The sequence below is a fragment of the Haliotis rufescens genome, unplaced genomic scaffold (assembly GCF_023055435.1).
Source record: "Haliotis rufescens isolate VD_foot unplaced genomic scaffold, xgHalRufe1.0.p SCAF_110, whole genome shotgun sequence".
NCBI classification, from domain to species: Eukaryota; Metazoa; Mollusca; class Gastropoda; order Lepetellida; family Haliotidae; genus Haliotis; species Haliotis rufescens.
The window spans coordinates 189646-333824 of NW_025963792.1; the positions used below are offsets into that span (position 1 = coordinate 189646).

The window sequence follows — 144179 nt, forward strand, 5'->3', positions numbered from 1 at the left end:
AAAAGATGAACCAACATCACTGACTGTGCTTTGTAAAGGTGCCAGTCATTAGATCACGTAAAAGATGAACCAACATCACTGACTGTGTTTTGTAAAGGTGTCAGTCATCAGATCACGTAAAATATGAACCAACATCACTGACTGTGCTTTGTAAAGGTGTCATTCATCAGATCACGTAAAAGATGAACCAACATCACTGACTGTGTTTTGTAAAGGTGTCAGTCATCAGATCACGTAAACGATGAACCAACATCGCTGACTGTGTTTTGTAAAGGTGTCAGTCATCAGATCACGTAAAAGATGAACCAACATCACTGACTGTGCTTTGTAAAGGTGCCAGTCATTAGATCATGTAAAAGATGAACCAACATCACTGACTGTGTTTTGTAAAGGTGTCAGTCATCAGATCACGTAAAAGATGAACCAACATCACTGACTGTTTTGTACAGGTGTCAGTCATCAGATCACGTAAAAGATGAACCAACACCACTGACTGGGTTTTGTAAAGGTGCCAGTCATCAGATCACGTAAAAGATGAACCAACATCACTGACTGTGTTTTGTAAAGGTGTCAGTCATCAGATCACGTAAAAGATGAACCAACATCACTGACTGTGTTTTGTAAAGGTGTCAGTCATCAGATCACGTAAAAGATGAACCAACATCACTGACTGTGTTTTGTAAAGGTGTCAGTCATCAGATCACGTAAAAGATGAACCAACATCACTGACTGTTTTGTACAGGTGTCAGTCATCAGATCACGTAAAAGATGAACCAACACCACTGACTGTGTTTTGTAAAGTTGCCAGTCATCAGATCATGTAAAAGATGAACCAACATCACTGACTGTTTTGTACAGGTGTCAGTCATCAGATCACGTAAAAGATGAACCAACACCACTGACTGTGTTTTGTAAAGTTGCCAGTCATCAGATCATGTAAAAGATGAACCAACATCACTGACTGTGTTTTGTAAAGGTGCCAGTCATCAGATCACGTAAAAGATGAACCAACATCGCTGACTGTGTTTTGTAAAGGTGTCAGTCATCAGATCACGTAAAAGATGAACCAACATCACTGACTGTGTTTTGTAAAGGTGCCAGTCATCAGATCACGTAAAAGATGAAGCAACATCACTGACTGTGTTTTGTAAAGGTGCCAGTCATCAGATCACGTAAAAGATGAACCAACATCACTGACTGTGTTTTGTAAAGGTGTCAGTCATCAGATCACGTAAAAGATGAACCAACACCACTGACTGTGTTTTGTAAAGGTGTCAGTCATCAGATCACGTAAAAGATGAACCAACATCACTGACTGTGCTTTGTAAAGGTGTCAGTCATCAGATCACGTAAAAGATGAACCAACATCACTGACTGTGCTTTGTAAAGGTGTCAGTCATCAGATCACGTAAAAGATGAACCAACATCACTGACTGTGCTTTGTAAAGGTGTCAGTCATCAGATCACGTAAAAGATGAAGCAACATCACTGACTGTGCTTTGTAAAGGTGTCAGTCATCAGATCACTTTATAAAAGATGCACAAACTGACCTTGTCTGTGTTGTTTATGAAAGGTGTTCATCCAAAAACATTCAAGTACAAATTGTCTCAGGTCGTCATCAGATCCAACAGACACACCAAACCACTGATGGTGTTTTGTGCAGGAAGTCATCAGATCACGTAAAAGATGAACCAACACCATTGACTGTTTTGTAAAGGTGTCAGTCATCAGATCACGTAAAAGATGAACCAACATCACTGACTGTGCTTTGTAAAGGTGCCAGTCATTAGATCACGTAAAAGATGAACCAACATCACTGACTGTGTTTTGTAAAGGTGTCAGTCATCAGATCACGTAAAATATGAACCAACATCACTGACTGTGCTTTGTAAAGGTGTCATTCATCAGATCACGTAAAAGATGAACCAACATCACTGACTGTGTTTTGTAAAGGTGTCAGTCATCAGATCACGTAAACGATGAACCAACATCGCTGACTGTGTTTTGTAAAGGTGTCAGTCATCAGATCACGTAAAAGATGAACCAACATCACTGACTGTTTTGTACAGGTGTCAGTCATCAGATCACGTAAAAGATGAACCAACACCACTGACTGTGTTTTGTAAAGTTGCCAGTCATCAGATCATGTAAAAGATGAACCAACATCACTGACTGTGTTTTGTAAAGGTGTCAGTCATCAGATCACGTAAAAGATGAACCAACATCACTGACTGTGTTTTGTAAAGGTGTCAGTCATCAGATCACGTAAAAGATGAACCAACATCACTGACTGTGTTTTGTAAAGGTGTCAGTCATCAGATCACGTAAAAGATGAACCAACATCACTGACTGTTTTGTACAGGTGTCAGTCATCAGATCACGTAAAAGATGAACCAACACCACTGACTGTGTTTTGTAAAGTTGCCAGTCATCAGATCATGTAAAAGATGAACCAACATCACTGACTGTTTTGTACAGGTGTCAGTCATCAGATCACGTAAAAGATGAACCAACACCACTGACTGTGTTTTGTAAAGTTGCCAGTCATCAGATCACGTAAAAGATGAACCAACATCACTGACTGTGTTTTGTAAAGGTGCCAGTCATCAGATCATGTAAAAGATGAACCAACATCGCTGACTGTGTTTTGTAAAGGTGTCAGTCATCAGATCACGTAAAAGATGAACCAACATCACTGACTGTGTTTTGTAAAGTTGCCAGTCATCAGATCACGTAAAAGATGAAGCAACATCACTGACTGTGTTTTGTAAAGGTGCCAGTCATCAGATCACGTAAAAGATGAACCAACATCACTGACTGTGTTTTGTAAAGGTGTCAGTCATCAGATCACGTAAAAGATGAACCAACACCACTGACTGTGTTTTGTAAAGGTGTCAGTCATCAGATCACGTAAAAGATGAACCAACATCACTGACTGTGCTTTGTAAAGGTGTCAGTCATCAGATCACGTAAAAGATGAACCAACATCACTGACTGTGCTTTGTAAAGGTGTCAGTCATCAGATCACGTAAAAGATGAACCAACATCACTGACTGTGCTTTGTAAAGGTGTCAGTCATCAGATCACGTAAAAGATGAAGCAACATCACTGACTGTGCTTTGTAAAGGTGTCAGTCATCAGATCACTTTATAAAAGATGCACAAACTGACCTTGTCTGTGTTGTTTATGAAAGGTGTTCATCCAAAAACATTCAAGTACAAATTGTCTCAGGTCGTCATCAGATCCAACAGACACACCAAACCACTGATGGTGTTTTGTGCAGGAAGTCATCAGATCACGTAAAAGATGAACCAACACCATTGACTGTTTTGTAAAGGTGTCAGTCATCAGATCACGTAAAAGATGAACCAACATCACTGACTGTGCTTTGTAAAGGTGCCAGTCATTAGATCACGTAAAAGATGAACCAACATCACTGACTGTGTTTTGTAAAGGTGTCAGTCATCAGATCACGTAAAATATGAACCAACATCACTGACTGTGCTTTGTAAAGGTGTCATTCATCAGATCACGTAAAAGATGAACCAACATCACTGACTGTGTTTTGTAAAGGTGTCAGTCATCAGATCACGTAAACGATGAACCAACATCGCTGACTGTGTTTTGTAAAGGTGTCAGTCATCAGATCACGTAAAAGATGAACCAACATCACTGACTGTGCTTTGTAAAGGTGCCAGTCATTAGATCATGTAAAAGATGAACCAACATCACTGACTGTGTTTTGTAAAGGTGTCAGTCATCAGATCACGTAAAAGATGAACCAACATCACTGACTGTGCTTTGTAAAGGTGTCAGTCATCAGATCACGTAAAAGATGAACCAACATCACTGACCTCTGTTTTGTAAAAGTGTCAGTCATCAGATCACGTAAAAGATGAACCAACATCACTGACTGTTTTGTAAAGGTGTCAGTCATCAGATCATGTAAAAGATGAACCAACGTCGCTGACTGTGCTTTGTAAAGGTGTCAGTCATCAGATCACGTAAAAGATGAACCAACATCACTGACTGTGTTTTGTAAAGGTGTCAGTCATCAGATCACGTAAAAGATGAACCAACGTCGCTGACTGTGCTTTGTAAAGGTGTCAGTCATCAGATCACGTAAAAGATGAACCAACATCACTGACTGTGTTTTGTAAAGGTGTCAGTCATCAGATCACGTAAAAGATGAACCAACATCACTGACTGTGTTTTGTAAAGGTGTCAGTCATCAGATCATGTAAAAGATGAACCAACATCACTGACTGTTTTGTAAAGGTGTCAGTCATCAGATCATGTAAAAGATGAACCAACATCGCTGACTGTGCTTTGTAAAGGTGTCAGTCATCAGATCACGTAAAAGATGAACCAACATCACTGACTGTGTTTTGTAAAGGTGTCAGTCATCAGATCACGTAAAAGATGAACCAACATCACTGACTGTGTTTTGTAAAGGTGTCAGTCATCAGATCACGTAAAAGATGAACCAACATCACTGACTGTGCTTTGTAAAGGTGTCAGTCATCAGATCACGTAAAAGATGAACCAACATCACTGACTGTGTTTTGTAAAAGTGTCAGTCATCAGATCACGTAAAAGATGAACCAACATCACTGACTGTGTTTTGTAAAGGTGTCAGTCATCAGATCACGTAAAAGATGAACCAACATCACTGACTGTTTTGTAAAGGTGTCAGTCATCAGATCACATAAAAGATGAACCAACGTCGCTGACTGTGCTTTGTAAAGGTGTCAGTCATCAGATCACGTAAAAGATGAACCAACATCACTGACTGTGTTTTGTAAAGGTGTCAGTCATCAGATCACGTAAAAGATGAACCAACATCACTGACTGTGTTTTGTAAAGGTGTCAGTCATCAGATCACGTAAAAGATGAACCAACATCACTGACTGTGTTTTGTAAAGGTGTCAGTCATCAGATCACGTAAAAGATGAACCAACATCACTGACTGTGCTTTGTAAAGGTGTCAGTCATCAGATCACGTAAAAGATGAACCAACATCACTGACTGTGCTTTGTAAAGGTGCCAGTCATCAGATCACGTAAAAGATGAACCAACATCACTGACTGTGTTTTGTAAAGGTGTCAGTCATCAGATCATGTAAAAGATGAACCAACATCACTGACTGTTTTGTAAAGGTGTCAGTCATCAGATCACGTAAAAGATGAACCAACATCACTGACTGTTTTGTAAAGGTGTCAGTCATCAGATCACGTAAAAGATGAACCAACATCACTGACTGTGCTTTGTAAAGGTGTCAGTCATCAGATCACGTAAAAGATGAACGAACATCACTGACTGTGTTTTGTAAAAGTGTCAGTCATCAGATCACGTAAAAGATGAACCAACATCACTGACTGTGTTTTGTAAAGGTGTCAGTCATCAGATCACGTAAAAGATGAACCAACATCACTGACTGTTTTGTAAAGGTGTCAGTCATCAGATCATGTAAAAGATGAACCATCGTCGCTGACTGTGCTTTGTAAAGGTGTCAGTCATCAGATCACGTAAAAGATGAACCAACATCACTGACTGTGTTTTGTAAAGGTGTCAGTCATCAGATCACGTAAAAGATGAACCAACATCACTGACTGTGTTTTGTAAAGGTGTCAGTCATCAGATCACGTAAAAGATGAACCAACATCACTGACTGTGCTTTGTAAAGGTGTCAGTCATCAGATCACTTTATAAAAGATGCACAAACTGACCTTGTCTGTGTTGTTTATGAAAGGTGTTCATCCAAAAACATTCAAGTACAAATTGTCTCAGGTCGTCATCAGATCCAACAGACACACCAAACCACTGATGGTGTTTTGTGCAGGAAGTCATCAGATCACGTAAAAGATGAACCAACACCATTGACTGTTTTGTAAAGGTGTCAGTCATCAGATCACGTAAAAGATGAACCAACATCACTGACTGTGCTTTGTAAAGGTGCCAGTCATTAGATCACGTAAAAGATGAACCAACATCACTGACTGTGTTTTGTAAAGGTGTCAGTCATCAGATCACGTAAAATATGAACCAACATCACTGACTGTGCTTTGTAAAGGTGTCATTCATCAGATCACGTAAAAGATGAACCAACATCACTGACTGTGTTTTGTAAAGGTGTCAGTCATCAGATCACGTAAACGATGAACCAACATCGCTGACTGTGTTTTGTAAAGGTGTCAGTCATCAGATCACGTAAAAGATGAACCAACATCACTGACTGTGCTTTGTAAAGGTGCCAGTCATTAGATCATGTAAAAGATGAACCAACATCACTGACTGTGTTTTGTAAAGGTGTCAGTCATCAGATCACGTAAAAGATGAACCAACATCACTGACTGTGCTTTGTAAAGGTGTCAGTCATCAGATCACGTAAAAGATGAACCAACATCACTGACCTCTGTTTTGTAAAAGTGTCAGTCATCAGATCACGTAAAAGATGAACCAACATCACTGACTGTTTTGTAAAGGTGTCAGTCATCAGATCATGTAAAAGATGAACCAACGTCGCTGACTGTGCTTTGTAAAGGTGTCAGTCATCAGATCACGTAAAAGATGAACCAACATCACTGACTGTGTTTTGTAAAGGTGTCAGTCATCAGATCACGTAAAAGATGAACCAACGTCGCTGACTGTGCTTTGTAAAGGTGTCAGTCATCAGATCACGTAAAAGATGAACCAACATCGCTGACTGTGTTTTGTAAAGGTGTCAGTCATCAGATCACGTAAAAGATGAACCAACATCACTGACTGTTTTGTAAAGGTGTCAGTCATCAGATCATGTAAAAGATGAACCAACATCGCTGACTGTGCTTTGTAAAGGTGTCAGTCATCAGATCACGTAAAAGATGAACCAACATCACTGACTGTGTTTTGTAAAGGTGTCAGTCATCAGATCACGTAAAAGATGAACCAACATCACTGACTGTGTTTTGTAAAGGTGTCAGTCATCAGATCACGTAAAAGATGAACCAACATCACTGACTGTGTTTTGTAAAAGTGTCAGTCATCAGATCACGTAAAAGATGAACCAACATCACTGACTGTGTTTTGTAAAGGTGTCAGTCATCAGATCACGTAAAAGATGAACCAACATCACTGACTGTTTTGTAAAGGTGTCAGTCATCAGATCACATAAAAGATGAACCAACGTCGCTGACTGTGCTTTGTAAAGGTGTCAGTCATCAGATCACGTAAAAGATGAACCAACATCACTGACTGTGTTTTGTAAAGGTGTCAGTCATCAGATCACGTAAAAGATGAACCAACATCACTGACTGTGTTTTGTAAAGGTGTCAGTCATCAGATCACGTAAAAGATGAACCAACATCACTGACTGTGTTTTGTAAAGGTGTCAGTCATCAGATCACGTAAAAGATGAACCAACATCACTGACTGTGCTTTGTAAAGGTGTCAGTCATCAGATCACGTAAAAGATGAACCAACATCACTGACTGTGCTTTGTAAAGGTGCCAGTCATCAGATCACGTAAAAGATGAACCAACATCACTGACTGTGTTTTGTAAAGGTGTCAGTCATCAGATCATGTAAAAGATGAACCAACATCACTGACTGTTTTGTAAAGGTGCCAGTCATCAGATCACGTAAAATATGAACCAACATCACTGACTGTTTTGTAAAGGTGTCAGTCATCAGATCACGTAAAAGATGAACCAACATCACTGACTGTTTTGTAAAGGTGTCAGTCATCAGATCACATAAAAGATGAACCAACGTCGCTGACTGTGCTTTGTAAAGGTGTCAGTCATCAGATCACGTAAAAGATGAACCAACATCACTGACTGTGTTTTGTAAAGGTGTCAGTCATCAGATCACGTAAAAGATGAACCAACATCACTGACTGTGTTTTGTAAAGGTGTCAGTCATCAGATCACGTAAAAGATGAACCAACATCACTGACTGTGTTTTGTAAAGGTGTCAGTCATCAGATCACGTAAAAGATGAACCAACATCACTGACTGTGCTTTGTAAAGGTGTCAGTCATCAGATCACGTAAAAGATGAACCAACATCACTGACTGTGCTTTGTAAAGGTGCCAGTCATCAGATCACGTAAAAGATGAACCAACATCACTGACTGTGTTTTGTAAAGGTGCCAGTCATCAGATCATGTAAAAGATGAACCAACATCACTGACTGTTTTGTAAAGGTGCCAGTCATCAGATCACGTAAAATATGAACCAACATCACTGACTGTTTTGTAAAGGTGTCAGTCATCAGATCACGTAAAAGATGAACCAACATCACTGACTGTTTTGTAAAGGTGTCAGTCATCAGATCACGTAAAAGATGAACCAACATCACTGACTGTGCTTTGTAAAGGTGTCAGTCATCAGATCACGTAAAAGATGAACGAACATCACTGACTGTGTTTTGTAAAAGTGTCAGTCATCAGATCACGTAAAAGATGAACCAACATCACTGACTGTGTTTTGTAAAGGTGTCAGTCATCAGATCACGTAAAAGATGAACCAACATCACTGACTGTTTTGTAAAGGTGTCAGTCATCAGATCATGTAAAAGATGAACCATCGTCGCTGACTGTGCTTTGTAAAGGTGTCAGTCATCAGATCACGTAAAAGATGAACCAACATCACTGACTGTGTTTTGTAAAGGTGTCAGTCATCAGATCACGTAAAAGATGAACCAACATCACTGACTGTGTTTTGTAAAGGTGTCAGTCATCAGATCACGTAAAAGATGAACCAACATCACTGACTGTGTTTTGTAAAGGTGTCAGTCATCAGATCACGTAAAAGATGAACCAACATCACTAACTGTGTTTTGTAAAGGTGTCAGTCATCAGATCACGTAAAAGATGAACCAACATCACTGACTGTGCTTTGTAAAGGTGCCAGTCATCAGATCACGTAAAAGATGAACCAACATCACTGACTGTGTTTTGTAAAGGTGTCAGTCATCAGATCATGTAAAAGATGAACCAACATCAATGACTGTTTTGTAAAGGTGCCAGTCATCAGATCACGTAAAATATGAACCAACATCACTGACTGTTTTGTAAAGGTGTCAGTCATCAGATCACGTAAAAGGTGAACCAACATCACTGACTGTGTTTTGTAAAGGTGTCAGTCATCAGATCACGTAAAAGGTGAACCAACATCACTGACTGTGTTTTGTAAAGGTGTCAGTCATCAGATCACGTAAAAGATGAACCAACATCACTGACTGTTTTGTAAAGGTGTCAGTCATCAGATCACATAAAAGATGACCCAACACTACTGACTGTGTTTTGTAAAGAATTCGAGCCGAGAAGATCCGGGTTAAAATAGTTCTTTAGCAACCCATGCTTGTCGTAAGAGGCCAGTAATGGATTGATGCATATCATCGTATATCAATTGCGTGAATCGATGCTCAAGATGTCAATCACTGGACTCGATCAGATCTCGCAAGAGAGGCACCAACGCCACTGACTGTGTTTTGTAAAGATGGCAGGCATTCCCTGAAGTGTTTTGGTCGTGAATAGCTTCCATCTTCCTCATGTTGCGTTAAGAAATAACACATTCACACTTTTCTGCTGAATCAAAGCGACCCCCACCACCCCCTATATCTATTATCATAAGAAATCCCTTCTAAAAGCAGAGTCCGTTGTTCGATTCCGACTATATTATAAGCATGTGTTTATGAATCACTATCAAAAAGACATGATACGTGTTCGCGAAAAGGTGAGCGTATCCTGCCCCACCGTTGGCACCTGTCACAAACACATGCAAAGGCAAATCTGGAACATCACGAGAACCTATGGCACAAGTCAAAATAGGGATATCATTTTCGTCATTGATGCGTCCATTTTGGAAATGTCCCGTACATGTCTTAACCTTGATCCAACAACTTTTCAGCAAGAGTTGGATGACGCTATCTTAAATCGTCATAGAAAGAGCATGCTCGATTTTATCTCAAAAGTTGTGTAATGTTGGAAGCCGTTTTTTTCCGCAGAAAAAATCACAAGATGTTATGAAATCGTACTACATAAAAAAACATAATGTAATAGAAAAAGAGATGGCCTTATAAGCAAGCATTGACCTGATTAGTCTTATCATTAGTCTTATCATCCAATGTATGATGTCATGACTTGTTTTATGTCTTTTTCACATCGGAGAAAGTCGACATTGGTGTATTGATTAATATAAGATAGCTACGCGATAAATAGCAAAGAACAATGAAGAACGAAGCGTGGTTTATTTCACGATTAAACATTGTTCTATCATGACGTCATTTCCGGAGATTCGAACATGCTCACAACTTGATGACGTCGTATTTATGACGACGTTATTTTTTAGGAGGGGGTGTTTAGTTAGTTGTTCCCCATAGATGTAGCCGGCCAACGCAGATAAACACGATGGCCGAACGATCACATCCCTAAGAGGTGATCCCCGTCATCAGCAGCCGTAGAATGTTGGTTGGTTGGTTGGTTGGTTGGTTTGTTGTTTAACGCCGCACTCAGCAATATAACAGCTATATGACGGCGGTCTGTAAATAATCGAGTCTGGACCAGACAATCCAGTGATTGATATCATGAGCATCGATCCACGCAATTTGAATCGATGACATGTGTCTACCAAGTCAGAGAGCCTGACCACCCGATCCCGTTAGTCGCCTTTTACGACAAGCATAGTCGCCTTTTACGGCAAGCGTGGGTTGCTGAAGACCTATTCTACCCCGGAATCTTCACGGGGCAGCCGTAGTATGTCTCAAACACACACCCAAAGTTCACAGAACGTTGATATCAATCCATTTCAGCTTCAGTCGGGTCTGGATTTCTTTCCAACGCTAACTTTACTTGATGCAACTTTTATTTCAAGTGAATGACATCACGACGTCACGACTCTCCGCGTTCATATAGTTCGCTTTAAATAATTAAAGTTTGATGTTTGATGGATTGTTTTGTTATGATTTATGTATCTGTCAAAATAAGGATTGAAGTTGTATTTGTTGATGTTCATCAGCTGATGAAGACAGTGCCTCACGTGAGCAAATTTACCATGAACTCACTCATGAAGTGAGATGTGTTTAACGCCGTTCTTAACAGTATTTCAATCATATCACGGGGTGTCAGTCTTCATCAGTTGATGAACGTCAACAAATACAACTTCAATCCTTAAATAAATCCGGGTAAATATTGTAAAGCTTGTACAATTTAATGTCATCCTCAAAGAGGCTGTACATAATGATGATTTCTCATAAATAAATAAATGCACCCCTCATGGTGTATTTTCCCTGCAGTGTTTTATTGTTCGATACACAAGAGAAATACGTATTTGTTGCAGTTACATTTACATATCATCGGAGACTATCAAAGGTTTTATATATTGTGTGGCCTATATCTTCGTATGATATGATGTTGAACAATTTTTTTTAAATTTGAAGTTTACACGATATTCGGCTTTCCAAGGGAGAGAGGCCGGTCACATGACCGCGTAACTGTTCAGAGGTGTATGAACGTCACATATCACAAATTGACGTTCATACGTTTTTCACGAGACTGTTCTTGAAATGACGTAAACACTGACGGACAGCTTTCACATTCCTGGGGAACCCCTGGGATTTCCCTGGCACGAATAAATACAGAAGTGTTTCTGATCATTGCCTTTAACCTTGAACTCAGCACACATTGATAAACCGAGAGTTTGATCGTTCACGAATATCCTCGCTACGACCCATCCCAGTAAACGAAACGTAGAAAGGCACATCACCTATCGTAGTATCAAGTCACAAGTTCCAACGTTTCAACAGAGTGGCCCTCACTCTATGAAGGTTCATGCTCCAATAGGGGCGGTCGGGTAGCCTGGTGGTTAAAGCGTTCGCTTGTCAAGCCGAAGACCCGGGTTCGATTCCCGACATGGGTACAATGTGTGAAGCCCATTTCTGGTGTCCCCCGCCGTGATATTGCCGGAATATTGCTAAAAGCGGCGTAAATCCATACTCACCCACTCACTCATGCTCCAATAATCTCACACAAAGTAAAGTCAATTCTTAACTAATAAATATTCATAGTGCAATTCAATGCGAGAAAAATATGTAAAAGATACGCAAAATCTACATCCTGATTGAAAACTTCAGCAGTAGAATACAGTAAACTACGGATATAACGAACTCAAAGGGACCACTAATTTTAGTTCGTTATAACCGTAGTTCGTTATAAGCATATATACAGCACAACTACAACAAATAGTCGGGACAAAAAAGCAAGTTCGCTATATCCGTCAGTTCGTTAAAAGCGTGTTCGTTATAAACGTAGTTTACTGTAGATGATCGTGAGTTCTTTTATGCACCCGACCTTCATCTCAAAGAAATGATAAAAAAATATGTTATTTTTGTTTTTTAATAAACAAAATATCCGATTCTTAGATTTCAAAATATATACGAAATAACGCCATGAGTAGTTATTTAGTAATATGTCAAATATCGCGATTTTGACGATGCATCTATTTTTCAGACGTTGTTTTCAATAATTTAGCCTTCTCAGTGACAGCGGATGATATCAATGAACAGAGTGTTACCCGCAGAATTCACAACTGTGGAGTGTATTTTTGTGTGTGATGAATTTTGAGTATTCAATTTCAAAGTGAGATTTGAATAGGAGAGACATAATGCATCTATTTTTAATCCCGGGATGCGACAGGGGTGTATATGATACAGAATTGATTGTTACTTGGTCACAAGCTCCGACACGTATTTTAGATAGAATATTTAACCCGTGAAGATCCGGGTAGAATGGTCTTCAGCAAGCAATGCTTGTGGTAAGAGGCGACTAACGGGATCGGGTGGTCAGGCTCGCTTGACTTGGTTGATTGCATGCCATCGTATCCCAATTGCAAAACATACCTTCTAATAAACGTTGTTCAATCAGTTCTGTGCTCTAATGGTTAGGACCGCCTCCGTGGTTTTAGTGGTAGAGCGTCCGCCCGGAGAGCGGAAGGTCCGGGGTTCGATCCCCGGCCGCGTCATACCAAAAGACGTTAAAAGATGGTACTTGTTGTTACCCTGTCTGGCGCTCGGCATTAAGGGGCTAAAACAAGGACTGGTCGGCTCGGAGTCAGTATACTGTGTCTGAGTTGGGTATTCATGTTAAACTGCGTCATGGTATCTCAGTGAGATAGCACTATAAATCGGCATCAGTCCGGACTAGTACAAGCAGACACACGCACGCACACACACACACACACACACACACACACACACACACACACACACACACACACACACACACACACACACACACACACACACACACACACACACACACACACACACACACACACACACACACACACACACACACACACACACGCGCGCGCGTGCATGCACGTCGCTATATAAGTGCAATAATCTTGGACGCGACGTTAAAGCCCATTTCGGGCGGTCGGGTAGCCTAGTGGTTAAAGCGTTCGCTCGTCACGTCGAAGACCCGGGTTCGATTTCCGATATGGGTACAATGTGTGAAGCCTATTTCTGGTGACCCCCGCCGTGATATTGCTGGAATATTGCTCAAAAGCGGCGTAAAACCAAACTTACTCACTCACTAAACCCAATTTCACCTCACCTCTAATGGTTAGATTGCCTGTCTACTGACCAGGAGGTTGTGGGTTCGATTCCCCTCATCCATGAAAAGGTTTCAATTCTTGTATTCGATTTAAGAAAATTCGACGTTTGCAACATTCATAAGGTACCGATGTTACTAAGAAAACGTAAAACCTCATACCCTGGATATATCTTACTCATCTTTTGGAGTGCCATGCTTTTAATGTGAAGGAAACAAACACAAGGCAAGACAAAATTATTTATGTTTTAATTGTTAAAAGAGTAAGTGAGGTGTGTTTAACGCCGTTCTTAACAGTTTTCAAGGTCCCGTTAAGAAAAGGATGTCGTCACTAAAACTTTATAGATAACAATACAGAAAATTTATAAACTTTTAATAGAACTCTTATAAATATACCGTGCAACAATCTTTTTATTGACAGCTTTGGGTAAAATGTGAGCGAATAAAATATTTGAAATGTATCATTTTTCTGAGTTTTAGATTTGGCATATATGTGTCTTGTCAGCATATGAAGGGTTAAGCAACCCGCAGAAAATATGCAAAATAACTCTGAAACAAACAGGTAAATATCAGCAATATTTCCTGTATTCAGAAAGTGCTGACAGTGTTTATGTGTTCAGTATCTGATTCCGTAACGTAGATTACAACATCTGCCACTTAATGGTATTTTTTAACCATATCAGGCTCGTTCATTAATGTTAATAGTTGTGTAACGTTCCATTTATAACCGCTGAAGACACTGCGCGTCAAGAACTCCCGCAGGTGTGTAACAACAAGCGTTAATGTATTAAGTGCTAAGAATTTCAAGCTACGATTGATCGTTTGCACCTGGACTGATTGCTAGTTACGTTACAATAGAGTAAGATACACAGACATGGCTGAGGTGTCGACCTGACATTAATTTAGCTAAATGACTCAAGGGCGACATGGTGATGACAATGTCGTACATCCCCTAAAGATGGTGATGGCACTATCGGTCTATACCGTACATCCCCTAAACATGGTGATGCCACTATCGATCTATATGGTACATCCCGTATAGATAGGGATGCCAGTATCGATCTGTGTCGTACATCCTTTTACAGCTGGGGATGCCAGTATCGATCTGTGTCGTACATCCTTTTACAGCTGGGGATGCCAGTATCGATCCGTGTCGTACATCCTTTTACAGCTGGGGATGCCAGTATCGATCTGTGTCATACATCCTTTTACAGCTCGGGATGCCAGTGTCGATCTGTGTCGTACATCCACTAAACATGGTGATGACACTATCGATCGATGTCGTACATCCCCTAAACATAGTGATGACACTATCGATCTATGTCGTTCATCCCCTAAACATGGTGATGACATTATCGATCTATGTCGTACATCCCCTAAACATGGTGATGACATTATCGATCTATGTCGTACATCCCCTAAACACGGTGATGACACTATCGATCTATATCGTACATCCCCTACAGATGGGGATGACACTATCGATCTATGTCGTACATCCCCTAAACATGGTGACGACACTATCAATTTATGTCGTACATCCCTTACAGCTGGGGAAGCCAGTATCGATCTGTGTCATACATCCCCTACAGCTGGGGATGCCAGTATCGATCTGTGTCGTACATCCTTTTACAGCTGGGAAAGCCAGTATCAATCTGTGTCATACATCCCCTACAGCTGGGGATGCCGGTATCGATCTGTGTCGTACATCCCTTACAGCTGGGGAAGCCAGTATCGATCTGTGTCATACATCCCCTACAGCTGGGGATGCCAGTATCGATCTTTGTCGTACATCCCCTACAGCTGGGGATGCCAGTATCGATCTTTGTCGTACATCCCCTGCAGCTGGGGATGCAAGTATCGATGTGTGTCGTACATCCCTTACAGCTTGGGAAGCCAGTATCGATCTGTGTCATACATCCCCTACAGCTGGGGATGCCGGTATAGATCTTTGTCTTACATCCCCTACAGATTGGGCTGCCAGTATCGATCTGTGTCGTACATCCCCTACAGCGCGGGATGCCATTATCAATCTGTGTCATACATCCCCTACAGCTGGGGATGCCGGTATCGATCTGTGTCGTACATCCCTTACAGCTGGGGAAGCCAGTATCGATCTGTGTCATACATCCCCTACAGCTGGGGATGCCGGTATCGATCTTTGTCGTACATCCACTACAGATGGGGCTGCCAGTATCGATCTTTGTCGTACATCCCCTACAGCTGGGGATGCCAGTGTCGATCTGTGTCATACATCCCCTACAGCTGGGGATGCCAGTGTCGATCTGTGTCATACATCCCCTGCAGCTGGGGATGCCAGTATCGATGTGTGTCATACATCCCCTACAGCTGGGGATGCCAGAATCGATCTGTTACGTACATCCCCTACAGCTGGGGATGCCAGTGTCGATCTGTGTCATACATTCCCTACAGCTGGGGATGCCAGTGTCGATCTGTGTCATACATCCCCTGCAGCTGGGGATGCCAGTATCGATGTGTGTCATACATCCCCTACAGCTGGGGATGCCAGAATCGATCTGTTACGTACATCCCCTACAGCTGGGGATGCCAGTGTCGATCTGTGTCATACATCCCCTGCAGCTGGGGATGCCAGTATCGATGTGTGTCATACATCCCCTACAGCTGGGGATGCCAGAATCGATCTGTTACGTACATCTCCTACAGCTGGGGATGCCAGTATCGATCTGTGTCATACATCCCCTACAGCTGGGGATGCTAGTATCGATCTGTGTCATACATCCCCTACAGCATGGGATGCCAGTATCGATCTGTGTCGCACATCCCCTACATCTGGGGATGCCATTATCGATCTGTGTCGTACATCCACTACAGCTGGGGAAGCCAGTATCGATCTGTGTCGTACATCCCCTACAGCTGGGGATGCCAGTGTCGATCTGTGTCGTACATCCCCTACAGCTGGGGATGCCATTATCGATCTGTGTCATACATCCTCTACAGCATGGGATGCCAGTATCGATCTGTGTCGCACATTCCCTACATCTTGGGATGCCATTATCGATCTGTGTCGTACATCCACTACAGCTGGGGAAGCCAGTATCGATCTGTGTCGTACATCCCCTACAGCTGGGGATGCCAGTGTCGATCTGTGTCGTACATCCCCTACAGCTGGGGATGCCATTATCGATCTGTGTCATACATCCCCTACAGCTGGGGATGCCAGTATCGATCTGTGTCATACATCCCCTATAGCTGGGGATGCCAGTATCGATCTGTGTCGTACATCCCCTACAGCTGGGGATGCCAGTATAGATCTGTGTCATACATCCCCTACAGCTGGGGATGCTAGTATCGATCTGTGTCATACATCCCCTACAGCATGGGATGCCAGTATCGATCTATGTCGTACATCCCCTACAACTGGGGATGCCGGTATCGATCTGTGTCATACATCCCCTATAGCTGGGGATGCCAGTATCGATCTGTGTCATACATCCCCTACAGCTGGGGATGCCAGTATCGATCTGTGTCGTACATCCCCTACAGCTGGGGATGCCAGTATCGATCTGTGTCATACATCCCCTACAGCTGGGGATACCAGTACCGATCTGTGTCATACATCCCCTACAGTTTGGGATGCCAGGATCGATCTGTGTCGTACATCCCCTACATCTGGGGATGCCAGTATCGATCTGTGTCGTACATCCCCTACAGCTGGGGATACCAGTACCGATCTGTGTCATACATCCCCTACAGTTTGGGATGCCAGTATCGATCTATGTCATACATCCCCTACAGCTGGGGATGCCAGTATCGATCTGTGTCGTACATCCTCTACAGCTGGGGATGCCAGTATCGATCTGTGTCGTACATCCCCTACAGCTGGGGATACCAGGAAGGCCACGTGTATGTTCCATGCGTGGAGATTCTTTTGTCTGCGATTATTAAAGATGTCCTGTCCACGCCACATTTTACTGAAACTCCCCTTAATAATCTCGAAATGACCACAGAAAGGGGCAAACGTTAATCCTTAATCGTTAAGTTCCAGCCGTCCGTCTAACGCATCAATAGATCAACAGGGGGCACGGGTGGCCCAGTCGTCTAAGGCGCCGCGATTCGCTGTGCAGAGTTGCGTCCCTTGGGCACGCCAGAAACCTATGATTGTGGGTTCGAATCCCGGTTTACCCCGATTATGTTTCTAGGTTTTTCAGCACCATACCCGTGCTCGTGGGTTTCAACAAAGTGGTAAACGTCTGAGACCTGCATCACTTCGGGTTTTCCTCCCACATTAAGCTGACACGCCGTGATATAACTGGAATACTGTTAAAAGCGGCGTGAAACCCAACTCACTCACTCACTCACTCAATAGATCAACGGGGTATGGGCTGCGCAGGATCGTTATACTCTTGTCACCTGTTCACAGGACAGGGTTGATATTTAACACACCATCGTTAGGATCACGATGGAAATGGTTGAATAAAACATGAGAAGTGAAATATCCCTGTTTTATAGGTTTAATTACTGACTTCATTGTGATGTTGTGTAATTCAAAAAGATAATACATCATGTCTTTGCTAAAAAAATATGTAAACTGACACCCTAAAGAAAATTTATCGAGCTTGTTTTTAATGTTATTGATAACAGAACGATTTTTTTTTCTATTTAACCATCACTCATTCCTGCAACAGTTCGTTAAACGTGTTCTGTGACTAGGTTATTTTGTGTAAGACCGCCTCCGTGGTCTAATGGTAGAGCGTCCGCCCGGAGAGCGGAAGGTCCGGGGTTCGATCCCCAGCCACTTCATACAAAAGACGTTAAAAGATGGTACTTGTTGTTACCCTGTCTGGCGCTCGGCATTAAGGGGCTAAAACAAGGACTGGTCGGATCGGAGTCAGTATACTGTGTCTGAGTGGGGTATTCATGTTAAACTGCGGCATGGTATCTCAGTGAGCTAGCACTATAAATCGGCATCAGTCCGGACAAGTACAAGCAGCCACACATGCACACACACGTACATGCACGTCGCTATATAAGTGCAATAATCTTGGACGCGACGTTAAACCCCATTTCACCTCACCTATTTTGTGTAAAAATAAATTTGTTCAATGAAGACTGGGGTAAGAAATGAATGCAACCGCTTGACCCCTACCATGTTTGAAATGTTGTAAACCTGTGCCGAATGTTTCAAATTGATTTTCAAAGAAAAAATGTCTACGATACCCATCAGCAGTCGTGCATTTTGCGAATTCCTTTTTTAAGCTTTTAAAGTTTTAAATCAAATTATATAAAAGCATGTAGAAGTATTCTGACTAAGAGCCAGTACAGTAAGTGTTTGGATATAATATCGCTAACTAAAGATATTATTTTCAATTGATAATCAAACATAAGATACAATCAACTCAGAGGTTTAGTTTAATTTTATACTTGCGCTTGCAAAGCAACAGACCTATGAAGATCCGGGCTAGAATAGGTCTTCAGCAACCCATGCTTGCCGTAAAAGGCGACTATGCTTGTCGTAAGAGGCTACTAACGGGATCATGTGGTCAGACTCGCTGACTTGGTTGATGCATGTCATTGTATCCCAATTGCGTAGATCGATGTTCATGATGTCAATCACTAGATTGTCTGGTCCATACTCGATTATTTACAGACCGCCGTCATATAGCTGGAATATTGCTGAGTGCGGCGCTACACAACAAACAAACAAACAAACAAACAAACAATCAAGCATACAAAACAACATGAAAGTTAAAATACAAACCCAATGTATATCCAGCAATGCATTTTACAGATGTTCTTATCGTTTTACTCCAGTCAAACTGTAGTCTGGGGTGAACAGCCTTAAACATAATAGGTTGTTTATATGCTAACACGATGCAAAGTGTTTTGTTTCCATTTAAACATTTATGACATGTTGTGCCTCAAATCGGTGAGGCAACTCGAACGTCTCTTTATCGCCCATGCAGGGACGTTTAGTGTTCTCCCGTGCCAATAGAGGGAAAAGGTTGACGCGGTACAAGACACTTAAAAGTAACCAGACAGTTCAGACGTGTGTCAATATTTTAACGGAACTACAAGAACTACACAAGTACCTTGATACGGTGGCCCATAAGGGACATGGAGTCTGTTTTTCCATATTTTGATATTTCATTTACTTTTATCGTAACCTTTTGCAAATCAACACAATTGTCTTAAAAATATGTGATAAATCATGTGTAAAGAAGATATTGAATCGCTGAAAAGTGAAACGAAAATGTCAAAAACTAAAATGAAAATGTCAAAAACTCAAATGAAAATACAGAAAACTATTTCCACCGCGGTGAAGACTATTTACACCGCGGTGGAAATAGTTTTCCGTGGTTTCATTTTAGTTTTTGACATTTTCGCTTTTGTTTTTGTCATATTCATTTTAGCTTTTGACCTTTTCGTTTTGGTTTTTGACATTTTCATTTTAGTTTTTGACATTTTCGTTTCACTTTTCAGCGATTCAATATCTTCTTTACCCTTGGGCACACCAAAAACCTATAATTGTGGGTTCGAATCCCGGTTCGACCCGATTATGTTTCTAGGTTTGTCAGCACCATACCCGTGCTCGTGGGTTTCACCGAAGTGGTAAACGTCAAAGACCTGCATCACTTCGGGCTTTCCTCCCACATTAAGCTGACACGCCGTGATATAACTGGAATACTGTTAAAAGCGGCGTTAAACCCAACTCACTCACTCACTCAAACATGGGAACAAGGACATCTCCTATAGTCCCCGCGTGTATGGGTTTAGAATTTAATGTCGGTGTTCACTTCCCTAGTTTACCGTATTTCCTGTGCAAAGTGCGCGCTTTCCCCTTAAAACAGCTGTACAGAGGGGTCAGCATAATACACGCCTGCATTGAGCTTTTTTGTTTATCCCAGCACCAAAACACTACTACAAGCACGTATTATCGGAAATACCATGTCAACAAAATTAATACTTACTGAAGGTCGCAAGTTAATCCGGTTATTGCACTATCTGGTTATGGAAAGTGATTAGTGCACTATTGACTATTGATTATTTGACTCTATCAACATATAGTTTCGTCAAACTGGTCACACGTAAAGAATATCCGGGAATATAAACGCAAATACATATTGAAGTCAATTCTTATAAATAAATACGTCAAAAATAATAAATTCAGGCTGCTTATTTCATGTTGTGTTTTGGACCGTAGGTTTGCAGTGTTTTGGGCGATTGTTTTCAGCCCAGTAACTTTTTGACACTTTGTATTTTGGGGGGGTCAAATCTAAATTTCTAAGTGTTGGCTTTCGTGCCCGACAATGTGATATTATACTTTGTGTGTTTAGAATCTATACGGTAGTTTCTACACCCCTGTTGCTTTACTTTTGAGACCATTTTCGTCAGTGATCGGGCAACTATTGAGAATCAAACGGGTTATACACTAACATGACTTCGTCAAGTGTGAGGAGAGGTGAAATTGGGCTTTAACGTCGCGTTCAAGATTACTGGGCTCATATAGCGACGCTTGCGTGGCTGATTGTGCTAGTCCTTACTAATGCCGATTTATAGTGCTAGCCCACTGAGATACCGCAGTTTAACATGAATACCCCACTCAGACACAGTATACTGACTCCGAGCCGACCAGTCCTTGTTTTAGCACCTTAATGCTGAGCGTCAGACAGGGTGACAACAAGTACCATCTTTTAACGTCTTTTGGTATGACGCGGCCGGGGATCGAACGCCGGACCTTCCGCTCTCCGGGCAGACGCTCTACCCACTAGACCACAGGGCGGGCCATTTCAAAATACAAATATTTATCAATAAATATAAACTGTTCTTATTTCAAAATTTACGATTTCCATTAAGATGTGATAAGGTGATTGCTGGTAATGACTGTAGTTTCTCATGTAGTAAGCTGGATAATTTTCTAAATGTTAATATTTCAATATCCATCACCAAATTGGTCCAACTTATGAACCGTCTAAATGCAAGAAATACCAGAAAGAAATGAGAAAGAAATCAAAATACTTTATACTGAAACAATACAGAGTGTCGCGGTATAAAAGGAATTCGACCAAAGCGTGCGAGATGACGACCACATGCAGCATGGACTAGCTGGAGTCATGACATGATCAATTGAACAGCCTCTCATCACCTGCCTCGGTAGGAAAACAGTGGATTACAAAACTTAACGCGATATGTGAGGTTGCAGGTTCGATTCACGTCACTGTATTCTTATGTAGAAAAAAAAGTGACTTTTAACCAATCATCAAACACAATTGTGTTATATCAAGAGGCAAGTTCATAAAATTGTCAAACCTTGGTATTTCATTTGAAATGTAAAACCTCAAAGCAGGTTTAGAAATGACCCAATTGGAGCATGAGCTGGTTACTAGGTTTACATAGTAGGTTTACCCGAGATTGTCAGGGACCTAATGCGATATTGGGTAATACGATGAAAGGTTTATAACTGCAATTAAACACCGTTGTGTCGAACTCTGGTGTATCGAATTCTCGGATTTGTCGAACTGATTGATTTTGATTAGTTGACAGAATAACACCTGTTATGGTTGGCCTGGCACTGAAAGAAAAGTCCTCGTTTTCTCAAGTTAGTTTCCATGAAATGAATCGATACACGTAAACATTTCAACAGATCAGTGAACAACAACAAACGAACGCTTTAAACCTTGTTGCACTCGACACATAACGAGACTAATGCCCTACGGGACCTGTCAGCTTAATATATATAATATATATTTATTGACATCATAAGCATCGATCTACGCAAATGGGATACAATGCCATGCATCAACCAAGTCAGCGCGCCTGACCACCCGGTCCAGTTTGTCGCCTTTCGCGACAAGAATAGTCGCCTTTTACGGCAAGCATGGCATGGGTCAATGTGTGTGAATTTGTGTTTGTATGTGAGCGTGAAAATGTGGCAGTTTGTGAGTGAGTGTGCGTGTGTGTGTGTGTGTGTGTGTGTGTGTGTGTGTGAGAGAGAGAGAGAGAGAGAGAGAAACAGTGCGCGCGTGCCCGAGCATACGCCCGAGCGAGTGTGTGTGAGTGAGTGAGTGTGTGTGTGTGTGTGTGTGTGTGTGTGTGTGAGTGTGTGTGTGTGAGAGAGAAACAGTGCGTGCGTGCCCGAGCATACGCCCGAGCGAGTGTGTGTGTATGTGTGTGTGTGAGTGAGTGAGGGTGTGTGTGTGTGTGTGTGTGTGTGTGAGTGTGTGAGAGAAACAGTGCGTGCGTGCCCGAGCATACGCCCGAGCGAGTGTGTGTGAGTGAGTGAGTTTGTGTGTGTGTGTGTGAGTGTGTGTGTGTGTGAGAGAGAAACAGTGCGTGCGTGCCCGAGCATACGCCCGAGCGAGTGTGTGTGTATGTGTGTGTGTGAGTGAGTGAGTGAGGGTGTGTGTGTGTGTGTGTGTGTGTGTGAGTGAGTGAGTGAGTGTGAGTGTGTGTGTGTGTGTGTGTGTGTGTGAGAGAGAGAGAAACAGTGCGTGCGTGCCCGAACATACGCCCGAGCGAGTGTGTGTGTATGTGTGTGTGCGAGTGCGAGAGCAAATGTATGTTGTTCGACAACGCGCTAAGCAATATTCCAGCTGTATGCCAGCGGCCCGCACATAATCGAATCTGGACCACATAATCCAGTATTGTGATCAATGATCCACCCCGCCGGGGTACGATGACACGCCAACAACCAAGTCACCGAGCCTGACCACCCGATCCATTCAGTCGCCTCTTAACGATCGGCATATGGACCCTAGGGCGCATTATAGAGTTTCACAAACCAACGATCATCAATTAGCGAACATGGGGTTTGACTCTTTCGACTGATGCATAGTAACAGTACAATATTCCATGGTCACGTGACGCTTTACCTGTGCCAGGATCCGCTGACCGTGGGATTTTAGCCAAATTTCGCTCTGATTATGATCTTTGCTTCGTCAGCACCATACCAGAGCTCTTGTCTAAAGTTGAACTGAGTTTAAGCGTCCGAAAACCCATAAGGCGGCGATGTCTGACGCCATGTTGTCTCACCATTAACTGCTGACAAGACAGGGATCCTGTTAAAATGGCACAAATTACGTCATAATATAAGGGGGATAACTTGGCCTGTTCAGATCCATTCGTCACCACTCGCCCCTTTCCGTAATCTGCTATTCGGCTTGTCCCGGGATAACACGAGTTGGACACGATTGGTTCAGATCGGAAACGAAAGCCTCATGATGGCATAACATTTTCACACTATTTTAAGCTTCCTACTTTAAATGTGAGAAAATGAGTGTATAATTTCAAACATTGATATTAACTATTTTTAAAATTGCATTTTGTTTCAAATAACTAAAAAAGCGATTATTGTGTGTACGTTTCCCTTTTAAGATCGGCACCCATAGGGTTCTATTCCGCATCTTGTCCTCATACTCAGTGGGGGGCGGTCGGGTAACCTAGTGGTTAAAGCGTTCGCTCGTCACGCCGAAGACCCGGCTTCGATTCCCGACATGGGTACAATGTGTGAAGCCCATTTCTGGTGTCCCCCGCCGTGATATTGGTGGAATATTGCTAAAAGCGGCTTAAAACCATACTCACTCACTCACTGTCCTCAGTGACGTCAACCGAACTCACCAATCCACTGTCTCAGCTTCATCAGTAAACAGAGTTAACATCTGATGCTGCGAGTTACTTTAGAAACCGTTGCCTTCAATCTATTCTATTTTATGCCTCAAAGCAAATACATACAATTTAACATTGACTAAGTTCTTTGTCTTTAAGCAAATCGTTGGAAGGTTTGACGTTCTATTAGTGTCATAAATATATCATAAGCCGCCTATTAGATAGACCAGCTATTGATACTGAACACAACTAGTAATTATTATTTGGAACAATATTGTTGAAAGGATCGACTATTTTTAAGTTTGTTGTCAATTATCCATGATCCACTATCTGGAACACACATTTCAATCATCCGCTGTCAATGAACGGAATGTTTGTTCTCCCAAGTAGATGATTTCAACTCTTCGAATCTTCATCGATTAAATCGAGTGAGTGTAACAGTCGATCTCGGAAATTAACGATTAGATATTTTCAAATAATTGTATAGTCCTTAAATACTTGTGAAATATTAATTATGCATACTACTACTACTACTACTACTACTACTACTACTACTACTGCTGCTGCTGCTGCTGCTGCTGCTGCTACTGCTGCTGCTACTACTACTACTACTACTTCTACTACTACTGCTACTACTACTACTACTACTACTACTACTAATTGACACATAGGTCCATCCATGGTACGACCCGGAATATTTAGAGGGCGTCATACAAAATTCTTTGGAATAGGCCCGTTTACAGCCTCAGTCGTACCCAGCCCAACAAACCTGATCTTGTCCTTTTTGATAAATCCAATGAAACAATTTGTATCATTGAATTTTCTGTTCCTTTTGACACTAATGTGATTGACAAGATTCAGGACAAACATGGCAAATAAACGGGCTTCGCTTTCGAAATGTCACGCTTGCATCCAACGTTGTTCGACTCCCCATTGTTCTTGGTGCCTTAGGTTTGGTACCTCCCAATCTGTTGACTGACTTTGGGAGAGTACTCGGGTTTGCTACCAGGAATACAGCCCTTCTGACAACCTTGTTAATGCAGAAGGCTGCAGTGTTGGGGAGTCTTCACAAAAAAGTCTTCCGAAAAGTTCTCGGTGGGTTCGACTAGGGAGAAGTCCCATTTCGCTGTCTCGGCTGGGTGTAGAGGGGGCAAGGGCCCTGAGCTGACTGTGCAAGGATCACCCAAACCCTCGTTACTGCATTTTTTATTTTAATCTGTAAATAATAATAATAATAATAATGATAATAATAATAATAATAAAAATAAAAATAAATAATAATAAATAATAATAAATAAAAATATAAAGAAAATAAATAAAAAATAAAAATAAAAATAATAATAATAATGATAAAAAAATTAAAATAATAATGATAAAAAAATAAATTATTATTATTATTATTACTACTACTACTACTACTAATCATCATAATCATAATCATAATCATAATCATAATCTAACAAACAGGAAACATAGCTCAACTCGAGACGTTGTCTCACACACGCTCAGTAGCACGTTCCAGCTGCAGACAAGACGCGTTCTTGTTTTTCAAATATTTTCCACAAAAAGAATCTAAAGTTTAAACGTAGAGATGTGTTTTAAGTTTGAGAAAGTAAAAATGTGTTTTAGGTTGGAAAAAACAGTCAGGGAAAAAATAAATTTCTCCTCGTTGATGCCCCCCAAAACTAATTTGTCCTCAGGTTTACCCTGAAATCGCGGTAGATGTTCTGTTAAATAAAAGTGGATTGAAAACAAATTGTTTGGTTCCTTTCAGAGAAAATACGTGTGTGTCGTCAAGTGCTGACTTAACAAATACATAAAAAAGAGTTCACTAATTAAGAGTTTATTAAGCTACTTAAAATAATATTCATGTCAATATAAAGAGATGAGTCACCAAAGGTGCTTTAGTTTAGTTTAGTTTAGTTTAGTTAAGTTCTTAGTTTACACATAATGTCTATCGTCAGTGACTGTAATTTGATTGGAAGGTTATTTTTTGCATCATGCCGTTTGGATTTGTCTTAAGACGAAGTAGCGAATGAGCCCATGGTATTATAATAGAAGAGGTATATAAAACACTCGATACTAGTAATCTAGGGCGGGCACACACCCTCTAACTAACTCTACCAATATATTACTCACACATCCCTCCAGTGCACACATATTCACTAACTCACCCACCAACCCACTCACACATCCCTCCAGTGCACACGTATTTACTAACTCACCCACCACCCCACTCACACACCCCTCCAGTGCACACGTATTCACTAACTCACCCACCAATCCACTCACACACCCCTCCAGTGCACACACATTCACTAACTCACCCACCACCCTACTAACACACCCCTCCAGTGCACACGTATTTACTAACTCACCCACCAATCGAATCACACACCCCTCCAGTGCACACATATTCACTAACTCACCCACCACGTCACTAACACATCCCTCCAGTGCACACATATTCACTAACTCACCCACCACCCCACTAACACATCCCTCCAGTGCACACGTATTTACTAACTCACCCACCAACCCACTCACACATCCCTCCAGTGCACACATATTCACTAACTCACCCACCAACCAACTCACACATCCCTCCAGTGCACACGTATTTACTCACTCACCCACCACCCCACTCACACATCCCTCCAGTGCACACATATTCACTAACTCACCCACCAACCCACTCACACATCCCTCCAGTGCACACATATTCACTAACTCACCCACCAACCCACTCACACATCCCTCCAGTGCACACGTATTTACTAACTCACCCACCAACCCACTCACACATCCCTCCAGCACACACTCGTCCACTAACTCACCCACCAACTCACTCACACATCCCTCCAGCACACACTCGTCCTCTAACTCACCCACCAACCCACTCACACATCCCTCCAGCACACACTCGTCCACTAACTCACCCACCAACTCACTCACACACCCGTCCAGCACCCACTCATCCTCTAACTCACCCACCAACTCACTCACCACCTCAGTCACACATCACTGCAGCAGCCACTCATCCATCTTGTATTTTGCTTCGTCGGTACACAATAGAAAGACATTTAACCCCTCCGAGAGTGGTGTGGATAAGTCCATGTTAAATAGTCTATCCCACCACAACCATTAACCAATCTGGCCATTGTTTTTCGTATTTAAAAACGACAAAGCCATTTCCATATTCATAAAAAATCTCTGACGGTAATTCTCATAAGATAAAACATGCGACACTGAAGCGTGACTCGAGGTTTTTTAAGTATAGCATGTTCATGTTTCCATCGAGTTTCAAAAGACTGGAGAATGGAAAGTTTGTCATGACTTTTTACTGGTAAATTGACTCACTGAAGCACATGAACGTTAGTGGTGTATTCCCCAGTAATGAGCTAGAGACGGGTGTTAGCCCGATTGGGACTAACTGAAGCTGATATCATCAGGTACTAGCATCGTTCCTGGACCATCACGTTGTAAGAATACAATTGAAGAAGAAGTTGAATTCTGATTCGAACCATCCGTAGTACATTGATAAACCTATACAACAAATTCAAATAGTGTTTTCAATTTGTAGTTGATTTGCGGTATTTATTGTAAGCTTTACTGCCCAAGCAAAACAAAATTATTGTCAATAAAGTATTGCCTGTCAAGCCTTCTCATGTATCTTTCAAGCATTCATTATTCCTTGAACATTACAACATGGCTACACCTCACCATCTGTATGTTATTAGTTAATGAAATACACCTTGACTTCTAGTGGAGATAAAAAACGTCAATACGACGGTTACTTATTCCATTAGTGTCGACACACTCCACTGAGTTAAAGTCAAAAACACCCGTGGCGCATCAAGGGAATAATAGCTGGTAAACGTCATGAAGCCCTGTTCCTTTGGGGCAGCTGGCGAAAACCATTTCACTCGCTGGAACCGATGTAGTTGCAGATGTTCGTTGGACTGCTGAAGACGCGATTGAGTAGTGTGAATCTCATTGCAAGGTAAGGGCTATTGTTGTGCCATGCATTTTGTCAACAATGAGTTACGTGTCATAGGGTGAAATTTAAAGTTGAAATACTTTCATCTTTCGAGTGTATGAGTGAGGACATTTGGTTAAGCACCCTGCTTTGAACATTATTACTAGAACGATAACGCTATTTTTCAGGGCATTATCATTTGCAGAAGCCCGAGGTCTTCCATTAACTGCCCGACGAAGGAGGGCAGTTGAAAAAGCCGAGTGTTTCTGCAAATGATAATGCCCTGAAAAATAACGTTACCGTTATTATAGCTAAAATGGCTGGAGTTTGTTATCAAATAAAAAGAAACATTAATATCGGTGTGGAAACATTTACTGCAATCAACACGAATGCCACTGACCCACTTTTACAAATGTGGAAACGTCATAGAACAAACCAGATGACGTCACTATTCAACGTGACGTCACCTATCCCTACCCCACGACGTCACCTAACAACGGGCGTAATAATGGCCCGTCGTCAAGCAGCAAGAGGCATTATCAAGTTACAGTGGCTCGCTGATTTTTGATAACATGCGGGCGGTTTAATGATAATTCTATCCATTTTAGCTATAAAGTTACACACACACACCAAGCACACAGGGAGAATATGCGATTCTAACCAACAATGATGGGGTTGTGCAACTCTGCACGGTAAATTGATGCCGCCTTGGACGACGCCACAGTTACGAACTTCACGACAGGACGAATCATTCGCGAGATTTAAACTTTGAAGAGAGCTAAGCAATGACAAGAAGTAAACATTCACGAGAACTAAGGCATTGACGAGAAGTGATCATTCACGAGAACTAAGCATTCACCAGAGCTAGGCACACTCGAGAACTGAGCTTTCACGAGAACTAAGCATTGACCAGAGCTTAGCTGACACGAGAACTAAGCACTCACCAGAGCTAAGCAGGCACGAGAACTAAGCACTCACCAGAGCTAAGCACTCACCAGAACTAAGCACTCACCAGAGCTAAGCAGACACGAGAACTAAGCACTCACCAGAGCTAAGCACTCACCAGAACTAAGCACTCACCAGAGCTAAGCAGACACGAGAACTAAGCACTCACCAGAGCTAAGCACTCACCAGAACTAAGCACTCACCAGAGCTAAGCAGGCACGTGATCTAAGCACTCACCAGAGCTAAGCAGACGCGAGAACTAAGCACTCACCAGAGATAAGCAGGCACGAGAACTAAGCACTCACCAGAGCCAAGCACTCACCAGAACTAAGCACTCACCAGAGCTAAGCAGACACGAGAACTAAGCACTCACCAGAGCTAAGCACTCACCAGAACTAAGCACTCACCAGAGCTAAGCAGGCACGTGATCTAAGCACTCACCAGAGCTAAGCAGACGCGAGAACTAAGCACTCACCAGAGCTAAGCAGACACGAGAACTAAGCACTCACCAGAGCTAAGCAGACACGAGAACTAAGCACTCACCAGAGCTAAGCAGACGCGAGAACTAAGCACTCACCAGAGCTAAGCAGACACCACAACTAAGCACTCACCAGAGCTAAGCACTCACCAGAGCTAAGCAGGCACGAGAACTAAGCATTGACCAGAGCTTAGCTGACATCAGAACTAAGCACTCACCAGAGCTAAGGAGGCACCAGAACTAAGCACTCCCCAGAGCTAAACAGACGCGAGAACTGATCTTTCACGAGAACTAAGCATTGACCAGAGCTTAGCTGACACCAGAGCTAAGCACTCACCAGAGCTAAGCAGGCACGAGAAATAAGCATTGACCAGAGCTTAGCTGACACCAGAACTAAGCACTCACCAGAGCTAAGGAGGCACGTGATCTAAGCACTCACCAGAGCTAAGCAAACGCGAGAACTAAGTACTCACCAGAGCTAAGCAGACGCGAGAACTAAGCACTCACCAGAGCTAAGCAGGCATGAGAACTAAGCATTGACCAGAGCTTAGCTGACACCAGAACTAAGCACTCACCAGAGCTAAGCAGGCATGAGAACTAGGCATTGACCAGAGCTTAGCTGACACCAGAACTAAGCACTCACCAGAGCTAAGGAGGCACGTGATCTAAGCACTCACCAGAACTAAGCTGACACGAGAACTAAGCACTCACCAGAGCTAAGCACTCACGAGAACTAAGCTGACACGAGAACTAAGCACTCACCAGAGCTAAGCAGGCACGTGATCTAAGTACTCACCAGAGCTAAGCACTCACGAGAACTAAGCTGACACGAGAACTAAGCACTCACGAGAGCTAAGCTGACACGAGAACTAAGCACTCACCAGAGCTAAGCACTCACCAGAGCTAAGCTGACACGAGAACTAAGCACTCACCAGAGCTAAGCAGGCACGTGATCTAAGCACTCACCAGAACTAAGCAGACACGAGAACTAAGCTCTCACCAGAACTAAGCAGACGCGAGAACTAAGCACTCACCAGAGCTAAGCAGGCACGTGATCTAAGCACTCACCAGAACTAAGCAGACACGAGAACTAAGCACTCACCAGATCTAAGCACTCACCAGAACTAAGCACTCACCAGAGCTAAGCAGACACGAGAACTAAGCACTCACCAGAGCTAAGCACTCACCAGAACTAAGCACTCACCAGAGCTAAGCAGGCACGTGATCTAAGCACTCACCAGAGCTAAGCAGACGCGAGAACTAAGTACTCACCAGAGCTAAGCACTCGCGAGAACTAAGCACTCACCAGAGCTAAGCAGACACGAGAACTAAGCACTCACCAGAGCTAAGCAGACGCGAGAACTAAGCACTCACCAGAGCTAAGCAGACACCACAACTAAGCACTCACCAGAGCTAAGCAGGCACGAGAACTAAGCATTGACCAGAGCTTAGCTGACACCAGAAATAAAGCACTCACCAGAGCTAAGGAGGCACGTGATCTAAGCACTCACCAGAGCTAAGCAAACGCGAGAACTAAGTACTCACCAGAGCTAAGCAGACGCGAGAACTAAGCACTCACCAGAGCTAAGCAGGCATGAGAACTAAGCATTGACCAGAGCTTAGCTGACACCAGAACTAAGCACTCACGAGAACTAAGCTGACACGAGAACTAAGCACTCACCAGAGTTAAGCAGACGCGAGAACTAAGCACTCACCAGTAAACATTGAAAAGAGCTATGCATTGAGGAAACCTGAACCTTCAGATAAGAAGAGCGTATAAGTAACTGTCGGTTCGTGAATAATATAATAATCTTTTGTATTGTCTCGATCTTGAAACACATCCCTCCCTTCTCAAACATGAAATACATAGTTTTAGACAAGACATTCTTTTTTTGAATTCGTTTGAAAAATAAATAAGAAATCTCCCTTGTATGTATGTATGCTACGGTGGCCCCTTAGGGACATGGAGTCTGTTTTTCAATATTTTGATATTTCACTTACTGTTATCTTAACCTTTTGCAAATTGACACGATTTGTCTTACAAATATGTGATAAATCATGTATAAAGTAGCTACTGAATCGCTGAAAAGTGAAGCGAAAATGTCAAAAACTAAAATAAAAAGGTCAAAAACAAAAACGAAAATGTCAAAAACAAAAGCGAAAATGTCAAAAACTAAAATGAAAATACAGAAAAGTATTTCCGGTCGCGGTTTTGTTTTTGACATTTTCGTTTTTGTTTTTGACATTTTCGCTTCACATCTGAGCGATTCAATAGCTGCTTGAAAGTACATTTTCCATGATTTCGGTAGTTTTTATACATGATTTATCACACATTTGTATGACAAATTGGGTTAATTTGTAAAAGGTTACAATAAAAGTAAGTGGAATATCAAAATATTGAAAAACAGACTCCATGTCCCTTATGGGCCACCGTAGTATGCAATGTGAGTCGCCCTTTCGTGATGCACCTGGATGTATACCCCGCTGTCAATCTTTACAATCCATGACACAAGCCTCTTTCCAATGCCGTGAGATCCTAAACGAGTGGTATTTCAATTGATTCGACGTTGTGATATCTCAAGAGTGTACTTTAATTGAGATGTGGATTAAACAATCTACGCATGAATATTTGACAACCAACAATCCATAAAGTAATTTGATGTCTCCTATAAGTTTTAACGAGAACAAAACATTCACATTCAAGCATGGAACAATAGGGTTGGAATACACGCTGTTGCCACGAGTAATAACAGCTTGTCATTATCTATTAAGTAACAGGGAGCACGGGTGGCCCAGTCGTCTGAGGCGCCCCGATTCGCTGTGCAGAGTTGTGTCCCTTGGGCACGCCAGAAACCTATGCTTGTGGGTTCGAATCCCGGTTCGCCTCAATTATGTTTCTAGGTTTGTCAGCACCATACCCGTGCTCGTGGGTTTCACTGAAGTGGTAAACGTCTGAGACCTGCACCACTTCGGGCTTTCCTTCCACATTAAGCTGACACGCCGTGATATAACTGGAATACTGTTAAAAGCGGCGTTAAACCCAACTCACTCACTTAAGTAACAGCTTCTCTGAGACATTGCTGGTATCACTATATATAATTATCTCACATAATTGTCCATTTCTAATTAAAATAGTTCTTGGGAGAGAAAACAACACTCGTCAATTTATAAACTATATCATTTATGCACCTGGATGTGTTTTCGTGCATCAACAAATATTAGGCTTTTGTTGTCAATAAACATGTTTATCTAAACAAGCCACCTGACAAAATGGACATTTCATAGCAAAGGTAAATATAAATTTGGATTACCAAATGCACAAATACACATGACATTTTGTATATACGATGATATAATAACCAACCTAGTATTACTGCATCTCTGCTCTATAGAAGGGTTTGGTTTGGTACCTACAAACCCAAGCCAATATCAAAATGGGTTGTAAATATATTACTCAAAAGAAATTGAAAAACACCTGATTTTTGCATATTAATATAGTTAATCGGCGGGAATGACCCGCGTACCAAAGCATCATATAATTTCAAGTATTTTGATAAGCTTCATACTTTACCAAAATAATTTTATCGCAATGAGTGTTTGGTTTAATTCTGCTAAAAAGTGTATTTCCTTTACATGTATATTGCGGTGTCTCGTCGAAAACAACTACAAGCGGTTACCTCTTCTTTAAAAAAGCTCTAATTGTGCTTTTGGAAACGAAAAAAAGATCAAACATGGAAATATATAAAGATGTTTTACTTGGAAACCATGAAGACCATTGAAACCCGTGAAGATCCGGGGGAGAATCGGTCTTCAGCAACCCATGCTTGCCGTAAAAGACGACTAACGGGATCGGGTGGTCAGGCTCGCTGACTTCGTATCCCATTTGCGTGGGTCGATCCTCATGCTATCAATCACTGGATTGTCTGGTCCAGACAACACGTTCTCTAGAAAGCTGTCTCTTTGTGCTATTTATCGTACCCCCACGGCGCGTGTCCATCACGTAGCTGGAATATTGCTGAGTGTGGCGTTAAACAACAATCAAAACAAAACTTAAGCTACTACTACTACTACTACTACTACTACTGCTACTACTACTACTACTACCACTACTACTACTACCACTTCTACTACTAGTACCACCACCACCACCACTACTACTACTGCTACTACTACTTCTGCTAATACTACTACTACTACTACTTCTGCTACTACTACTACTACTACTGCTACTACTACCACTACTACTACTACCACTACTACTACTAGTATCACCACCACCACCACCACCACTACTACTACTCGTACTAGTACTACTACTACTACTACCACTGCTACTACTACCACTACTACTACTACTTCTGCTACTACTACTACTACTACTTCTGCTACTACTACTACTACTACTACTACTAACTACTACTACTACTTCTACTACTAGTACTACCACCACCACTACTACTACTACTTCTGCAACTACTACTACTACTACTTCTGCTACTACTACTACTACTACTACTACTACCACTACTACTACTACTTCTGCTAGTAGTGGAGGCGGTGGAGTAGTCCCTTGTGGTCACAGCGTTCGCTCGTCACGCTGAAGCCCCGGGTAAAATGTGTGTAGCCTTTTTCTAGCGCAACAATCAAAACAAAACTTAAGCTACTACTACTACTACTACTACTACTACTGCTGCTGCTACAACTACTACTACTACTGCTACAACTACTACTACTACTACTACTACTAGTACCACCACCACCACCACCACCACTACTACTACTACTACTACTTCTGCTACTACTACTACTTCTACTACTTCTGGTACTACTACTACTACTACTACTGCTACTACTACCACTACTACTACTACCACTACTACTACTAGTACCACCACCACCACCACCACTACTACTACTCGTACTACTACTACTACTTCTACCACTGCTACTACTACCACTACTACTACTACTTCTGCTACTACTACTACTACTACTTCTGCTACTACTACTACTACTACTACTAACTACTACCACTACTTCTACTACTAGTACCACCACCACCACTACTACTACTACTACTTCTGCTACTACTACTACTACTACTACTACTACATCTGCTACTAGTAGTGGAGGCGGTGGAGTAGCCCCTTGTGGTCACAGCGTTCGCTCGTCACGCTGAAGCCCCGGGTTCGATTCCCACATGGGTAAAATGTGTGGAGCCTTTTTCTAGCGCCCCCCCCCCCCCCCCGCCGTGATATTGCCGTAATCTTATTATATATCTACTGACGAGACACCCCTAGCACCAGAATGCAATCTGTGTGTGAATTGTGGCACAGCTTCGCCTTCTGCGCTTGGTTTTGAGATGAAACAGTTTTTTGCGTTGAAATGACACCTAACGACTTCAAAAGCAAAATGATTATTTGATGAATATGTTTTCAGAAGCCAAAAGGTTCAGAAAGTTGAAACTTGTTTGAATGATGATACTTAAATAGATATTTTCAGTGCAACGACTTTAAAAGCATATGATTATTTAATGATTATGTTTTCAAAAGTCAAAAGGTTAAAAAATTTCGCTCTTCTGTGAAGTGATCAAGTGTCATTTCAGGCAAAGCAAAATTACTGAAAGTGACCTCTGAAAATAAAGTACATCGTAAATCATTTTTTCTTAATCACCATTCACGGCGATATTAACAGTGTGTTTAGAAATCTAAATATTGGATATTTACTCAAAGAATTTAATTTCAAAAATAGCATATTAGTAATAACAGGTATCTGTTTTTCATCAAATCACTAATGATAATTCTGAAAGGTTGCCGATAAGCTTAGAATCGATAAGAATGTTTGGGAAAATAAGCACACACGATCGCCGAAGTGTACGTTTCGCCATATCCGATAGTGTTTACAAAATCACGTTTCACGAATACCGGTTCATCTTCCTGAGGCAAGGGAGTTAACTGACTATAAAAGTCCAGTTTCAACCCTTGCCGAACTAGGATGGAATTATGGAGTTATATTTTGGCTGGACTAACGAGTCTGTGCATAGTCCAATCAAAATCGCGTAACGAAATCAACATACAGTTCGTATACCGCCGTGCAGATTTCGGTCGATTTCAAGATTTGCAAAGAATGTGTACCGTCAACTTAGCGTCAAAAGAAATTTTCCAAATCTTTTCATGTTTTTAATGAAGGTCATTTGATGCACTTCGGGAAGTATGACCTGTTTTATTACAATATTGATATTGATTATCAATCAGATCGTCTTGACCGGGCGCCGCCATTTTGTTTGAAGCAAATGCAACTGATATCAGAGTTGAAATCTGATTGGCCAATAGGATGGATTATTTATGTACTACAGTAAAGTACGGTTATTACGAACTCAAAGGGACTACTAATTTTATAACCGTAGTTCGTTATAAGCATATATACAGCATAACTACAGCAAATAGTCGGTACCAAAAAAGTAAGTTCGTTATATCCGTCAGTTCGGTATAAGCGTGTTCGTTATAACCGTAGTTTACTGTATCATATATAATAAAATATACTAAATTTGAAGGTGATAGGAATAATTATACAGTTAATTTGAATCTAATTGTTGTTGTTTGTTGTTTAACGCACTCAGCAATATTCCAGCTATATGACGGCGGTCTGTAAATAATCAAGTCTGGACCAGACAATCCAGTGATTGACATCATGAGCATCGATCCAAGCAATTGAGATCGATGACATGCATCAACCAAGTCAGCGAACCTGACCACCCTATCCCATTAGTGGCCTCTTACGACAAGCATAGTCACCTTTTAATGGCAAGCATGGGTTGCTGAAGACTTGAATATAATATCTTAAGTTAGCGATATTATATCCAACCATTAACTGTACTCGCGCTTAGTCAGAATACTTCTACATGATTTTATATAATTTGATTTAAAGAGTATTGATACAAGGTGTTGAAATACGGGCAATATAAACATATTTCTTTATCATTTCTGATCATTTCTGATTGTATATTTCTGATTATAGTCACGGTACCACGTTTGTTTCTAAAACGCTCGATATATTGCACATAATCTACACGACATACATTTCGCTTTATTTTGATTATATAGGACTAAGCCTAGTTTACCTTCAATAGTAGTAAGTGAGTGAGTTGGGTTAAGCGCCGCTTTTAACAGTATTCCAGTTATATCACGGCGTGTCAGCTTAATGTGGGAGGAAAGCCCGAAGTGATGCAGGTCTCAGACGTTTACCACTTCGGTGAAACCCACGAGCACGGGTATGGTGCTGACAAACCTAGAAACATAATAGGGGCGAACCGGGATTCGAACCCACAATCATAGGTTTCTGGCGTGCCCAAGGGACACAGCTCTGCACAGCGAATCGCGGCGCCTCAGGCGACTGGGCCACCCGTCCCCTTCTTTAATTAGTAACAATTAGGAACAACCAAAGTTCCTGAGAATATCCGCAATGTATACACAAATGTGAATACGTCACTGGAATGAGTGAGAACCACATTTGGAATGGAACTCGAGTCTGTGGCATGCTCAGCGAACACTTTTACTGCAAGAACATCCTCGGCAACAACAACAGCGCCACTGATTCCAAAAGTTTGTTGTTTGAGACATCCAACGGACATGACCGTTGATACATGTCATCGATCCCAATTGCGTGGATCGATGATCATGATATTAATCACTGGATTGTCTGGTCCAGATTCGATTATTTTACAGACCGCCGTCATATAGCTGGAATATTGCTGAGTGCGGCGTTAAACAACAAATCAATCAAATCAACTAAAATGCACTGGAGTGTAGCGTAAGTCATATAACGATTCTCGTTGTTAATGGGCCACTGTGGTTTGGCTTCACAAAAGTATTCCAGATGAATAAATTATATCGTCAACTTGAACGTTGATATGCAGTGAACAAACAATACCACTTACATTACAGTAAAAAAGTTAAAAAAATATTTTGTTGTGACAACGATTGTCTCAAGGTTCGTTGGTGTATGTTACGTTTCAACTGTATACACATTTCATAATATTGACTGTGAATAACAATGAACACAACACCGGAAAATATCATGAAATAATTATTATACATGACTTAAGTGCTTTACTGTACAAGGGACGGTTGGGTAGCCTAGTGGTTAAAGCGTTCGCTCGTCACGCCGAAGACCTGGGTTCGATTCCCGACATTGGCACAATGTGTGAAGCCCATTTCTGGTGTCCCCCGCTGTGATATTGCTGGAATATTGCTAAAAACGGCGTAAAACCATATTCACTCACACACTTTACTGTACAGATCTTATTAAACCACAGCATGAAGTCATCGCCTCCAGTCAGTTTAATTATACTTTGAATAAATGGGAGTTAAGTATTGGAATGCTTCTTACTCTCAATATTACAGTTGACAGTTGATATGGAGTTAGATTCCACCAACGTCAGGACACGATGAGTAATGCTACGTTTGTTATTTGCCCCAATGTTTTCATGAGGCTATAGGGCGGTCGGGTAGCCTAGTGGTTAAAGCGTTTCCTCGTCACGCCGAAGACCCAGGTTCGATTCCCGACATGGGTACAATGTGTGAAGCCCATTTCTGGTGTCCCCCGCCGTGATATTGCTGGAATATTGCCAAAAGCGGCGTAAAACCATACTCACTCACTCATGAGGCTATACTTGTAGCGTGTTCGCTAGTACATACGTGAATCAGTGGAATAAAACTTAAGCATGTTATTTCCATGTAGGCAGAGTCTAATAAATGGAAGTATATTAATCTTATCCTTACTTAAGTATATATCATCTGTCAAAGTTACAAAGATGTTTCAGAACAGGGAGGGGGAAAAGTCCCATATAAACCTTATACCCCCCCCCCCCCCCCCCCCCCCCAAAAAAAATAAAAATAAAAAAATAAAATAAAATAAAAACAACACCCCCCACCCAAAAACAAAACAACCCCAAAAAACCCTCAAATGTTCAGCGCGTGTGTTTTCTGCATTAAAACATTTTGGACAGTGTGCAGCTCCCAAAACTGTCAGTAAAAAAAGTCAGATAGCTTTGACTACCATACATGACTTATTCTTACGGAAAATGAGCCTTAGTAAATACAGGAAAAGAAGGTCTACAATTGCTACCAATGCTGAAACCAACAGTTCATTTAGAAGTTAATGAGATTCTAGCTCACTGACTTGTGACCAAGGAAGTCGGGGTCTAGGCAAGAGACAACACGATTCCAAGTCTTAACGAAACCTATCTGACAAACAAGTGCTGGCTCGTTAATAGGACTATAAACTGCATTATTCCAACAGAGATTTGAAAGCCATCAACCGTTATCAGCTCCATTTGTGTTTAATGAAGGAGAAACAGATCTTTGTTTACTGAATAAACATATTGATCAATGTTCTGGAATATAAATAAACAAGATAATGAAGCTACATTGCCGCCCATTGCGTCCAGGAAATATCAGGTCTCTCTCTCTCTCTCTCTCTCTCTCTCTCTCTCTCTCTCTCTCTCTCTCTCTCTCTCTGTTTCTATCTATTCCTCTTTCTCTATCTCTCTCTCTCACTCTGTTTAGAATTTATATTTTTTCTATTTCCATGGCGACAAGTTTGATTTTGACTCTGTTCATATTTTAGTGTACCTGACATAGAAATGCAATGCTCTGAATCCCAATTCCATGGTATTGTTTTGATAGCTCAATAACTACTCATGTATATGGACAGACAGATTGGATAGAAATTATCTCATCAAGTTGGACTTAAAGTAACAGTCAGAATAATTGTTCTTTCGAATATGTGGGGGTAGGGGGTTGTCATCTTCTGATGACTCTTGTTTATTAATGTAGCAAGAGGCGTCGGACTTTGTTTTTCAGCTGTACAGTGTTCCAAAACATGAATTAATATAATTCATGCGGAAATTGGGTAGCCTAGTGGTTAAAGTGATCTGGTTCGATTCCCGATATGGGTACAATGTGTCAACTTCTGGTGTCCCCTGCCTGATATTGCTGGAATATTGCTAAAATAGGCGTAAAACAATACTCTCTCTCTCTCTCTCTCTCTCTCTCTCTCTCTCCACACAGTGTTGTGCTTAATATATGCTGGTGTGTTGCTTCCTCTTGGTGTGGGGCGGTCGGGTAGCCTAGTGGTTAAAGCGTTCGGTCGTCACGCCGAAGACCCGGGTTCGATTCCTGACATGGGTACAATGTGTGAAGCCCATTTCTGGTGTCCCCCGCCGTGATATTGGTGGAATATTGCTAAAAGCGGCGTAAAATCATACTCACTCACTCACTCACTCCTCTTGGTGTATCTTTAATAATGCACTTGGACAAACTAGATGTGTGACGAGTGATCCATGACTAAACGGGTGTGTTAGTGAACCCCGATCACAATACATTCGTCTATATATACTGTATATGTATCCGCGTCACACACCACAACTCAGAGGCATTGTATTTGTGCAAAAACAGTAGTCACAAGTATGGAGATGAAGGGTCAGCAGGATTAACATAATCCCTTCAGGTGTTGGCGATTATTGACAAATTTAGCCATATTAAAAGAACACATATTCTGCGATTGAAAACGTGGAAGTAATAAATATATTGTTAATGGCGTGGTCTTACTACCATCTCAGGGGGACAATCCTTTCACACTACATCAACACCCTTCGAGGGTACAGCCACTAACAATTAATCATCGTTATCGAATTAATTCAACCAATATTGAAAATATAATTTATTAATTACAAAATACATGTTTCTAATTTTATTTAACAATTCTATTTCTTTTAAAAGAAAAGAATAAAATGAGAGCTGATATTGTTAAGAAATCCTTAAGCGATGAAATAGTTATCCCTTTGTGATGGAAACATCAATGCAGTCAAGCTAGACATGCTTGACCATGATTCATTCATCATACTGGATGCAGAACAGGATCCTCACCTTTTGATAAATATTCATGAGTATATTGAGAACGGCCATTACGACATCGTCTTCATATGACCTCTTCAAATCTGGACTGACAACCCAAGTAGGTGTCACCGATATTTGCTTTTATTGCATGTAATACGTTTATACCCACTTGGGTGTCCCACTTCTTCTGCATTGGATCTCTGATGTAACATCAAATTACAGGTCGATAGTCACTTTATGGGATAAGAAGTGGTGTCACAGATTTGTTGAGTGCTGCCTTAACAGCCGCATCAGCGATTGTGTTACCCAACATGGCTTGGTAACGAATAAAAGATGATGTCGTTTTGGCCAGTAGCAAGATTATTATGTAATTCTATTATGTCAAGTAAAACTGGATACTGACACGAAGTATTTTTTTATTGCCTGAAGACAGGACTGCGAGTCTGAAAAAATAATGAATTCCTTATGTTTCGACTGGTTATTTATATATTCTAGAGCAGTTAAAATGGCCTTTGATTCAGCTGTAAAAATTGAAGAGGTATCTCGTAATCTAGTTGATATTGTTCTGGATCCAATGATAGTGGCGCTGGCGGCAGCACCACCATCCTTGGATCCATCTTTAAATATAGATTTGTATTCGTTTCTTAACTGATTATATTCTTGTTGATATTGAAGTTGATTCGTTTCAGATTTCTAGAGCTTAGATAAGGTAAGATCCACCTGTGGATCAAGGAGGAGATTGACTATTGAAGAAAGCAGTCGGATATTTTCGAGTTCCATATTTGCAGCAGAAATAAAAGGTTTAATTCTGATTCCTAGGGGTGGAGTAAGTGATGACTTCTTATTGAAAAAACATCCTCATTAAGGGGATTAAAACGCAGTTGAAAGCGCGATTTGACTCATTTGAATATAATTTGGTTATGTATTGTAAAGATAATTTTATATGGCGCTTTTGAAGAGATTGCTCATCGGCCTCATTGTACAAACTGTCAATTGGGGAGGTTCGAAAAGATCCATGACAGAGTCTAAGACCTTGATAGTGGATAGAATAAGGTTGCTTTTACAGGCTCTACTATAGATGATGGGGCCATAGTCAAGTTTAGAACGAATTAGTGATCTGTACAAGTGGAGAAGGGTTGACTGGTACCCTCCCCACTTGGAATTGGAAACAACTTTTAATAAATCCAGTGCCTTTAAGCATTTAGCTTTAAGATATTTTATATGTCGCAAAAAAGTAGGATGCTGATAAAATTATACCCAAGAATTAGGTTTCTTTCACTATTTTAAAGGGAGTGCCTGCTAGATGGAGGTCTGGGTTTCTATGTGTTTGTTTTATTTACGACAGAAATAGATGCAATTAGTTTTAGATTTAGAAAACTGAAAGCCGTTACGTTGAGACCATTCATTTTTTTATTGAGACAAAGCCGTTCTGCTCTGCCCAAACAGTTAATTAATTCAGACGACTGAGAGACAGTTGCAACCTCGACATGATATATTTAACTCATCAACAAATAACGACCAATCAACAATCATTCAAAACCTTAGATAAACTATTAACCTTCACACTATACAAGGTCACTGATAAGATGCTACCTTGATGGACACCCTGGTCTTGATCGTAAAAATCAGACAAGGTGGATCCCACACGTACCTGGAAATGTCTATCTGTTAAAAACTGTGATATAAAATTAGGCAAGCGGCCTTTCACCACCTTCTCATGAAGATCCTTTAAAATTATAGATACAGTGTGTTGTTTATTGATTATAGCATTTTTCACAATTGATTCTAATCTAACCAAATGGTCAATGGTACTTCTTTTTTTCTTTCATGGTCTTACAAACACAGCTAGTATGTGGGCCTATAATGTGAGGGATCAGTGTTATCCCATTTGGTATTGTAATGATAGCAGCATTCCACCACGATGAAGGGAAATGTTACGTTTGTCCAGATATTATCAAATATATGTAGCAGCGTTTCTGAACAGGAGTCAGATTTAAGTAACATTAGTTAGTGGATATTATCAGCACCCGTAGCAGGTTAATGAGCTTGCCTAAAGGCAGTATTTAGCTCATGAATCGAAAAGACTTCATTATAATCTTAACCATTTTCATAGTTTGTCTTTCTTTCTTGTTTGTCTTTAAATTTCTGAAATGTTCGTACATGATTAGATGATGAAGAATGTTTGGCTAAAGTTTCTCTTAGTTTATTTGCTATATCTGATTTATGAGTTAATACTGTACTTGAAATGATGAACGCTGGAGTTGGAACCTTTACGTTTTCCCCTTTGCACCATATTCAAAACATTAGGTTTTCGGGAATTTATGTAAAAAAATATGGACGGATTGGTGGCAGCGGAAACATTTCTCTGCCCTTTTCCTAGCTTTCCAAGCTTTTTTACATATAAGATTTGACTTTCACTTTGTATGAGTTCATCGGAGTAGGAACCTTCATAGAGTGAGGGCCAAAGTTGAGGTCTGAGCTTGTGACAATGTTTGGCCCTCACTCTATGAAGGTTCATGCTCCAATGAACTCACACTAAGTGAAAATCAATTCTTATAATTTTTTATATCACTTTGTTTACCTCAAAGGATGTAGACCTTCATCTGTACACAATTATATTGAGTACCATTCGCCACCACTCACCCCTTTCCGTAACGTGCAAGAAGACTCGTCCCCCGATCGGTGAATGTTATGTGCGAAAATACGGCAAACCTATCTTCTTCAAAGAATCCCTCAGAATCTTTTTTGGATTTTACATATGTCTTGCATCTTAAAATATACCCAAGACACAGTTACATGTGTTCAATCATACTGTATAATCCCGCATGTCCCAATGTGCTTTAAATTGCATTTGAAATATATATAATATATTGAGAAATGTATGTGAACCTTTACGCAACGAGTTGACAATTATTTTAGGTATGCCCGTTTGCGCTAAGACAGAACCCGGTCGCCAAAATGGCCACGAGAGGGGCACGAGTCGCTATTCGACTTGTCCCGGAATAACACGAGTTGGTTACGAATGATTGAGTACGCGTGACTTCATGTTTACACTGACAGCAATACAACAACCAGCTATATCGGGAAATAAAACAGTTCCTTAACGAGAGGTGACATGAGCTTATGCATGCTCGACATGCTCAACAGGGGCAACTTTTGTAGTTTCTTTAAACAAATGTACTCAAATAATATCCTCATTAGATGAGGAAGGTCTGTTAACAACTACACCAATAAGTCAGTCACAATGACATCGCGTCGTAAAACATTTACATCAAGTTAAAGACGTCAAAATGTTGATAATCAACTTGTGTCGGTTACACGTTTTAGTCATCATTGATCAACTGGCCGATCATTGAAAGGTGATTAAAGATGTGTCAACTAGGCTGGTACTGTCAGCCTAGACACGGGTCGAGTCGATACCACGATAATTTGTAAGTGCATTTCTTCGTTTTGTTCATTAGGATAAGTCATAGCGAGGATATTCGTGAACAATCATGCAGTCAAACTCTCTGACGTTTCTCAATGTATACTAAAACGCTGAGTTTAAGATTAAAGGTTCTAAATGATCAGAAAGAACGCTTCTGTGTGTATTCGTGCTAAGGAATTCCCAGGGGTTTCCCCAGAAATGTGGAAATAGTCCGTCAGTGTTTACGTCATTCCAAGCAACAGTCTCGTGAAAAACGTATAAACGTCTAATTGTGTCGTACATACACTTGTGGCCATTTAGATCACCCATGATTACATACTAGGGTTTGAGTGGTTCATCATAGAGAGCTTGAAGGTCTGACAGACTGGGAGCTGATGAAGGCGGAATATACAGTGAACACATAGTAAACGCAACGTGCAATGTAAATGGAACTGCAACGGCAGTAGGACACCGTATCAGTCGACGCACGTTGCTACGACGTCTACGTGACGCAGGTATTGGAGCTCACCGTCCCTTCCGTGGAATGGCATTGACCTGGGAACATCGACGTCGAAGACTGCAATTGGTCAGGACAGTAGGACGTTGGCATGTCCGTGATTGGCAGAGAGTGCTTTTCTCTGACGAAAGCAGGTTTCAGCTGTTTCACAATGATGGTCAAGCTCGAGTTTACCGTCGCAGGGGGAACGTATGGTGCCTGGCTGTATTCAAGAAGTTCATCCCTATGGTGGAGGTGGTGTGATGGTTTTTGGCGGAATTTGTCGCGAGACTTGACATCTTCCGTGGCAACCTCAACGGCCAGCGATACAGAGAGGATGTTCTTCAACCCGTGGCACTTTCATTCCTCCGCCAGCAGGAACAGGGAACACGCCTCCAGCATGTCAACGCTAGACCACACTCTGCAAGGCTCGTCCAGGACTTCTTGAATACGAACGTCAACGTTCTTCCCTGGCCAGCATTCTCACCTGACTTGAACCCAATTGAACTCTTGTGGAATCATCTGAAGCATCAGATCCGAAGACGTCCAGCAAACCAGCAACAGCTTGCCAACGCTTTAAAAACTGAATGGAATCAGATTCCCGATTACGTCATCAGGCGGCTGACAACATCAATTAGGCGGCAAGTCTGGGGGTGCATTGGTGCTCACAGTGGTCATACTCGTTACTGAGCGAACCAGGTATCCGTCAAAGACCACAAAATTATCAAGACAGTACGTGGTTGACTCTGATCATTCCTGTGAACTGTGATCTGCCTACCCCCATGTTCATGTAAACGTCATGTACACGTCACCTGTTTTGAGTTTCGCACTGAAATTGTCATGGACTATCGCATGTGGCCCTGTTAGCGTTTGTTTGTTTGTTCAAAGCCGCACTCAGCAATATTCCAGCTATATGACGGCGGTCTGTAAAATAATCGAGTCTGGACCAGACAATCCAGTGATTGACATCATGAGCTTCGATCCACGCATTTGGGATCGATGACATGTATCAACCAAGTCAGCGACCCTGACCACCCGATCCCGTTAGTCGCCTTTTACGACAACCATAGTCGTCTTTTACGGCAAGTATGGGTTGCTGAAGACCTATTAGCGAAGACCCTGTTAGCGAATACACCATCATTGAATAACATTCTCTTGTTTGTGTTCATTTTATTGACCATCAGGCATGGGTGTATATTTCCTTTTGCCAACTAGTTTAGTTTGATTTCATTTTCTGACCCTTTCAGGCTCTGTCCCTTTGATATTTTTTGGAAGATTCTGACTGTGGTTTGCTTTTGCTTCTAGCAATTTGTTTGACATTTGTTTCTGAGTGATGCTGTGGAACCGACTGAGATGCTGATTGTACTTGTGTTACAGATCATTCCTGATCCAGAAGATGATTGAATTTGAGACGTGTTGGGAAGAGGCTCTGTGTTGATTGTTCAGGTGAAAACAACTGTTGAATATCAGTTTTCACCAATCTCATTAAAATCAGATCTTAGTTCTCGCTATGCTAAACAAAGATCTGAGGACATCCCATTAAGGGTCACGTCAGAACGACCTTTCATCCAACCAATCAGATCCTTACCAGATCATGAAAGTGACAGTCGGAATGTGTTTTCTAATCATGCAACCACGCAATATTTAACACGGGGTATTCTGAACGACAGTTACGGGTTTATTATTATATCCATACAATCTAGTCCATCTATAAGCCATTCCAGAATGTTCTTCTTCTCAGTTTTATTTTTTTTAATCGAGAGTACGTCAGAATATGTTTGGAAGCGTAGTCGCCAGTTTCGTAAACTAGTGTCGTAAACTTGTCAGTCATTTCATTGGTCGGTCAAAATTCGCGAAAGGTCGTTCTGACGTGACCCGTCATGGGATGTCCTCAGATCTTTGTTTAGCAGTAGCGAAAACTAAGATCTGATTTTAATGAGATTGCAGTTTTGACCTAAGTGAGATCTGTTTGGCAGTTCATTGAGTATGTGGTGACTTGCGAAGTGAGGATTTTTAGGGTGGTTTCAGATGGTGTTCTGGTGTTCTGTTTGGAAAAGTTTTGTAGCATCAGCAAAACTGACATTTCCAGTGAATTCAATTTTGTTTAGTTCCATCTGGTGTTTCATACGGGACAACCCTTCGAGAAAGAAGACTGGCTTCCTGAGCAGTTGGTGCATTTTTTTATAGTTACTGTCACAATCTTACATGTGACTTCTCACCACAGCGAGCACATGTAACAGTATGTGCAAGTATTGACACCATGACCATACTTTGGGCTTGTAAAGCATCTGAGAGGATTTGAAATATAGACTCCAACATTGACGTTGCAATATCCTGCCATTATTGATTTTGGAGCAGTAGGAGATAAAATGGAGAACAGGTACGTATTTGTTTGAGAGGTTTCGTTGGTTTTATGGGCTGGGAAGCGTTTGACATAAAGAAAACCTTGGTCTTTCATTTTTTGAGACGACATCAAAACCATGTCAGCAAACAATTGATCTTGGTCCCTCACGATTCCTTTACTGGTATTAAGTGTTCGGTGAGCAGAAACCGAAACCGGGACGCCTATAAAAGATTCAGTTGGCATGAGCTTTGTTGCTTGCTGCCTTTCTCAACACTTAATTAAACAGTGCACCTGACAGCAAGTGTTGATTTTTTTCTGACGCCACCTGCAATGCCAATACTGCAAAAGGGTTCAACTTTAAAGTGTTTTATCTAAAGTCTCGATCACCGTGAAACGTGGCCAGTCATCAATGGATTTGGACGGTCACTGTTCATCATCAATTTCAAGTGGACGTTTTTTTGGGGGGGAGGGTGTTTTCGTAATCCATGTTTAATTTATATTGTTTCATCATCCGAGCTCTCCACCCACCATGGAGTGTCATAAAGACGATGCTAATAACAAGTGGATCTCCAACGTGCAGCACCAATGATACCCGGATGATATACTCAAGCAGAAAAATTTAAAGATTAACTTTTCCGCCAGATTGGCCCATAAACCACCGCCTTCTCGGCATAGGACTCTAGGCAAATTACATACTTGAAAGTATACATTTCAAATTCAACTTATGTAACATTTAGCCAAGACAAAAAACAAATCATTACAATATTTTGACAAATCATTTCAATAGTTTACACATATTATGCAACACAATATTAATCCACAGGGTTTGGCATGGCCAGCCGATTGATAGAACCGGGCAAATACTACCACCCGTCTAGGCGGAGTAAGGGTCAAAGTAGTGTGTTGGGCAAAAGGAACACTGTTCTTGGAACCAGTACCCTCAACCACCAGACTCCCGTCCACCACACGACACAGGGGCGCAACCCACGGCAAACGGGTTGCCCACTTCGGTCGCCTCTTACGACCAGCAATGGGGTGCTGGGGACACACTCTACCCCGGGTCCCCACGGCGTAATCGAAAAGAGGGGACGCTTGATTACCCTTCTGGTTGGTTGGTTTGTTGTTTAACGCCGCACTCAGCAATATTCCACTTATATGGCGGCTGTCTGTAAATAATTGAGTCTGAACCAGACAATCCAGTGATTGATCTTCTTCAACCATGATGAGCATCGAACTACGCAATCGGGATCGATGACATGCATCAACCAAGTCAGCGAGCCTGACCACCGATCCTGTTAGTCGCCATTTACGACAAGCGTAGTGCCTTTTCGGCAAGCATGGGTTGCTGAAGACCTATTCTACCCCGGATCGACAACAACTGTAGTTTATTTTATGATATCAACAACTAACATTCAGATGGTGGAGTTGTTTGTTGTTGTTAGAGACAGTTTCGGTCACTGCTTCAAGACAATCAATTTAATTTGTGTAAGCGCGCTTGACGTTAATTTTGTATTTCACAACACGTTTTTTTCGCCACAGCAGGTCCGACCAACAAATAAAACTTGAGGGAAATAGAGGTTTTCTAGTTTTTTGGGTACAATGTCTGAAGCATATTTCTGGTGTACCCCGCTGTGATATCGATGGTTGGTTGGTTTGTCGTTTTACGCCGCACTAAGAAAGTGGGTTCTGGTCCAGTGGTTGATATTATGGGCAACCTCGTGATACGATGATATGTTGTTGTTGTTGTTTGTTGTTTAACGTCGCACTCAGCAATATTCCAGCCATATGACGGCGGTCTGTAAATAATCGAGTCTGGACCAGACAATCCAGTGATTGATATCATGAGCATCGATCCCGTTAGTCGCCTTTTACGGCAAGCATGGGTTGCTGAAGACCTATTCTACCCAGGATCTTCACGGGTCGATATGGAATGTTGCTAAAATTAAAGCGGCGTAAAACCATATTCACTAACTCACTCACTTGGAGACTATTTGTTTCAGATAATGTTCCTGCTGCCACACCTGATCCAACTCCTGCTCGGTACCATCGCTGTGTCTACAACTGCAAACGGCCAGGCAATACAGTCGAGTAACTACGAGTCATTTGATGGATGCAAGAAGGGGTGGGTGTTACCGAAACGGCCTTTCCTCGTTGTCACCACCTTGTCCCTTTTGAACTGCGCAGAAACATGCTCACGAACTTCCGGTTGCTACTCAATCAACGCCTGCAGACAGCAAGACTCATCCATGCGATGCATACTGATAGCTGATTTCTCCAGGACCGGTTGTGCTGGACTCGAGGCAATGAGTAACTGCCGCCATTTGCAAAACAGTCAGGCTGTCGCAATGGTAAGATATCTACAATACACCTTCCAGTGCCGTGCCCGTGAAGATCCGGGGGAGAATAAGTCTTCAGCAACCCATGCTTGCCGTAAATGGCGACTATGATTGTCGTAAAAGGCGACTAACGCGATCGGGTGGTCAGGCTCGCTGACTTGGTTGATGCATGTCATCGATCCCAATTGCTCACCAGATTATGAAAGTGACAGTCGGAATATGATTTCTATTCATGCAATCGAAATCTTTATTCCGAACGATAGTTACGGGTTTAACGACTGAATCCATACAATCTAGCTCATCTATTAGCCATTCCAGAATGTTCTTTTGTTCAGGTTTCAAATTTGTAATCGAGAATTTGTCAAAATATGTTCGAAGCGTAGTCGCCAATTTGAAAGTGCCGTAAAGCACGAGAAGGCTGCCTTCTGATTGGTCATTCCATTGGTCGGTCAAAGTTCGCACTAGGTCGGTCTGACGTGACCCGTAATGGGATGTCCTCAGATGTTTGTTTAGCGGTCTGATCTGATTTTAATGAGATGGGTCTTCAGCAACCTATGCTTGCCGCAAAGGCGACTATGCTTGTCGTTTGCTTGTTTGTAGTTTTTAGCCGCACTCAGCAATATTCCAGCTGTATGACGGCGGTCTATATGACATACTTGTCGTAAGAGGCGACTAACGGGATCGGGTGGTCAGGATCGCTGACTTTCTTGATGCATGTCATCGTATCCCAATTGCGTGGATCGATGTTCATGATATCACTCACTGGATTGTCTGGTCCAGACTCGATTATTTATTTTCTTTGTATGTTTCAGATGGCAGCTAATCCTTGCTTCAACGGGGGGTCGTATATCAACAGCGCGTGTTCGTGTGTGTGGGGTTTCGCTGGGGCAACATGTGAACGAATAGTTAGAGGTAAGTGAACGAGTTCAGGCTACCTAATTCTGCACACCGTACCAGAAATATAATTGCCAGTTATTAGTAGAAAAAGCCCGCGACGCTAACAAATAGCTCGATAATTTAAGCCTCGTTTGGGAATTAAGCAGCGCGTGGAATGAGTGCTCGATGAATACCTTTAAATTACTTTTTAGGTCACTTTGAATTATTTCAGAAAAACGTCGTTCCTATTTAACTGTTTTATATATGACTACTTAGGACTACGGGTAAACATGGGAGTCGTACAAAACAACCTTAGCCGTACGACAGTCGTTAGTCTATGTTAAAGTATGGGAGTTAGGATCACCTTAGCGCAGCGTGAAGATCCGGGGTAGAATAGGTCTTCAGCAACCCAAAAAGCGACTAACGGGATCGGGTGGTCATGCCACTGACTTGGTTGATGCATGTCATCGATCCCAATTGCGTGGAGCGGTGCTCATGATATCAGTCACTGGATTGTCGGGTCCAGACTCGATCATTTACAGACCGCCGTCATATAGTTGGAGTCATTATATTGAAACACTCAAGTTTCGGATTTAAATCACAAAGGGCAATACGAAGAGTAAAATATGTGGCAGTATTCCAGTTAAACATCTTGTGGCGTGTCAGCTTAATGTGGGAGGAAAACCCGAAGTGATGCAGGTCACCATCTTCCTGAGGCAAGGGAGTTAACTGACTATAAAAGTCCAGTTTCCACCCTTGCCGAACTAGGCTGTCATTACGGAGTTACATTTTGGCTGGACTAACGAGTCTATGCATAGTCCATTCAAAATCGCGCAACGAAATCGAAATCCGGTTCGTAAACTGTCATGCAGATTTCGGTCGATTGCAGGACTTGCAAAGCATGTGCACCGCCAACTCGTTGTTGGGAGATATTTTCCAACTCTTTTCATTTTTTTAATCAAGGTGCTCACGTGATTGGATGCATTTCGCGATGTAAGACCCTCGTAAGATTACGATCTAGCCCAGTAACTCCAGCCTAGTTCGGCAAGGGTGGAAACTAGACTTTTAAAGTCCGTTAACTCTCTTGCCTTGGGAAGATGGCAGGTCTCAGACGTTTACCACCTCGGTGAAACCGACGAGCACGGGTATGGTGTTGACAAACCTAGAAACATAATCGGGGCGAACCGGGATTCGAACCCACAGTCATAGGTTTCTGGCGTCCCCAAGGGACGCAACTCTGCAAAGCGAATCGCGGTGCCTTTGACGACTGGGCCACCCGTGCCCACGGTTTAAATCACAAAGGGCAATCAACAACATCAATAACAGACCTAACATAGATTTCAGTGCACTCACGAATGTTGGGAATTTGTCACTGTCGAACGTCCTGAACGTGGTACCTGCTCCGCTCTTGAATCCTGTAACAGTGTTGGAAGCTGGTAGAGAGTCTATGTTTTCCATTGGTTCCCTGTCCGGACCACGCAAGTCAGATCGTGGAAGACCTCGAATCGTCCTCGTGTGGCTCTCAGATAGCTACAGCCAGCCTCCTACAAACTCTCACCTCACGATACTTCGTAAATGATGTAGTCTGACCAGATGTTGACATATAAAGTCGGATACCGCTTAAGTTCTCTGATTGCTGCAGACCACTGAAATAATTAGTCACATTGTACGAGCGCTTCATGCATTTGCTGCCACTAACAATAATCTGATAACACATAATATATTGTGTCTTCTCATAACCTCCAAATACCTATACTTTATTTAATCGAAAACGGGGGTGGCCATCTTGGCCTAAATACACCTTAACCGGGTTTTATTTTCAATCTTGAATCTTAATTCAAGCTTGACGTATTTGGAGGCAGCAATTAAGATAAAAGATAGTATGCATAATATTATTTAAAACATTTTCCCCCAGTCCGAGCAAAATAAATCATGGGATATATATATATATATATATATATATATATATATATATATATATATGGTATTACTTATAAAGTTAAATTATATTAAGTTATATTATATATATATATATATATATATATATATATATATATATATATATATATATATGGTATTACTTATTAAGTTAAATTATCTGATGCTATTATATTTTTTATTGACTATTCAACGAAAAGTAATCATGCAATTATCATCTCATTGATTGAAATCTCGATAAATCAACCCTGTACCTTTCGGTCTAAAGCATCATTATTATTTTTTTGTTGAAGCTACGGTGGCTGAGTGGGTTACATCGCTGACTTTGTGTTGTGGCGATGAGGTGCCTCACTCTGGCAGTGTGGGTTCGAATCCCGGAGGGGACTCAACCCAAAAAAGTACGAGAACCTGTACTTTACATAGAAAGTGTTATCCGAAATATAACATTTGTTACATTTGACCACTTTCTAAATGGCATTGTGTTTTCAAAGCTTTCGGCCATGGGAGTCGTGCCAATTTACTACTGTGAGAGGGGTACACAAAGTACGTGATCTACACTACCAGTTGTCGGACTTTCATATTGTGGAAGCCTCGGCGGCTGAGCAGGTTAGATCGCTGACTTTGTGTGCTGGCGATGAGGTGCCTCACTCTGGCAGTGTGGGTTCGAATCCCAGACGGGACTCAACCCAAAAAAGTACGAGAATCTGTACTTTACATAGAAAGTGTTATCCCACACAACATTAGTTACATTATTATTATTATTATTATTATTACAGGCTGCAGAGAGGCCTACTTGCTTGGCGTACGTGGAATGGGCTTCTATGAAATCCAACCATTCGGCTCCCCAATTTCATACATCGTCTACTGTAATTGCATGTGGGTCGGCACCGTCTACGCCTTCAAGAGAATAATCCCCCCTCCTCCATCATGTCAACCCATAAGCTACAACCGAACGTGGGAGGAGTACAAGACAGGCTTCGGGGACATCAACTGTGAGTACTTCCTCGGCCTGGAGACCATCTACCAACTGAACACGTACGAAAAGTTCCAATGGAACATATACAACATGGTGGACGGAAAGGCGTTTCCGGCAGCTAGCATCTACCTGGAGAGCACAGTCCTCCAATCAGAGGCAACTGATTATAAAATTGATTTTGTTCGAATTTTCACCAGATCTTATGAACATGGAGATGACGCCTTTGACCAAAGCGAGAAGCCGAGAAAGTTTTGTACCTTTGACCGGGACTGTGGGGGGTGTGCGGGTAAGGAAGGAGGGGCGTGGTGGTTCACAACCAGCTGTTCGGGAGGAGCAATCACTGCTGCAGCAGATAAGATGTATTGGCCCGTCAATGGAGTTGACAAGGTCATCAACGAGACGTATATACAGCTGGATCATATGCTCTACTACTAAGACCACATTCATTTCAGTCTATGTGGTTTGGTACGGTGGCCCATACCCGCCACTAGTGAGATCATTTTTCACTGTATGCCTCTATATTTTATCTGGCGGCCGCAAGATACCTCCACTGGTGAGATAAAATATAGAGGCATACAGTGGAAAATGATCTCACCAGTGGCGGGTATGGGCCACCGTAGTTTGGAGATGTGTAATAGAATATTAGTAGGTAGCATACAGAAATTTTGAATTTTTTTAGGGATGGGTCGGGGTGAGGAGCTAAATACGAGGGGTGGTTAATAAGTTCTGATCCCATTGAAAGACTTTCCCTTTCGTTGATGTTTAACGCCGCACTCAGCGATATTCCAGCTGCATGACGACGGTTGACATAATGAGCATCGATCCACGCAATTGGATTGATTGATTGAATATTGTTTTATGCCGCTTTTAGCAATATTCCAGCAATATCACGGTGGGGATTCGAACCCGGGCCTTTAGGTGACGAGCGAACGCTTTAACCACCAGTCTACCCCACCGCCCCCCACGCATTTGGAATACGATGACATCCTTTAACCAAGTCAGCGAGCCTGACCACCCGGTCCCGTTAGTCGCCTCTTTCGACAAGCATAGTCGCCTTTTACAGCACGAATGGGTTGCAGAAGACCTATTCTACCCCGGATCTTCAAAGACATTAAGACATTAAAATAATATATTTTTCAAAATAATCACCTTCCTCATTACTGAACATTTGCTAACGGTGTTGGGGGATTTTAACCCACTCCTTTTCTTGGCTGTCCAAATTGTGTGGATCGATGCTCATGATGTCAATCAGTGGATTGACCCGAATATTTGTAGACCGCCATCATATAGCAGGAATATTGCTGAGTGCGACAAACAAACTAAACTTACTACGTTCTTTTTTACTGCTATGACGTCATCGTTCCAGTCGAGGGTTCTGGTTAGGTCTTTCTTCGTGTTTGGGAACAGATGGAAGTCTTATTGAGCCAGATCAGGGCCCGCTTGCACAAAGCGATCTTAGTGCTAAGATGTTGTTAACTCCCATACTTTAACATAGGCTTACAATAGTCTTAGCGCTAAGTAGACCGCCTCCGTGGTCTTGTGGTAGAGCGTCCGCCCGGATAGCGGAAGGTCCAGGGTTCGATCCCGGGCCGCGTCATACCAAAAGACGTTAAAAGATGGTACTTGTTGTTACCCTGTCTGGCGCTCGGCATTAAGGGGCTAAAACAAGTACTGGTCGGCTCGGAGTCAGTATACTGTGTCTGATTTGGGTACTCATGTTAAACTGCGGCATGGTATCTCAGTGAGCTAGCACTATAAACACGTGCATGCACGTCGCTATATAAGTGCAATAATCTTGGACGCGACGTTAAACCCAATTTCACCTCACCTCACCTTAGCGCTAAGTTCGTTTTGTGCAAGTGCGTCCAGGGGAATAACGTGGATGCTGAAGGAGTTCATCAAAGCCAAACACGTGGACTATAGCCATGGTCATGACTGATTTGTGATTTGTGCAATGGCGCATCGTCTTGGTGGAAGAGCACACATCTTCACTGCTCCCACGGTTCTTATTTCATCACGTAGTTGACTCACACGTGCAGCATATGCTCCATTTAATGTCTCGCCTAAAAGCGGAGGCCAGAGTCTTTTCAGCTGATGGCGCAGCCGAATGTCAAATATTTCAACGGTTTTGATTGTTTTTTTTTGTTTGCAAAGTGGTCAACCAATTGTTTCATCAATTGTCAGAAATCGCTGCAAGAACCTTTCTGGATCAGCTTTAAACAGCTAGATTATGATATTCTTTCCTGGAAAATGCATACTGAAATAGCAATATGACCCTCAGTCATTTCCCAGTCCGTCAGTGTCATATCATTTTGGTCTTGCTGACGTCACAGCCCTTCCAGGACGAGGGTCGTTTTCAAAACTCTCCTTGCCACGTAAAAACTCGTTATTGGTCAGTAAATAAAAATATATACCCCCTATATGTTTGCAGAGAAAAGGAGTGTCACTCGCCATCTTCCTGGTTTGTTAACATTCGATATCAAGGTCGGTTTCTTGATGATACGCAAATTGACAAGCACATTTCTGGTCATAGATTGGTAGATAGCACAGTTCTACACAAAGCAATCTAAATTCGATTAAAGTCCCTTACTTACCGAAATATCGACAGTTTATTTCGTGAGCTGGAAAAACGTTACGAACCCCGAACGGAAGTGTTCAACTGCGGGCAGAATCAAGCGATTGGAGCGAAATTTGAAGGCTTTAATCTTGAGTGCTTCAGACAAGAACTTTTGACAGCCTCATCTAAAAAATGACAACAGATAATTTCAAGTTAATATTTATCAATAATGCTGTTTGTGTGCAGTGAGTCCATCTTTTAATTTTTGCAAATGGCAAGGGTTTCAATGTGAAAGCCGACATGAACTGCCGCAGCAAAGATGTGGTGTATGTTATGAGATGTTCGGGATGCGGCGAAAACTACATCGGTGAAACCGGCATGGAATTAAAAGATAGAGTCACTGTACACAAACAGCAGATTAGAGACCCTAATGTTCGATGCTTAGGTGTCAGCAAACAGGAAACGGGAATTTTACTATTTTTCCGTTTTATAAATTGTATACAAGTAACAAGCAGCTGAGACTGGAAAAAGAACAAATATTTATCCAATTGATGAAACCAAAATTGAACTCTAGAATGTATTACTAGATTTGTCATTTCTATCGTATATGTTGCACTATTACATTACAAATACTGTATATTTAATTCAAATGTCTCCCTACAATTGTTAAATTACTTGGTGTCGTCGATGGAGAGTGTAAATACATTATGACGTCACAGTTGTAATTGATGACGTCATCATAAGTATGACGTCATTATATGTCATCTGTCAGTTACACTGAAGAGCTGTCATGAGACAGCGAAAGTACTTGTATGATACTGATATAAAGAAGATGATGGACTAACGTGGACTTTATTATTTTATTATATCTATCTATCTATCTATCTATCTATCTATCTATCTATCTATCTATCTGTGTGTGTGTGTGTGTGTGTGTGTGCGCGCGTGTGTTTCAATGGCTACTTATTTAATATATTATATATGTCACCCCAAGGTTGCGTATTTAATATACCGTATTTGACCTAATGTGTGCTTATTACAGCGGGGTGCTTATTATGTCTAATACAGTATTATATACCTATGTCACCAATGGTTACTGTGTAACATAATATATATATTTTAAGGATTGACTGTGGATGTTTTCGGATCATTGAGGTATGAATCGAAAAACCGATGTGCAAACTGTATAAATTCTTACAAAAGTTTGCACATCGGCTTTTCGACTCATACCTCAATGAACCGAACAAAAATCCACAGTCAATCCTTATAATAAAAATTCGACAACGAAAACATGTGTTATCTACAATAGATTAACCAACAACACGTGTATATATCAAAGCAGACAAAAATGATAAACATTCCAGGTGTAGGAAAACATACTGTGGCGTTACATGAATCAGGTGATTGTTTAATTTTTGCACATAACTTGACACTCCCACAAAGTCAGTAGCCAATCAACGGAGAGTAGGATCTAAACAAAGTTCACAGGACCTGTCAATCAAGACAAGAGGCGAGAAGAACTGCAGCAGTCTGACTGTAACGAACCGGAACAAATATGTCCGGGAGAAGGTGGCTGTTTCAAATGACATGGTCAGTTACCGCCAGATCCAAACATTAGTTCCCTGAGAACAGGAAGACACAGTTGGAAATATAACCGGAAGACATGAACTTTTTTGAACCCAGGCGGACAAAAAACAGGCGGGCAGAAACAGGCGACCGAGCCTGTACGTTTGTTGTTTCTTCCCTTCTCGGCCTTCGGTCTCAAAGGGTTGTTTGGACAATGAATATGCACGAATTTAGCTAAATGTCCTATGCATGACGATACACAAGTGCAGAAAGGAAATTTCCTCGACTGCAATATTCGGATTCTCCGACATTCCCTTGAAATAAAAGTAGTCCGCTTCGGTGGGCGTGGCTTAAGTTTTTTCATTTAATGGGAAATGGATGCAATAACAAGTGACCAATTCAGCTAATCAGATTGCAGGAATTACAATGAACACAACGAACATTTAATTGTTTATGTGTTTCAAGATGTTGGCCTAGCCAGTAAATTCATTCCTATCTATGTCATTGACATTAGATCTATTGTTACTTCATTCTTGAAACTCAGAAAGCTGCTGATGTGCTAGACTAACGCTAAGTCACTGAAAATATACAATTTTTATAGAAACAAATAACTCTATTTAAATTGAAAAGGAGCCCTAGTGAAATGGGAGATTCCAGAGCCTGAGAAATATCTAGACTTGCCTCATTTAGGGCTTTTGCATCATAGAAAGGGCTGGGTTGGAGGGCAAATAATATGGTTCAGGGACTGTTAGACATACTACTGATGTGCAACATCACATTATAACAATTCATAGTTCTACTGTGGCAGTGTTTAATTGTCACAAAAATATGCAGCCAGGCTGGCCATATCAAATGGATAGAATTAACAGTCTGCACTTCGTATGATAATACGTTATATTTCCATAAATACAATGTTGAAACACCCATTTATCATATGGCATGACTGAAAAACGTGTCTCCAACAAAATCCATCATTGCCCGGAAGGCAGATGTTCTAAATGGGTATTAATGATTTTATTTCAAGCTTTTTTCAATGGCATATTAAGCAGTGCATGGAACTGGTCCCCCATATCTTAAAGATCACACATGGCACTAGTATGTCCCTGCAAGAATGCTTTGGCAAAATCAACAATTCCGGCTGCAGGTTCCAAAGTCAAAGTCAAAGATCTTTGGCCCCTGATCGTAAAGTGTTGCTGTCGCTTCTTTGTGGACCTCACTCACTCTCACACTGAAGCCAGGGCCACACTTCACTCCCCAAGTCCAGCGCTATTCCCATTGACTCTGCAGATCTGGTTGATAAGCACTTTTAGAGTTAACTGCATTTGATAGTCTTGCAATTTGTGTGCACTTTGAGCATGCCCATGTGGTGTGGACAAATAGTGCAACATACATGACCTAATTATTATAATTTTTGGCAAAGCTCACCTAATATAGTTAGGAACAAGAAAAAACAAGAGTTTGCTACTAAACAGGCTATATCCCCCCCCCCCTTTTGCAGAATTTATGAGATAATTAAACCTAAACAAACCCTAACCTTTTTTAACCGAGGTTGATCTTGTCATGGAAATTGTCATCGAGTTTGGAACCTAAGTCCATCTTGTTGCCATGGAAACGTAAAAAATATTTCTAAAATTTCAAAAAATTCTAAATGGCAAAAGGCATCAGTTCAGCATGTACTTGACAGACCTGCGAAGTTTCAGGAAAAAATATTGAACGGTTTCTGGGTTATGCTCCGGAAATGAAACGTAATGGACGGAGCCCGTTTGTATATCCCCCACCAACTTTGTTGGGCGGGGGATAAAAAACATCAATAAAAAAATAAATCTATGAAACCACAGTGTTTTGCATATGTAATTATCAATAAAACATAGTATGGTAAGTAAGGCTTTGGGACAACTATCACATACCGATCTAAATATCTACAGAACATTATATTCTAACATAACATTTAACTCTATTATCTTCAGAACTTGCCACTTATGGGTTTTGTCATGTAGTTACCCCGGTATGTTAATTAACAATTGCATTTCAGATTGCCATAAAGTCTGGAAAAGTTTCAGCTTTATAGCTGGAGAAATTGTAATGAAACAAGTGTCACACTCAATCAGTGAGTGAGTGAGTATTGTTTTAAGCCGCTTTTCCAGACTCTAGCAAAACTTCACACACAATAAACACAATATGATACAAGGCAGAAACTGGAGCCCAGCTGAGACACTTAGATACAATACAATGACACCTACATGCATACAATACCCACGTACATACAATACAATGACACCTACATGCATACAATACCCACGTACATACAATACAATGACACCTACATTATGGCTACATACATACAATACCCACATACATACAATACAATGACACCTACATACATACAATACCCACGTACATACAATACAATGACACATACATACATACATACATACAATACCCACGTACATACAATACAATGACACATACATGTATACAATACCCACATACATACAATACCCACGTACATACAATACAATGACACCTACATACATACAATACCCACGTACATACAATACAATGACACCTACATACATACAATACCCACGTACATACAATACAATGACACCTACATACAGACAATACCCACATACAATACAATGACACCTACATACATACAATACCCACATACATACAATACAATGACACATACATACATACAATACCCACGTCCATACAATACAATGACACATACATACAATACCCACGTACATACAATACAATGACACCTACATACATACAATACCCACGTACATACAATACAATGACACCTACATGTATACAATACCCACATACATACAATGACACATACATACATACAATACCCACATACATACAATGACACCTACATGTATACAATACCCACATACAATACAATACAATGACACCTACATGCATACAATACCCACATACATACACAATGACACCTACATACATACAATACCCACGTAGATACAATACAATGACACCTACATACATACAATACTCACATACATACAATACAATGACACCTACATGCATACAATACCCACATACATACAATACAGTGACACCTACATACATACAATACCCACATAGATACAATACAATGACACCTACATACATACAATACCCATATACATACAATACATTGACACCTACATACGTACAATACCCACATACATACAATACAATGACACATACATACATACAATACCCACATACATACAATGCAATGACACATACATACATACATACAATACCCATGCACATACAATACAATGACACCTACATACATACAATACTCACGTAGATACAATACCCACGTACATACAATACAATGACACATACATACATACATACAATACCCACGTACATACAATACAATGACACATACATACATACATACATACAATACCCACGTACATACAATACAATGACACCTACATACATACAATACCCACATACATACAATACAATGACACCTACATACATACAATACCCACATACATACAATACAATGACACCTACATACATACAATACCCACATACAAACAATACAATGACACCTACATACATACAATACCCACATACATACAATACAATGACACATACATACATACAATACTCACGTTCATACAATACAATGACACCTACATACATACAATACCCACGTACATACAATACAATGACACCTACATACATACAATACCCACATACAATACAATGACACCTACATACATACAATACCCACATACAATACAATGACACCTACATACATACAATACTCACGTACATACAATACAATGACACATACATACATACAATACCCACGTACATACAATACAATGACACCTACGTACATACAATACTCACGTACATACAATACCCACATACATACAATACAATGACACATACATACATACAATACTCACGTACATACAATACCCACGTACATACAATACAATGACACCTACATACATACAATACCCACGTACATACAATACAATGACACCTACATACATACAATACCCACGTACATACAATACAATGACACCTACATACATACAATACCCACGTACATACAATACAATGACACCTACATACATACAATACCCACATAGATACAATACAATGACACCTACATGTATACAATACCCACATACATACAATACAATGACACCTACATACATACAATACCCACACACATACAATACAATGACACCTACATGTATACAATACCCACGTACATACAATACAATGACACCTACATACATACAATACTCACGTACATACAATACAATGACACATACATACATACAATACCCACATACAATACAATGACACCTACATACATACAATACCCACGTACATACAATACAATGACACCTACATGTATACAATACCCACGTACATACAATACAATGACACCTACATACATACAATACTCACGTACATACAATACAATGACACCTACATACATACAATACCCACATACAATACAATGACACATACATACATACAATACCCACATACATGCAATACAATGACACCTACATGTATACAATACCCACGTACATACAATACAATGACACCTACATACAAACAATACTCACGTACATACAATACAATGACACCTACATACATACAATACCCACGTACAATACAATGACACCTACATACATACAATACCCACGTTCATACAATACAATGACACCTACATACATACAATACCCACATACATACAATACAATGACACCTACATGTATACAATACCCACGTACATACAATACAATGACACCTACATACATACAATACTCACGTACATACAATACAATGACACCTACATACATACAATACCCACGTAGATACAATACAATGACACCTACATACATACAATACCCACATACATACAATACAATGACACCTACATGTATACAATACCCACGTACATACAATACAATGACACCTACATACATACAATACCCACGTACATACAATACAATGACACATACATACATACAATACCCACATACATACAATACAATGACACCTACATACATACAATACCCACATACATACAATACAATGACACGTACATACATACAATACCTACATAGATACAATACAATGACACCTACATACATACAATACAATGACACATACATACATACAATACCCACATACATACAATACAATGACACCTACATACATACAATACTCACGTAGATACAATACAATGACACCTACATACATACAATACCCACGTACATACAATACAATGACACCTACATACATACAATACCCACGTACATACAATACAATGACACCTACATACATACAATACCCACGTACATACAATACAATGACACCTTCATACATACAATACCCACGTACATACAATACAATGACACCTACATACATACAATACCCACGTACATACAATACAATGACACCTACATACATACAATGCCCACGTACATACAATACAATGACACCTACATACATACAATACCCACGTACATACAATACAATGACACCTACATACATACAATACCCACATACATACAATACAATGACACCTACATACATACAATACCCACGTACATACAATACAATGACACCTACATACATACAATACTCACGTACATACAATACAATGACACCTACATACATACAATACCCACGTACATACAATACAATGACACCTACATTATGGCTACATACATACAATACCGATGTACATACAATTAAGAAATGATTTAACTTTGTGTGAGTTCATTGGAATATGAACCTTGCTAGAGTGAGGGCCAAACTGTATGAATGTCGGAGCTTGCGGAGTTCCCCAAAAGAGAGGTGACATGAATGCTCAACTTGCTTTACAGGAACATCTGTTGTAGTTTGTTTTCAAGCAGCATGTTCAAATAATATCATCATTGGGAGATTGATGGATTGAGTGAGTGAGTGAGTGAGTGAGTATTGTTTTACGGCTATTTTAGCAATATCAGGCAGGGGACACCAGAAATGGGCTTCACACATTGTACCCATACCGGGAATCGAACCAGATCTTTGGCTTGACAAGCGAACACTTTAACCACTAGGCTACCCAACTTCCGCATGAATTATATTACTGAATGTTTTGGAACATACTGTACAGCTGAAAAACAAAGTCCCACGCCTCTTGCTACATTAATAAACAAGAGTCATCAGAAGATGACAACCCCCCACCCCCACAAATTGGAAAGAACAATTATTGTGACTCTTACTTTAAGTCCAACTTGATGAGAGAATTTCTATCTGATCTGTCTGTCCATATATATGAGTAGTTATTGAGCTATCAAAACAATACCATAGAATTGTGATTCGGAACTTTGTATGTCTATGTCAGGTACACTAAAATATGAAGAGAGTCAAAATTAAACTTGTTGCCATGGAAACAGAAAAAATATAAATTCTAAACATCCTTAAGTAGCAAAAGGCACCATTTGACAACCTGGTCTGTGTGTGTAAAGTGTTATGAGAGAATACCTAATAGTTTAAGAGATATGGTCCAGACAAACACACAACTATGAACAGAGTCAAAGTCAAACTTGTTGCCATGGAAACAGGATTTTTTTTAATTCCTTATAACAAAAAGCACAACTTCAGCCCTTGATTAATACATGAACCTATTTGTGTGAATAATATTAATTAGTATATTAGTTCTGCTCCCAAACGACACCTACCAGTGTTTTAGCAAAGTCTAACTAGTTTCCCAGGAAAGGGACAAAATTAAATTTGGAAAGATTTCTAACTAACAAACGGCACCACTTCCGCCCTTGGTTAATACATGTACCTGGTATGGAACATTTTTCAAGTTGTGCTCCGTAAACGACACCTACCCCTCCCTTCTGAGATAAATAAAAATGCCAAAAATCTGCCATAAACATGTTTTCTTTTCTTTAAATGTGAAATAGAACATGTAGCACCCTTCCTTTGCTCTAGCAACTTCTTTGCCTTTTCATCTATTTGACTCCCACAATATTCCAAAAGGTAGTCTTCGCAAGCATCTTTTTGTGAAAACACCAAAGCCAAAGTATGAAAATGCAATATACATATAAGAATAGATAGGTGTAGTGTTAGAAAATGGAAAAGGTTTGCAAGTTTACACCGTTCACAATCAGGGCTTGATTTAACATGATATAGGTTACACACAAACAAATGTTTTCTCATAGACTTCTATAGTAACGTTATATATATATTTTTAAATAACTAAGCATTAAGCAGCCTTTTAATCAATGCACATGTGTGCACAGTGTGGCCTCAAGGCAGCAATAAAAACAAAAGGAATTGACTAGCTTAGCCAGCTCCATTTCCGAGTACAGGAAGCTAAACACACCACCCCCAGTTACGCACCAAATGTCACTTGCTTGAAAACATCTGTGGTTACATTCATATCTGTTAGTCATCAAAAAAGACAGCACTAAATATAGAAAAAACATGGTCAGTTTTAATCACTGGATGGAAGTACATTATAAAAAAACTTGAAATCTTACACAAACTCATCCAATCACAGCTGCCAGACGATTAAAAAAGGCTCTCAATGAAATCTGCTTGTTGAACGACTGATTCTGATTTGTTGTAGGACCTGCAGACAAATAAGAAAATAATTTATTTATGTTTTGTATATATATGTAGCTTCTCAGAAAAAAAATGAAAATTGGATTTAACTTTATCCAACATGTCTATATGGCAGCAGAATACAAAGTTTTAATGCACTGAAAGAGCTGTAAGAGGTAAATGATATATGTTTCATTAATGTTTTACAAAATGTATTTCGGTAATAATAATAAGTTTCTGCAATCAAACACAGACCATGGGAGTTTATTCATATTTCACAATAGAAGGGGCTCATGTATCAGTTCCAAACATGGTTGAGGCTGCATTGATCATTTCACCCAAAAAATAATTTCAACTAAACAAAATAAACAAATCTTTAAACCTCAACAACAATAAAAACACATATTTCAAATTCCTTAACAGTCAGTTGTTTGCCGCCCTGTGCTGATATCATCAGATAATAGCAGAGTCTTCAACATTCATGGAATATAGTTTTGACGTCATGACATGATATGATTGAGAGAGATTGTTCGAGATTCCTCGAGTCTCCATCCCTGCATTGTTTCTACTATCAAGCACCCAATGACTGTCCACATTTAGTAAATCATCTACAGAAGGGCTACACAATTGTTTGTGCTTTCTTTTACTCCCTAAATCAAAAGTAGAAGCATCTTATGATAAAACCTGGTGACATAAGTACACTTGGAAAGAAATCGTAAACATTCAAATTTGGACAGAAAAAGCATTGAATTCAGGTCAGCACATTGGCCAGGGACACATTAAGCAGTTTTAAAGTTCTCCTTCGTGTGAGGCGAGGTGTTGAACATCACCAGAATGTAGGAAGTTAAGGGGTGGATTGTTACCATACTGTCTATCACAGTTGATAGAGGGAAGTAACCCCCTCAAGTAAAAAAACAAAACGCTTTAAGAGCACAACATGAGTAAGTGAGTGAGTGAGTTGGGTTTAACGCCGCTTTTAACAGCATTCCAGTTATATCACGGCCTGTCAGCTTAATGTGGGAGGAAAGCCCGAAGTGATGCAGGTCTCGGACGTTTACCACTTCGGTGAAACCCACGAGCACGGGTATGGTGCTGACAAACCTAGAAACATAATCGAGGCGAACCAGGATTCGAACCCATAATCACAGGTTTCTGGCGTGCCTAAGGGACGCGGCGCCTTAGACAACTGGGCCACCCGTGCCCCCACCACAACATGAAAGAAAATTACACTTAATTTTAATGATTCATTTACTTAAGACTTTGAAATACTCCCAGAAAATCTAAAACACTTTCTGTTTAATGTTTGTAGGCTGCTTAACATGCCAATTTCAATTATTTGCCAGTTTGAAGGAGACAAAGCAAAACTTCCATATTAATAAGGAAGTATACAGGTTATCCAGACCAGAAGTTGTTATTTTTATTTACAATTAACAGTGTTTGGCAATACCAGTTTAAAAGAGTATTTCTCTCCAATAACTTGTGGGCTTGTAGGCAAATCAGAAACATGTGCACTAGGCAAATCTGTGATTTATGTATTGTATATATATATATATATATATATATATATATATATATATATATATATATATATATACTTGTAGGCAAAACAGAAACATGCGCACTAGGCAAATCTGTGATATATATATATATATATATATATATATATATATATATATATATATATACACATACAAACATACATACATATATATATTCTTTTGCACGCTAATATCGATGAAGCGTTGCATATGTCTGTAACTCTTTTTCATGTTGTAGCTGCTAACACGAAGAGTATTTATCCTACCAGACATAAACATGTTATTGAACAGGACAATCTCCCCCCATGGTGAGATCAGGAGCTCCAGGAACTAAAACACAAGAAATACAGAGCTCTGAGAGGGCATAGAGATTTTATTCAGGATATAGGTGATTTGAGACAGTTACGGATTTCGTTTAAGAATACCTTTAGATTTAAGAAGGAACAATATTTCAATAGTCAGAGAAATAAATTAGTATCAACTGGTCAGGACTCAAAATACTGATGGAAAATACTTAAACAGTGTAATATGTCAAGTGGCATTTCACAGTCACTATCTAGTCAGCAGTGGGTGGATCGCTTCATGTCACTCCTCTCTGTTGAACCAGTCAATCTATTTCCCCTTGATATTGAAGATGATTTCTTCCTTCTGTAAAATGACCCACTGGAGAACTTTATCAACCAATCACGAATCGAGAACTGTTATTTCATATACTAAATGTTGCAAATAACAAATCACCAGGACGGGATTCATTGACTGCTGAATTTGTATAAGCTTCTAGGCATTCACACTCTTAATCACATTTTTTATAGTGGTAGATTCCCCAGTTGTTAAGGGTATTTATATGTCCTCTCTTCAAGCCTGATTGTAAAAATGACCCTATAAAGTCAAGACGCATTTCTCTCATAGACTCAACCTGTAACATATTTACGTCTATTTTGAACCGCCGTTTACAAGAACTGGTGTAAGAATAATAATATTATTAACGAATGTCAAGTTGTGTTAGGGCTCATTAACTCATCTATTGATAATATATTTTCATTCAGGCTGTTGTTTAAAAAATCATTGGTAAGAAAAGGGGCATATCTTACTGCCTCTTCATTTTCCAAGGCATTTGACACTCAAAGACATGATATTCTCATGCAGTCATTGTGTGAAGTTGGTATCGAGGGTAAATGTTTGGATATAATCACATCAATGTATAATAATTTATCTGCTTGTGTAAAAACCCCTAAAGGTGTATATAGTTGTTTTACCGGTAACACTTGCACCCGTCAAGGATGTGTTTTAAGTCCACAAATATTATTATATTTATAAACAGGTTATGTTTTTTTTTCAACACCTTTATTTCAAGTTAGAGGCCACAGGGCCACAGAACATTACATTGCCGGAATACAAAAAACTGATAAAGTGACTTATACAATTTCATGGCATTCAATATGAATTTTGAGAACTGTATTATAGTAGGTTTATAATAAGAAGACATCAGACGAACAAAGGATTCCGGGGATGGATTTACAAAGTATTTAAGATCAATGTATAGATATCTTAAATCATTAAATGCAGGGCATGCAAGTGCAAAATTATATTCATTTTCTACTAGACTAATATTTAATTGAAAACAATATCTACACAAGCGACATTTTGAATCGATTCCCTTGCGTCTGCCAATTTTGATCCTCAACTGATGACAGCCACGTCTAAATCTTGACAGCGCTTGTTTCAATAGTGTAGAGTCGACTTTTTAAGATATACCTCGGCCTGTAAAACCGATTTGTAGGTTGAATATGCCATTAGCTTTGGATTTGATGATATTGATGAATGTCATCTTGGATGTTGTAATCGGAAACACGTTGCCTAAGCTTAGATATAAAAAGATAAACATTTCCAACATCTTGCATAACTCAGGCGTAGCCAAAGCCAAACTGGAATAAGATATGTTTTATTTTAGTTACCCAGGAAGTTCTGTTAACGCAATCCAATCCATACAGCATTAGATATGTTTGCTTCGGAGGTCAGCCATTATTCATAGTGACTAGTTTAGCCCAATATTTTACACATGTTGTTACATCGATGAGAAATAATAAAGGTCGACTACTTTCTCCAAGTACAGCATCTTTACAAGCACCCAGAGGCAGATACAAAATTCTTCTAATATACTTAGTCTGAACTCTCTCTGTTTGATCCACGACTTCGTATCCCCAAAGTTCGGAGCCGTATGTTAGGATGGGCAGAACCATCCTATCAAACATGTTTAGTGCAGTCGTAATTGGTAAGCCACCACACATAGAGTGCAATCTGTATATGAGTAAGAATACTTTCTCAGCCTGCTTTGCCAACACCTGTTTCGATCTCGTCCAAACTAGTTTAGGTGTAAAATAAAGACCAAGATATTTATAAAAGGAGACGGTTTCGATCTGAGAGCCCCTGTAATACCATTTTTCATACTGTCGTAGATATCCACCGTTTTTAGGTTTATACCCCATTTTTGACAAGGACAAGGGACTTCCTCAACAACATTGAATATTTGTGGGACCATCTTCATTGGCAAGTTAGAAGGCGACCAGTACCACCGGTAAAACGTCAGGACCTGGAGACATAGCAACGTATTCCCTCTGACGTCATCAGGCGTTTGACGTTATTGGTGCGGTGAGGTGTTATGGCCGGCATTGATGCATGCGGTGGCCTCCGTGACTTTCAACTCTGTTGTTACACAAGTGTTTTGACAGTGACAATGTATCTTGTATCTTTGTGTCAATGTCACTCGTAATGATTCTGCTTTTATGGAGTGAAATATTTTTCAGATGATTTCAAAACGCCATTGTTTTTAAATATACTAGTATCTATATCGTTTAACATCCAACCTGCTTTCAGTTTGCTTCAGTCGTCTCTCATAATTTTGGTTTCCAAAGGACGTCAGTTCAATTCTTACAAAGTAACTACAACACTCATTATTCATGACAAACCTAGGGATGAGACATGCGGATATCTCTCAAATTAAACACAAAAAAGTATATTTTTGGAGGGTTATACGTTTGTATTCAGCAAGACACAAGTACTGCCTTTTGCATTTTCCTTGTGGATTTATGACACAATTAAATGAACCGTCACTCTGCATTGCAACGATAATCATTCCAACAGGCTGCTTTCATCTCCATACAGTGTTCTTCACCCGCTTTGTTATTTGGTTCCCTTGGGTACCAGTTGGTGTATCCCTCCAATCAAATACGAGAACGTTAACAAATTAACGGCAACTCCGCATTGCAGAGAGCATCATTCCACTTGCAGGTTTTCCCCAAAGACATCCCCATGCAATGTTCTTGTGGGTCATTGTGGCGCGTGCTCATAATGCTCAGATGGCGGCATTTTCTGTTCCGGTTGCGCGCGCCTCCAAGATGGCGGCACGTCCGTTTCCGAGGGGCCATGTCCCCATCCAAGTGGGCGGCACGGCGTCTCCAAGATGGCGGCGGCGGCGTCGGCGGAGGGGAGGGAGGAGGAGGAGGGTGGAGGGAGGGAGGAGGAGGAGGGTTTCTTTTGTTTTGGTGGGTGGGTGGTGAGAGGGTAGTCAAAGCAAAGGATGAAAAGAGATGGGTGGCCCTGAAAAGGGCAGGGTCAAAGGGGAAGTCATGATTTCTTCTTCATCATAATCATCATCATCATCATCATCCTCACCAGCACGTGACGTCATCCTGTGTTCTGGCTGACTGACACACGGCAGTGGTGGTGGTGGTGGTGGCGGTGGTGGTGGTGGTCTTATAGGTGATGGTGTTGGTGATAAGCCATGGACGTGTTTTTTATGACGAAGTAAGACTTCTAGAAAATGTCTTACCACAGTCTGAACACGATGTGGACTCCATGACGTCTTACAAGGCGGGGTGGTCGGGTAGCCTAGTGGTTAAAGCGTTCGCTCGTCATGCTGAAGACCCGGGTTCGATTCCCGACATGGGTACAATGTGTGAAGCCCATTTCCGGTGTCCCCCGCCGTGATATTGCTGGAATATTGCTAAAAGCAGCGTAAAACCATACACACTCTTACAAGGCAACTCATCTTTCAAGCATGGCCTTTCTCTTTTATCTATTCATTCTTTACTTTTTTCTTAACTTTTACAACGAACATGTGCACAGACATGACAGACGCACAGACAGCCAACGCAGACGACATCTCAACTCAGCCTCTACCCTCGGTTCAGCATCCTATTGGAGTTGAGATCAATCAAGACACAAAGAGTCAGTTCAATTTATCCCTGTTTAATGATGACACCTAATACACTTCAACTTAGATACAGGGCAAACAATGCGAAACAATGCGAAAAAAGTGGATGACAACCTTCGTCATCGTCATCACACAGGTAGCCTGCTCAATGTTGCAACGAGTGCTGCTGTTGCTGCTGCTTCTGTTGGTGAAGGTGTTGCTGCTGCGGCTGCTACTGCCGGTTTGTATAGTGCTGAAATGAGTTCTGGTGCGTTAGCATGGAGACACGAAATTCATCACGTTCACGTTCATGTCTGTGCATGTCGATTCACCTTTAGAATTCAGGCGTCCGTTCCACACCATGATCGTAGCGCTAAGGTGATCGCCACTCACCTACTTTAACTTAGGCGAACGACTGTCATTGCGCTACATTACGATCGCCTTGTGGAAGGAGACCTTGCACCTCAAAGATTACAATCATGTCATAATACCACGATGATGTCATTTGTGGAATTTCGTTGCTAGATCCTTCGCCAATGTGACGTCAACCTAGCAACAAAGTTCCTGGGTCATCGACTGTGTATAAGCTCGTCTCAGTGATCTATCATCTCCATACGCAATCGCCACACCAGTAAGTGTTCTGTCAGGAGACAGGTGGCAGGCTATCCGTGCCTTTGCAGCACAGCACCTATGTGTGTGAAGAGTTAGTCTCTCACGATCAAACGGCCCTTTTCAGGGCCACCCATCTCTCCCAAAAGAATGCTTTTCATCCTTTGCTTTGACTACCCTCTCACCACCCACCCACCAAAACAAAAAAAACCTCTTCCTCCTCCCTCCCTCCCTCTCCTCAGCCGCCGCCGCTGTCGCCGCCATCTTGGATTGGGAGATGCCCCCTCGGAAACGGACGTGCCGCCATCTTGGAGGCGCGCGCAACCGGAACAGAAAATGCCGCCTTCTTGGATGCGCACGCGCCACCGGAACCGGTATCACGACGTCATCCATGACCCACAATGCCCTGCGCAGTTCACGTGAGCCTGTCCTCCCGATCCCGCAGTCGCCTTTTACGACAAGCATATTTGCCTTTTGCGGCAAGCAGGGGTTGCTGAAGATTTATTCTAACCGGGATCTTCACGGGTCTGTAAAAAAAGTGAGACACCCAAGTATGTATTGATAAATAACATGAAATCAAACTAAATATCGGTTACCCATACTTGGGTTGTCAATCAGACTTGAAGAGGTCATATTACACCGATGTCGTGTACATTTATTAAAAGTTGAGGATCCTCCATTCCGTATCCCTTAAGATGACATAATCACTGGCAAGCATGTCCTTCTTGATTGTGTTGATTTTTCCATCATGAGGAATAAATATTTTATATGTTCACCCATAAGGGATCCTTTTAATCAGAAATTTAATTATTGTTGTTCTAAAAAAAAGAGTTGAATAATTGATCAATTTGAATGTGATAAGTTATGTATTTTTATGAATTGGTAGTATTTGACAATTAACGAATATTGTCAGTTGATTGGGGTTGAAGTAGTGTAAAATCATTGTGCCTCTGAGTGGGTATGTAAGCCTGCGTTATTCAATTATTGTTATGTGTACCAGAGTTTTATTCGAAGAATATTTATTCGTTTTAATCTCTGGCTGAGTGTCCATCATCACCAGTGACTTAAGGGTGTAATGGTGTAAGTCCTGCAGGGGTCCATGCAGGTAGCGCAGTAGTTTTATGTACTTGAGTTGCCTGGCTGCACGTCTATCATTAAGTCGTGGTGCTGCCTCAGTGTGCGCTGCTGTTTGTTTTATGTTTATGTGTTGTTTTTATCAGGGAATACAAGATGCCTACGCCATAAATCGCAAAGAACAATCGAGAACGAAGCGCGGTTTATTTCACAATGAAACATTGTTCTATTGTTACTTGTACAGAAATCTGTACGTAAGAGAACCTAGTGTGTAACCAAACAAAACAATCACGTTTTATTATACTGATTCCGCAGTATCCACTGAGAAAGGTGCCAGTTGAAGGTTCATGGTATGGTAAAGAACCTCGTGGTGAAAACGTTCTCAACAAAATGATGTAAAGTTACTGCAATAAGACATCGGTAGAACAGAAAAGGAAATTAAGCCACACACTTCAGGGGGAAACTGTTCATCAGGCTACCCTATGCAAGCGACAGAATCTAGCAACTTTTAAACTATAGCTGTTGCAAATACCGAACCAAATATGCTGTCACAAATCGAAGTATCCGCCTATCAAAATGTCGGCATAGGGATTTTGTCAGCAGTGCAACTTTCAATAATTCGCACAGTACTAGTGCACTTCAGATTCAAAACAAATCTGAATGAACTCGCTTTAACTTTATATTTAATCTCACAGTTCGCATGCATTTGTCGACTGTTAGAAATGTTCTCATACATGTTGCTAATTTTGTAAATGCTTCATGAATTCCGTTATTCTGGTTGACAATGAAATAGTATATTCTCATCTTTCATTGTTTTTAAGTTTCCTTTATTGAGGCTCTTCAGGAAAGACCAAGCTAAACCCCTGTACTTCTCTGACATTGACGAGATTGAATTCTTTTCAGGGAGTGATTATTATTTGAATACGGATAATTATTTTTAAAGCTTTTAGATTTTATAAACATATTACATGAGGCTGTAAATGTGATACATCGTAACCGTTGTTTATCGTACAATAAAACACTGCATGGAGAATAAACCACCCTATATGTACACCCCGAGTTTATTCTCCTTGCACTGTTTTATTATACGATAAAGAAGTCCCACTAGTCGTTTATTTCTTAAATGTGACTTTAGAATACTCACATGCACATGTACTCATGTTTTATTCATTTTTGCTTCAAGGAAAACAAATAAGTTTTGAATGTTAATATGTTGAAATTAAAGAAGTAAAACAACAATAGGGTATTCACCGCATTGCAAATTCATGAGCCCGAATGTATCTTGACTGCGTCTACGTGTTCACTGACTATTTGTTTCGTAACTGAAGTAGCAACTTTGTTAAAATCAAGAAACCTTTTACTACCGCTTCACAGTTCTTTGCCTTACCAACCTTTCCGATTCGAATCCCCCTCATATGCTACTGATACTCCCTGAATCTTGCGACCCGTGAAGATCCGGTGTAGAATAGGTCTTCAGCAACCCACGCTTTCCGTAAAAAGTAATTAGGCGACTAACGGGATCGGGTGGTCAGGCTCGCTGATTTGATTGAAGCATGTCATCGATCCCAATTATGTGGATCGATGCTCGTGATATCAATCACTGGATTGTCTGGTCCAGACTCGATTATTTACAGACCGCCGTCATATGGATGGAATATTGCTGAGTGCGGCGTAAAACAACAAACCAACCAAATCAACCCTGAATCTTGCATTATCTCAATAATTCGAGAAGTAGCCCGATTCGGTTCGGAGGATTGGGACCCCCCTCTAAACGTTGCAGCATGTAGTCCGTTCAGGTTTTCTTGGCCTTTCTTGTCATGTTGCACCATTTCTCCCTCACTTATGGGCGGTCGGGTAGCCTAGTGGTTAAAGCGTTCGCTCGTCACGCCGAAGACCCGGGTTCGATTCCCGACATGGGTACAATGTGTGAAGCCCATTTCTGGTGTCCCCCGCCGTGATATTGCTGGAATATTGCTAAAAGCGGCGTAAAACCATATTCACTCACTCACTCTCCCTCACATCATCAACAGATCGAAGCGCTACGCCCTTCATGTACTGCCTCAGTGATAGCCATCGATGTAGCAGGCTCCTTCTTATTGGTTACTTCACTGCTCTTCATGAAGTACGTGTGAATTTCTCTCGACCAATGACTGAATGATATTTTCTTCATTTCCTATTTCTTTTCTATGTTATTTCCCCTTGAGTTGACACTGTTTCGGCATTATTCGATACGACACAGTGACGGATGTACGAACGCTAGGAATTCTGGAATAATATTTACCTGAGTGATGCTTAAATCAATATGTTAAACTTTAACCGAGTGGTTAGGTAACCTAAAGGTTATCTATCGATTCCGCAAGAATAATATAACGGCTGGTTAACGGATGTGTGGTTAAATATTTAATGGTTGGTTAGGAGTTAACTAGATGTTAAAATAATCGGGCCAAGCCATTGGACGATTTCGGAACCGCAAGCAACACACCCGAAACATTGCACGTTGACTGGACGATGCCATTGCTCCGTGCACGTGGGTAGTGGTACTTTGTTTTAAATTTTGATCCTTCAGCGAAAGGTCGTCAAATCGCTCTGAGCCATGAGTATTGTGTTTTTTCCTTACCCACAGTAACGCATACTCTCTCTATTCAAGCTTCATTGCAGAAGTTGTGATCAGAATGGGAATGCGTCGTTTACAATGTGACACGCCTGGTAGGCAGATCTTGCCAATATGTTCTTTGCCTCTTTGGAACAGGATTTTGCAGTATTAAAATGTTAATGATCGACCCCGCACAGGGCTATATGAGTCCAGTGTTTGTAGGCGTCCTAACGAACGTCTTGATAACGTCAACGTAAGACAACATGATAGATTTTAGGTTAAACTAAACTGAGTCAAAATAAAAACATCACATTTTTAAAAGTAATCTCATATATGATATACAACGGACACATGTATCAGAGAGGATAATTTTTAATCATTAATGTCCAAAGAAGGATTTTAATTAACAGTGGTAACCATAATTTGTTCGAAGCACCTACGGTATTCGGTAATGACATCAACAGTTTAAATCATAAGTCCCAAGCACGAGAATCTGATGGCACACAAGTTCAGTAGCGTGTATGGCCACCATGTGCGTTGACAACTGCCACACAACGCCTCCGCATGGACCTTGTGATGCTTGTGAACACATGATTAGGAAGATGACGCCATTGTTGCTGCAAAATGGTGCCAAGATCTTGCAAATTCTGTGGTTGGTTCTGGCGAGTGCGCAGACTTCTGCCAAGAGCATCCCAGACGTGTTCGATGGGATTGAGAACTTGACGGCCAGTCCATGACGTTGACTCCCGCATTCTGAAGGAAATTCCTTGTCCAAATTGCTGTGTGGGGTCTGGCATTGTCGTGTTGGAAAATCAAAACGGGTCCATGTGCTGCCATAAAAGGCAGAAGTACCTGGTCGCGGTAAGCAGCAGCGTTGAGGTTGCCACGGATGACAAGAACCCTGGAACGTGCATTGCCACAGAAAACACCCCACACCATGACACTTCCGCCTCGAAATCTGTCAACTTCCTGTACACAACACTGGGCGTAACGTTCATGACTGCGCCTCCACACCCTCGCCCTACCATCAGCAAATCGAAGATTAAATCGGGATTCATCTCTGAAGACGACTTGATTCCAATTCTTCTGAGTCCATCGTAAGTGTCGCTGTGCCTACAATTGACGTTGACGTCTGTGTAATTGAGTCAGAACCGGCCCGCAGTATGGCCGTCGTGCTTAAAGGTGAGCTGTTCTCAGGCGGTTTCGAACAGTTTGCGCACTCAGTCTACCCCTTAACAGTTCATTTCTGGTTGATGTAGCCGTCAAAAATCGGTTACGGGGGTGACGTAAGACAATCTGACGATCCTCTGCATGTGACGTCACACGTGATCGACCTGGCCGAGGGCGATCAGCGGTGGTACGCGTTTGCTGTAGACGCGTCTGTAAATCATAAACAGTCCGTCGACTACAACACATCGTCCTTGCGACTTCAGCTACGGACGTTCCCGTCTGCAACATGCCGAGTGCACGTTCACGTTGCACATTTGAAAGGCGTGGCATGACAAATGGCTGTAAAGACTTTTGTTTTCTTGTATTTTTCTTTTTTGTTAATGACTGCTAACAAGTATGGCTGAAAACACATGCGGCTTTATGGCCACGTGACCAGTACCACGTGAAAAAACACGTTTGCCACTATAGTGCTGTGCACATGATTTTGATCGATTCACCTGCACAAAAACGGGTGTAATCTGAAGACCTGGCCATTACTGGTCAAAATGTTAAAATTTTAGGATTGTGAAGTTTTTAATTTGGTTCAGCATATTTTAAATTGCAACTGGGCGGTGGGGTAGCCACTTGTTCAAAGCGCTGTCTTTTCACGCCGGGTTCAATTCATAACATGAGAACACTGTGTGAAGTCAGTCTGTGGTGTTCCCCGCCGTGGTATTGCTTGAACATTTCTATTAGCGGCGCAAAAGCATCCTTATTCACGTACGTAAATTGCAACTACTATCATATATTCTCAGAGGGAAGGTAGTGTGTTCCTTCATAATGCCGCTTGAAGAATGGAGGATGAGACTCACACCCTGGAATCATTCATGTGGTGGTAGACTGGCAAGGTCGTTTCTCTGTGTTTACATGTCTACATATACGATAGACATAAACGAGAGCTCCATTGTTTTCCTTTAAACAGTTTATTTCGAAGAAATGAAGTTGGTCGCATGTGTGATGAATATCTAGCAAGCATCAGGGTACGGATGATGCAGTTATGGTTGCTTCAGATGGGGCTGTGCAGTATGGTGATGATCCTCAGAACTATTCTGAAGGAACTGACCAGGATGTCACAGAGACAACCAATAATCCAGAGTGTCCTTCACGAAGTCAGCGGCAGACTGATGCTGGAGTATGTACTTCTTGCTTTACCTCCATAGTGAGTGAGTGAGTATGGTTTTACGCCGCTTTTAGCAATATTCCAGCAATATCACGGCGGGGGACACCAGAAATGGGCTTCACACATTGTACCCATGTCGGGAATCGAACCCGGGTCTTCGGCGTGACGAGCGAACGCTTTAACCATTAGGCTACCCGACCGCCCTTTACCTCCATATGTTAAATAGACAAGCATAATACCAGTGTATACTAGGGGTGTCACGACAAATCGAACTATCGATATATTGCTATTGGTGAGCACTTAAAATCAATAAATCGATTGTTTAATCAGTTTCCGATCAATAGTATCGATTTCAGTTAGGAATATCGATAGTTTCGATTGTATTTACCATATCAATAAAATACATTCAACGCTGTCAATTTTTTTTTCTTTTGATCATGCGTGGTGGTTATTTACACATGCTGATGTGGAAGTTTCTTTTTCTTAAATTATTCGGGTAAAGAAAAAACAAATCAGTCATATCTCAAACTTTGCTATTTATTTGTTGTTATGGTCAGAAACGGGAACTGGACCGAGATCAAATAATGACTGGGAACCGTCACGTGTCCGAGGACGTAAGGTTGTTCAACTTCCCTTCTGCGAGTGAAGATGGAGACTGGACGTTATGACGTGCAGCACCATCCCGACTCCCGTGTACCCGCGTGACCCTTGTTAACACATTCGCTTACTTTCCCACTACTGGGAGTCCCAGACCGACGTAAATGTTGAGATGTGGGATGACATTGATGGAAGTGGGATGAGTGATCCGTCTCAGCTGCAGTACCTGCTGTTCTCTTAACCCTTGTCCTGCTGCATCCGTGTTGGAAGCTGTGGGGTTAATCATGGATTTGGTTTGGTTTGGTTTGTTATTTTACGCCGCACTCAGCATTATTCCAGCTACATGACGGTGATCTGTAAATAATCGAGACTGGACCAGCCAATCCAGTGATTAATATCATGAGCATCAGTCCACGCAATTGGGATTGATGACATGCATCAACCAAGTCAGCGAGCCTGACCACCCGATCCCGTTAGTCGCCTCTTACGTCGAGTATAGTTGCCTCATACGGCAAGCATCGGTTGCTGAAGATTGCTCTCTTGCACCCTGTGGACGATCCCTCTCTTGCACCCACCCTTTGATGGACCCCTCTTTTGCAACCCCGTGGAGTACCCCTCTCCTGCACCCCGTGCGAGCACGTCCCCCCCCCCCCCCCCCCCCCCCCTCACCCGGCTTCCTTTGAGGGAACCCTCTCTTGCGTATATCAAATAATGGCCTGCAATTTATATATAAACTATATACAGATTTACTGCTATTTAAGCAATATCCCAAGTTAGTTAATTGGATACAAGGATTGACACAACTCTGAAATCATTTTATCAATTATTGTTTATTGTAACGTCGTGCATGACACTGACAAATTCGACTTACCCATAGTGATGACATATAGCAATCGTTTCATGATCATGCTAAATATTCCTCCTCATTAAAAAGGGACATGGCATGAAGGGGATTATTGTGGTCCTCGCGACCTGCCTTATTTCAGAAACAAACATAACTTAAAGAAATCGTGTTAAGATGTGTTCACATAAACGGGAATAAGATTTCATTTCAACACCATACGCTGCAATTAAGGCTGATGAGTCGAACATACGATACTGGGTTAATATACATATTATAGTGGGTGGGTGAGCGAGTTTGTATTGTGTTACTAAGCTTTTAGCAATATTCCACCAATATCACGGCGGGGGACACCGGAAAATGGGCTTCACACATTGTTGCCGTGTGGGGAATCGAACCCGGGTCTTAGGCGTGACGAGCCAGCGCTTTAACCACTAGGCTACCCCGCCGCCCCTCACATGATTATGGTTGAGTCGTATGGCGGACTCCTCTGCCAGGTGGACCTCCACACCAACGGAACATATGTCAGTTTGTAGTAAATACATGAATGCGCATCAAACATCTGGACGGACTGTCTGTAATAGTCAATAAGTATATTCTCTGTTGATATATTTTAATAACTACCGGAAGTAAATATAAAAACAAACACAAATCCGGTGTTTTCTTTTCTACTGAAGAAAGTGATCACAGACCTAATCTGTTTCTTAACCTTATCAAGCGGTCAAGGCTGTTAGCGTTAAGCTAGTTCGATGTCTTTGTTGAAATGCACCTTTAAGTCACACGATTCTGTACGTGTACAGGCCATGAAAGCTAGAACTATCGCCAGAGGTACCATACACACTTAACTCTTCTCCCTTTGACGGCGTCTTAAAGGTAAAGTTGAACTCTTTACCTTCCTTCTCCTTCACTTGTTTGTTGACCATTAACTCAGTTAAACTATCTGAGCTTAGTTTAAGTCGGACATCCTGATTGGCTGGAAGATCACCAGAGAGAGGCTCATGCAGATGGCAGCCATATTTCTGAGCAGCAGTGTAAGCATCGGGGAAAGGGAGAACATTGCTTACAGCTTTTTTGCTTTCAATCAAAAAGTCAGCAACATGGTCAAACGAACATGACTCTGAGTTCTCGGGATGTTTTCCAAATAGTGTTAACTTATAAAAGCCAACGTCGGGTACTCTTGCTTTAAGAACAAGTGTATTGCCCTCATAAAAGTCAAATACATATCGATCCAGGTCAGTCTGAGTAGAGTCTGCTTGTTCAAGACGCAGTGAGATGGGGACAAGCTTCGACGTCTTGATCCTGAGTTCTACTTCGCCAGTCGATGTAGTCAGAACATCCTTTCCCAATATGTCGCTGGTAAAGCCATATTGAATGGCGTCTTGACTTGCACCCCAGGATCCCTGCTTCTTAGGGTATGGACGCAGACCTTTGACAACAGACTGACATCGCAAAACAAAGGTGATGAGTGAGTGGTGTGTGGTACCTGATGATGATTCTGACTTGCCATAGATCTCCAGGTTGTATTTGCCTTCGGCAGGTGGAGAAACTCTAACTGTATACTTGTCTCCTTGTTTCCTTAAGAGGACATACTGGCTGTATTCCCGCTGTGTGTTCTTCTCCTTCAAGTCACACAATATTCCACTGAGTTTTACATTTCGAGTCTTGAAGCTGATTTCACACTCATTTTCCACTGTGATCACTTGAGTCTTGTGGCTCGTACATTCAAACCCCCATGCGATACCATTGGTCATTGGAGTTTGAGCATTGCTGAACTCCTCGAGAGACAACGGTTTTTTCAACAGCTGCAGAGGGATACTTGCTTCTAAATTCTTGTCAGCATATGGAAAATGTTTGATGACAAAATCCTCAGGATCAGTGAGGAAATATAATTCTTCGAACTCTTTCTCGTACTTATGGTCGTTGTTCACGTGTCCTGCTCCCCACGTACACTCAATATGGCGCCACTCTCCCTGAACATACACAACGTTCCACGCATGGTCCGTTTCCGTATTTAGTGTGAAGGGATTTTCTGGATTGTAGCCGAACCCTTTGGCGAAACCAGAGACCCGTTTGCAAGGTATCTTGCATTCGCTGTCACGATAAAGGTAAACATAAAACCATTATTCATGTGTTAATGAGACATAGAAATTCATTGCATGTGTATGCTTTGTTTGTTTGTTTAACACCCCACTCAGCTATATTCAAGCTATATCAAGGCGGTCTGTAAATAATAGTCTGGACCAGACAATCCAGTGATTGATATCATGAGCATCGATCCATGCAATTGAGATCGATGACATGCATCAAGCAAGTCAGCGAGCCTAACCACACGATCCCGTTTGTCGCCTCTTACGACAAGTATAGTCGCCTTTTACAGCAAGCATGGGTTGCTGAATACCTATTCTCTACCCGGATCTTCACGGGTCGGTGTCAACAAGTGTTGCTTTACTCCAAATATGTTACTTTGTCATACTGGAATGGAGAACATTTGAAATTTCACATCTAGTTAAGGGTCGCTACAGTTAACTTATATTATAATTGAAAACGCAGTGTGTTTATGTCCTGAGGATGACCTACTCGCAGAGAGATTTAAAGAGTCTGGCATATCCTTCGCAGACACTAGATCCATGCTTCAGCACTGCATCGGGGTCCTGAGAGCCAATGTTGTCACTAAAGAACCCGGATACGTCGTAACTGTAAAATAAATAAGCAAATGAGATAAGAAAGGACGAAGTGCACATGCCATTTTGCCCACATTCCTAAGACACATAGAAAACAATTAGAAATTGTTATGGAAGTTTGCTTGTTTGTTGTTTAAAGATGCACTCAGCAATATTCCAGCTTTATGACGGCGGTCAGTAAATAATCGAGTCCGGACCAGACAATCCAATGACTGACATCATGCGCATCGATCCATGGCCACGCAGTTGGGATGTTGGGATACAATGACATGCATCAGGCAAGTCAGCGAGCAGCGAGCCTGACCACCCGATCCCGTTAGTCGCCTCTTACGACAAACACAGGGACCTTCTACGGCAAGCATGGGTTGCTGAAGACTTAATCTATCCCGGATCTCAACGAATTGTAATGAAAGTAATAAGATGCATTTGAATAACATACAGCACCTTTTGGATTCCTGGTTAGAATAGATCCTGTGCTTGTTGTACCATACGACATAATGGGTCGCCCCCATGAAGATGCTTGTCGTAAGAGGCCACTGACAGAATGGGATGGGGTTCGCTGACTTGGTTGATGCATGACATCGTGTACCAATTGCATAGATCAATGCTTGTGATGTCAATTACTGATATATCTGGTCTAGACTCGGTTAGTTACAGACAACCGCCATAAAGCTGTAATATTGCTGAGTTCGGAGTTTTACAACAAACAAACAAACAAACAACCACTACACACAACAAACCTGTACGGAACACACCTGATATTGTCACCAAGCCATCTGTAGAAGGCCCGGATTTTCTCCATGTCATTCCGGGCTGGCTTTACCAGGTACTGTGCTAGGGAGGTCACAGATGAGCGAGCACTGGCCGGAGCCTAGACAAAGTGCAAAAACAAGAACAGACAGTTACCCCGCACAGTACCGTTACCGTCATCAGATAAACCCGTTTTCCAGATTTATACATGCATGAAGACGTTCATTTCAGTAATTCCCTGAAAGCGGGCTTCATGGACAAACGGTCCGTTCTAACGGCTTAACTGTCATCAAAATTATTCAATTATCAGGAACTTGATTCTACGGCCAGGGACGTGTCCGTTGTTTAAACTGGATATCACAGCCCAAGGGTACCAATTGTTGTGACTCAGTGGTTAAAGGTTCCGGATATCGACAGGACAAACTTACTTGCCAGTATCTGCTGGTTCTGTGTTCGAATCCAAGGATCGTAATAATCATGATCCGTTATCTGTCACTTTAAGCTCACTCCGCCAATAATGATAGAGTTGAAATATTGTTAAAAGTCGTGTTAAACCCTGCAGGCCGACCCTGTAACCTGTTTGTCCTCTGAAAGTACGTCATACATAATTGTCGCTGCTGCCAGAATGTATATAAGTTTCTAGACAGAACTGATAGGCGAGTGAGTGAGTGAGTTGGATTTAACGCCGCTTTTAACAGTATTCCAGTTATATCACGGCGTGTCAGCTTAATGTGGGAGGAAAGCCCGAAGTGATGCAGGTCTCAGACGTTTACCACTTAGGTGAAACACACGAGCACGGTATGGTGATGACAAACCTAGAAACATTATCGGGGCGAACCGGGATTCGAACCCACAACCCTAGGTTTCTGCTCAAAGGACGCAACTGTGCACAGCGAATCGCGGCACAATATGGAGAGGGGTAGGTCTGCCATAGTAATGCCACCCAACACCACAAACGTTTCACCGCCAACTCTGTCATCGTTGACATTGGCTTGACGTTAATTTCGACGTTGCCAGCCACGAACACGCCTATCAAGGAAGTGCAAAGTGAATCGGGACTCATTTGAAAACGTGACCAGGGAAAAGTACTCCGTTTCGATTTCGTGTACACCATTGACGTTTTTGGGGGAATATGGCGATATGTGAGGCGCGCAATACGTGGTCACTAAACATGGAGATAAGCTGCACGAAACGATTTCTAATCGTCTGATCCATAACTCGTACTCCAGTAGCCCGATGAAAGTTTGTAGCAATTTGATTCGTCGTTTGAGCTGGATTTTATAGAGCCTGGTTCCGGATCACTCGAACCTGTACTGTTTTTGACCTCGGACGCCCTGAACGGGGTCGATCGTCAACATTTGAGTGTGTTGGTACCTGTTCCATAGTCTGCTAATTACAGACTGTGAAACATTTAACATATTGGTCACTGCACGCTGACTTCTGACAGTTTCCAGCATGCCAACAAACCATAGATGCGCTGCACGTTGCAGCCGCCGTATCGCTTGGTCATACACAAACAATGAGTGAGCGAGTTGGGTTTAACGCCGCTTTTAACAGCATTCCAGTCATATCACGGCGTGTCAACTTAATGTGTGAGGAAAGCTAGAAGTAAAACCCACGAGCACAGGTATGGTCGACAACCCTAGAAACATAATCGGAGCGAACCGGAATTCGAACCCACAATCATAGGTTTCTGGCGTACCAAAAAGGGACACAACTTTGCGCTGCGAATCGCGGCGCCTTAGACGACTGGGCCACCCGTGCCCCCTTACACAAACAATGAATTGAGTCAAGTAAGCAGAATAAGCAGATAAGCATAATCAATACGATTGACATAAATAATGGTCAAAATCAGGAATGACACCTAACGCATGTGTGTGGCGCTACTGCGTGAGGTACGTGCAAACTATGGGATGTGTTTTGGTGTTACGTATTGCAGATATAAACATTCTTGCAAAGGATGTTTGTCGTCAACATTAATTTTTGTTCTAAAATATGGTATAAACATTTATATTTCATGCCCCCTACATTTCTAAGGGTATATATTTGATTCTCATTCCACAGAGAAACGGTACGCTGACCGGCATCTTTCAAGAATACAGTCACTTAAACGCATCCTCCGCTTGTTCTCACCTTCAACGCATGCGCATCAATAGCAGCAAACGCTTGCGGAGAAGGCACCGCATCACTCTTCTTCTTTTTAGTGGGCTTCAGTGGAGGGTTGGGGTCGTTGCGTGTTGGATCTGCCCTGGCGGGGGTTGCTTCTGCTCTGGCGGGGGTTGGATCTGCTTGCGCGGGGGTTGGTTTTGCTCGGGCTGGGGTTGGATCTGCTTGGGCGGGGGTTGGATCTGCTTTGGGGGGGGTTTGAATCTGCTTGGGCGGGGGTTGGTTTTGCTCGGGCGGGGGTTGGATCTGCTTCGACGGGGTTTGGATCTGCTCGGGTGGGGGTTGCATCTGCTTGGGCGGGGTAATGATCTGCTTGGGCGGGGGTTGGATCTGCTCGGGCGGGGGTTGGATCTGTTTGGGCGTGGTTTGGATCTGCTTTGGCGGGGTTTGGATCTCCTTGGGCGGGGGTTGGTTTTGCTCTGTCGGGGGTTGGATCTGATTGGGCGGGGGTTGGATCTGCTTGGGCGGGGGTTGGATCTGCTTGGGCGGGGGTTGGATCTGCACGGGCGGAGGTTGGATCTGCTTGGGCGGGGTTTTGATCTGCTCGGGCGGGGGTTGGATATGCTTGCGCGGGGTTTTGATCTGCTCGGGCGGGGTTTTGATCTGCTCGGGCGGGGGTTGGATCTGCTCGGGCGGGGGTTGGATCTGCTTGGGCGGGGTTTTGATCTGCTCGGGCGGGGGTAGGATCTGCTTGGGCGGGATTTTGATCTGCTCGGGCGGGGGTTGGATCTGCTTGGGCGGGGATTTGATCTGCTCGGGCGGGGGTTGGATCTGCTTTGGCGGTGTTTTGATCTGCTCGGGTGGAGGTTGGACCTGCTTGGGCGGGGGTTGGATCTGCTCGGGCGGGGGGTGGTTCATGCACGCCGACTTGTCTCGATTTCATGCATCCCATAATGAAACCTGAAACAAAGAATTTATGGCTGTAGTCGAACATAGTCGAGAGATAATTCGTGAAATGTGTGAAAGTTGATTCACACCATCGGGCTATAGGCTGTGTGCAACCGAGCGGTTGCCAAACAACGCCCATCCACACCCTACAGTCAGTACAGCCATCCTAGACACCATCCACACCCTGCAGTCAGTACAGACATCTGAATCACCATCCACACCCTACAGTCAGTACAGACACCTGAATCACCATCCACACCCTACAGTCAGTACAGACATCTGAATCACCATCCACACCCTACAGTCAGTACAGCCATCTTAGACACCATCCACACCCTACAGTCGGTATAGCCAACTGAATCACCATCCACACCCTACAGTCACTACAGCCATCTTAGACACCATCCACACCCTACAGTCGGTACAGCCAACTGAATCACATTCCACACCCTACAGTCAGAACAGCCATCTGAATCACCATCCACACCCTACAGTCAGTACAGACATCTGAATCACCATCCACACCCTACAGTCAGTACAGACATCTGAATCACCATCCACACCCTACAGTCAGTACAGCCATCTTAGACACCATCCACACCCTACAGTCGGTATAGCCAACTGAATCACCATCCACACCCTACAGTCGGTACAGCCAGCTGAGAAACCATCCATACCCTACAGTCAGTACAGACATCTTAGACACCATCCACACCCTACAGTCAGAGCAGCCAATTGAATCACATTCCACACCCTACAGTCAGAACAGCCATCTGAATCACCATCCACACCCTACAGTCAGTACAGACATCTTAGACACCATCCACACCCTACAGTCAGTACAGACATCTGAATCACCATCCACACCCTACAGTCAGTACAGACATCTGAATCACCATCCACACCCTACAGTCAGTACAGCCATCTTAGACACCATCCACACCCTACAGTCAGTACAGACATCTGAATCACCATCCACACCCTACAGTCAGTACAGCCAGCTGAATCACCATCCACACCCTACAGTCAGTACAGCCAGCTGAATCGCCATCCACACCCTACAGTCAGTACAGCCAGCTGAATCACTATCCACACCCTACAGTCAGTACAGCCAGCTGAATCACCATCCACACCCTACAGTCAGTACCGCCAGCTGAATCACCATCCACACCCTACATTTTGTATAACTATCTGAATCACCATCCACACCCTACAGTCAGTACAGACATCTGAATCACCATCCACACCCTACAGTCAGTACCGCCAGCTGAATCACCATCCACACCCTACAGTCAGTACCGCCAGCTGAATCACCATCCACACCCTGCATTTTGTATAACTATCTGAATCACCATCCACACCCTAGATGGCAAGATGGTCCCTGCTGTTACCCTGCCTGGCCGTAGGCTCGGAGTCATCGCATGGTCTGAGTTGGGTATTCATGTTAAACTACGACACGGTATCACAGTTGGTGAGCAATAAGAACCGACATAAGTCCGGACTATTACAAGCAGCGACACACACATCACAAATGACTTCCGAATTTCAAGCTAAAGCTCCTAATAACCTTCATCCCCCATATAATAATACATACTCCATCTCAATTGGATTTACATTTTTTTTCGTGTGGGGTCCGTAAATATAAGCCCCCCCCCCCCCCCCCCCCCCACACACACACACACACACACACCCAGACCCCCACGCTGACTTATGTTTTTACTTTTTAATAATTTCATTAAGGAAATACAATAATATGATTCACAACATATAATGTCAAAGTCTAAACTCAATCATAAAAACACAATGCCTCAATCCATTGTTCACTGAATTAACATTTAAAGTGATGATTTTCACTTTTTCATAATTTTATAATTGTGCACATGCAAATTCATAATATGATACTTGGAAAGATACATACCTCAAACACATCCACCCATATGCCTTATGTGTTGCCAAGTGAATGCAGGATATGGCTCGAAGTTTGTGTATGATAAGTGACAGTACTATGAGTGTATATCTATCACTTATGTGCAGTGATTGGCCTGTTGCACCTAGTCCGAGTTGCCACAACACTACTCTTCAAATACACCGCGAGATAAACGTCATGTCAGTGACTACTGACCTGTAGACCTCGGAAGCACAAAACATTGAATAGACATTGAGTTATGGAAGATTGAACAATACATGTCAATTCTAATTTCTGACATCGACCCTACAAGAAGGCCTGAATAGTGGTGTCTCATCTTTGAACTGATCTGTATTGATGATATCCTGATCCATTGACAAATACTGTATATATTTCAACCTGACCGGCCTGTTGGTGTTATCATGATACCCGCCTTTAGTAAGAAACAGGATTCTGGGAAACATGAGTAGGGGAAGGAGGTGGGAGTGGGGTTCGGGTTTGGGGTGGGGGTTGGTGAGTTAAGCAAAGGAAAATGTTCGGTCGGTGATCCATTAATTGTGTAAGGTCAGAGGAACACGTTACTGTTTAGCAACGACCCAAGGTTTGGTAATCAGCTAGCTAGTCAACAAATGACCAACCATACCTGTTAGAACATTTTTATATGACAGACCGCCTCCGTGGTCTAGTGGAAGAGCGTCCGCCCTGAGTGCGGAAGGTCCGGGGTTCGATCCCCGGCTGCGTCATACCAAAAGACGTTAAAAGATGGTACTTGTCGTTACCCTGTCTGGCGCTCGGCATAAAGGGGTCAAAACAAGGACTGGTCGGCTCGGAGTCAGTATTCTGTGTCTGAGTGGGGTATTCACGTTAACCTGGGGAATGTTATCTCAGTCAGCGAGCATTATAAATCGGCATCAGTCCTGACCAGAACAAGCAGCCACACAAACACACACATGCACGTCGCTATATAAGTGCAATAATCTTAGACGCGACGTTTGACATGCGGCCCTTGGCAACCATCTACATAACAACCAGGAAGTGCTGATAAATAAACACTAATCTAATCAGAAGGACAATCCTGGCGCTTTCTTAAATTTATAACTAAGTATTTTATATATTGTGTAGGCTAGCCTGTCTGTCATCTATGACTACAGTATAATGCATGATGTGGAAATGTGTGCTTCGCATGCACATTTCACAGAGAGATTGATTGATGGAGATTGTGACCAACAAATTATAATCTATGTTAAAGTGTAGGATTAATGCCGGAGTCCCTTCTGAGCAAGATTCAAGCTGGCAATTGTTTGCAGATTCGCCGCTGCGTTAACCACTTCACCTCACCTCACTTCACCTCACCTTGTATAATTTGTCTCCGGAATGTTTGGTGTTGCTTTCACAGCAGCTCGCTTCAACACACGTCCACAGCCATGCCCTAGGAATTATGTACCAGAAAGTAGGTCTCTTATATCTTTACATAATGATTAGTGGGGGGTCTCAACATGTCGTCATTTTTAGGAAACAAAGTTATTAAGCAGATTTTGATCACGCTTGTTTGCTTTGACTGCAAAAATAATGTTATGTTGGAGTCTTATGTTGTGACACTTGAATTTATACTTCTGCTGTCGTGTGTTCATCTTGTGAACTCAACAATAACAATGTGCATTCTAGAGGGGCACATACGTGCAAACAGGACCCTTAGGAATGCTTGTCGGAAGATGGATCGTGTAGTCAGGCTCAGTGAATTGGATGACAGTCTGAACCAGACCATGAAGTGATTGAGAGGTGAGGATCGATCCACACAATTGAGATTCAGTGTCATCCAATCCACCGATCCTGGCCCCCAGATCCATTCGAATTCAGTCGTTTCTTACGACAAGCATCTGTTGCTGGGACGCCGAATTGAAGACGAGTTTGGTGAAGGGAGAAGCCATACATGAAATCCTATCTATTGTGAGTTTGGTATTCACAGAATTTCTGTTTTTTGTATTGATATGATATCTATTTTGGTTTATTGATATAATTTCATTTTTATGTGTGGCTGCTCTATTTATATACGTTCGAGAAGCTGTCCATCTCTCAGAAATAGAATAATCTCACTCACTCTACGTCTTATCACACAGACTGCACTGTGACCATCACACAGCCCTTTTCCACTACACATTTATATTACATCATCTTCCTGAGGCAAGGGTGGAATTTGTGTGCTCGATCGTATCGCCACCAGTGGCTTTTACAAGTTAAGTCTTTCTCTGCCCCTCCTATTGACCAATCAGATTCCACCTGTCATATAACCCGCATTTGGCGAAGACGATCTGATCGATAATCAAGATCAGCGTTATAATAAAACGGGTCTTTCTTACTTCATGAAGTGCATCAAATCACGTGAGCACCTTGATTAAAGACATGAAAAGATTTGGACAATATAAACATGGTTTGAGAATCCTGAGGTTGACCGAAATCTGCACAGCAGTTTACAAACCGGATGTCGATTTTGTTACGCGATTTTGATTGGACCATACATAAACCCGTTGGTCCAGCCAAAATGTTACTCCAGAATTCCAGCCTGTTTCGGCAAAGGTGGAAACAGGACTTTCATAGTCAGTTAATTCAGCGTGACGAGCGAACCCTTGAACCACTAGGCTACCCGACCGCCCCTCAAAATTAAGAAGTTGACATCCAGAAATTAACTTCCTAATGTTAAAGTACTGTACATGTATTGAAGGAACCCACTGCATTTTATTTAAAAATGATGGCAAGTTGTTTGACGAGTTTCTGCCATCGTTATTATCTGTTTGGTATCTTCACTTAAGATTGCATGCGGTTACTTGTGTCTATGAACTTGGCAACTTTTCTGATTTCGATATTAATATTTCTCTAAACTATTGTACACAACCTATTTTCACCTTTGTATTTAAAGTAGAAGTCTTTCAATTTTGTAAGTCACACCGAATTCACTACCTCAGTTGAGTTACATCAGTATAACGACTCTCCACAGTCCTTCTGCCTGTTCTTCGGGAGTCACTTGGCCGACATCACCAGCAAGAATGAAGATGACTTGATCAGGAGTCACCTTCTCATGCATGGCAAAGGTAACTGTAAATATGACTTGACATACAGATTTGTAGTGTCAATGTCACAAGAACAGACTGGATTGTTTTTGAAACCAACGATGATTTTTAAACACATTTCCCTCAAAGAATCGTCTCTCTAATAAAATAATAAAAACAATAGTAATAATAATAAACTAAATTTAAGGCTTTCTGTTTGTCGCTCAAGACCAGTCATTTCCCATTCGAAACCGTCAATGTGTGATTTTGCATCAAAATGTAAATATGAAATGAAGAATATGCAATTTAATGAGACTATACAACATATTGTCAGTGGATGCCCAGCTTTGACACAAACACATTCTCTTAAGCAACATAGTGGAGTGGCTGGATCATTATGTTACTCTCTTAACCATGCTTGTGGTTTTGACACAGAGGCCCATCCATGGTACGACGCGGAATATGTAGAGTGCGTCATGGAAAATGATAAATACAAAATTCTTTGGAATGTCTTTGGTATACAGCTTTAGACATAGCCAATGAAATCATTCATATCATTGAATTTTCTGTCCCTTTTGATATTAATGTGATTGACAAGATTCAGAAAAAAACATGGAAAATATGCGGTCCTCGCTTTCGAAATGTCATGTTTGCATCCCAAATACCAAGTTGTCCGACTTCCCATTGTTCTCGGTGCCGAAGGTGTCGTACCTCCAATCTGTTGACTTACATTGGGTAGCCGGGTAGCCGGGTTTGCTACCAGGAATACAGCCCTTCTGACAATCTGGGTAATGCAGAAGGCTGCAGTCTTGGGGAGTTTTCGTATTCTCCGAAAAGTTCTGGGTGGGTTTGACTAGGCAGCGCTTTCTGGAGGAGTCCTATTCCATGTCTGGGCTGCGTGTAGAGGGGGTAGTATTCTTTTTTGAGACATCCTTTAGGCCAATTGTTGCATGCTCACGTCTTGGAGAATAGTCATGGGAACAGTATCGTAGCACGAATTATGGAATTGAAAATATATACATTACAATGATCCGGTAAATTCAACAGAAATCGTGAATATTTCCGTCCTGTGTGACGCCATAACTGACGCAAAATCACGCGCAACGACGACGGTAGTTATCTGCATTCCCTGACTAATTGTTTTGGTTTCAATGAAAAACCTAAAAACAAAAAACAGTACACAGACTGTCAGAATGTTTCTGATTACTTACATGTCACATTTATGTATATGTGATCCCTGAATCAACGAAAGTCCCCTCGTAAAATCCCGCGTATTGTTGTCAGTGAACACGCCATTTTGTAAAAGTCGGTAGTCACCGGTAGTGATGTCATAAGGAAGTATACTTTGTACATATTTGGTTATTTCTCTGAGGTGAAAATGATTAACTCGGCATCAAGCGGGTTCATTTATCAAAACTAGTTTGCATTGTCATTATCGCCTTGATAATCCACAGATATGGCTGAAATATTTTTGTATAGGGTCACATTATTTATGAGTAGTAAGCAGTACGTCGGGTGACGTCAAGAATGACCGTTGTGCTCTGTATTAATGCACCACTGCGATCATGAGAATGGACAAATTGATGACGTCGACTCGATGCTAAAATGGTGCGATTTTAGGGCTCTTGCTGGTTAGATACGTTTTGAAACAGCTCGTTATAAGATCAATGGTATCTGGCAGACACTCGTGTAGTAATCTCTATTTGTTATCTCGTAAATAGGCTCTAACTTCTACATCAGCGCCACTGATCTGAGAGCAGAGGGCATCTGGACCTGGGAGCACCCCCTGAGGAAGGTAGTGGGTTACACCAACTTGCACCCAAGGGAACTCAATAACCAAGGGGGAAACGAGCATTGCATGGGGATGTTATTTCTGAAAACTTACAAGTGGAATGACATTCCCTGCAATACAGAGTTGCCGTTCATTTGTAAACTATCTTGTATTTGAATTTGTCATATATGCACGAGGACACTGCAAAAGGCAGTTATTGTGTCTCTGCTGAATACAAACGTCAAACGTCTAAATATGGACAACTGTTTTCAATTGGAGGACATTGCGACGGATGATATATATCCATGTATATCAAAAGTTAGTTGGTAAGACTTGAATTAGGTTCGAAACATGATGTATATCTGTGTCACGCTTGTCCGGGTAACACTACAATTGATCGTTCAAACATTATTTTTGAAAGCTCTACACTGCTAATAATCTAAACTGTTCATGTGTGTGAGAACATAGTTATAACATATTTGCACAGGGTATCATTGACTTAACGCATTCGTAATTTTTACTTTCTTAGGTATAAAAAAAATAAAGTGCAAAATTGGCAAAAAATTAAAAAATCCGAGCTCCTAAAAGATGATATCGAAAGTGGTAAGTGAGACGGGATGTAGAGCTTTCGAACTTTTAATCTTTTCAAAAACAGATTTCGGACATGAGAAGCAGGGAGAGGTTTACAGCTTTCCAGCTTTCGAAATAAAGTTTCAAGGATGAATTGGTGTTACCCGGACCCTACTCGTGTCTCTCCAGGCAATTTAGTTTAGTTGACACTTTAGGCCGCCTCTGTGGTCTAGTGGTAGAGAGTTCACCCGAAGAGAGCAACATCCGGGGTTGGATCCCCGGCTGTGTCATACCGAAAGACGTTAAAAGATGGTGCTTGTTATTACCCTGTCTGGCGCTTGACATTAGGGGGCTTAAACAATGACTTGCCGGGGTCTGTGTGGGGTATTCATGTTAAACGGAGGCATAGTATGTCAGTGGGCTGGCACTATAAAATCGGCATTATTCAGGACTAGTTCAAGCAGACACACACACACACACACACACACACACACACACACACACGTGCATGCACGTTGCTATATAACTGCAATAATCTTGGACGCGACGTTAAACCCCAGGAATGGGCTTGACACATTGTACCCATGTCGGGAATCGAACCCGGGTCTTCGGCGTGACGAGCGAATGCTTTAACCACTAGACTACTTGACCGCCCCGTTACTCAAAAGAATCACCATGGAGTCACAATATGGGACAGCAGAAAGTCTTTGTGCTCAAATGAACAACAAGAGGTTACTCAAGTGGGATAAGGGTATGGTAAAACCGGTATAATCTTGACCTCTGGCCTTTACAAGTGACGTCTGTAATCTTAAAGCCACGTCACACCCGCCCATTTAGCGGACATCTGGTGCCACCACTTGAATTGTTGCAATTGTTCTTGAGTTTGAAACTGTTGTGTCTGCTCGGACCTGTCCCAGGCGTGTTCTGTGTGAGAAGGTCAAGACTCATAACTGGCCATTGCATTTTGGTGACAGTATGCTGCTGGAGGTGGTCAGTTACGATACGTGCACGGTCGACACGGGTGTTATCGTCTTGAAAGACGTGGACCAGTATGGCGTGCAGACGGTACACCTATTGGCGACAGTATGTTGTCTGGGTAGAACTGTACAATATGCAGTGGTAGTCTAGCAGTGAGTGTGATATCAACCCATATCATTTCAGATCCAAGCTGAAATCTATCGTGTTGTCTTACGTTAACGTTCACAAGAAGTTCGTTAGGACGCCTACAGACACTGGACACATATAGCCCTGTGCGGGGCCGATCATTAACATTTTATGTCTGCAGAATCCTGTTCTAAAGAGGCAAAGAACATGGTGGCTAGATCTCCTTGACTTCTATCAGGCATGTCAATATCACATTGCAAACGACACATTCCCAAATGCATTTACAAAGGGAATACTTCAGTTACAAAACGAATAGTCTGTGACACAGACGCTGTCAAGATACATTCGGCCTCCTAAATTTGCAATGAGGTGAATACCCTATTGTTGTTATACTTCTTTAATTTCAACATATAATCTTCAAAAAAAGAAACACTGACTTTCAAAATGTAATATAATGCGATTGTTTCAAAATAGGACACAGAAACCATAATTGAAACACTGTTTGAAGATCAATGTACACAATGTTCAAAACATTAATCGTATCACCTAGACAGACACACGTACAAGATACAGTTAATGTCACAGGGGTACAGAAAATGTCAGTATCGGTTGTGCCCACCACGTGCATCAATCACTGCTTGACACCGACGACCCATAGATGCAATCAAGTTGTCAATAACACGCTGTTGGATGTGCTGCCATTCATGCTGAAGTGAATCAAGAAGCGCCGGAAGTGTTTGGGGCGGTGGATTCCTTCTGCGAAGGCGTCGATCCAACTCGTCCCACAGATGCTCAATCGGGGACAATTTCTGGTGACCGGGCTGGCCAAGGTAATGTCTGGATGTTGTTGTGCTGTAAGAAGTCCTGACAAACACGTGCAATATGCGGTCGAGCGTTGTCCTGCTGGAACTGTCCGCCGTGAACGTTGACGTGAGGAAGAACGTAAGGCTGTAGGATCAAGTCCCTGTAACGCACACCTGTCAATGCACCTGCCACATGCACGAGAGGCGTCCTACCACCGTGATGAATTCCGGCCCATACCATGACACTCCCGCCGCGAAATGGGACAACCTGCTGCACACAGTTGGGGCGTAATGTTCACCCCGACGTCTGTAGACACGGGCGCGCCCATCAGCATGTGTGAGTAGGAAACAAGACTCGTCAGTAAACAATACATTTCTCCAGGGACCTGTGTGGTTGTAGACGTGGCTATGGTAGTGCGGTCTCGGAGGTGTCGCAGCCGGATGTATCGATCTTGTGCTTGTGTTGTCACCCTTTGTCTTCCTAACCTTGGTCTGTCGTCAACTCTGTTGGTGTTGTTGTATCGGGTCCACAGTGCGGAGATTGTCTGTCTGGATACGCCAAAGTGCCTGGCCACTTCTTGCTGAGTTGCTCCAGCTTGTAATCTCCCAAATGGCGTTGTTCCGTTGAGCTGCATTCAGTCTTGGCATTCTGTCACCGCCTTTACTGCCGTTTTAAGGTATGTATGAACAGCCGTTGATGTGGATTTTTTATACCAATTCAGCAGGGGGGCCTGCATCCCTAAATGCAGGATCCTGTGCTGCACGTTTTTACAGGCGGTTGCGTTTGGATGAAGCTGTAAAACTGATCCCCAAACGCTACGTTTATGTGCTTTGCATGTGTTTTTGCGAATTATAGACACATCATCTTTCTGTTTGACTTTTTAGGTTCTCATTTAATGTAATTATTTTAGATATTTGGCAAAAAGTGGTTTTACATCTATGTCAAGTATCTTTTTTTGAAGAGTATATTGACATTCAAAACATATTTGTTTTCCTTGAAGCAAAAATGAATAAAACATGAGTACATGTGCATGTGAGTATTCTAAAGTCACATTTAAGAAATAAACGGCGAGTGGGAGTTGTTTATCGTATAATAAAACAGTGCAAGGAGAATAAACTCGGGGCGTAAAGATAAAGTGGTTTATTATCAATGCAGTGTTTTATTGTACGATAAACAACGGCTACGACATGAGATATCACATTTTCAGCCTCATTAAATATGTTTATGAAATCTAAAAGCTTTAAAAATAATAATCTGTATTTAAATAATAAACACTCCCTGAAAAGAATTCAATCTCGTCAATGTTGGACAAGTACAGGGGTTTAGCTTGGTCTTTCCTCAATAGCCTCAAACAAGGAAACATCAAAACAATGACTATTTCATTCTCAACCTTCTCAACAATTTTGGAAGCATTTTAAAAAAACAGCAATATGTTTTAGAACGATTCTAACAGTCGACAAATGCATGTGAACTATGAGATTAAATATCAAGTTCAAGCGAGTTCATTCAGATTTGTTTTGAATCTGAAGTGCAAATTATGTGCGAATTATTGAAAGTTGCACTGCTGACAAAATCCCTATGCCGACATTCTGATTGGTGGAAACTTCTATTTTTGACAGCATATTTGGTTCGGTATTTGCAACAGCTATAGTTTAAAAGTTGCTAGATTCTGTCGCTTGCATAGGGTAACCTGATGAATAGCGTGTGGAACGCGCAGTTTTCTCCTGAAGTGTGTGGCTTAATTTCCTTTTCTGTTCTACCGATGTCTTACTACAGTAACTTTACTGAGAACATCTTCATCATTTTGTTGAGAGCGTTTTCACCACGCGGTTCTTTACCATACCATGAACCTTCAACTGGCACCTTTCACAGTGGATACTGTGAAAGATGCAGAGCATTCTGGGTTTAATTTGGACGTATAAATAATAAAACTTGATTGTTTTGTTGGGTTCCACACTTGGTTCTTTTACGTACATATTTCTGTACACGTAACAATAGAACCACTCTTCGTTCTTGATTGTTCTTTGCGATTCATGGCGTAGGTATCTTGTATCCACGATACAGTATCTGCCATCCAGGGATATTTACAGATACTGTCTTTTTGAATGATCAGACTAAATGGTCTTTCAATTGTGTACATGCTACACGTTTTCCGTCCCCAAAACATTAATGTGAAGGTTCAGTATGTGACACTCTATATGTTTGGTCATGGAATTCTGACGGGTGTAAAAATAAAGCCCCTTCAAAAGCGTACATCGCAAGCGTGAAGAACGTAACATTTCACCTTCATTCTCATGCCAGCTACCACTTGTACTGATCTATTATATACCACGGATTCACAAAACGGTATGCCATGAATGATATGATAGGTCCTTTTCTTGCTTCCACTTTTATAAATATATTAAACACGTTGGTCCGCAAAATATATCTTAACTTTACCTCCCTTGATTTCGTCATGACTCAAATACACTATTACGTACCTCGCCTAATGTCCGTACCTATTGACCCCGGGACATATCAGACACTATACTAAGCTGGCTTAGAAGGGTATAGCACGCTCTATACCATTTATGTTCAAACATACTCTGCGCTCATGCCTAGAGAACGGGAAATGTGTTCCTAGACGTGTGTTTCATTCTCTGCAATAAGCCGCCTATAAAGTGAACAATACTTAACAATACACCGGCGTGTGCGTATATTCAAAGTCGAAAATTGGTACACATGGCAAGTGAATAGATGGGAATACAATAGATGCCCTGGGCATAGTCCACTGATTTCATTCCATACACCTGCCATTTATTATATCACAAGAATTAACCAGCGTGTTCATATATTCAACGTCGGCAGTTTACACAATCCAAAATGTAATAATATCCCCTCCTGACGCCAAGTCTGTGACACCACAGGCGTCCTTGCAGTTGGTTCATGTACAAAAGTGAATAGATGGGAATACAATAGATGCCCTGATTAAATTCAATACATCTGCCGGGGGCACGGGTGGCCCAGTCGTCTAAGGCGCCGCGATTCGCTGTGCAGAGTTGCGTCCCTTGGGCACGCCAGAAACCTATGATTGTGGGTTCGAATCCCGGTTCGCCCCAATTATGTTTCTAGGTTTGTCAGCACCATACCCGTGCTCGTGGGTTTCACCGAAGTGGTAAACGTCTGAGACCTGCATCACTTCGGGCTTTCCTCCCACATTAAGCTGATACGCCGTGATATGACTGGAATACTGTTAAAAGCGGCGTTAAACCCAACTCACTCACTCACTCACAGAACAATGGACGTGTGTAAGGACGTAGGGTTGTTGTATAGTGGGCTTGACTACCTGAATGTGTCCTACCCGTAAAGATCCGGGTAAGAATATAAATCCCCAGCAACCCATTTGTCATAAGAGACTAACGGGATAAGGCTCCCTGACTTGGTCGATGCATGTCATCTTATCCCAGTTGTGTAGCTTGATGCTCATGATGCTCACTGGATTGTCTGGTCCAGGTTTTTAACAGACCACCGTCATACAGCTGGAATGTGGTCGCGTGTGGCGTTAAAAAAACAACAACAATCCGTTGTCTATCCATACCCCAACTGTCAACGGTGCACGGAATGTAATTTCGTGTTGATCTCTCCCTAAAAAAAATGTGCTCACATCTTTTTAGGTACGAAGGAGCATGCCTTTCTTAAGAAGAATTTAAAGATTTTCGCTCATTGGTCCTTTTTGTAGCGTTACAACATTCAAAACCTTAGTCTTGCTTTATGTTTCATGGTAGAAAATTAGGACAAGGTTTCCAAATCTGACGCATCAGTCAAAACAATAATGATGTCCGATGCAATTACACTATTGATCAATGTTTCACATGCCAAGGTAAGGCAATGGTGTACACCTTGTGTTCAAATTGATACATTTTGTGTTAGTTTTAATCATCAGTATTTATGCAGAACATATCTTAATATAAATGATGACACTGACTATACCCCTAGGTGAGCAACTGATCCCTGGTGCCATATTTGTAGCACGGATGCCTTACCAACGGCAACCGCGTTGAAATGTGGTGAAATGGGGTTTAACGCCGCGTCCAAGATTATTGCACTTATCTAGCAACGTGAATGCACGTGCGTGTGGCTTCTTGTACTAGTCCGGACTGATGCCGATTTATAGTGCAAGCTCACTGAGATACCATGCCACAGTTTAACATGAATATCACACTCAGACACAGTACACTGAATCCGAGCTGGCAGTCCTTGCTTAATATAAGCCAAGTACCAGACAAGTACCATCTTTTAACGTCTTTTGGTATGACACGGCCGGGGATCGAACCCTGCTCTCTGGGCGGACGCTTTACCACTTGACCATTCTAACGGCAACCACACAAATGAAGACCGCGGTCAACATCTCTAGTGCTTACAAATCCGATTGACATCGCAGGTTGGTAATGTGGTTTCAGATAAACATAGCCACCATGACCATGAGTTCGTCATAAAGAAATACACTTTCCGAAACGTAGGTGATTATGAAATATCAATGTTATGATCGGACTGCAGCATAAAGATGTTGTTGTTGTTTGTTGTTTAACGCCGCACTCAGCAACAGTCCAGCTATATGACGGCGGTCCGTAAATAATCGAGTCTGGACCAGACAATCCAGTGATTGACTTCATGAGCATCGATCCACGCAATTCATAAAGACGTGGGCCCTGTTGTTCAGGACCCGGTTAACTCTAAACCAGCCGTAAACTCTGCTTACGTTTAACCAAATGGTATTGCTGTTTCGCAAGGCATGCTTATCTGTAACGATTGGTTAAATGACCGTTGAGGTAAACACTCCTCCCGACCTCCGTTTGATACTTAACATCTTGGTTATCTTTAAAAAGAAATGGCGTTCATCGGTTGACCAAGCGCCCCTTACATGGTTCCTGAGGCTCATTCGACGCAACAGAAGTGATTCCGAACTGTTAATTTTGCATGTATGAACTGACCAGTGAACTTCGTGACAGGTACAGATATGGACGGGAATCTATCAACTCAATTGCTAATTTACTGTGCAAGTGGCAGTTTCCTTTAAGTGATTACTGTTACGATGGGTGTGGACAAATGTACACTTTCCCGTGTCATTGTAGATGTGACTAATGCTTTGGTTAAATGGGAGAACGAGTTCATAAAATGGCCAACACAAAAATGTTTCATACGTCAGGTTCAAGGTGGATTTTCGCCCTTGGTGGTTTTCCGAGTTTCCTTGGCTGCATTGATGAAACGCGTATACGTAGTCAGGAACTACATACATATGACTACATACAAACCAGCTGACGTTAAACGGAAAGGATGCCACGATATCAACGTGCAGGCAGTGTGTAACTACGAAGGCACGTCTTGTGATATTAGAGTACTGTCCCTTTTTTGCAATTAGAGTAGCTTCCCTTCTAAGGCCAATAAAGTACGTATTCAAAAGATTCGGAAAACGAAGAATGGAAGGTTTTACGTAAATGCTCTCAATGAATGCAAATGTGATGTTCAAGACAGCAAACATAGCATTGTATTTTTTCAACTTTGCTAGAAACAGTGCAAAGAGTCGGTAATTTGTTTTTAGACAATATTGCTGAATAAATTTTCTTATCTATAATATTATATACTCTTATAGTGGAAATGCAATTAATCCATTCTCGACATTTCTTAAAGTCTGATGCTTTATTTATTTTGTAGGAAAATTTACGAATGTGTGTGCTAAATGGACGGGAGACCCGTGAAGATCCGGGGTAGAATAGGTCTTCAGCAAGAAGTGTCGTGAGAGGCGACTAACGGGATCGGGTGGTCAGGCTCGCTGATTTCGTTGATGCATGTCATCGTATCCCAATTGCGTGGATCGATGCTCATGGTGTCAATCACTTGATTGTCTGGTCCAGATTCGATTATTTACAGACCGTCGTCATATAGCTGGAATACTGCTGAGTGCAGCGTTATACAACAAACAAACAAACAAACAAACAAACAAATGGCCGGGATCAAGCCATGACAGCAACATATTTAGAACATCCACTTTGTGTGCATACTAAGAGGGATCGTACACGTCAATATTAGATTGTTTTCTATAGTGGATACCCCTGCAGGCCTTTTCTCCTATCCCCATGTATGACACCACAAGGCAGTGATCTCCACAATGGTAGTGTGTGCTGCAAGAGTTACAACAGAAATAACGGTTTGATGTTCTTCATTCGGAGGTAAATATGCATAATATATTTGTGAACTTAATTTTACTTTTCTACGTCTAATCTTGATTTGTTCATCATTGGGCGGTGTAGTGTGTTCAAATGCTTAACAACAGGAAATGTGAAACACAATGACTGATCTAACCAAAGTTTATTTTTTGGATAACACTTTCTTAGTAAAGTACAGATACTCTATTGGGGATTAAGACCATCCGGGATTCGAATCCACACTCCCAGAGAGAGGCACCTAATCGCCAGCACACACCCGAGGCTGAAAGTCCGACAACTGGTAGTCTATTCTAGAACACATACTTTATGTACCCCTCTGAGGAGTGTAAATTGGCACCCCTCACTTGGCCGAAAACTATGATTACACAATGCCATTAAGAAAGGGGTACACAAAGTTTGTCATCTAGACAACCAGTTGTTGAACAGTTTGTTGCAGCCTGAGGTGGCTGAGTGGATTAGGTCGCTGGCGATTAGGTACCTCACTCTGGGATGGGACTCAACCCAAGAAAGTAATAGAATCTGTATTTTATTTAGAAAGTTTTATCCCAAATATACCATTTGATACATTTTACCTCTTACTAAATGGCATTGTGGAGCAAAAGCAGCACTCAACAAATCTGTGACATCACTTATCCTGTACAGAGATTACAAACCCGTGATAAGATGTTACATCCGAGATCTCATGTGTTGTTGTTGTTTGTTGTTTTACGCCGCACTCAGCAATATTCCAGGTATATGACGGTGGTCTGTAACTAATCGAGTCTGGACCAGACAATCCAAAGATTGACATTATGACCATCAATCCACGCAATTGGGATCGATGATCAACCGAGTCAGCGAGCTTGACCACCCGATCCCATAGTCGCCTCTTACGACAAGCATAGTCGCCTCTTACGAAAAGTATAGTCGCCTTTTATGGCAAGCATAGTCGCCTTTTACGGCAAGCATAGTCGCCTTTTACGGCAAGCATAGTCGCCTTTTACGGCAAGCATAGTCGCCTTTTACGGCAAGCCAGGGTTGCTGAAGACCTATTCTACCCCAGATCTTCACGGGTCTGTAAACAAAGTGAGACACCCAAGTAGGTATTGATAAATTACATGAAATCAAACTAAATATCGGTTACCCCTACTTGGGTTGTCAATCAGACTTGAAGAGGGCATATGACACCGATCCTCCATTCTGTATCCCTTATTATGACATTAATGAAGGGCAAGCATGTCCTTCTTTACAGTGTTAATTTTTCCATCATGAGGAATACATATTTTAATTTTTCGCCTATAAGGGATCCTTTTAATCAGATATGAGCACCTTTAACTATTGTTTTTTCTAAAAAAAAGAATGGAATAATTGATAAATTTGAATGTGGAAAGTTATGTATTTTTATAAATTGTTAGTATTGGACAATTAACAAATATTGTTAGTTGATGGGGGTTGAAGTAGTGTAAAATCATTGTGCCCCTGAGTGGGTATGTAAGCCCGCGTTATTCAATTATTGTTATGTATACCAGTGTTTTATTCGAAGAATATTTATTCGTTTTAATCTCTGGCTGAGTGTCCATAATCACCAGTGACTTAAGGGTGTAATGGTGTAAGTCCTGCAGGGGTCCATGCAGGTAGCACAGTAGTTTTATGTACTTGAGTTGCCTGGCTGCACGTCATTCATTAAGTCGTTGTGCTGCCTCAGTGTGCGCTGCTGTTTGTTTTATGTGTATGTGTTATTTTTTTATCAGGGAATACAAGATACCTACGCCATAAATCGCAAAGAACAATCAAGAACGAAGCGTGGTTTTTTTCACAATGAAAAATTGGTCTATTGTTACGTGTACAGAAATCTATACGTGATAGAACCTAGTGTGGAACCCAACAAAACAATCAAGTTTTATTATTTATACGTCCAAATTAAATCCAGAATGCTCTGCATTTTTCGCAGTATCCACTGAGAAAGGTGCCAGTTGAAGGTTCATGGTATGGTAAAGAACCTCGTGGTGAAAACGCTCTCAACAAAATGATAAAGATGTTCTTAGTAAAGTTACTGTAATAAGACATCAGTAGAACAGAAAAGGAAATTATGACACACACTTCAGGAGAAAACTGCGCGTTCCACACGCTATTCATCAGGTTACCCGATGCAAGCGACAGAATCTAGCAACTTTTAAACTATAGCTGTTGCAAATACCGAACCAAATATGCTGTCACAAATCGAAGTATTCGCCAATCAGAATGTCGGCATAGGGATTTTGTCAGCAGTGCAACTTTCAATAATTCGCACAGTGCACTTCAGATTCAAAACAAATCTGAATGAACTCGCTTTAACTTGATATTTAATCTCATAGTTCGCATGCATTTGTCGACTGTTAGAAATGTTCTAATACATGTTGCTATTTTTTTCAATGCTTCAAAATTTCCGTTATCCTGGTTGAGAATGAAATAGTCATTGTTTTGATGTTTCCTTGTTTGAGGCTATTCAGGAGGGACCAAGCTAAACCCCTGTACTTGTCCTGCATTGACGAGATTGAATTCTTTTCAGGGAGTGATTATTATTTAAATACAGATTATTATTTTTAAAGCTTTTAGTTCTTAAACATATTTAATGAGGCTGTTAATGTGATATCTTATATCGTAGTCATTGTTTATCGCACTATAAAACACTGCATGGAGAATAAACCACTTTATATGTACGCCCCGATTTTATTCTCCTTGCACTGTTTTATCATACGATAAACAATTCCCACTAGTCGTTTATTTCTTAAATGTGACTTTAGAATAATCACATTCACATACACACGTTTTATTCATTTTTGCTTCAAGGAAAACAAATATGTTTTGAATGTTAATATGTTGAAATTAAAGAAGTCGAACAACAATAGGGTATTCACCTCATTGTAAATTTAGCCGCACGAATTTATCTTGACAGCGTCTATGTTTCACTGACTATTGGTTTCGTAACTGAAGTATTCACGTTGTTAATGCATTTTGTTGTTTGTCGTTTACAATGTGATATTGACATGCCTGATGGAAGTCAAGCAGATCTAGCCAATATGTTCTTTGCCTCTTTAGAACAGGATTCTGCGGACATAAAATGTTAATGATCGGCTCCGCACAGGGCTATATGTGTCCAGTGTCTGTAGGCGTCCTAACGAACTTCTTGTGAACGTTAACGTAAGACGACACGATAGATTTTAGCTTGGATCTGAAATGATATGGGTTGATATCACGCTGACTGCCAGAATGCCACTGCATAGTGTACAGTTCTACCCAGACAACATACTGTCGCCAATAGGTGTGCCGTCTGCACGCCATACTGGTCCACGTTTTTGAAGACGATAACGCCCGTGTCGACCGTGCACGTATCGTAACTGGCCACCTCCAGCAGCATACCGTCACCAAAATGCAACGGCCAGTCATGAGTCTTGACCTTCGCGCACAGAGCACGTCTGCGACAGGTCTAAGCAGACACAACAGTTTCAAACACAAGAATCACTGCACTAGTACATGTGATAACACCAGGTGTCCACTAAATGGGCGGGTGTGACGTGGTCTTAGGATTACAGACGTCGTTAGTAAAGGCCACAGGTCAGGATTATACCGTGTTTACTGTACTTTTATCCCACTTAGGTAATTTCGTGTCGTTCATTTGAGCATAAACACTTTCTGGTGACCCGATATTCTGACGCCATTCTAGACTAGAACTGGTCCGAGGTAACCTGTGTTTGCCTTCAGTGTCAAGTAGATAGGTGAGGTGAGGTGAAATTGGATTTAAAGTCGCGTCCAACATTATTGCACCTATATAGCGACGTGCATGCACAAGTGTGTAAGGCTGCTTGTTCTAGTGCTAGTCCACCGAGATACCATGCCTAGATTTACCATAAATACCTCACCAGTCCTTGTTTCAGCCCCTTATGCCGAGCGCAAGACAGGGTTACAACAAGTACCATCTTTTAATGTCTTTCCGTATGACGCGGCCGGGGATCGAACTCCATACCTTCCGCTCTTCGGGCGGACGCTCTACTACTAGACTAGGGAAGCGTCTTAAAGCGTCAACTGAACTAAATCGGCTACAGAGACACGAGTAAGGTCCGGGTAACACTTGTCAATTCATCCTTGAAACTTTATTTTTTAAAGCTGGAAAGCTTCCACTTCCTGTTAACATTTCCGAAATCTGTTTAGGAAAGATTAAAATGCTCGAAAGCTCTACATCCCGTCTCACTTCCCACTTTCGAAATCATCTTTCAGGAGCTCGAATTTTCGAACTTTCTGCCAATTTTGTTTTTGTCATAGCTTGGAAGTAAAAATTATGGATGCGCTTAGTCAATGATGTTTTGAAAATCAATGTGCAAATATGTGATAACTTGTGTTCTAACTCACATAAACAGTTTAGATTATTAGCAGTGTAGAGCTTTCAAAAATATTTGGACGGATCAATTGTAGTGTTACCCGGACCGAATATGACACAGATATACATCATGTTTCGAACCTAATTCAAGTCTTACCAGTTAACTTTGTTTGGCTATATTTATGTTACTATATGTGACTTATGTTATGTTACTATAAATTAAATTAAACACAGTAGTTCATTGTAAGACGTTTGTTTTTAGCAAGACACAATGATTCCTCGTGCATGTATGACAAAATCAAATATGAGACTGTTCACAAATAAACCGCAACTCCTTGTTGCAGGTACGGTCATTCCACCTGTAACTATACCCAGCAGCCATCGCCATGCAATGTTCTTTCCCCGCGCTGTTATTGGGTTCACCTGGTTGCCAGTTGGTGTAGCCCACTAGCTTCCTCAAGGGGTGCTCCCAGGTCCAGATGCCCTCTGATCTCAGGTCAGTGGCGCCGATGAAGAAGTGAGAGCCTGTTTGCGAGATAAGACATACAGATTACCACACGGGTGTCTGTCAGCTACCATTGATTTTACAACGAGTTGTTTCAAATCGTATCTGACGAGAGAAAGCAAAACACCACGGTCATTATTGACGTCACCCGACGTACTGCTTACTACTCATAAATAGAGGTTATCACGCGAGTGTGTTTGGGGATGGTAAATATCCTGTATTAGGAATAAACAGTGTATATAGAGAGACTTGGCGAGCTAAATACATAGTGTTTATTCCTAATACAGGATATTTACCATACCCAAACACACAAGAAAGCGAATGGACTTCTCCCAGGAAGCACTGCCTAGTCAAACCCACCCAGAACCTTTCGGAGAATGTGAAGACTCCCCAACACTGCAGCCTTCTGCATTACCCAGATTGTCAGAAGGGCTGTATTCTTGGTAGCGAACCGGATACTCTCCCAATGTCAGTCAGCAGATTGGGAGGTACCAAACCTAAGGCACCGAGAACAATGGGGAGTCGGACAACTTGGTACTTGCGATGCAACCGTGACATTTCGAAAGCGAGGTCAGCATATTTGCCATGTTTTTCCTGAATCTTGTCAATCACATTAATATCAAAAGGGACAGAAAATTCAATGATATTAATGATTTCATTGGATTTACAAAAAATGACAAGATCGGGTTTGTTGGATGCGTCTGAGGCCTATTCCAAAGAATTTTGTATTTATCATTTTCCATAAGGCACTCTACAGATGCTGGGTCGTACCATTGATCGACCTCTGTGTCAAAACCACAAGCATGGTGAAGACGGTTATAAAATGATCGAGCCACTCCATCAAGTCGCTTAAGAGACTGTGTTTGTGTCAAAGCTCGGCATCCACTGACAGGACAGTCTCATTAAATTCATTGCATATTCTACATTTCATATTTCATTTTGTTGCAAAAGCACACATTGACGGTTTCGAGTGGGCAGTGACCGGTCTTGAGCAACAAACAGAAAGCCTTCATTGATATTATTATTGTTTTTTATTATTATTTTAGAGATACGATTCTTTGAAGGAAATGTGTATAAAAATCATCGTTGATGTCAATAACAATCCAGTCTGTTCTTGTGACATTGACACTACAAATCTGTATGTCAAGTCATATTTACAGTTACCTTTGCCATGCCTGAGAAGGTGACTCCTGATCAAGTCATCTTCATTCTTGCTGATGATGTCGGCCAAGTGACTCCCGAAGAACAGGCAGAAGGACTGTGGAGAGTTGTTATACTGATATTACTCAACTGAAGTAGTGAATTCGATATGACTTAAACATATTGAAAGACTTCTACTTTAGATATTAGTTCACCATGGAGAGAGGTGAAGATTTAATAAACCACAAAGTACAGCGGATTATGCTTGTCATTTAATCACAGGGTGAGGTGAGGTGAGTTGAGGTGAAATTGGGTTTAACGTCGCGTCCAAGATTATTGCACTTATATAGCGACGTGCATGCACGTGTATGTGTGTGTGTGGCTGCTTGTACTAGTCCGGACTGATGCCGATTTATAGTGCTAGCTCACTGAGATACCATGCCGCAGTTTAACATGAATACCCCACTCAGACACAGTATACTGACTCCGAGCCGACCAGTCCTTGTTTTAGCCCCTTAATGCCGAGCGCCAGACAGGGTAACAACAAGTACAATCTTTTAACGTCTTTTTGTATGACGCGGCCCGGGATCGAACCCTGGACCTTCCGCTCTCCGGGCGGACGCTCTACCACAAGACCACGGAGGCGGTCTTTAATCACAGGGGACAAAATGCTTATTACGCAGTAAATACAATAAACTTACATTGGCGTCAGCGTAGGTGGCACTGCTATACGAAAACAGGTAGCATGTTGGGCCAAGGTTGATAAATCCAAGTGGGCATCTCATCGCTGAAATGTTAATGAATACTCAGAGATGGACATATAATCACGTTATGTATGGGATTGTTAAATTTCCCAATATGAACACCGCAAGTTGTATTTTGTACCCATGAGTTCAAACTCTCTACCATTAGCTACACACATTGTTCCCACGAGCTACACACGTTGTACTCACGAGCTTCACAAACTGTACCTTACGAGCTACACACATTGTTCCCACGAGCTACACACATTGTTCCCACGAGCTACACACGTTGTACCCTTGAGATACACACATTGTATCCACAAGCAACACACATTGTACTCACGAGCTTCACAAACTGTACCTTAGGAGCTACACACATTGTTCCCACGAGCTACACACACTGTACACACGAGGTACCCACTTTGTACCCTTGAGATACACACATTGTATCCACAAGCTACACTCATTGTACCTACGAGCAACACACATTGTACTCACGAGCTACACGAACTGTACCTTACGAGCTACACACATTGTACCCATGAGCTGCACACATTGTACCCACAAGCTACACACATTGTACCAACAAGCTACACACATTGTACCCACAAGCTACACACATTGTACCCACAAGCTACACACATTGTACCCATGAGCTGCACACATTGTACCCACAAGCTACACACATTGTATCCACAAGCTACACACATTATACCCACAAGCTACACACATTATACCCACAAGCTACACACATTGTACCGATGAGCTGCACACATTGTACCCACAAGCTACACACATTGTACCCACAAGCTACACACATTGTACCCACAAGCTACACACATTGTACCCACAAGCTACACACATTATACCCACAAGCTACACACATTGTACCCACAAGCTACACACATTGTACCCACAAGCTACACACATTATACCCACAAGCTACACACATTGTACCCACAAGCTACACACATTGTACCCACAAGCTACACACATTATACCCACAAGCTACACACATTGTACCCACAAGCTACACACATTGTACCCACAAGCTACACACATTGTACCCATGAGCTGCACACATTGTACCCACAATCTACACACATTGTACCCACAAGCTACACACATTATACCCATGAGCTGCACACATTATACCCATGAGCTGCACACATTGTACCCACAAGCTACACACATTATACCCACGAGCTACACAAACTGTACCCTTGAGCTACAAAAAATGTACTCACGAGCTAAAAAACATTGTATCCATGAGCTACACACACATTGTACCCACGAGCTACACACATTGTATCCATGATCTACACACATTGTACCCACAAGCTACACACATTATACCCATGAGCTGCACACATTATACCCATGAGCTGCACACATTGTACCCACAAGCTACACACATTATACCCACGAGCTACACAAACTGTACCCTTGAGCTACAAAAATGTACTCACGAGCTAAAAAACATTGTATCCATGAGCTACACACACATTGTACCCACAAGCTACACACAATGTACCCACAAGCTACACACATTGTACCCACAAGCTACACACATTGTACCCACAAGCTACACACATTATACCCATGAGCTGCACACATTGTACCCACAAGCTACACACATTATACCCACGAGCTACACAAACTGTACCCTTGAGCTACAAAAAATGTACTCACGAGCTAAAAAACATTGTATCCATGAGCTACACACACATTGTACCCACGAGCTACACACATTGTATCCATGATCTACACACATTGTACCCACGAGTTAAAACCATTGTACCCATGAGCTGCACACATTGTACCTACAAGCAAACCACATTGTACCCACGAGCTACAGAAACTATACCCATGAGCTACACACATTGTACCCACGAGCTTCACAAACTGTACCGACGAGCTACACACACACTGTACACACGAGCTGCACACACATTGTACCCACGAGCTAAAAAACATTGTATCCATGAGCTACACACACATTGTACCCACAAGCTACACACATTGTACCCACAAGCTACACACATTGTACCCACAAGCTACACACATTGTACCCACAAGCTACACACATTATACCCATGAGCTGCACACATTGTACCCACAAGCTACACACATTATACCCACGAGCTACACAAACTGTACCCTTGAGCTACAAAAAATGTACTCACGAGCTAAAAAACATTGTATCCATGAGCTACACACACATTGTACCCACGAGCTACACACATTGTATCCATGATCTACACACATTGTACCCACGAGTTAAAACCATTGTACCCATGAGCTACACACATTGTACCTACGAGCAAACCACATTGTACCCACGAGCTACAGAAACTATACCCATGAGCTACACACATTGTACCCACGAGCTTCACAAACTGTACCGACGAGCTACACACAGACTGTACACACGAGCTGCACACACATTGTACCCATGAGCTACACACATTGTCCCCATGAGCTACACACACTGTACCACGAGCTACACATACTGTAACAATTAGTTACAAACATTGTATCCATGAGCTAATTGCACTATGCCAACGAGCTACACACGCTTTATCCATTAGCTGCACACATTGTATTGATAAGCTAAACATTTTGTACCCATGAGTTACACAGTGTTCCCATGAGCTGCACACACTCTACCCATGAGCTGCACACACTCTACCACGAGTGTGCAACCTGTGACCCAGTTATAGCGGAGGAAACAAACTGACAAGAGGTGGTCCTGTGTTCAGTTAATAGAGAAAAAGAACAATTGATATTTGTATATGTGCTGATTGCCCCGTTTCAGATAAGATATTATGACAGAATATGTTATATATTTGTATCCGTTTCATTGCTCTTGTTTAAACATCAGTAAAAACTATTTAGATATTGTTCCTCGGAATATGGGTTGTCATTGAAAAGTTGACATGCTACAATTTGGATCGTTTTTTGTTGTTGTTTGTTTTAGAACAGGTCGTAATTTTGTTACTGTTTATCAACTTTAAATACGATACCACGGGACGAGAAGGCAATAGTACACATCGCTTTCTCATCTCGTGTTTTATCGCTTTCTGACGGTAAAGCAACATCCCCTCTCTTCCACTGTGGGGTTCCTTGTGTCATGTGTTTCTACACGTAAAACAACATTTATGAATTGTTAAACCACTCCTTAGTATCATTAAGAGGCGGACCATTTAATACTTGGGTGGGTGGTTGTCATGTTGTTTTCATCATGTTTTGTGGCTTAGGCTTTTTTAATTTTATAAAAAAAGATATGAGATTACTTTCAGTCACATTTCAAATTATATCTAAGGAAGGAATGTTGAAATGCATTATTCACTAAAACCTTCTGACTGAATAGATATATGTGACTTTACATCAATCAACGGATTTCTGCAAAAAAAACTATACCACAGAAAGTGTGCCAAGGATCACAACTTTTAAAGGCATTGCGTCAAAGTGTGTGCATCTGTTGCAATAGCCAAAGATACTATTGCAGGAAGACGTGATTATGAACAAAAGTCAGTTTCCATATGCCACATAATGCCAACAACAACATTCGACAAATACCAGTCAGATCAACTGTCAAAATGAGAATATCTGACCACACTGAAACGTACAAAAAAATCACGAAAACAACTTTTTTATCCAAACAACAACATTCAGTACCGGGTATGTGATCCACGTGATGCGATGACAGCCTGGCACCATCGTCTCATGTTCCCTATAAGTGTCTAGATAGTTGCCAAGAGAGGACTGTTCCACTCGTCAGTAAGAGTGAGTGAGTGAGTGAGTATGGTTTTACGCCGCTTTTAGCAATATTCCAGCAATATCACGGCGGGGGACACCAGAAATGGGCTTCACACATTGTACCATGTCGGGAATCGAACCAGGGTCTTCGGCGTGATGAGCGAACGCTTTAACCACTGGGCTACCCGACCGCCCCGGGCCGATAAGAAGTTGGGCCAAGGTGATTACTTTTTTTTTTTCTTCTTCTTCTTATATAATAGCCGCACATCAGATACATGTTCAGTTGTAAAAATCAAGATAAATATACTCGGCAACTAAAGTTCTTGTGACACCCCTTTCCAATCGGCTCCTTACTAGAAAAAAACACTTTCTGGTGTTTAAATCGGACATGAAAATATGAAAACATGCATATGTAGCACAAACGAGTATTCGTGATCTGATTGCAATTGATATGTAAACCAGGGTATAAAAGCATGCGTGTTGTTGGGATTCGGTATGCATTGTTTCTGCTTTTCTTGACAACTGCATCACTGTGCAATCAACATGGACCTGGTATGATTTTTCAGCAATGACAACGCCCGACCCCATGTAGCCGGGATTATCCAACAAGCACTTGGACAGAACAACGTGACTGGCCTTCTCGCTCTCTGGATCTGTATCCAATTGAATATATGTGGGATGAAATGGACCGCCGTCTCCGACGTTTTCCACATGCTCCGACTACTGTACAGGAACTGCAAGAGGGGCTGGTGGAGATACTGGATGCCATCCAACAATACTGTGTGAGACGTTCAATGAGAAGGCTTGGATCGATGCTCATGATGTCAATCACTGGAATATTTACAGACCGCTGTCATGTAGCTGGAATATTGCTGAGTGCGGCGTTAAACAAGAAACAAACAAACAATGCGAAGGCGATCCCGCATTGCATGCATCCAAGCGAGAGGGGGACACACACACACTACTGACATGTGAATCGACAGTTCTGTTCTTGCATCTTTCTCTTGTTATGACGTCATTTCTGTGCAAGACATGTGTCATAAAATGTGTAAACTTAACTTACTGTCTGCTTTGAAACATGAATTCTTTCAGATGTATGCGTCTACTTTGATGCGTTTTACATCGTGTTACAGAAACAAATTGACCAAGACTGTCAGAAGAAGGTGCTTATTCCCAACATTTAATGTATTAACGGAATCAGGGGCTTGTTTACCCTTACACCTGACCTATCTCATGAGTGGCATCAGAACTTCCCGCTGTAGCTGCCGACCTAGGAACTGTAGTATGATAGAGAATAGTTTATCTTTTAATTTCCTTCTAGACTTCAGCATCCGTATTCCTTGTGTATAAAAGCCTTGGCTATGAGAGGGTCAGGCTTGCGCAAGGGTGCTTCACAAGTTGCATATGCGCTAACGCACGTTGCACATGCGTGGTCAACAGGTTTTCAAACAATGTCTAACCCATGGAGCATCTGTGTCACATGCGTAAAAGGGGCGGTCAGGTAGCCTTGTGGTTAAAGCGTTCGCTCGTGTACGGAGACTGAACGTCTTGGCAGTAGCGTCGTTGTATTGAAACAAACAAACTGGAAATCCTACTCTATAATAGAAGAGAAAACACATTACCTTTCCCAGCAGTGAGAGCGAACATCAAAACGAACAATAGCGTGGCGAACATCTTCTGTCTATACCTGCATCACTGTATTTCAGCTGCGCCAGTCTCTGTCACATATCTCATCTTACTTACTTACTTACTTTGGAGATTTAACGTGCGCTTTCCGACTGATGCGTATTTCGCACACGGGCCCGGCCCGGCCATTTAATGTGTTTCCGAAAGGGGCGAAAGTGGTCTGTGCAACCAAAGAGGGGGCTTTAGGGGTTGCTTATATAGAATTTGGGAATTTTGAGATTTGACATATCTCATCAGTAACAGCGCACAATATATATTATTGTACAACCCCCGCTCCCCCTCCTTGATTTCACAGGTTGACGGTGAATCGTGTCTGTGGGTGTGAACATACGTTACGTCCTGTGTATTGGCGATGAAGATGAAAGTCCCGATAACTACAGCTGATATCCACAGCTGATAATGTTACATTGCTCGTAACGCATGGATTCACTATCAAAACACTTTCGTTAAAGTTTGGTTTTGGAGCTTGATGACAGTAACACCTGTCGCTGTAACATCTGGATATTGTTCGGGATTATATTTGTGAGTGTGTAAACATCATTTACAACAGGATGTATAAGTGGGTGTGAATGACAAAGGTGTCATTTCCGTGTATTGTTAATTCTACATGTGACATGGATCATGATATGTCCAAGCGTCGTATTGTTATATGGTAGTGTACAACGTATTTTATTGTTGAACAATGATTGTAACTGTGTTACATTGTTTCTGGTTGAGATTCGGAAGACGCTCATTGCATTGTGTTTGAGGATTGATCAGTCGTCAGGAATTTACTATATTAAGATGGTAGTGTGGTGTGTTAACGCCCGGACCGTTATATCGCGAAAGGTCATATAGTATCTTAACGAAACATATGGTTTCCTTTTTTTCTGAGAAGCTACATACATACATACATACATACATACATACATACATACATACATACATACATATTCAGCTTGACAACAAACAGCTTGAAGTTTCTATACCGCGCCCTCGCCAGGCCTAGCAGTTACTGTTATAACATAAGTAAGATTAAACTTCACTACTTGTTCCTATCCAGCATGTCTATATGGCACCAGAATACATAGTTTTGATGCACCTAAAGAGTTGTAAGAGTTTAATGATGTACACTTCGTCAATGTTTTACAAAATGTATTTCTGTATTAATAAAAAGTTTCATATCACCTTAAAATAAATTTTTCAACTAAAAAAAATGAACAGATCTTTAAACCTCAAAACCAGTAACAATACATATTTAAAATTGAGTAGTGGTCTGTTGTTTGCCTTCCTTTGCTGACATCATCAGAACATAGCAGAGTCTGCTACATTCATGGAATATGGTTTTGACACTCATGACATGATGCGATTGATATTGTTTGAGATTGTTTGAACTGACACCCTGCATTGTTTATATAATAAAACACTCAAAATACTGTCAGCATTTGGTTAATCATCTATGGAGGGGCTATCACAAATGTTTGTGCTTTCATTTATTCCAAAAATCAAAAGTATAAGTACCTATGATATAAGCTTGAGTGATAAGTACACATAGAAAGGAATCAGAATAAAATCTCAAAGTTGGACAGAGAGCATAGAATTCAGGCCAACAATTGGCAAGGGACACATTAAGCAGCTTTAAAGTCATCATATATGTAAGGCTGGATAATGAACTTTACCAGAAAATAGGGGTGGATTGTTGCAAGCAATCTCATAGCACCTTAATAGCACCTTAAGTAGAAGAAAGCTCTTGAAACCACAAAATGAAAGGGAATTACACTTAACTCTATTGATTTATTTAGTTAAGACTTTAGCTTGCTGACGTGGTTAACCTCTTTGGTCATGTGGACATGGCCTCCAGATCAGAATGTCTGTGGTTCGAACCCCATCACGGGACTCGAAAATTTTATGGCCGCTACATTGGCGCCCAACGTGGGGCTGAGCACGTTCATATTAAATTTGAGCAAAATAAGCCTCAGTACCCTACTATGAGGCCCGGGACGTGCCTTCTGTTGACGGGGGAGTATGTAGCAGGGCGTGGAGTCATCCCACAGATGACATCCTTACCTTGTCAGCTTGCTGACGGGGTTAACCTCTTTGGTCATGTGGACAAGGCGTCCGACCTCGGATCAGAAGGTCTGTGGTTCGAATCCCATCACGGGACTCGGAAATTTTATGGCCGCTACATATACACTTAATTTTGACAAATCCACTTTGCAAGATAACAGTGATTAATCAATCAACATTGGTTAATCCTTTGATTGGTGTTTCTTTTTTTAACTCAGGTGATCATTCCTCTCTTACTTCGCTGTACCAGGCATGCATATAACATAACATACATTTCACCCCACTTCGAACCTGGATTTAGATTGAATAATTACCCAGACACAAGAAAGGCCAAATGGGAACCTTTGTTAGGTAATCTGAGTGGAGCTACCACTAATTATACCTGCAATAAATTCATTAACTGAGCATCAACACATGATGACAAATACACAGGTGTAGTGTTATACCAGGATACATAGATGACAACAAGGGAGTACCGGTAGCAATTGTATTCCACACAATCCAAAATCCAAAAATGCTTTCACTGCAAGTATTATTGCTTTTCTACATATTGTGACTGAAGCGACGACATGCACTTCATATTACATCCTAAGACCCGTGAAGATTCTGGGTTAGAGCAGGTCTTCAGGAACCCATGCTTGACGTAAAAGGCGACTATACTTGTCGTAAGAGGCGACTAACAGGATCGGGTGGTAAGGCTCGCTGACTTGGTTGAAGCATGTCATCCCATTTATGTGGATTGATGCTCATGATATCATCCACTGGTCTGGTCCAGACCCGATTATTTACAGACCGCTGTCATATAGCTGGAATATTGCTAAGTGCAGCGTTAAACAACAAACAAACAAACAAACAAACAAACAATACATCCTAGATTATCCAGCGTGTTAGACCTATTACATGATCTATCAATAAATGTAGAATCTGTCTGGGAAGGGGTGGAGGAGAGGGGCCTTACTTGACCAACACAGCATCTTTCTGGTCAATTCAACGATGCATAATGAATTCACAAATGTCCAAAAAAGCTGGGTCAACTGTTCCTATAAAATCATGTGATGATAAATGACATAGGTATCACAATTTCCTTGAAAGATTTGTGATGGTGCCTTGTCAATAATTCAGTAATGACTAATGCATTTTATCATGTTGGCTTGGTATGTTTAATACTATTGCTTTCAATATGATTACACAACTTGTCCGAGAAATAAACATCTTATGGATTGTAGGATTAATTCACACGTCAGATTTGTTTGTTTTACATGACATATCTTCAAATACCAAATACACATCTTAGAACAAGTCGAAAATTTGTTTTAAAAAACTGACTCGTAGTCTACAATAAACAATAGAAGATTTCAGTCTTTCATTAAAATAAATTAGGTATTTTTTTCTAAAATTTGTGTCAGTTTTTTTTATATTTCCTGAAGCTACATGCATTCAAAAAAGTTAAATGATGGTTTTAGCAAGAAAACCCTTTGTCCCTTGACATAACAAAATCTGAGGAAAATTCTCATCCCTGGATATATGAGATTATAGAAATTAAATTTCGCATTTCAATTATTGTGAAATTTGTGGATTCAAATTAGTCTACAAATATGTAATCTTCTCTTAATATAGCAAACAATTATTTAAAAAATTATTAGAATGTATCATTCTTGTGTACTGGTTCATTATCTCTTATTGGACCACTGGTGTCAATGAACTCGTAGTACGCCACTATACTGTACTTGCTGAGTGATAGGTGCTTCATGGATGCCTGGGTGGGCAGTGATGCAGCTGTAGTCGTTACTGGTTGATGCATCAAGCTTATTCCTGACAGGAGCAACATCACGACAACACAGCTCCACTACCTCAGACTGCATGTGACCACAGCAACCACGCTACACCTGTAGGGGGCACAGGTGGCCCAGTCGTCTAAGGCGCTGCAATTCGCTGTGCAGAGTTGCGTCCCTTGGGCACGCCAGAAACCTATGATTGTGGGTTCAAATCCAAAGTTCGCCCGGGTTATGTTTCTAGGTTTGTCAGCACCATACCCGTGCTCGTGGGTTTCACCGAAGAGTCAAACGTCTGAGACCTGCATCACTTCGGGCTTTCCTCCCACATTAAGCTGACATGCCGTGATATAACTGGAATACTGTTAAAAGCGGCGCTAAACCCAACTCACTCACTCACTCACTCACTACACCTGTAACATTATTGCATCAGGAAACTTTTAATATGTCATATCATTTAACTTAAATACATAACTCATCCTAATATCAAACATGATTTACACTTTGTTTAAGTACTCAGTTCATCACCAGGCCAAAGCATATACATTATTTTTAGTGAAAACTATTGGACAGTTTTACTAAAGCATATGCAGTTAATAGTTACAACACACTGACCACAGGGTATCTGACTTAATTGTCCATGATGTAGGAATGATAAAACATATTTTAAAACACCAAATAAATTTTAATAGTGGCAGAAACTCATGGTTACTGTCTATTTAAGAGGTATTACATATCTGCCTGAAGACATTTTCCAGTGACCAGTTATGCTGGGTTGTGTAACAGTTTCCAAGCAATGTTGCAATGGTTTTGTTATGATTCCGTGGTCAGAGCAAACCAATATTATAAACAATGATCTATTAAATATAACAAACACAAAACACAATATTGGGACTCATCTGGGAGTACTTTTCAAAAGGAGCTAGTCGCATACAACGGGTGGCCGGTGGAACAGGAATATGACAGTTGTTTTGAATATGAATTTAGATCTAAAATATTATTTCATAGATCTGGAGAGGTTAACATGTGGTTCTTTTCAGTATTAGGGTTCAAAATTAAATTTATTTCAAGTGTGCCAAAGGGTACTGTTATGCCAAATTAAGTGTGCCATCACATTTTGAGGTGTGCCAGGAAATACATTGGCTTCCAAACTGTTTTAATGATTTATTATAATTCAAATATAAGTCAAGTGACTGTCATAGTGCTTATTTAAGTCGATATATACTTAGAATGAATGATCAATCAGAAAATTCAAACACACATCACTCAAGGGAGCACCTTTAGAATACAGTACCACTTCTCGTGAGGATGATCTCTGCTTTGGTCACGTGTCTCAAGGATAAGCAGCCAGTTTTGAGAGAATCTATCAGACACGACCTCACGACCTTCGGATTGTTAGCGTGACAGCTAACCGACTGAGCAATGTCAACACTGTGATATTATGTGCAAATTTACCTAGTCATGCCTACGCCATTACGGAACTGAACAAAAAGGGTCCAATAGGTGACGGACACTTACGAAGGTTGCGGGTAGGCATGGTGTCTCGTTACTTTAGTCTACGGACACTTACGAGTGATCCTGATGCCATTTGCCACACTCGTCCCATTCCGTAATCTGCAAGATACCGAGTGGGGAGGAATTAGCCGATATGGCACGAACTGTAAACGGCTATTGGCATAAGACAACAGACGTCGAACTCGCGGATACACATGAATGACATGGGATTTAATAATTCGTCGGGTGATTTTTGTGACAGAAAAGAGTGGTAGGGAAGACTGTAAGGATGATGTGGATAAATTGTAAGGAACGGAGGGAAGCATGAGCATGGCTAGTGATGACACAAGGGTGAGTTGGCTTTTGAATCAGTATTGAATAAATGAAGCGGGTGAAAGTGGCTTGTGTGAATGTTCCAGGACAGTTTCCACCAGCCAAAATATTCAAAACTAAACCATTTCATCCTTTTTCTCTCGACGTTTTTGTGTGAAGAATATTAGGAGCAGCTACATGTAGCTGGCTGGTTCACTGAATGTGCCCCTCTGTTCCTACCATGTGACAAAGGGAATTAGCTAGCTGGTTCACTGAATGTGCCCCTCTGTTCCTACCATGTGACAAAGGGAATTAGCTAGCTGGTTCACCGAATGTGCCCCTCTTCCCCTGCCAGGTGACTAGGGGAATTAGCTAGCTGGTTCACTGAATGTGCCCCTCTGTTCCTACCATGTGACAAGGGGAATTAGCTAGCTGGTTCACTGAATGTGCCCCTCTGTTCCTACCATGTGACAAGGGGAATTAGCTAGCTGGCTCACTGAATGTGCCCCTCTTCCCCTGCCAGGTGACTAGGGGAATTAGCTAGCTGGTTCACTGAATGTGCCCCTCTGTTCCTACCATGTGACAAGGGGAATTAGCTAGCTGGTTCACTGAATGTGCCCCTCTGTTCCGACCATGTGACAAGGGGAATTAGCTGGCTGGTTCACTGAATGTGCCCCTCTTCTCCTGCCATGTGACGAGGGGAATTAGCTAGCTGGTTCACTGAATGCGCCCCTCTGTTCCGACCATGTGACAAGGGGAATTAGCTAGCTGGTTCACTGAATGCGCTCCTCTGTTCCTACCGTGTGACAAGGGGAATTAGCTAGCTGGTTCACTGAATGCGCCTCTCTGTTCCGACCGTGTGACAAGGGGAATTAGCTAGCTGGTTCACTGAATGCGCCCCTCTGTTCCGACCATGTGACAAGGGGAATTAGCTCACTGAATGTGCCCTTCTGTTCGCACCATGTGACAAGGGGAATTAGCTAGCTGGTTCACTGAATGCGCCCCTCTGTTCCTACCATGTGACAAGGGGAATTAGCTAGCTGGCTCACTGAATGTGCCCCTCTTCCCCTGCCATGTGACGAGGGGAATTAGCTAGCTGGTTCACTGAATGTGCCCCTCTGTTCCGACCATGTGACAAGGGGAATTAGCTAGCTGGCTCACTGAATGTGCCCCTCTTCCCCTGCCAGGTGACTAGGGAAATTAACTAGCTGGTTCACCGAATGCGCCCCTCTTTTCCGACCATGTGACAAGGGGAATTAGCTAGCTGGTTCACTGAATGTGCCCCTCTGTTCCTACCATGTGACAAGGGGAATTAGCTAGCTGGTTCACCGAATGCGCCCCTCTGTTCCTACCATGTGACAAGGGGAATTAGCTAGCTGGTTCACCGAATGCGCCCCTCTGTTCCGACCATGTGACAAGGGGAATTAGCTAGCTGGTTCACTGAATGCGCCCCTCTTCCCCTGCCAGGTGACTAGGGGAATTAGGTAGCTGGTTCACTGAATGTGCCCTTCTGTTCCCACCATGTGACAAGGGGAATTAGCTAGCTGGTTCACTGAATGTGCCCCTCTGTTCCTACCATGTGACAAGGGGAATTAGCTGGCTGGTTCACTGAATGTGCCCCTCTTCCCCTGCCATGTGACGAGGGGAATTAGCTAGCTGGTTCACTGAATGTGCCCCTCTTCCCCTGCCAGGTGACAAGGGGAATTAGCTAGCTGGCTCGCCGAATGTGCCCCTCTTCCCTTGGCAGGTGACTAGGGGAATTAGCTAGCTGGTTCACTGAATGTGCCCCTCTGTTCCTACCATGTGACAAGGGGAATTAGCTAGCTGGCTCACTGAATGTGCCCCTCTTAGTTAAAGTTTGTCCGGAGGTAATAGTCATGAGGCGTTCAAGTCTTAGGTGGTAGAACGTCATAAGACGTTAAAGTTTCCGGAGGTAATAGTCATGAGGCGTTCAAGTCTTAGGTGGTAGAACCTTATTAGACGTAAAAGTTTCCGGAGGTAATCGTCATGAGGCGTTCAAGTCTTAGGTGGTAGAACCTTATTAGACGTTCAAGTTTCCGGAGGTAATCGTCATGAGGCGTTCAAGTCTTAGGTGGTAGAACCTTATTAGACGTTACAGTTTCCGGAGGCAATAGTCATGAGACGTTCAAATCTTAGGTGCTTCTAATCGTCATTAGACGTAAAATGACCAAGTGGTAACCGTCATTAGACGTTGAAGATTGATGTTGTAGAATGTCATTCGTAAATGTTTTAGGTGCTAATCGTCATTCAACATCAACGTTTCAGCGGTAGGACGTCATTAGACGTTAAAGTTTCAGTTGGCAGAATATCATTCGACATTGGTATCAGGAAGCAGAACGCTATTAGATGTTAACATTTTAGGTGGGAGAACGTCATTAGACGTTAAAGTTTCAGGAGGTAAAGGGCATGAGACGGCAAATCTCAGGTGGTAATCGTGTCCATTTTCCGTACGGTTCTTTTCCTTCTATCTGACATGCTTTTTTAATAAAAGATTGTTTATTTAACAAACTGTCCAAAATGGCTTTCTTAAATTTAAAAAAAACCAGGCGCGCTGTCCATTTGAAAGATTTTGGGTTGTTAATGTCAAGGCGGTAATGTCATTCGACGTAAATGTGTCGGGTCTTAAAAGCCTTGTAACATGAGGTTAATGCTATTCGTCTTGATGAATAAACATTACAGCCAGTTAAATGTTGCCGAGCATTCAAATGTTCTTTTTAAGCCCACAACTACCAGGATATCCTGCATGTGATTCATCAGGTGGAATGTGCGCTAATGACGGTTTAAACATTCCTCGTGACATGACTATAGGCAGTTTGGAAATTTAATGCAAAAATCGCATTTCAAGATTAAAAGGTATCCCCAAGCAGTAATTTTGACTTTTTACTTTGACATGTTAATTTTTACTATTATTATTAAGCTGTGATATCTAAAGTGCTTCGGGTGCTTGTGTCAACTTAAACAAAGCGTTCGAAACAAGGGTGAACACGATGGTCGTATGCTTAACCTGTTAACGAAGAACTCCTTCACCGGTTTAGTCCTATTGTTGGTTCCAGGAAAATATTATCTTTGAAAGTAATTACGATGCCAAATGAAATAATGCGTATCACCGGACCACAGCGGCGAGGTGGGTTTTCGTTCTAATACTACCTGGGGCGGTCGGGTAGCCTAGTGGTTAAAGCGTTCGCTCGTCACGCCGAAGACCCGGGTTCGATTCCCGACATGGGTACAATGTGTGAAGCCCATTTCTGGTGTCCCCCGCCGTGATATTGCTGGAATATTGCTAAAAGCGGCGTAAAACCATACTCACTCACTCACTTTAATACTACCTCATGCTGGGCGTTCCGCTTGATAGAACGTACGGTAATCTAGAATATATTAGTCATCATTCAGTTATAAAAATACTTCATCAGTCTATGCTTTCACTGAAATCGACTGAAATATACGTTGCGTCCCTTATGAGTGTGTGAATCCAATCATCGTCAAAAATGTTATATTTGGGACAACACTTCCTTAGTAAATTACAGATTCTTGTACTTTTGGGGGGTTGAGTTCCACCCGGGATTCGAACCCACAGATTCTGGCACTGAATCGAATCGCCAGCACACAAAGTAAGCGGTCTAACCCACACAGCCACCGAGACTTCCACAGAAAATGGTCCAACAACTGGTAGTTTAGATTACGTTCTTGCCCGAAAGCTATGAACACACAATGCCATTTAGAAGCTGGTCACTTGTAACTAATGTTATATTTGGGATAACACTTTCTTAGTAAAGTAAGGATTCCAGTACTTTCTAGTACACGTACCATTGGTTCATGTTTTGTATGGCCTTTGTTTTATTGCTAACTGGGCGGCTGGAAATAAGGAGTAGAATATATTTCGTACTACACAATATAAGGTGAGGTGAAATTGGGTTTAACGTCGCGTCCAAGATTATTGCACTTATATATAGCGACGTGGAAGCACGTGTATGTGTGTGTGTGGCTGCTTGTACTAGTCTAGTAGAAGCAGCCATGCCACACAAACACACACACGTACATGCACGTCGCTATATAAGTGCAATAATCTTGGACGCGACGTAAAATCCCATTTCACCTCCCCTCACCTCACTTGTTTATAATATATCACATTCCTTACGAACCGCGTCAATATGTCTGATCAGGAAGAATATGAAATCTGAGCCCATACGGTCACTGGAAGCACCAAAAACATCCCAGTAACAACATCAGGGAGTTAAACATTATTTATTTCACCAACAACATATATGTACAGTTATATTGACAGAAGAGGAAACGTATATACAAAACAGTCTATCCTGGTTGTATTCAGATCAGCTGCAAAGAGAAGAAAATCCACGTTAGTATTTTATATATGACGGAATTGTTGACGTATACATCATATTTGTGATATGTTACTGTATGGAATAGTGGACTATTAAACAGAAATAAAATATTTAACAGAACCATAAATTACATTTTCCATCAAGGCCAAGAGCTGAAAAATCGTAAACTGTGTGTGGCAATAACTGGTGTGTCTGGTCGAGACCCGAGTATTTGCAGGCTGCTGTTAAATGGCTGGTCTACTGCTGAGGTCGGCGTTAAATACACGCACGCACGCACGCACGCTCCTTCTGTATAAGAGTGTTTGTGTGAATGAAATGCTTTGAAAATTTGATGCATAAGTTTATACCAAATTAAGATTTGACATGCTGTTAAAGTTTATTTATTTGACCATGTTCCAAATATCTGGTAGAGCATCGAACTGATTTTGACGTACATCGACGCTCATGATGTCAATCAGTGGACTGTCTGGTCCATACTCTATTATTTACAGACCGGCGTCATATTGCTGGAATATTGCTGAGTGCGGATTCAAACAACATACAAACGAAGCACAACCATCTGTACTTACACAACAAATTAGGGATCCAGGACAGGTTGCACCCGGAAGCTGGTTTGTGGGAGGACACGCAACAAAACAGCCGATTACAGCCCCCGGGGCGTTACATGTTACTGAAACAAAACAAGAAAGCATCACAATATACATCGTAAACAATAACCAAGCTCGATTCCACTGTGCGTCAAAAAGCAACACGCGTTTATCTGAAGTAAAACATATGCCTTAGGGATGTATGTTTGAGACAGCAAAGTTGTTCAGTCAAAGTTTGAAAACAGCCAAGCTCTTCTCTGAACGGTGGAGACTTGCATGTGTTATTCGGACCCACAACATATTATGCTTCAGAACAAAACAAATCCAGCTGCCTTATTGCAAGTCCTGCAAAAATGTTTCCCCAAACGCGGAATTGACGCCACCATCCCGGGTTTTGATATAATTATGTTTTATTGATGCTATTTATTGATGCTGGGTTTAACGTCGCGTTCAGTACGTGTACTGGGATGGTGCTGAAAGCCTATAATGAGGGCGAATCTGGAATTCGAGCCGCAATCACGTTTCTGGCACACCTAAGGGGTAGATCTTAGGGCCGCACGTTTGACCAGCGAGTTGGGGAGTTCGCGGTGACTCGCCCACTAAACATTGCAGTGATCCCACTGAATGGCGGTTAAAATGTTATGAGTTGCAATATCATGTAGTTCCACTCATTAATCTAACGTACTGGTTGGTGTCGCGGTACTAGTTGTTGGCGTGGTAGTGATCATGGTAGTAGTTGTTGGCGTGGTAGTGGTTGTTGGCGTGGTAGTGATCATGGTAGTAGTTGTTGGCGTGGTAGTGATCATGGTAGTGGTTGTTGGCGTGGTAGTGGTTGTTGGCGTGGTAGTGATCATGGTAGTAGTTGTTGGCGTGGTAGTGATCATGGTAGTGGTTGTTGGCGTGGTAGTGGTTGTTGGCGTGGTAGTGGTCATGGCAGTTGTGGGTAGCACCTGTAAGAGGACGCAGATAGTTAATGATACCTAAGTTGTTCATACATGAATTTACACAAAATCATACACATATATGTAAAAGGACTTCGATGACTTCGACTTTCCCCTTATGACGAGCAATGACGAGCAATATTCCAGCAGCAGTCTATATTTCACGAACTTTGAGGTTCAATTGAGTATGATCTTTCAACGAATATTTCAAAGATCGACACAAATTTGTTCGATCAAGATTACAAAATTGATGTCCGATGCAATATTGCCATATTTTTTTCAGGTGAACAAGCGACATGCCTTTGGGTGTTTAAGACGGTTACCACCGGTAGGGCAGGATACGCTCAGCTTTTTCGCGAACACACGGTTTCATCACTATTTGAAAGTGAATCATATACGCGTGCTCGTGATAAAGTCGGAATCTTACAATCGACTCTACTCGAGATTTCTTTGGAATATAGAAAGGGCTTTGTCGCTTTTATTCAGACGTATACTACAAGCATGGACATGGTGCTCACAAAGTAATGACCAAGTCCACGCTGGTAAGATAATGACACCCTTGTGAGCCCCAGCACTGCACAGAGACCCATTACATTAAGTATACACGCAGTACATAGACTTACTATGCAGCACTCAGTCCCAGCTATTGGGCAGGATCGGTTGGGGATCTGGGAAAGTGGGGTACACAGACCAGGCGGAACACAGAGGATTGCTCCTGTCTGAGGGCATGCTGCAACTAAATGTTCAGTTTGGATTGAACAACATGTGGACAATAATGACACAATAATGCCATAAGAAACATATAGTGAAACATTCTGTACAAGATACAAACAGCTCCATTCTTGGAAAGATTATGAAATGCAAATATTTAATCAGATATATATTCAGAACTAACATTTTTGATACGTGCTTAATATGCCAGTTTTGAATATTTGATTTACACTTGAAGATGCAGAATATTCTGGAACATTATTTCCGTGAACTAACTTATCTTCTCAAGGTCACTTTACGTATATACCAGATTTGATATGGTATGCTTACGAAACAATCTGCGAACAATAAAAAACAGTTTACCTGAATTACATTGTTGAGCTAGTAGGAGCATGGTCCTTGCAAACTGACACAATGGAACGTTGTTGGTGCCACAAAAGTTCACCAGTTGTTGATAACCAGCTATGTCCGAGAACTCAACCACCTCTAGCAAATTGGTGTCGGGGTACTGTGGAATAAAATTACATCGGGTCCACCTGCAGATTTCAGCCATGACGAAAAAGTTGGAACATACGTTAATAAAGGCATTGTTTAAGCAGAGCGGATTTGATGTAACGGCAAAAATAAGATCACAGTTCGCTATGATAGTTTGTCGGAGTTGAATCGTTTGAAGAACTGCCCCCACCATGGGGAAGGCTAGTAGAGGCAGCCAGAAGCCCAGGTGCACCATTCTTGTCGTTTCTGGAGACTCTGTCGATGCTACAGACACTATAAGCTTGGGTTTCATTTTATATGCTTCCCAAAGGGACCCTTTTTCCTTATCAGAAGATTCATTACACATGAGTTGGTTGTTGAAGTGCATTACGATAACAGATGTATCAAAGTCCTTTGAGATAAACCTATTGACAGTTAACCCTCAAGGTAAACCCTTTTTTAGAGTTATTATTCTTAATATATGTTTGTCAAAATGTCATGTAACATGGACTTAAAAAACACATCAGTTACATTTCTAGGGATACAAGTATTATTTCGTCGCGGTAGTTAGTTCCGCATACACTGCAGATGACTTTCTTCTCTTGTCTTCAAGGTGAGAAAAGGTGAAGAGTTAATTGTGTAATTTAGCTGCGTTCATACTTCACACTTCACGTTGCTACATTAAATAACTGTTTCATCGAGTTAGCAAAGTTCTAAATGTAAACATAGTAACATGAGAGATCTTGACCAGATCATTTTCAAGTAAAGGTTAGCATTTAACTTACAGCACAAAATATTAGATCAAATTATACTGTGTGACTTGAGTTAGTGTTGAGGTTTTCTTGAAATGGCGAAGTGATTGTGTTTGCATTGTGGTTTCGCAATACAACAGATGAACCTTTTTATTAAAAGCAACAAACCCCTTTCCATATTCATCAGAAACTAAAAAGCAGAGTCGGTTGTACAACTATATCAGGAACATGTATTTAGGAGTCACGTTTTGAAACTGATGATACCAGTGCCGTGAACAATAATTTCTAACACCTGCGTAATTAGTACGCTCATAGGAGACTTGGATGATTCATTACTCTAGAACTAAAAGTGGAATTGTTGTGAATATACTTTTGTAACAAATAGGTCATACAGGAGTAAAGGAGGGTAAGCATTAAGAAATGACTTTCCTGAACAGGCTCATTCACGGAATGTTCGCTAGTTTACACAATGATACATGAATAACCCCCAACACAAAGGGCTCAAATTACACGTTCACAATTACTGCCATTGGAACCACGGGAAGACACGGTGGTAAACAACATAATAAACTAAGGAATTAAACTTAAGTGCATCTTATCCAGATAGAAGCCTTGCTCATGGGTGCTCAGACGTGTGTTCTTTTTAATAGGATGGTCTTGGGGGTATATGATCTTGAAATCCTCAGATCTCCTGACATTCATTTGAAGCTCGTTCCATGGAACAGTGAGAGTTCGGTAGACAGTTTTGTGTCCATACTTTGACTTTAGGGCTTGTGGCGCTCTCATCAGCTGTTGACTTGCCGATCGGTGTGCACATATTCGGGGTGGTATAGGACCCTCTGAGTTCTGGTACAGACCCAGACCACTGAGCGAATTGTACACAGCAGTTTGAACATGATCGCTGCGTCACTGGTAGTCAGTGCAACTCTGTGAGGGCCATTGCAGATTGCTTTTCCAGATGATGACTACAGCTGCAATAGTCTAGTCGTGAAGTAACAAAGACATGGACTAGATATTTTCCTGGTCGATGGGCAAAGTTAAAAGATGTGACAAATACCACAATACATTTTTATTGTAGTCATTCTACACAATGGGCGAAGATTACATGTTGAATATGACAGCCATGTCTCATCGGATTGCATACATGCAGTAAACTAAAAACGTAAACGGGAACGGTTGGTGCAGACATAGGTCGTTAATCAAGATATTGTGTTGCAGGTACATGTACGAAAGGTGAGAGTCATGATTCGAAGGTGGAAGACCCGGACGCAGCGACCCAAGGCTGTTGTGGTGCTGCGGGGTCTCGTTGATCTTGGACGATCTCTTGTAGCGCCTTGTTGCCAATATCATGCTCAAAATTGGGGAAATTGTGATCTGGGCAACGTTGAAATGCGACTCATCCGGTTCAACTCCACCTCCACCTCACCGCAAAAGTCCGTCCAAGAGATGTCGTTTCCGGAGTAGATCTTAAGAACGGTACAATATTTCCTCACCAAACTTGGTACCTTGATAAGGTCTAGTGGGGAAATGGTGTCTTTTGGAAATTGGGGTTTTAAAAAGAATAACTGTTTCGAGTTTCCATAGCAACACGTTTCATTTATTTATTTACGCAAGTATTTACAATTGCGGGAGCTATCGACTTTGTCCTCCTGTTGATGCTTGGCATCACGATCTATCTATCTATCTATCTATCTATCTATCTATCTATCTATCTATCTATCTATCTATCTATCTATCGATCGATCGATCGATCTATCTATCTATCGATCGATCTATCTATCTATCGATCTATCTATCTATTTATCTGTCTATCTATCTATCTGTCTATCTATCTATCTGTCTGTCTGTCTGTATATCTTTCTTTCTATCTTTCTATCTATCTATCTATCTGTTTACAGGCGAACAATCTTGTTCGAACCTGTTGTTAGTTAATGACCGTAAAATCACAGAACATACATTAACAACTCACCAGTACAAAAACGAAGATTTGTAGACAGACAAACATATTTTATTTTCGTCTCACCACTGCACATCATAAAAAAAACATGCATAAAACTATGAGAGACGATACAAAAACTAAGTGATATAATTATACAGATAAACATTATTGTAATATCAAAAAGCAGGTTTTAACAGTGAAATATAACTTTTGTTTCAAATGAACACACAATTTCTCATTGTTTGATAGGTTTGAAAGGTTGGACATTTTAGCCGTTATACTCGTAAATAAGGTAGATCTACGATCATCGAAAAGGGACATTAAAATAAACACATTTCCTTCAATACGATAATTACAGGTAAAACACACTCTGCCTTCAACCTTCAAGTTGCCTGTTTGATTATTAAAGGTGCACTACAGCATCTAAATATTTCAAAGGCAGTACGGTAACTCAGAGGCATACAACTCAAAATAACATCTTTAAACATCCCACATAAGGAGTTTGATTGTGCTAGTATGAATATATCAGATATTTTTCCATAAGAACATCATGTATTTTGCTGAAAATAAGGTATTTAAAACAGCGGTGATGTTAAAAAATATGCTGCATGTTCAATTAGAGTCCCAATTATTGCGATTAGGGGCGAGCCTTTCCGCCCATTGTAAGACATGTGTTTTAATTGGTCAGGCATATTTCGAAAACGACACCACTGTCTAGCTATACATATCCACTGTCTGACAATCGGAGGTATCAACCCTGTATACCTGTTAAGATTAGTGTCATAACTGCCCACGCCCAGAAAAAAAACTCATAGATCGTTGATGTACCGCATTAACAGTAGATACATCACGGTTACCACATACAGATGCGCCGTAACTGAGGACAGACCACACCATAGTGTCATATAACTTAGAAAAGTGCCATCTTCGCGAGGCAAGAGAGTTAACTGACTTTAAAATACATCGCGATACATCGCGAAATGCATCAAATCACGTAAGCACCTTGATTAAAAATATGAAAAGATTTGGAACATATCTGCTGACTACGAGTTCGCTTTGTAAATCCTGCAATCGACCGAAATCTGCATGACAGTTTACGAACCGGATTTCGATTTCGTTGCGTGATTTTGATTAGATTATGCACAGACTCGTTCGTCCAGCCAAAATGTAACTCCATAATACCAGCCTAGTTCAGCAAGGGTGGAAACTGGACTTTTATAGTCAGTTAAGTCTCTTGCCTCAGGAAGATGGTAAAGTGCTGAAATCTATACCTGTGATTGTCTTAATTTTGGAACGTACTAGACCTCAAGCTCTGTCAGCTGATTTGGCCGCAGCCTTTGCCATAGCATCATAATCAAGATGCTCAGTCAACAATAAACAATAACAGGTAACAATACTCAAAGCCGGACTACCACCAAAAAAACTGTTGTGTTATTCTTTGGACACTTGGATTTTAAAAATGTGCAACATGGGTCTTATCAACGTTGATAACAGTATCATTAGTTTCACATTCGTTATTTAATATTTGTAGCAATTTGTTCAAATCATCTTCAGATTCTGCAAATAAAATAATATCATCAGCACACGTTCAATATTGGTACATCTCTATTAATGCCAATTTGGGAATCAGTCATAACATCCAGCACGTTATTGATGAAAACGTAAACATTACAGAAGACAGTAAACATCCTTGCTTCAAGTCATGATTAACATCAAAGCAATACATACAACATCGAGATGAAGTGAACGAAGCGCTACTATCATGTTCCCATTTACTCAAGCATCGTAAAGTTTATACCATAACAGATTTGACAGATTGACAGTCTTTTTAAAATTTGTTTTATATTATATTATATATATATCCATTATTAGACATCAAAGCCGTTGACGTGGATTTTTGCATCATCCTTCTAGTTTCTATAATTGAAGAAACTGTGTGAATAGGGTCCATGGTGGACCTTTTTTTCTAAAACCACCTTGAGCATCATTTAAAACACCAGAAAATTCTCTCCAAGATTGTAATCTTTTATTTATAGAAAATTATATCATAAATTGCATTTGTGAGGGTTAACCCTCTATACGATAAGCGTCTGAAGGGTTGAACGTACATCTCTTTTGTATAGAGTAGTTATTCACTTCGACGATTTCTAGGGGGCATTAACAATACTAAAACAAACATTTAACATGTTATACATTGGTGATATAACATTTTGAAACTTTTAACATTCAGATGGAATACTATCTATGTCAGGCGCCTTTCCACGGCGACTTCTGTCTATAGCACTAGCTACTTCAAAATTGTAATATCGGCATTGCAACTACGCTGGCGTTTGGGTAGCCAAGTGGTCAATGCGTTTCTTCGTCACTTGGGTACAATGTGTGAAGCCCATTTCGGGTGTCCTCTGCCGTGATATTGCTTTAATAGTGCTACAAGCCGCGTAAAACCATACTCACAAAATATGGTTGCAAACAATACAAGTTGTATGATCGAGTGAGTGAGTGAGTGAGTGAGTTGGGTTTAACGCCGCTTCTAACATTATTCCAGTTATATCACGGCGTGTCAGCTTAATGTGGGAGGAAAGCCCGAAGTGATGCAGGTCTCAGACGTTTACCACTTCGGCGAAACCCACGAGCACGGGTACGGTGCTGACAAACCTAGAAACATAATTGGGGCGAACCGGGATTCGAACCCACAATCATAGGTTTCTGGCGTGTCCAAGGGACGCAACTCTGCACAGCGAATCGCGGCGCCTTAGACGACTGGGCCACCCGTGCCCCCTTGTATGATCGAAATGAAATAAGCAAGACATACTCATCCACAGTCATACATGATATCTTTTTAAGAGATGAGTCCCTGACCAAAGAGACCGTTCGTTCGTGTTCTAAAGACCTAGCTTTTAAAGCTGTTAGAATATGGCTTTCACGCATTGGTGTAAGTACCAGCCTGATGTCTAATAGTAAAAGTGGCACTGATAATTTTTTTTAACGAGCAGACACTAGAGTGCTCTAGCCTATTTAAACCTTGGTCAACATTCAAAGAGTTCAACAATTTAAAAAACGATATTTTAAACGATATTCACGAACTCTATATGCTTTACTGTGAGGACACTGTGATGCTAGAGTAAGGTTCCCTGTATCCTTGGAAGGTGCATATCCCTCTTTGGCGAATCAGGTTATGAAATGCACAATTCGGAACAAATTCATACTTGACCAGCTCGAGCACATTCAGCAATCACATAAATAACATTGACCCTTGTTGTTTGGCCTATCATGAGTTATAATATCCCTGTTCGGGAAAAGAGCAATTTTAACTTAAAGCTACCAAATCACATGTGCGTGTAATATACAGAATAACATACTGAATAATTCACAAATATATCCGTTCATAAACGGATTAACTATACGCCCTGATGTTAGTAAATATGCCATTGCTAATTCCACATGATCTCTCCCGTGTGGCCGTGGCTGAAGGCTACATTCGTTAGCCTTCAGCACCCATTTCATTGCTTTGAATGTCGGTTGGGACACACGTTTTTTCGCGAAATTGTTCTCCAATCAATGTAAATTAAATGGAAAAAAGTTCCGTCACTGCCAAGTGGTGTTTACCAAACAATTCAGTTAGTTAATGCACGCTCAAAGACAAAGGAGCTGTGGTTTAAATGAAATTACTTAGTGAAATTACCTTTGTACATCTGAAACAGGCATTCGTGACCAACTCGTCCTATTCCGGGACAAGCCGAATGTAGACTCGTGCCCCTCTCGAAGGTTTCCATATTGACCCATAAACCCGAGAACTAATTCAAACAAGAACGATAACTCTTATTCTACACGCGTCTTGGGTCTTGCTCCAGTGAAGTTCTGCAGAATCACCATTACAAAACATTATGCTACTCAATGATTGGTTGGTTGGTTGGTTTCTTGTTTAACGCCGCACTCAGCAATATTCCAGCTATATGACGGCGGTCTGTGAATAATCGAGTCTCGAAAAGACAATCCATGCCAGTTATTAATATCATGAGCATCGATCAAAGCAATTGGGATCGATGACATGCATGAACCAAGTCTGCGAGCCTCACCACCCGATCCCGTTAGTCGCCTTTTACGACAAGCATAGTCGCCTTTTACGGCAAGCATGGGTTACTGAAGACCTATTCTAACCCGGAATCTTCACGGGTCGCAACTCAATGAAATGAATGTAGGCGTTACAACAGCACCCACTTATAACGTATCGAACCTCTCTGATATAAATATATTCTTTTGTACAAAAGTATATTTGACCTCATTCATTTTTAGCTGTTGGTCTCTTATTTGCAAATTATTAAGAAATTTAACAAGAAGAAGGTGGTTTTCGGATTTAAGTAATTTCAACAATGATTTTCTCAGACATATCAAGTCTGGCAACCTTGACATTGCCTTTCAATGCTTGAAACGACAAGTTGTAAAAACTCATTTATTTCGTGACTGAAACTGTCCTTTCGTGGACAGTGTAAACAATAGTACACACATTTTATATGAATTATTTACCGTAACGTTGGGACTATTTTCAGTATGTCTGGAGATGTATAGAAGTATTTCCAAACAATTACATATAACATAGTGAGACCACTTTACTATTCAAACCCCTTGGCGATTCCCAAGAAGCCTATGATTGTCTTAAGAGTGAGTGAGTTGGTTTAACGCCGCTTTTAACAGTATTCCAGTCATATCACGGCGTGTCAGCTTAATGTGGGAGGAAAGCCCGAAGTGATGCAGGCCTCCGACGTTTACCACTTCGGTGAAACCCACGAGCACGGGTATGGTGCTGACAAACCTAGAAACATAATTCGAACCCACAATCATATGTTTCTGGCGTGCCCAAGGGACGCAACTCTGCACAGCGAATCGCGGTGCCTTAGATTGTCTTAAGAGTGAGTGAGTTAGGTTTAACGCCGCTTTTAACAGTATTCCAGTTATATCGCGGCGTGTCAGCTTGATGTGGGAGGAAAGCTCGAAGTGATGCAGATCTTAGACGTTTATCACTTCGGTGAAACCCACGAGCACGGCTATGGTGCTGACAAACCTAGAAACATAATTGGGGCGAACCGGGATTCGAACCCACAATCATAGGTTTCTGGCGTGCCAAAGGGACGCAACTCTGCACAGCGAATCGCGGCGCCTTAGACGACTGGGCCACCTGTGCCCCCGATTGTCTTAAGAGGCGTCTTAATGGATGGGTTGGTCAGACTCGGTAACTTGGTTGTTTGCGTACATCGTCCCTCGACCGCGTGGACCATTGCTTACAATATCTATTACCAGTTTGCCAGGTCATGTATCGATTAAGCAAGAGCAGCCGTCATGTAGTTGAAATCTTACTGTTAGTGGCGTTAAACTGCAAATAAGTTTTAATACTCAAAGCTCATCACATTTCAATTAAGAAAAGGAGAAGAATCACAATTGTATAAACCACGTAAATATACACAAAGAAAAAAGTTAAACACACCCCATAGTTCTCAGCCATGACAAATGGCTAAAATCACGGCATGGGATGACTGACCACAGGAGCTGGGCGATACCAATGTCATCGGATAGAACAAACATCTGACAACAAATAAAGAAGATATTGGTGAGTTGTGATTGAAATTTACTGACAAAAACATCATGGTAACACAAGTACAGTTTTTGACATTAGACAAAACCTAAAAAAAGTATGGAGCTGCAGGATTAGGTAAACGAGTTACTCTTGATGTTTCATGTGAAAATGTTCCTTACAGTCTCTACTTGACATGACACGTGAAACAGATCAGGAGCGGGTATAACCGTCACGTGCCCGGATGACGCATTACACCCTACGTCTCATGCCTCCAGTCAGACGTTGGATCTGTTGATGGGTCAACAACAACCACTGCTGATGCCATGCTATTTCCAAATGGCGTAAATCTTGTACAGGAGGATCTCGTGCCTGTATACGCCGCCCCAGAATATCCCAAACATGTTCAAGGGGGTTCAAATCTGGGCTCATTGCTGGCAAGGGTAGAGTCGTTATTACATTGGCCCAATCCACGACTGCATGCGAACGATGAGGCCTCACATTGTCATCCATGTACTGAGGTCGAGTAGCAAGAGGGTGGTTGTCAAAATGAGGAACTACGACTGGCCTCAAAACGTCCCGGATGTACTGGCCCCTGGTAAGTTGCCCCTTATGGTGACCAAATCCAACCTGCAATCATGAGAGATACAGCCCAAACCATTACCGAGCCCCCGCCGTATGCAACAGTCGGTTTAATGTTCCTGGGGTGTAGGCCGTGTTCCGGTGCCTCCAAACTCTCGTTCTTCCATCAGTGACGTGGAGCAGAAAGCCACTTTCGTCTGACCAATGGATCCGTCTCCAAGTTCTCAGATTCCAGTTCTGTCGCGCAATACACCATGCTAAACGAGCATTTTCGACCACCACATTTCGATGATATTATCAAATATTTTCAAAGATTGAATTGCGAGCAAATTGATGAGCTTAACGGTGATCTTCCTGAATTCCATATTTATATATCTAACTATAATTAAACAAACAATTTACCCATAGGAAATACACATTGCTATTGACAAACTTAAAAAAAGGAAGGCATGTGGCAATGACAAAATCATAAATGAATAAAAAACAGCTCAGAAGTTATGATGCCAGTGGACGTGATACTTTTTAATTTGATTTTTTTTATGAAGGTGTCTTTCTGTGGTGAAACAGTGGTTAACTGGCATCGCCCCATTAGTTTAATACGTTTGTTTTAGCAGATTATTCCCTTGTGTACTCGTACGAAGTTTCAGAATTCCAAATTTTATGGAAAATATTCTTTCAGAAGATCAAGCTTGATTTCGGCAAATATATTCTACTTGTGACCATATATTTACGTTGTATACTTTAATTGATTTATTTAAAGCAACGAAAAGTAAAATATTAAGTTGTTTTAGATAATACCAAAATGTTATATTTTTAAATGTATACATTTTAACGACGTACTTAAATTGTATATCCCATGTAAATATAGGAATGAACCAAATACGCTAAACTCATTGACTTGTTTAACACCCCAAAACCTCTGTCCAGAAGAAACTTTGTAAATATACTGATATCACCATGACAGCTGTTAAAGATCTCCCCGGCTACATACTGTCCGCCTCACTATGTTATCTCTATTTATACCTCATATGCCGAGATCCTGGGACTGAGTATTATAAAGTTCTGTTCTTTTCTGAGTTTCGGTTCGCCCCAATCATATTTATTGGTTTGTTTACACCATATCGATGCTCCTGGGTTTCACCAAACGAGTGGTTTCACGGTGGTAACCGTCTCTGACCTGCATCACTTTGGGCCTCCCTCCTACACGCCGTGATACAACTGAATTTTTTTTTAACCAAACTCACACCCTCACTCATATTATCCCATGTATATTCCCATTCATTTCCACTCGATAAGTAGTTTTTTTTCTAAATACTCTAAAGTGTCAAAAACCTTCAAATGTAAGTTTTCTTCCTTGAACCTAACGTCTTCAATGTTAAAAGCTGAATGAACGTATGTCTCTGTGTGGGATAGTGGTGTACAAGTTAAATTTGTTGTTTAACGCCGCACTCAGCAATAATCCATCCATATGACGGCGGTCTGTAAATAATCGAGTCTGGACCAGACAACCCAGTGATCGACATCATGAGCATCGATCCACGCAATTGGGATCGATGATATGCATCAACCAAGTCAGCAAGCCTGACCACCCGATCCCGTTAGTCGCCTCTTACGACAAACATAGTCGCCTTTTACGGCAAGCATCGGTTACTGAAGACCTATTCTACCCCGGATCTTCACGGGTCTCCATATATGTTTTTGTTTGTTTATTTGTTTGTTGTTTAACGCCGCATTCAGCAATATTCCAGCAATATGACGGCGGTCTGTAAATGATCTAGTCTGGACCAGACAATCCAGTTATTGACATCATGAGCATCGATACATATCCATAGATGTGCATGAAACATCACATAAATGAGTATTGAGAGCTGTAATGGCTTATTCTAAGCCCATCTACACAATAAACGTGTTTAAAAACGGAATTGGTGTCTTCAGCCCTGTTATGGATAATATAAATTTTATGTAGATACGATTTGCTTAAAGTAAATCTAAAAGGCAAATAAAGACACAGAAAGGCTGATTGCGTGTCATTGTAGCCCGACGGTTTGTGACGTTGCTCGTACTATCAATCACTGGTTAGTCCGATGTCAACTCGGTTATTTACACGCCGGTGTCATATAGCTGGAATTATGTCGAACATAGTGTTACACAGTAAATTTAAATAGACTATTGATGTTGTCTGGATAACACAACTAGTTGTTAGTTTACATCAATGCATGAGCTAAGGTAACTGTGCATTGTGATCTAATACAGTCGGAAGTTATCAGGTATTTCAAAACTTAACGTACAGGAACTGAAACATTGTAAGGACAAGAAGAGATTGAGTGGTTTAGTGGTACTGGTGTCAAGATAACGGCATATATTTCCTATTTAGTGAAGATAACAAGTGGCTGTTCTCGCAGCATTGAAGGATTTTAACTCTGGTGACATAATGGTGGAGAACGAAACACAAAGATCATTCACTTTTTGGACATTCTTACGTCAGTGCTGAAGCTCCAATGACGTCACAATGGTCTGCAAAGCATCATGATGCAATTTCATCGCAGCGATATCTACAATGTAAATATCGCTTGATCTCAGCCAAGCGATATTTCCTGTGGGAGCCAGTTTTGGATGATAAATAACTGGTTATTGTCATCATATCTATGACAGTAAGGGTTATGTTTCCTGATAATAACACGAATGGGGAGAATATATAAAAACCAGAATGGTCTCACTGTTAATCTTTACTTCCAATGTTCTGCCACACAGGTTGGACCTGAAACATGCATGGGCGGAAGCTGGTTATTCTATGTGTGTGTCAATAATAGGATGTCATGGTCTAATATGTTAAAGGCTGCCGACGCATATTATGCACTACTTCTACGATAAAATTATCTAGCTGTATCAGTATATCGTTTTGAAACCTGCTCGGAGCTGTGTGAAACTGTATATTGATTGACTGAAACAGGTTACATACCGGATATCACTGACATGTTTGTTTGATGCTACTAATGTAGCAGCATGTGACAGTGTGACTACGTTTTTAAATAGGACTATTAACCTCAAAATAAGCTGACAAAATGAGTCAGTGTACATTTGTAAGACTTAATATGACAAAAAGCAATTCATATACATCGACATTTGGACATCAACATAGACATCCATCAGAGTCACATTTCATGAACACACAGTACTGGTGTGAACTGTGGAATCTAAATGACATTTAACAGCTGCAACCACACACAAATCACCAAGGAAGGAGGTCCTGCACATTCCTTATCATTATGGTGGAAGGTATCCAGTTTTCTTTATTCTAGCCTAAAGATGTGTGTTCATTGAGTTTAATTAGAACTATCCTTTCCTGATCTTTCGACAAAAAAGATGATATGTAATTGGAACAGTCTACCTACATGGACCGCAGCAGGATTGACACCTTCCCTTCAGCCAGGCCTGTACTGAAGCAGGGCGGTCTTGGTGTCTCCAACGATCGCATCTTTCGCTAATGTGATCGTCTGAAGGGACTCGAGAGAAGAGGATTAAGAGGGTATTTCAAGCAAGGGAAACTGATAACAGTACGAAACCAACGTGAGACGGAACAGCCACCCATCGGAGACGGGATCGTTGACCACCTGGCGTCCGTTCCTACCAGCCAGTCGTCGAATTGATAGACGGCGAACCGATAGCACTTTAACCAGTTGGGACAGCGGCAAATGCGTTTTCCACAGGAGCTATTTCCAGACGACACCCGGTGATATTCACAACACCTTAAAAGAACCCACGTGTCTTTATTTATTAACATGTGACATAAATGGACTCTCCAGCAAACATCAGATCGTGACTTTCTCAATTATTTACAAACATGTGACATGCATGTCTTGTTGAAACGTTTTTGTCCAACGAATTACCAAATAGTAGTTTACCTGGATGTGTAAGTTTTTTTTAATATGCCATCAAAATATCTAAATACGGTTGATGTTTTGGTGGTGTTTGTGTCTGTATTGAGCAGGTTATCGGTGATTTTTGCACAGTTAAACAAACAAACGCAGATAACGTTGTTTGTCTCGTGTTGTAAAAAGAATATTCTAAAAATTTGGTCTGGTTTGTGTTTATATTCCTCCAAATGGATCTGATTATTATGTCAATAAGCCATTTAAATGTGCTATAGATCAGATGGAGATATATTATCTGACTTATTATCCGATGTATAAGATTGTCATATTGTCATTTGTGGAAACATGGACTTTCGTGGTGGTAATAAGAATTACTATAGAGACTTGACGCTCTTAACTTTTGTCACACATATATCTGTTGAATGTTGGCGAAAAATTAAATTCTGATCATGTTTCTCAGGGAACTCAGTTGCAAATATGGCGATGACGCAAAAGGCCAGCAACCGGGAAGTAGTAATGTACATTATGAATGGAATGTACATTTGGAATTGTAACTTCAGTTCTTCGAAAGGCATTTAGAAGTGATACGCATAAGGAAGATAATGTATGGATGTCAACTTCTTTATTATGACGAAAACAACGTTTCTGAGTATATGCTTACTCTTTCACCATACTTACTCCATTCACCCGATGAAGGAGTAAGCATATACTCCGAAACGTTATGTTCCCCATAATGAAGAAGTTGACATCAATAAATTCTCTTCCTCATGATAACTTTAGTGTTCATTTTCTAGATAGTTTACGATCTACTGTTATCAGATCGTCTGTTGTTAGATGTTGATGTAAATGAAGATAAAGCTCTGAATGATTTTGTAAAATGTATTTTTGAATCTGCTGATTGTATGCAAAAATGTGTCAAATATCCATAATACACCAAATAGAATAATATTAAATGGTGAGTGTAGATCTGCTAAACGTGCAGGAGAGCACTTCGACAGTTAAGACGAGAAAGAAATGATTGTCTGAAATAATGGTTAACATATGACGACATCGTTCTATACCGAACAAATCAAACTTGTATAGAGGGTAAATGTCATATATTGCTTGTTTGTACTGTACTGATTTAAGGGAAGCATGTATACCCCAAAGAAAAATCTTCGTTTAACAAATTTGTATTCATGTAAATCTCTGTTGAACTCTTATGATGGAAAAGCATTTGTACACTTTGTCGGCGCAAGAATTTTATAGTACCGTGTTCAACCCACTTTGCAACATTATCCGCACTGACGAATTGTATGCAGCGCATTTCTTTGGCTGTGTTGTACTCACTGATATTATTTCTTAGTACTCTTGTTTTGTTTATGGACCGGGAACCTTTAGTTCAATAAAACATCTTGATCTTGATTATTGGCAACAACGTACCAGCATGCACATTTCCTCTAAATCTACAGGTTAATGTTGAACCACATAATTTAACTTGTTACAAGCACGGAGATTGTCAAAAACAGCAGTGGAAGCCATTGACAGTAGTGACGAGGGATGAAAGTCAAGTTCAGACATATCTCAGTTTCAGGTGGAGAGGCATTTTTTAAAACATTGTTTTTCTTTACTGGGGTATTTGGCCACTAGATAATTAGATTTACACATTCCAAAAAAATAACACAATGTTAATTAAAAGAGTTTGTCGGAGCAATAAATTAGTTCTGCATTTTATTTCAGTATTTTTCAAACCTGTCAACCCCTACAGTGGGAGATGTCATGTTGATTTCCATGTATTGACTTGTCGAGCTGATTTCCAAGAAATGATGTGTTGCGTGGTGAAATGACTTGGTGAAACAAACAGTACAAATATGCAACATGTTGCGATGATTAAAACATCTGTCTTTGTTCTCAGTTCGGATGGTAATTTGTCCATTTCTTTTTGAAAAAAACCACTATTTTGAACCCTTATTTTGAACTACATGTAGGCAAGACCATGTGTTTTTAAATTATGAACTAAAGTAATAGTGGGGCAGCAGGGGGCACCAGCATAACAACATTTTCTCGTGTGGCAAAGTTTTGATGGCCTATCATTACCGCTTCTGAAACACATGATGACAATCTCTGAAATGATAGCATTTCCCTACCCTCTATCTTGTTATTGATCCTTTTGTCTATGTTTTAATTGGACATATCAGTTGTAAGCACATTTATTGTGTTTACTCATGAAGCAGCAGTGAACGATTTTACTAGTTAACTTAAAGATCAGTAAGCAATATATATTCTTTTGGACCGGATTAGAGAAGGGAAATGAGCCTGCTGGCTCACTGAATGTGCCCCTCTTCCCCTGCCAGGTGACTAGGGAAATGAGCCTGCTGGCTCACTGAATGTGCCCCTCTTCCCCTGCCCGGTGACAAGGGAAATGAGCCTGCTGGCTCACTGAATGTGCCCCTCTTCCCCTGCCCGGTGACTAGGGAAATGAGCCTGCTGGTTCACTGAATGTGCCCCTCTTCCCTTGGCAGGTGACTAGGGAAATGAGCCTGCTGGTTCACTGAATGTGCCCCTCTTCCCCTGCCAGGTGACAAGGGAAATTAGCCTTCTGGTTCACTGAATGTGCCCCTCTTCCCTTGGCAGGTGACAAGGGAAATTAGCCTGCTGGCTCACTGAATGTGCCCCTCTTCCCCTGCCCGGTGACTGGGGAAATTAGCCTGCTGGCTCACTGAATGTGCCCCTCTTTCCCTGCCAGGTGACTAGGGAAATTAGCCTGCTGGCTCACTGAATGTGCCCCTCTTTCCCTGCCAGGTGACTGGGGAATATAGCTTGCTATCTGAGTGAGGAGGGGACTTGATTAAGTGAATTAGCCCCTCTTGCGCGAACATGCGGCGAAGGGAATAAGCTAGCTGAGACGGGCAATCCGGAGGTAGCGGGACATCTTCCTGATGCAGAGAAGGATACTGGCGATGTTGGTGAAGAAGCAGTAGTCACAGCCGCCGCAGCCCACCTCTGAGTGGTGATGGAGGTGTACTTCCCCTAACCCTCCTCCACTGAACCCCCCTCCAACCCCACTGGAGAAACCACCACCGCCGTGGATCATCCTGGAAACCACGTGGTAAGTATTAAACATAAAATACTATAAATAGCTATCTGGGTTTTCCCTTGAGCACACACGGATTGGAAAGTTCCAGTACGCATGATAATGTTCAGTTTGTGCCATCTGAAATTCGTATGTTACGAAAATATTTACAACATCAACAGTCCTGTTTGTAATGCAAACTAAATTACAACATATTTGTTTATTTTCTGCTTATATTCTGGAATTTTAACGACATCAAGTACGTGAAAATGGCTGAAATGTGTAATAAGATTTATTTTTATCAATTCTGGTCTATTGAGGAGGTGAGGTGAGGTGAAATTGGGTTTAACGTCGCGTCCAAGATTATTGCGCTAAAATAGCGACGTGCATGAACGTGTATGTGTGTGTGTGACTGCTTGTATTAGTCCGGACTAATGCCGATTTATAGTGCTAGCTCACTGAGATACCATGCCGCAGTTTAACATGAATACGCCACTCAGACACAGTATACTGACTCCGAGCCGACCAGTCCTTCTTTTAGTCCCTTAATGCTGGGCACCAGACAGGGTAACAACAAGTACCATCTTTTAACGTCTTATGGTACGACACGGCCGGGGATCGAACCCCGGACCTTCCGCTCCCCCAATAGACCACGGAGGCGGTCGTGGTGTATATGGCGAGTAAGTGACGTTTGTTAGAAGTCCGTAGTTAATCACACGAAGCACAATAAATCTGCTTTTAAGGAGAAATACCTATCTGATCAAACTTGCTCATGTTATAATAGAAGAGACAACGTTCCTCCAAAAGTTTCAAAATAATCCGTTTTGACATATTTTGACCATCCTGCTGTGCTCCACTAATTAGCCGTCATTCATTCACGAGTGAGTGAGTGAGTGAATTGGTGAGTGAGTGAGTGAGTGAATGAATGGGTGAGTGAGTGAGTGAGTGAGTGAATGGGTGGGTGGGTGAGTGAGTGAGTGGACGTAAGTACCCATGAATACGGCATTAATACCGAACGGCAACTCTACACATTGTGTGCTATAAGTGACCCTTACTTGGGCAACGTTAGGGTATAGGCTACGATTACGAAACATAAGGACATAAATGGTGTTTATTATCATGAAAATAAGTATGTCGATGATTATTATTCTTATCATTATTTTTATAATGGAGACGATGATTTCTATACGATGTTAACGATGATGATAACTGCATGGGTAGGGTCAGTACGCTGCTTTCAGCGACCTTACACTGAAACCACTGGGCTACGTAGCAACAACCACTGTGGAAACAAAACAATCACACAGAACGATAATAATCGCCAGCATGTAACCATCCATGAATGAAAGAAAACAATCATTGTGTAACGATTGTTGAGTATTGGGCAATTGTCCTATGAATCATATCTGTTTTGACTGACACGTACAGTGTGTCGCAACATCACAATCGTTATCACATGTTTATCTACTCTACATGTAATAACATCTACATTGTGTTATCACTGGTGTTAACGGGGACAAGAGATTTTAGGACTTTGTCAAGTCTAGATTACAATGTGTGCGTGATATAGAATTACATATACAATCATACAAGATTCGGTCAAACTGTTAAGAAAAAAATAAAGATCTGTCTCATACAGACAGTCATGAATTCACAGTTCCGACAGAACCCTTTTCAAAGCCACAAGAAATCTCTGCTTTTTTCGATTGCACGGTACCGCCTTGGATCATGAGCATGTGTTTATGAATCATAATCATATAGTGATGATACCAGGGGTTCGCGAAAAGGTTAGCTATCCTACCTCACCGGTGGCACTCGTCACAAACACATGCAACGGCAAGTCTATTGTTCACCCTAAAAAACACGGGAACATGACAAGTCAAAATTGGGAACGCATGCGTCAAATCTGGAAAAGTCCTCAATATGTTCACCATAACACTTGTTGAAAGTGATGCGTCAAATTTGGAAATATCATCCACATGTCACCTACATCAAAGAACTTTTGAAGTCGTTTAAATCTTTGCAGAAAGATCGATTGTACCTCAAAAGTAGTGAAGTGTGGACAAAAAGTCTTCAAGTTCCGGAAGCCACGCCTACTTTGGATGCTGTTGCTAGATTCACCAAGCATTGCGATGCTGAGCGGTCAAAGATGACTGAATGTCACCCTGGAAGACTTTCTCGATGGTTATATCCCATTAGTTAGACGTCCCATTTGTTAGACGTCCCAATTGTTAGACATGTTTATTTAGGCAAAGAGGGAATATACCTACAGGTGTAATGGATCAGTCCTAATTAGATTAAAGTACTGAGTAGGGATAGGGGACTCACAGTTTAGGGAGTATATATGTTACAATTTCGTTTAATTAACCTAAATTACCTTACTTTCAGCACAGGTTCAATAAGCATGAGATTAACTATATAAACTATGGATAAGCTTAATTGTCATACCGTATGATCAGTTGAAGGAGTTGAGTTTAGATTATCTACTCATCAAACAAATAAAAATGATCTTGGGGTACGTATCATTTGACAAGGGGAATTAGCTGGCTGGCTCACTGAATGCGCCTCTCTGTTCCGACCATGTGACAAGGAGAATTAGCTAGCTGGCTCACTGAATGTGCCCCTCTGTTCCGACCATGTGACAAGGGGAATTAGCTAGCTGGTTCACTGAATGTGCCCCTCTGTTCCGACCATGTGACAAGGGGAAATAGTTGGCTGGCTCACTGAATGTGCCCCTCTTCCCCTGCCAGGTGACTAGGGGAATTAGCTAGCTGGTTCACTGAATGTGCCCCTCTGTTCCGACCATGTGACAAGGGGAATTAGCTAGCTGGTTCACCGAATGTGCCCCTCTTCCCCTGCCAGGTGACAAGGGGAATTAGCTAGCTGGTTCACTGAATGCGCCCCTCTTCCCCTGCCAGGTGACTAGGGGAATTAGCTAGCTGGTTCACTGAATGTGCCCCTCTGTTCCGACCATGTGACAAGGGGAATTAGCTGGCTGGTTCACTGAATGTGCCCCTCTTCCCCTGCCATGTGACGAGGGGAATTAGCTAGCTGGTTCACTGAATGTGCCCCTCTTCCCCTGCCAGGTGACAAGGGGAATTAGCTAGCTGGCTCGCCGAATGTGCCCCTCTTCCCTTGGCAGGTGACTAGGGGAATTGGCTAGCTGGTTCACTGAATGTGCCCCTTTGTTCCTACCATGTGACAAGGGGAATTAGCTAGCTGGCTCACTGAATGTGCCCCTCTTAGTTAAAGTTTGTCCGGAGGTAATAGTCATGAGGCGTTCAAGTCTTAGGTGGTAGA

The 144179-nt window shown here is 41.5% G+C and overlaps 4 protein-coding genes across 4 annotated transcripts; 1 reads left to right on the plus strand and 3 right to left on the minus strand.

Annotated features, from left to right (window-relative positions):
- Positions 1-15179: 15179 nt before the first annotated feature.
- LOC125378145 (guanine nucleotide-binding protein subunit gamma 4-like) lies at positions 15180-15887 on the minus strand. Its single transcript, XM_048393042.1, has one exon. The coding sequence runs from the start codon at positions 15885-15887 to the stop codon at positions 15180-15182; it is 708 nt and encodes a 235-aa protein (XP_048248999.1).
- A 12168-nt stretch (positions 15888-28055) lies between these two features.
- Positions 28056-53708, plus strand: LOC124144058 (fibrinogen alpha chain-like). Its single transcript, XM_046513298.2, has 4 exons — positions 28056-28180; positions 48724-49071; positions 49872-49971; positions 52650-53708. Exons 2-4 carry the CDS (start codon positions 48727-48729, stop codon positions 53282-53284), a joined length of 1080 nt encoding a protein of 359 aa, XP_046369254.1. The 5' UTR covers positions 28056-28180; positions 48724-48726; the 3' UTR covers positions 53285-53708.
- Positions 53709-78362: 24654 nt separating this feature from the next.
- LOC124151296 (kyphoscoliosis peptidase-like) lies at positions 78363-86874 on the minus strand. Its single transcript, XM_048393005.1, has 5 exons — positions 86766-86874; positions 83927-84859; positions 81799-81914; positions 80940-81056; positions 78363-80453 (listed from the first exon to the last, which is right to left on the minus strand). The coding sequence occupies exons 2-5, from the start codon at positions 84815-84817 to the stop codon at positions 79139-79141; spliced, it is 2439 nt and encodes an 812-aa protein (XP_048248962.1). The 5' UTR covers positions 84818-84859; positions 86766-86874; the 3' UTR covers positions 78363-79138.
- A 35440-nt stretch (positions 86875-122314) lies between these two features.
- LOC125378139 (hepatitis A virus cellular receptor 1-like) lies at positions 122315-125419 on the minus strand. The gene is made up of 5 exons (XM_048393011.1): positions 125006-125419; positions 124555-124667; positions 123676-123940; positions 122973-123073; positions 122315-122395 (listed from the first exon to the last, which is right to left on the minus strand). Exons 1-5 carry the CDS (start codon positions 125370-125372, stop codon positions 122387-122389), a joined length of 855 nt encoding a protein of 284 aa, XP_048248968.1. The 5' UTR covers positions 125373-125419; the 3' UTR covers positions 122315-122386.
- Between the last annotated feature and the right edge of the window lie 18760 nt (positions 125420-144179).

Coding starts and splice junctions, on each gene's coding strand:
- LOC125378139 (XM_048393011.1), bottom strand. CDS start 125,372: ATGGTGCACCTGGGCTTCTGGCTGCCTCTACTAGCCTTCCCCATGGTG. Junction 124,668..125,005: donor AGCTCAACAATGTAATTCAG/GTAAACTGTTTT, acceptor CTGAACATTTAG/TTGCAGCATGCCCTCAGACA. Junction 123,941..124,554: donor CTGGGACTGAGTGCTGCATA/GTAAGTCTATGT, acceptor GTCCTCTTACAG/GTGCTACCCACAACTGCCAT.
- LOC125378145 (XM_048393042.1), bottom strand. CDS start 15,887: ATGACACAGATCGACACTGGCATCCCCAGCTGTAGGGGATGTATGACA.
- LOC124144058 (XM_046513298.2), top strand. CDS start 48,727: ATGTTCCTGCTGCCACACCTGATCCAACTCCTGCTCGGTACCATCGCT. Junction 49,072..49,871: donor ACAGTCAGGCTGTCGCAATG/GTAAGATATCTA, acceptor TGTATGTTTCAG/ATGGCAGCTAATCCTTGCTT. Junction 49,972..52,649: donor ATGTGAACGAATAGTTAGAG/GTAAGTGAACGA, acceptor TTATTATTACAG/GCTGCAGAGAGGCCTACTTG.
- LOC124151296 (XM_048393005.1), bottom strand. CDS start 84,817: ATGAACCACCCCCCGCCCGAGCAGATCCAACCCCCGCCCAAGCAGGTC. Junction 81,057..81,798: donor TGGCTTGGTGACAATATCAG/GTGTGTTCCGTA, acceptor TTTATTTTACAG/TTACGACGTATCCGGGTTCT. Junction 80,454..80,939: donor CTCTTTAAATCTCTCTGCGA/GTAGGTCATCCT, acceptor TTATCGTGACAG/CGAATGCAAGATACCTTGCA.